The following is a 131,317-nucleotide window of genomic DNA, read 5'->3' as shown; positions in this document are numbered from 1 at the left end:
GAGACCCTCAGGGGGAGGAATGTTGGCTTCGGCCTAACCCCTGGTAAGCCTTTCCTTGGCTGAAAGGTGCCCAGCTCTACCACCGGCTGCCTTTCAGCTCATCTGCATATCCTTACATCCTTCTCTGGGGTGACTCCCAGGTCCACTCTGATCCATTCAAGGCCACTGCTCTAGGTGCCGCATGCCTGGGGCATTTTTTTCCTTACATTTATTTTTCTCCCATTGACTACTTGGCTCCAGTACACTTTCTCTTCTTGGTACTGACCCTTCCTAATCTGTTTCTCCATCTGAAACCACTGTACACTGCAGGAACACATTGTCCACCCTCTGTATTCATCATCTCACCATCTCTTTTTTCCTCTTCCTTCTTCTCAGCTCTCAACCTTCAACATTTCCTTCCTTCCATTCATCCCTCTCCTCTCTGTCTGAGTACATCTCGCCTTTGTTGCTGTCATCATACCTCTCCTACTCTTCTCTGTACTCTCTTGCTCCTCCTGCTCTCCATTGGGGACATTAATCCCAATCCTGGTCTTCCACATCAGCTCTCATCCTATTTGTGCAGGTCACACTGTGATATCTCCAATCTAATTTCTCTGCTTCTCCTCCCCCCTTCTTCCCTGCCTTTCTCTTACGCTCTGTGGAATGCCCGCTCTGTCTGTAAGAAACTTTCCTACATCCATGACCTCTTTATCTCTCGTACTCTCCATCTGCTTGCCCTAACTGAAACTTGGCTTTACCATGAAGACTCTGCTTCAGTCGCGGTTCTATGCCATGGAGGTTATCTTTGTTTCCCATACTCCTAGCTTGGTTGGCCGCGGAGGTGGTGTCGGGCTACTACTTTCACCCTCTTGTAGATTTCAACCTCTTCTTCCACCTCAGTCTCTCTGCTTTTCTTCCTTCGAAGTCCACTCCATCCGTCTATTCCAGTGATGGCGAACCTTTCAGAGACCGAGTGCCCAAACAGCAACCCAAAATCGAATTATTTATCGCAAAGTGACGGTACTCATTATGGGCGGGGTCACCACATATGACACCACCCCTATGATAGCCACACCCCTTACACCAGCCATGGCGCATATAAACAGATATCATTGAAAATATTATACTAGTATAGGAGAAAAAAATAACATGACTTTTTTTCATTATAAATCATTTCTGTAAGCTGTTACAGCTCCAGTATACTCAGTACAAAATAAGACAGCAGATGTAAATTCTCAAATTGGACATATTCCGAACACTAAAATGAAAATAAAATGATTTTTCTACCTTTGTTGTCTCTGATTCTGCTGCTCTCTTAACTCCATTTCCAGGGCTTCCTTTCCATTTCTTTACTTTCCTCCTTTCTTCTTCATTTCTTGTCCTCCATCCATGTCCAGCAACCCCCCTCTCCCCTCCAGCCACAAATGTCCAGCCACCCTCCTCTCCCCCCTGCCCTCCCGCCCGCCCTCCCAGCACCAGGCCGCCCTCCCACTCAGCACCCAGTAGCACCCAGCACCAGGCCTGCCTCCCACCCAGCACCAAGCCTCCCTCCCACCCACCCACCCAGCACCAGGCCTGCCTCCCTCCCAGCACCAGGCCTGCCTGCCTCCCTCCCAGCACCACCCAGTAGCACCCAGCACCAGGCCTCCCTCCCTCCCAGCACCCAGTAGCACCCAGCACCAGGCCTCCCTCCCATCACCCAGGAGCACCAAGCCTCCCTCCCTCCCACCCACCCAGCACCAGGCCTGCCTCCCAGCACCAGGCCTGCCTGCATCCCTCCCAGCACCACCCAGCAGCACCCAGTGGCACCAAGCCTCCCTCCCTCCCACCCACCCAGCACCAGGCCTGCCTGCCTCCCTCCCTCTTCCAACCAACGAGGCACCAGGCCGCCCGCCCTCCCTCCCTCTTCCAACTAATGAAAAGGCACCAGGCCGCCCGCTGTCCCTCCCTCCCTCTTCCAACCAATGAAAAGCCACCAGGCTGCCCGCCCGCCCTCCCTCCCAGCACCTCTCAGCACCAGCGCTCACCCTCCTCCTCTGAAATTGAAAAGGCGTCGGCAGCTGCAGCGAAACGTGTGGTCTTCACTCGGCGCGCCTTCGGTCTTTGCTTGTCTCTCTCAAGCTCTGGTCCCACGGGACCAGAGCTTCACAGACACAAGCGAAATCTGAAGGCACGCCGAGCGAAGACCACGCGTTTCGCCATAGGTTCGCCATCACTGGTCTATTCGCTCCTCTGCCTCTCCGAGTAACAGTCATTTATCGACCCTCTGATATCAAAGTCCCTTTCTTCCTTTCTCACTGACTTTGATGCCTGGCTTTCCTTCTTTCTTGAACCTTCATCTCCTTCCCTCATTCTTGGGGATTTTAACATTCATGCTAATTTTTATTTATTTTATTTGTTGCATTTGTATCCCACCTTATCCCACCTCTTTGCAGGCTCAAAGTGGCTTACAATACATCATGAGTAGTGGAAAAATGTTAGTAATAAACATTTAGTATTCTATGTTCTTGGTCAGCATGATAAGAAAATCGAAGTCGTAGTATACAAGCAGATTTTAGGAGACAGTTCTAAAATTAAATAAGCGAGTTGTGCATATTCACTTGGGTTGATCTTTTTGGTATGCTCTTTCAAAGAGATGGGTCTTCAGTAGTGCGCGGAAGTTCGTTATTTCGTGTATCGATTTCAAGTTGCTCGGCAGTGCATTCCATAACTGTGTGCTCAAGTAGATGAAGTTTGACGCATGCATTAATTTGTATTTCATTCCCTTGCAACTGGGGAAGTGCAGATCGAGGAATTTGCGGGATGATCTTTTGGCATTCCTAGGTGGTAGGTCTATTAGATCCGACATGTAAGCTGGTGCGTCTCCATGGATAATTTTGTGAACTAGTGAACATATTTTGAACGTGATGCGTTCCTTTAGTGGGAGCCAGTGTAATTTTTCTCGTAAGGGCTTTACACTTTCAAATTTTGGTTTGCCAAATATGAGTCTAGCTGCAGTGTTCTGGGCTGTCTGGAGTTTCTTGATTATTTGTTCCTTGCAACCAGCATATAATGATCCCTCTGACTCTTATGCTTCTCAGTTCCTTGCTTTAACATCCTCTTTCAATCTTCAACTGTGCTCCACTGCCCCTACTCACCAGAATGGCCACTGTCTTGATCTTATCCTCTTCTCAAACTGCTCACTCTCCAGTTTCTGTGCCTCAACTCTTCCCCTCTCTGACCATCATCTGATAACTTTCACACTTAAACACCCTCCTCCCCAGTTCTGTCCAATCTTAACCAACACATTTAGGAATCTTCAGGCTATTGACCCTTCTACTCTGTCCTCCAGTTTTTCAAATCTCTTCTCTACCACTATGTTATCCAAGTCTTTCAATGAGGCTGTCTCTTCCTATAATACTATTCTCTCCTCTGCTCTGGATACTCTTGCTCCTCCCATTCCCCGTTCTGTAAAACGTACCAAACCCCAGCCTTGGCTGACCTCTAGAATCCGCTACCTACGTTCCTGTGCCCGCTCTGTTGAACGCCTTTGGCTGAAATCCCATGCCCGTGCTGACTTCATACATTTCAAATTCTTACTGACCTCCTTCCAGTCTGTTCTTTCACTTGCCAAACAGGACTATTACATCCAGTTGACAAATTCTCGACGTCTCTTTACCACACTGAACTCTCTCTTCAAAGTTCCTTCACCTCTACCTCTCCTTCCCTTAGTCCATTCTCTCAACCCTCCAACCCCTGCCTCCTTTTCTTCCTTTTCTGAAATCACTGAAGAGGAAACTACATATCTTATCTCCTCCTCGAAACTAACTACCTGTTCCTCTGATCCTATTCCCACCCATCTACTTAACACTATCTCTCCTACTGTCATCCCTTTTATCTGTCATATCCTCAATCTTTCACTTTCCACTGCGACTGTTCCTTATGCCTTCAAACATGCCGTATTCACACCACTCCTTAAAAAAACCTTCATTGGACCCAACCTGTCCTTCCAACTATCGCCCCATCTCCCTCCTCCCTCCTCCCTTTCCTATCCAAGATAGGTACATAACACTGGGTTAAAGGTCAGAAGAATCATAATTGCACATCTACAAAAGAAGCTACCAGGTACTTCTTAGCCAGGATCAGGTGACCCTCAGGGGGAGGAATGCTGGCTTCGGCCTAACCCCTGGTAAGCCTTTTCTTGGTTGAGAGGTGCCCAGCTCTCCCACCGGTTGCCTTCTCAGGTGCCGTGGAGGACTTGCAGCTCATCTGCATATCCTCGGAGCCTTCGCCAGAGTGACTCCCAGGTCCGTTCCGATCCACTCGGGGCCTCTGCTCAAGGTGCACAGTGCTCCTACCAGGTGCTGTGGAGGACTTGCAGCGTTCTGCATATCCTCACAGCTGCATCCGGGGTGACTCCTAAATCCACCCTGACCTTCCCAGGGCCTTCGCCACAGTTACCCAGGGCTTTCGCTCCACCTACCCAGAGCTACCAGGTACTTCTTAGCCAGGATCAGGTGACCCTCAGGGGGAGGAATGCTGGCTTCGGCCTAACCCCTGGTAAGCCTTTTCTTGGTTGAGAGGTGCCCAGCTCTCCCACCGGTTGCCTTCTCAGGTGCCGTGGAGGACTTGCAGCTCATCTGGAAAAATTCCTCATTTTTAGGTATAACTTGTCTGGAATGTTTTTACGTTTGGGGAGCGTGCCAGGTGCCCTTGACCTGGATTGGCCACTGTCGGTGACAGGATGCTGGGCTAGATGGACCTTTGGTCTTTCCCAGTATGGCACTACTTATGTACTTATGTACTTATCTTTGCATCAATATCAAAATACCCAGTCTCATAGATGTGTAGCTCCAGGAATATATAAGAGAGATGGTTGCGTCTTCTATTGTATAAACATCAATAAATAACCCAACATGGATCCATTGTTTTACTGATGCTTCTTAAGGGGATTTGTATCAATAAACCTTCACCAGGCAAAAAAAAAAAAACAGGTTATCACAATTTAAAAACAATATGCCCATAACCTGCATCCATAATAGAATATCTTATAATTAATTTCTATATTCATTATTCAGCAGTGACTCACGAGGCAGGGCTCCATCATTTCCCAAAACAGTAAACTGTCTTAAAAAATGCCAAACACCACATTAAAAAAAAAAAAAAGGGGTTGTCATCATCATGTAAAAGATGTGTGATATCCATCCTCCAATCAAAGGTGAGACTGGGGATGGATATCACTCACAAATTACTTATAGTGCTGACCAATCCACTTCCTGGTTCAGTCCCCACAGGGAAAAATGTCTCAATAATATTCAATCAATCCTTAGAATTTACCAGCAATTGTTCAAGAGAAATGATTTATTTTTTTAAGATGTGGAAATACGTTCTAGTAGTGAGGGTTTTATCACAACAGTATTTACAAAACCTACAGACAGAAATACTTTTTTAGAATTAAGAAGTCATCTGAGGAAACTGAAGAAAAATCTTCCATATTCTCAGTTCTTAAGGGTGGAACACATTTGTACTGAGCAAAATGATTTTAAAGAACACTCACAACGTTTTGTATCACAGTATTTCCAAGAGACATTATGCAAAACCCATTAAAAAACAGAAGCCTACAAGCGGGCAAAGTATAACAACAGAAATTGGTTGTTACACAGTAAGAACAACAGAGATGAAACAACAGAGGTTAATAATAATACTTGTGTACTACGTTTTATGAAAGGAGGAGAAGAGGTAGCCAGCATTATCTTTTTTTCCCCATGAGATTTTATTACATTTTCAAAGTTACAACAAAGGAGGAAAACCAAACAAAACATCAACAATGTTGAATACAGAAATATAAATACGTCAGAGGCATTGTGTTATGGAAAATAAACAGGAATTATGATAACATAGTAACATAGTAGATGACGGCAGAAAAAGACCTGCACGGTCCATCCAGTCTGCCCAACAAGATAACTCATATGTGCTACTTTTTGTGCATACCCTACTTTGATTTGTACCTGTGCTCTTCAGGGCACAGACCATATAAGTCTGCCCAGCACTATCCCCGCCTCCCAACCACCAGCCCCGCCTCCCAACCACTGGCTCTGGCACAGACCGTATAAGTCTGCCCAGCTCTATCCTCGCCTCCCAACCACCAGCCCCGCCTCCCAACCACCAGCTCTGGCACAGACCATACAAGTCTGCCCAGCACTATCCCCGCCTCCCAACCACTAGTCCTGCTTCCCACCACCAGCTCTGGCACAGACCGTATAAATCTGCCCAGCACTATCCCTGCCTCCCAACCACCAGCCCCGCCTCCCGATCTTGACTAAGCTCCTGAGGATCCAGAGAAATAGAAAGTATGACCTCCTGTACAGTGCAAATAAAGCCAACAGCTGTAAATTCTCAATATCAATATAATTATTCCAATCATCTTGTTCCCAATCTTTGGCTCTGCTTTCCTCTGTCTGTGCTCTTAACTGTTTCCAGGGCTTCTCTTCCATTTGCTATTTCTTTTCTAACCTCCTGCCCTGTCTGTTTGGTTCTGATCTTTCACTTTCGGCTTTCTTTAATTTCTCTGCCTCCTTCTCAAATCTATCTTGTTTTCCCCCTCTCTTCCCTTCATGTGGAGCCAGTCTCCCCTCTTCCCTTTCCTCCCCATACATGTGCAGCCTGTCTCCCCTCTCCCTTGGGACTAATCTGTTCTCTGACCTTCCTCCACCCATAACGATAAGCTATAATAACTAATACTAGATACAGATGTAGAACTATCCATCTCTGAGTATTAAGAAGGATAATAACCCTTTTATTGTTATAAATCAAGTGACTTAAGATATTCATTTATAGGGGACCAGATTAGAAGCTTTTTGTGTAGGGAACCATTTAAGGTGGCAGCTGCTAATTCTAATTTATGATATTGTAGTATTGATTGCCACCAGAAATGTCCATTTAAAAGTTTAGAATTTTTCCAGTTGATCAATATTAGATATTGTGCAACAGTTATCAATATATTGAAGAGTGGTTTATGATTGTTGATAAGAGTTATGGAAGGACAGTGAGACTTGAACACCACTATGGAAGCGGATAATAGACAATTCATTAAAAAAATTTTGCTTATGATGTTCCATATGGAGGTCCAAAACTGAAGAATTTGGGGGCATTCATAAATCATATGAATTAAGGTACCAACATGAGAATGAGAATGACAATGCCAACATAGGTTAGAGCAGGGGCGTAGCTACGGGTGGGCCCAGGCCCACCCATTCTTGGCTCAGGCCCACCCAGTCCTAGTCTGCGAGCCAATCGCAGCTCTGATGTTATTTTTATTTTTTACCGCTAAAGTCGTCGTTAGAGCCTCCGAGCCTCTTGTAGCTGCTCTGGATTCATCTTTTCAGTTAATTGCAATCTTCTTACCCGCAGCGGCAAATGGGCGGCCCTAAAAGCAGCAAGCAGCCAGGCTCGTCGACTCTATCCTTCCTTCGCTTCCTGCCCTCTGTCTCAGTGTCCCACCCGCTCGAAAGGAAATGACATCAGAGGAAGGTGGGACGCACGCAGAGAGGGCAGGAAGCGAAGGAAGAACGGAGTCGACGAGCCTGGTTGCTTGCTGCTTTTAGGGCCACCCGTTCGCCGCTGCGACTTGGGGAGTGGAGTGGAAGTGAGCCAGCAGCCTATCTATTCTAGTCCACTGTGCGGAAGGAAGCCATTTCGTAAATTTTTGTTTCCACTCCCCCGCGCAGCCGTCGCCGTTCACTCAAATTAAACACAGCAGGCAAACCTGTGAGCTGCTGCAAGCTGCATCCATGTTGTCGTTCTTTATTGAGACAGAGACAGATGGGAGATGCTGTGAAGGGGGAGAGAGGGGGAAGGAGATGCTGGATAGAATGGGGAAGGGGGTGGATAGAAACAGGATGGGCAGGGGAGAGAGGAGAATTGCTGGACAACAGGGATTACTAGAGGGGACAGGGGAGAGAGGAAATTTGCTGGAGATGGATGGAGGAGAGGGCAGGAGAGAATGGAGAGTTGCTGGACATGGATGGATGGAGGGGAGGGCAGGGGAAAAGAAAGAGGAGACTTGCTGAACATGGATGGATGAATGGAGGGGGCAGGGGACAGAGGACATTTGCTGGATATGGGTGGATGGAGGAGAGGGCAGGGGAGAATGGAGAGTTGCTGGATGGAGGGAGGGGAGAGAAGTCAGGGAGGAGATGCGCATGGATGGAGGGGAGGGAAGAGAGGAGAAATGCTGGACGTGGATGGAGTGGAGGGCAGGGAAGAGAGGAAAAATGTTGGACAAGGATGGAGGGAAGGAAAGACAAAGGAAGGAGATGCTCATGGATGGAGGGGAGGGAAGACAGAGGAAGTAGATGCACATGGATGGAGGGGAGTGAGGAGAAATGCTAGATATGGATGGAGGGGAAACTGCTGAGTTGAGGAAGGATAGGGACAGGGCTACAGATGGTAGACAGGACACATAAGGACACAAGAGGATGGTGGACATGGTGAGAGAAAAAATATCAGATGGAAAGAAGACACTGCATAAAACAGAAGGCACTGGGACCAAAGCGAATAGATCAGACAACAAAGGTAGAAAAAAGTATTTTATTCAGAATTTATTAATTGGAATGTGTCAGCTTTTGGAAATGTACATCTGTGATATTTTGCATGTAAGTTTCAATTTTTCTGGTATTGCTGCATGCTGAGTCTGACCTCTTGAGTTAACTTTCCAGTTCAGTATTTTGCCTTCATATTTTTTGATTTCTAGTTCCTTGTGTCATGTCTGTTGTGTCATGTGTTTTTCATGTGTGATCAAGGTGCAGTATTCTGCTAGCGTGTAGTATTTGCAGCCCTTTTTGTTTTGCTTTTTTTTTTTTCACGAGGTAGTGTATTGGTGTTTTAGAGCCTAGTGTAATTACAGTGCATAAGGTTGTAGCTCGTCCTGTCCTTGGAATTAGTGCTGTTATGGTTTAGTAAGGATATGAGTGTGTTTTTGCACAAGTTTGTTTATAGCATTTTTTACAGTCTCGTGAGACTGCCGCTTGAAGTCTTGTGGCCATTTTGAATATGCAGTAGGGTGGTAAATTGGATTTAAGAGTGGGAGAAAGATATATTACAACTGATCTACTTCATTTAGAAAGGATACATGTGCATATGTATGTGTCGGGATCAGGGGGGAGTATGAATGGATTGAGGGATGGTTACTTATCTGGGGGTGTGATGTTCTTGAAAGATGGGAGATGGGTGCGTTCATTGGAGGGCAACTGAAGAAGTATTAGGACCATCAGGTGGGGATGATCTTCTTCCTTAACCCTTTCATGGTGGGCCATAGATTGGGTCAAATCAATGTTTGGGGGTTGGGCAGGGGCTCAGCTCTGAGATAGGGATGGGTTGGGGAGGGGGCAATGGGGGAGAGAGTAAGAGATCTATGGTGCTAGAACAGGAACAGAGTAGGATTCTTCTACTCCAGCCTCCCTCTTCCCCTCTTGTTCCCTCCTTGAGGGAAGGAACTGGAGCTTGAACCAGAGGGCTGCTTTCTGCTGCCTGAAATTGGGATACTGGCCAACAAAGTCATCGGGTCAAAGCCTTGTTCATGCCTGTCAAATGCCCCAAATTGTTCCACTCTAGGCAACTGCTTAGTTCACTTAATGGAAGAACTGGCTCTGATTTAGCCTTCATCTGTAATCTGGGAGACATCAGGATGTTACTGTGTGTCACTATGATCTCACAAGTCTATGTGATGTCACAGCAGTAGCCTCACCTCCCCAGCCAGTTCCTGAGTCTTTGCTCTTGGTATCTGATGCTGTCTGAGCTACTTATGAACTGTTTCAGAGGTTAATGTGCCTTTCCAGCATTCTCACAGATGTGCGTTGTGAAGTATATAATTAAAACATGGTTTTGCCTTCTGCTTTGGATCGCTGGGACTTGCTGGGCAGGTATGTAGTGAATATTGTAACACTTCTGGTATTGCATCCATCCCCATTCTAATCTATGTATAGTAACCACTGGTTCTGTCCCTGATTTTATTATGTCAGCTGTGATAGAACTCTGATGGATGCAATCAAGGAACTCTGAGACTTCTGTATATAGCTCTAACAGCTATTAATGAATGTGCTACCAAAAAAAATCCCATCTCACCTAAAACAATCCTCATTTCTGATTTTTCTCTATAAAACGTATGAATTAGATCTCCTTGCATACAAAGATGTAAACTGGGACTGGAACTATCTTATGTAACACGGTATCATCTGGTAACCCTAGAGTTGCTCAACAAGTCCTGACTTATTATCTATTTGAATTTTATTTGAATTTGTCCGATATCTTTTTCAGTTCTAACCCATGGTGAGTTGCATTCAGATACACTAGGTATTTGACCGAGACTTGTCATTTTTTTTCAACCTTCCCTCCCAGAATCCTTCGAAGAGAGGATGGTTAAAGAAAACAGAGAGATACTGGCTGGTAGCTCTGCTGTTGTCCATGAATGTAGGCTTAATCAGCCCTTATCATCCCTATGCTGGTCACTTGGTTCTCTTGATAGAATATGGTAACTGCTCCATTCAAGCAGTGTATGTTTACTTGTGTTGTATCAGCAGAAAACAAGTGGGAAATCGACCATGGACTCCAGAAAAAAGAGGGCCAACCTTGATACTTTAATGAAGATTTATTGATAAAAAGACTGGACATGGCAACGTGTTTTGGCCTACGGCCTGCCTCAGGAGTCTGTTGATGACCAATGTAGTATCTTTTTTCAGTACAAAAAAACTACACTATTATAGACAGAACTGATCTGCTTTTTAACGTTCTTTTTTAAGACTCTTCTTAAAAGATGTTTGTATTTAAAGTGTATTTAAGGAGAGAGCAGGGTAAAGGATGCACAGTATCCCCATCACCTTCTAAGCAGCTTGTAGATGCAAGGAGGAAAACACAATTTGAAGTGCCTGTTTACAAATAGAAGTCTAAAAAATAAAATGGAAATGTCACGAAACGCCTAGACACCCATCTGGGGTTACCCCACGGCTTTCCAGCACAGCTCAGGTCTGCCTGCACCTGCCAGTTGTGCTCTATACTAGCACCTTCTTCCCACCAATTGGGTCACAACCACCTCTGGGCAAGTCTCTCACTCTCCAATTATCCCCAGTGATTTCTAGGTTACTGGAGTCGCACTCTCAGTGGTCCCACAGTTCAGAGAAAGCACTCACAGACCCATCAAACACATGACGAGGATTCTTTATCAGTCCAGACAAACAGGGCAAACAAACGATTATGTTTATTCTCTTACAAAATATTGAACAGTGTAACAAAATAGTGCAATTGGCAAATAATAACAGGTAACTGAAATATGGATCAATTATAACACTAACTAAATATTTGCATACTTCCTAGAAAGTACCTTGGGGAGATCAGGACATATATCTGTTCACAGAGTTTAAGCAAAACAATTGCTCTCTCCTCCTGTCAGGCTGAAACTGAAGCAACAGCCAGCCACTGCTGGGTAATTTCAAAACTCCAAGCCAATCAGAGCCCAGAACAGTCAAGTTTCAAATAAAAACTGGTTACATCACTACAGGCACTTCCTATTATCTGTGTGCCAAATAAAAGAAAGAGAAGTCAGTCATCTGTAACAGCTTTAAGCATAAACATTGGTCATCTACTGGCCAAACAGGAGAAATACACTTCAGACATATTTAAGACAGGAGAATATCCAATACATTTTACAGGCTTAAAACACACTGGGGCCTTTTTAGTAAGCCATGTAGGTGTGTACACATGGTCCTACATGTGTCAGTTTGGAGTTACTGCCCTGCTATTGTGTGGCCTAGGCGGTAATTTAATTTTTTAAGCGCGTTCACTAGGTGCAGCGGAAAAGAAGTTTTATTTTCCTGTGCATGACAGAAACCGAACAGTAATCGTCATTCTATGCGCGTAGATGATTACCGCATGGTTACCACATAAGATCTTACCGCTAAGTCAATAGGTGGCGGTAAGGTCTCAGACCCAAAATGGATGCATGCCAATTTTTATTTTGTTGCATGTCCATTTTTGCCAAAAAATTTAAAAAAGCCTTTTTTATAGGCACACTGAAAAATGGACCTGTGCGCACCCAAAACACGTGCCTACACTAGCGCAGCCCATTTTCAGCACACCTTAGTAAAAGGACCCCACTGTTTCTTCACAGGGAGAGTTAGAGTATATAGCACTAAATGATGAGGTAGATATAATAGGTATCTCAGAGACTTGGTGAAAGGAGGACAATCAATGGGACACTGTGTTAACAGGGTACAAATTATATTACAATGATAGAGGAGATCAAATTGGAGGGGCGGGGGCTACGCTGTATGTTAAAGAGGGAATAGAGTCAAAATAAACATTCTACATGAAACAGATAACAATGTGGAATTATTATGGATAGAAATTCCATGTGTGAAGGGAAGGAGTATTCTTGTAGGGTTGTATTACCATCTGCCAGAACAGAACGAACAGATGAAGAAATGTTTACAGAAATTAGGAAAGCTGGCAAATTGGGCAACCATATAATAATGGGTGATTTCAATTACCCCAATATTGACTGGATAGATGTTTCAATAGGGAGTGCCAGTGAGATAAAATTCTTAGATGAAATAAATAACTGCTTCTTGGAGCAACTGGTCCAGGAACCGAAAAAAGGGGGAGCCATTTTAGATCTAGTCATTAGTGGAGTGCAAGGCATGGTACTAGAGGTCACGGATTTGGGTCCACTGGGAAACAGTGATCATAACATGATGAAGTTTGAGCTATTATCTGGAATGAAGCCAGCAAAGAAATCTGTTGTAGCAGCATTTAATTTTCGAAAGAGAAACTATGATAAAATGAGGAAAATGGTTAAAAATGCTAAAAGGATCAGTTGCAAAGGTTAGGCCATTAAAACAGGCATGGACATTGTTTAAAAAAAAACATTGTGGAAGCCCAGAACAGATGCATTCCAAGTATTTACAAAGGTGGACAGAAGAGCAAACAGGCAGTGTGGTTAAACAGTAAAGTAAAAGAGACTATTGAAGCCAAAAAGATTGAAAAAAAGACCCAAATGAAGAAATTAAGAAGCAACATAAGCTCTGGAAAGTTATATACAAAGCACTGATAAAGAAGACTAAATGAGAATATAAAGAGAAACTTGCCATAGACACAAAAACTCACAGTAACAACTTTATCAGGTACATCAGAAGCAGAAAGCTTGTGAGGGAATCTGGGACTGTTAGATCAAGATGGAGCAAAATGGGAACTCAGGGAGAAGAAGACCATAGCTGAGAAACTGAATGAGTTCTTTGCTTTGGTCTTTATGGAAGAAGGTGTAAAAAATCTACCCGTAACAGAAATGGTTTTCAAAGGTGATGATGCAGAGGAACTGAAAAATCTCGGTGAACCTGGAAGATGTACTGAGCCAAATCAACAAATTAAAGAGTAGTAAATCACCTGGACCAGATGGCATGCATCCAAGAGTACTGAAAGAACTCAAACATGAAATTGTTTAATCTGCTGTTAGCAATATGTAACATCATTAAAGTTGTCTATAATACCTGAAGATTGGAGGGTGGCCAATGTGATGCTGATTTTTATAAAGGGTTCCAGGGGTGATCTGGGAAATTACAGACCAGCAAGCTTGACGTCAGTGCCAAGTTGTTATGTCTGGGAATGTGAGCCCTTGTGCCCTGACTGAGCATGGCGAAGATGGAGTGACACCGCACTCGGTCAGGCAGCCAGACAACCCCTAGCTTCACCTGGTAAGTGACCGCCGTTCCATGAGAGTTGAGCCCCCAGGTGCAGGCGGCCACCAGGACTTCCGGAACTGGCGGGGTTGCACGGCCACTGACCTGACAGGCAGGGAGAGCAGACACTGTCCAGGAGCCAAGGAATCAGCAGAGCAGAAAATAGTCAGAGAAACAGTCCGAGGACTAGGCAGGCAGCAACACAGTGCGTAGTCAGGCAACAATCCAGGGTCTGGTACACAGGAATCACAGAAACAAAGATAGCTGGCTGTAGAACACAGACATAGACCATGACCTCTAAGCACTAGAAGCTGAAGCAAGGAAGGACTGGAGGCAGGGCTTTAAATAGTGTAGGAAATTAGGTTCAAACATGTGCAGCTGATCCAAGATGGCTGCCTCCATCAGAAGAGATGCCCTACGCCCAAATATGGGCTTCCTTCCTGAAGCTGCCCATCTCCAAGATGGCTGCCACAACCTGAGACGCCCATCTCCAAGATGGCCGTCCTATCCTGGTGATACCACATCCAAGATGGCCGCTGCATCCTCGAATGCCCATACCCTGCGCAAGCAGGCTGCACCTCTGGAGGAGTGTAACAGAGTGTAACACGGGTAAAATAATGGAAAGTATTATAAAGAATAAAATTATGGAATCACATAAATAAACAGAGTCAGCATGGTTTCAGCCAAGGGAAGTCTTGCCTCACCAATTTGCTTAATTTCTTTAACTGTGTGAATAAACATGTGGATAAAGATGAGCTGGTTGATTTTGTATATCTAGATTTTCAGAATGCTTTTGATTCCTGAGAAAATTAAAGAGTCATGAGATAGGAGGCAAAGTTCTGGTGTGCATTAAGATTTGGTTACTGGACAGTAAACAGAGGGTAGGGTTAAATGGTCATATTTCTCTCAATGGAAAAGGGTGAACACTGGAGTGCCGCAGGGATCAGTACTAGGACCGATGCTATTTAACATATTTATAAATGATATGGAAATCGGACCGATGAATGAGGTGATTAAATTTGCAGATGAAACAAAACTATTGAAGGTTGTTAAAACAGGAGTAGATTGTGAAATATTGCAGGAAGACCTTAGGAATTTGGAAGACTGGACATCCAAATGGCAGATGAAATTTAATGTGGACAAATGCAAGGTGATGCACATTGGAAAGAATAATCCGAATCATAGTTACCTGATGCTAAGGTCCATCTTGGGGGTCAGCACTCAAGAAAAAGATCTAGGTGTCATTGTAGATAATACGCTGAAATCTTCTACTCAGTGTGCGGTGGCGGCTAAAAAAGCCTATTTCGACTTTTTAGGAGCGTCCAGCACAATTCACCCAGGATTATAGAATGGTTCATTTGGAACTTTAACACGAAGCATCTGGTACAATCAGTTTTGAAGTGTTAGAATTATAAGAGATATTCATCTCGACCCCTGAGGCAGGCGTTGTTGTGAGCGCTGAAACACGGCCTGTGTCGGGCCACTTTCAATAAAGATTGTACCATTGTTCCAGTTCTGGAGGCCCTTTTATGCTTTTTCTTTAAGGCAGTAGGTTTGAACATGTTACACCATTGTTTCAGCAGTGGCAATTTATATGTGGTAAACTGGATCCAGTATACAGGCTTGACATTACTAGAGTTTTATCAGGCCGCTCCAAGGTATTTGAAACAGGTAATACAATTGTATAGACCATTGCATCAATTAAGATCTGACAATGACAGTTGTCTTTCTTTACCAGTTTTACTTAAAATTCATTATGCAGAGATGACAGCATGTGCGTTTTCAGTGGCAGGTCCATCGTTTCTTGGCATATTTGTTTTTGCTCTATTCTTCAGCAGTTTAAGAAAGTATTGAAGACACATTTGTTTTTGCAGGCTTTCCTTGATATTTAGTTATCGGGGTTGAATAACTTGAGGGTTCCTTTTTTTCAAAGTTGGTATTTCGTCTTTGTTTTTTAAATTTTATGCATGTTTTCTTTTATGTGCTGCTTAGTGTTAGGTGACATATATGTTTTAACAATATTACTACTACTACTACTACTAAAATAACCCTTTCACTGCCAATCTCCTCCCTCCTCTGTCCCAAAGTACAAGGTGTCTTCCAATAAGATCTTCATACCCCCCCTGTAGGTCCTTCGAGGCCTACTTGTAAAATCCCTGTTCAAAGGGCAGGAGCGATCCCTACTCCTTCCCAATGCAGCTTCAGCATCAAAATGGCTGCCCTGACCTCTAGCAGCAGCCTCACAGTACTACCACTACTGACTGTAGAAACATTTGTAAAATAGGTAGAAGGATGATGGCAATAATATGTGTATTGGCTGGTGCATCCATCAGAAGCAGCTATTTTACAAATTAAAATGTTGGAAAAAAAGAGTCCTCATTTCACCCATTTGCATTGCTACAGCTAGGAACATTGATGTCTTTTACTGGGGGGTTTCTCTGGTGGGTAATGGGAGCAGATGTACTGGACTCCTTACCCCAGTGTTGTTGTGAGGGGTCAAGCTGTCAAATAATGAGTATGAAAAATTGCCACTTATTGTTAGAGGTCACTGGAGACAGGAGCATCTGGTGATTTCTCATGCCCCACATGAGCCATGTCGAAAATCCCCAGTGAGACCTCAGTAGAGGGGTTCAGGGGAGGTGTGTGTTGGGAGGGGAGTGCCATACAACTGATGTCAGGAATTTATGGTGGATGGGAGGTGGGGGGATCTTATTGCTATTGTTGGGGGATGGGTTTGTGGTGGGAATTAATCATGTGACATGGGGGGTTGGGGGTGATGTTGTTTTGCACCTACCCTGTAATTTAAACTGTAGGTTTAAACGTAACTGGGGCAGGTGGAAAATCCAAAAGGAAAATTTTTGAACTAGGCATGTATTCCCTTTCTAAAAGAGGAAGTACATTTCTATTTTTCGTCTACACCCAAGCCATGCCCCCAATGTGGTCCCTTAAAATCTCTGCATCTCATGAATGTAGATGGGCAATTAGTGGCTTTTTAAAATCACTCTTTGCACTTGTATATGATCTAGGCATATAAATGTTGCTATTTTTATATCTAAATGTTTCCTGTTTATTGTCTAAGATCCTTAGGGCACCAAAAGGGATCTGGAGCAGGTATAACCTGTATGCACTGATCAATTCAGCTGAGTAAATAAAGTCTCTGGCTTCTGAGCATGTCTATTTGAAGATACAAAGAATTACAAGTTTTTGATTTTCAGATTCTATTTTTTGATTAGTTGAGTTGGGGGTTTTTGAATACCTTAGTGGACTCTTGAAAAACTAGTTTTTTCTTTTTACTTACCTGTGTCTGGTGAACTGAATGCAGACATTTTTTGCTCCTTTCACCATGACCTCGCTTTGACCCCCCATTTTACCTATGGACTTGCATTCCAGTATGGCTTAGAGGACCAAATGCTACAATTTAGAAATTGGATTTTAGATTTATAACTCATTTTTTACAGTTTCATAAATGGAATGAAGTAAAACCAGGATTATCACAATCTGCTAGACGGCATGTAACCAGTTGGTACCTTTAGTGTTGGATGGCAAATAGGTGGAGGGCATCTCTGACAGGTACAACAATAAATTAAAAAAAAAATCTAGAGACAATGAACTTAAAGATCCATTACTTTCAGGTTGTGGATCTCGATATGAAGATTTTGAACTGGAAAAAAATAACAACAGTTTAAAGGAATCCAGGATCATTGGTGGCATGAACGCCGTGCCAAGAGAGTGGCCATGGGCTGTCAGTCTCCAGATTAACAAAATTCATTTCTGTGGAGGCTCTATCCTGAGCTACTGGTGGATCCTTTCAGCCGCTCACTGTTTCCAAGATTCAAAGTGAGTACCTCAGGCCTGAATTTATTTATTTATGGGTTGATATTCCAAGCAATTTAAGTGGTTAGGAGAGGCTCCTGGCTGGTTGATTCGCTTGTGTGGGGCTATCTGCTTATATTCAGGGGCACGTAATAGCAGCACTAACTGCTAAAGCCATAGTTGGCTATTTTATGGACAGCACTTATTTTATTTAGACATTTATACCCCACATTATCCATAACATACTTGAGTTCAATGTGGCTAACAGTATATAACAGACAAGGTTTACAAAGCCAAAAGCAAAATATCAAAGATCCACCACTCATGGCCAGTTGCAATCTAAGATACTCTATCAACGGATAGAAACCTCTCACAGTGGAGAGTTTTCAGCCTTTTATGAAATTCCAAGTAATCAAACTGACCCTTGATTGCCACTGGCAGTGAATTCCACCACTTAGCTCTAAAGTCAGCAGAATGAACTGACTTATAACGCACTCTCTTGCAGTCTGGAAAATGAAGTCTAAGGTAGTCCCTAGAACCAGAGGTTATATTGTGTAGGAGAATAGTTATAGTTATTAAGGGCTGCATATAATCTGGTGTCATGCCATATAATATTTGAAAGACAAAAAAACATAATTTAAAAATAATCCTGGCTTTAATGGGCAACCAGTCCAGCTTGCATAATAATGAAGTGGCTCTATCAAAACGCGATACCTTGAGGACAAGCCTAGTTGCAGTATTTTGGGCCATTTGTAGCCTTTTTAGGACACCCTCCTTACATCCAGCGTAGATGGAATTACAGTAACCGAACTGAGTTAAAACCAAGGATCGAACTAGCAATCTAAAGATGTCTTGTGAGAAATATGATCTGTTTCTCCTCAGCTTCCAAAGAGACCGGAAGGATTTTTTCACTACTGAGGAAACCAGAGGCTCAAACATGAGATGAATGTCAATTAATACAACCAGTACCCTAAGTATAGAGTTTAGAGGGTACAACACGTTGTCAATAGTAGAATTATTATGTGCGGTACAGTCAAAGGGGTTGGTTACCACAAGAAATTTAGTCTCATCTCTATTTAACTTAAACTTACATTTGGAAACCCAGGATTCCAACAAGTCCAGACCAAGCCTAATCTTAGGGACAATTTCTGGAAGACCATTCTTGAAAGGAAAATAGATTGTAACATTGTCCACATAAAACAAAAGTGCAGAACCTCGCTACCTTTAGCCTTTCACTTAATAGAGCCATCATAACATTGAATAGGATTGGAGAAAGCGGCGATCCCTTTGTCGCCCCACAGTCAGGAGATCAGGAAGGTGAGAGAGAACCTGACAACTTCATCTAATATGATCTAGATTTTAGGAAGCCACAGTTATGTGATTAAGTGGTAAAAATTCAGCACTTAACTGTCTAAGGATTTCTTTTACAAAGCCGAGCTAGCAATTCCCGCGTGGCAAATTAGAGGAAGCCCATAGGAATTGAATGGGCTTCTTCTCATTTGCTGCACCGAGAATATTACACTACATTTAAAAAGAATTTAAAAGCATTGTTTTATAATTTGGCTTTTAAGTAATTTATGAGGAATTTTAATGTTTTAGATTGTAGAAGTGATTATTAACTGAATGTTTTGTTGAGGCAAGTTATCAAGTTTACTAAAGTAAAGCAAAGTCTGAAACTGTTCCAGGATCCTGTGCAAATGAAAGGTGGTCCTGGGTACCCTGCTGGAAAAACACAACTATGCCTAATCAGTTCCACATTCTCATTGCTCTTGTGACAGTACAGAGCCTAAGCGGCTACTGTCACTGCTGGTTGCTCCTAGGTATCGCCTAACTGGTTGTTCTGGATAGGGTAACCAGAATTCTGCTGAAGCTAGTTGGCTAGGGCATTGTGGGCAGGAGCCAAAGACAAGAATTTGAACTGAGCACAGGGTTTTAAACTCCTGCTGCGTTACTTCTAAAACTGGTCTCATACCCTGGTCACAGGGGAATTGTCTCTTTAGCAACCAGTGATGTAATAGTAAAGTAAAAGTGTATTGCCTCTAGGTGTCTTTGCAGTTACTCTTAAAGCAGAACCCTGGTGTGTCTACACAGAAAGGAAGGGTTTATTCATTTAGTGGTCCTTTTACTAAGCTGCAGGGAAAAGGGCCCTGCGCTAGTGGTGGGAGCCTTTTTTCCTGAGTGCCAGTGCTGTCTTTTTCTGCAGCCGGTAAAAGCCCCTCCCCAAATGGCCACACGGTGAGATAACGCTTACCGCATGGCCACGCTGCTGGGAGCCTTTACCACCACATTGAGGTGGCAATATGGCTCCCGCCCTAACCAGGTGGTAACTGGGCAGCGCACGGCGATGCCCGATTACCACCAGGTTATCGACGCATAAGCCATTCCCATTGGTTTTCTTTTTACTACGGAAATGGCATGATGGCATGCACTCGAGGCAGGACTAATGCCGGCAGCCATGTTGGGCCAGTGGTAGTCCAGGAAGAGCGAGTGGTAAGCCCGTGTTGGGCTAACCGCCACTCTGTAAAAGGGCCCCTTAGACTGCTTTTGAACCAAGTAGGTGAGGCCCAAAGGTACAAAGGAATGTTAAAATCTTTGAGCTATAATAGTAGGAATTACTAACTACACATATTGCAACCATAATTCAGGAGAAATCATAGGTTCTAACACTGTCACCTTCTTTTTTGAACAGACGTTTGGATGATTTTAGACTCTAATTTAGAGTATGAAAGTTTACGTTCTATTGTCTTGATGTCTTATGTGTTATAGAAAACAGCAAGGCAACCGATCTGCAAAATCCAACGTGTAATACAAACAAGCAGATCAGTATAATAGCCCAAAAAAACTTTATTGAAGATACCGTGTATAAGACAAATGTCTTATACACGGTATCTTCAATAAAGTTTTTTTGGGGATATTATACTGATCTGCTTGTTTGTTTTCCACGTCTTATGTGTTATATACTTGTATTGTAGATAGTGCAAGGTACACATTTTTAAGTAAATAAATTGTTGGTTTTCTAGTCAGTCAGATTCCATGGTTTTCCAACTACTCAGAATCTGTTTTCCAGCCAATTAGGAGTTCTGTTTCCCACTTTTCTACCATCAGTGATTTGACGCATTAGCCTTTGTAATCTTTACACACCACATAGATTCCAGAAAACCATAAGAATATACTTTTTTATTTTTAACATTTAGATATGTTATGTTTCTTAAATGGCCTTCCCCCACCAACTTTGTTCTTTCACTCAAATTCCTCATCCCAACCTCCACTTTCATTCCTCTACTCTAACCTCTCTGTGCCTCTACGCCAACCTCTACCATTTGTTTCCACAAAAATCCTAGAGGTCGACCAATGGTGCTCCCACAATAATGGAAAAGAAGGGTCAAGCAAAGATAAAAAAAGAACCCAGCTTATTAATCAAATAAGTCAAACCAAACTAAAATGTCACCCTGAGGTAAACTTATGAATACAAATAGGTTTCACAGATGGACTCGACATGGAGCAGCTGTGTATTGGGTCAGTGCCAGCCCCTTCTCCCAGCCCCAGCATCAGTGTCCCTTCTCCAAGCCCCAGCAACAACATCAATATTCTCCCAGTCCTAGCTCCAGGGAGGCAAATGATGCAAAAAACAGAAAAATGATGTTAAGAATAGATCCTTTCCATATTTGCTCAAATTTCCTTCTACAACATTGTAGATTTCATGTATGGCTTAGCACATAATCTATGATTTTAAGTAGCCATTCAGGCTCATTTTCGAAAGAGAAGGACGTCCATCTTTCGACATAAATCGGAAGATGGACGTCCATCTTCCAGAGACGTCCAAATCGGTATAATCAAAACCCGTTGCAAGGATGTCCAATCTTCAAGTTGGCGTGTTGGAGGCATAGCAAAGGCAGGAATTGGGTGTGCCTAACACTTGGACATCTTTGACCCATAATGGAAAAAAGCAAGGACGTCCCTGTTTTTTAATGACTAAGGCACAAAAAGGTGCCTGAAATGACCAGATGACCACCGGACGAAATCGAGAATGACCTCCCGTTACTCCCCAAGTGGTCACTAACCCCCTCCCACCCTCAAAAACATCTTTAAAAATATTTCATGCCAGCCTCTATGCCAGCCTCAGATGTCATACTCAGGTCCATGACAGCGCATGCAGGTCCCAGGAGCAGTTTTAGTGGGTACTGCAGTGCACTTCAGACAGGCGGACCCAGGCCCATACCCCCCATACACAAATCGGAAGATGGCCGGCAATCTCTGAAAAGCGGCCAAATCGGTATAATTGAAACCCCCTTTTTTGACACCATCTCCGCTTTCCTGTCACCGAGCTGGTGAAAGTTCAAGGGGGCGTGTCGGCGACATAGCAAAGGCGGGACATGGGTGGGCATGGGCGTGGCTAACAGATGGCTGGCTTCAGCGCATAATGGAAAAAAGAAAAGCGGCGTTAATGAGTATTTCGCAGGTTTTACTTGGTCCTTTATTTTCACGACCAAGCCTCAAAAAAGTGTCCCAACTCACCAGATGACCACCGGAGGGAATGGGGGATGACCTCCCCGTACTCCCCCAGTCGTCACCAACCCCTTCCCACACTAAAGAAATAAAAAACCTTTTTTGCCAGCCTGTATGCCAGCCTCAAATGTCATACTCAGCTCCCTGACAGCAGTATGCAGGTTCCTGGAACAGTTTTTGTTGGTTGCAGTGGACTTCAGGCAGGCGGACCCATGCCCATCCTCCCCCTACCTGTTACACTTGTGGTGGTAAGTGTTGAGCCCTCCAACCCCCCCCAAAACCCACTCTACCCACATGTAGGTGCCCCCCTTCACCCATACGGGCTATGGTAATGGTGTAGAGTTGTGGGGAGTGGGTTTTGGGGGGATTTGGGGGGCTCAGCACCCAAGGTAAGGGAGCTATGCACCTGGGAGCTACAGTATTTGTACATATTTTTTTAATTTTTAGAAGTGCCGCCTAGGGTGCCCGGTTGGTATCCTGGCATGTCAGGGGGACCAGTGCACTAGAAATGCTGGCTCCTCCCATGACCAAATGCCTTGGATTTAGCCGGGGTTGAGATGGCCGCTTTTAGTTTCCATTATCGTTGAAAAACAAAAGCGGCCATCTCAAACCCGGCGAACTCTGGCATTTAGCCGGTCCAAACCGTATTATCGAAAGAAAAGATGGCTGGCCATCTTTTTCGATAATACAGTTCCGGCCAGCTGTTTGCGGCGCCACCAAAATAGATCGCCGGCAATCTATTTCGCCGGTGTTGTTCGATTATGCCCCTCTAACAGTAGCTCCACAAGTTCATTTTTCAGTTATATTAATATTCTGGAGTGAATACCATCCGGTCCAGGAAATTTGCTACTCTTCAGTTTGCATAACTGACCCATTACATCCTCCAAGTTTATAGAGAATTTGTTTAGTTTCTCTGACTTGCCTGCTTCAAATACCCTTTCTGGCACTGGTGTCCCTCCCAAATCCTCCTCGGTGAAGACCGAAGCAAAGAATTCATTTAATTTCTCCGCTATGGCTTTGTCTTCCTTGATCTTTGCCCTCCTTATCTCCACTTTGCATTTGGCTTGACATTCCTTATGTTGTATCTTATTATTTTCAGTCGGTTCCCTTCTCCATTTTCTGAAGGATTGTTTTTTGGACCTAATAGCTTCCTTTACCTTACTGTTTAGTCACGCTGGCTGACGTTTGGTCTTTTTTCCTCTTTTTCTAATACGCAGAATATATTTGTCCTGTACTTCTAGGATGGTGTTTTTGAAAAGCATCCACGCCTGATGCAAGCTTTTTACCCTATTAGCTGCTCCTTTCAGTCTTTTTTCACCATTCTTCTCATTTTATCGTAATCTCCTTTTCTAAAGTTAAGTGCTAGTGTATTTGATTTCCTAAGTTCACTTACTTTGAAGCCAATATCAAAACTGATCTTTTTATGATCACTGTTATCAAGTGGCCCTCGCACCGTTACCCCCTACACCAGATCATGAGCTCCACTAAGGACTAAGTCTAGTATTTTTCCTTCTTTTGTCGGCTCCTGAACTAGCTGTTCCATGAAGCCGTCCTTGATTTCATCAAGAAATTTTATCTCCCTAGCGTGTACCGATGTTACGTTAACCCAGTCTATATCCAGATAATTGAAATCACCCATTATTATTACATTGCCCATTTTAAATTGGACTGGGGGAAAATCCACTATTTCTGGGATAAGCAGTATAAAATGTTTTGTACTTTTTTGGGACCTTGCCAGGTATTTATGACCTGGATTGGCCACTGTTGGAAACAGGATGTTGGGCTTGATGGACCTTTGGTCTGTCCCAGTAAGACAATACTTTTATGTTCTGAGCATATTATAAATGACTGTCTACTGGCAGCAGTTTCATTAAGGTTATTGCTCTAATAAGTCAATTTAAACAATATAGTGACTGATTTAACATTGGGGTATTCCTATTTATCATCCACAATAGTACCGTGATCCTTGAATACCTTTTTTGTATCTTAGAGATTGAAAGATGGATATGGGGCATGGAGGGAAGAAGAGAAGAAGAAAGGAGGAGATAAAAAAAGAAATAGCAAATGGACAGGATGTAATTGCCTATTGCTTTGTTTGATCCAGGGACTCCTGTTTATTTTTCTGTGTCCATAGACAGATGGAAGCAGAACTAGAGAGAGGGAAAGGGAAATGGGACTTGATATACCGCCTTTCTGTGGTATTTTGCAACTACATTCAAAGCGGTTTACATATATACAGGTACTTATTTTTTTGTACCTGGGGCAATGGAGGGTTAAGTGACTTGCCTATAGTCACAAGGAGCTGCAGTGGGAATCGAACCCAGTCCCCCAGGATCAAAGTCTGCTGCATTAACCACTAGGCTACTCCTCCACTTACAGGGAATAAGATGATTATTTATTTATTTTTTAGGATTTATATACCGCCTTTTTGAAGGAACTCACTCAAGGCAGTGTACAGTAAGAATAGATCAAACATGAGCGATAGGCAATTACAGCAGTAAAAATATTAAAAATCAATACAAAGTATGGCATGGTATACTACTTACAATGTCAACACAATACGTAATAGAACATTATAACTGATAGTAAAGGGTAAAGCAAAGATGGAGCATATAGATAGGTAAGAAAGTACGAAGAGTTAGAGAATAAGGTGACTGATTGAAAGAAAGTTGCACATGAGGTTAGAGAGATGGTTAAATATTATCTCAGCTAGAGTAGGAGTGGATAAACATGTCCTGCTGCAGTATGTGCAGCCTGAGTCACTCCTTGTGTGTGTGCGTGAGTGAGACTAACAAGTTAGTTACTTCTTAGACAACAAAGGTAAAAAAATGATTTTATTTTCAGTTTAGTGATTGAATTATATCAGTTTTGAGAATCTGTATCTGCTTCCTTTATATTTTGTACGATATAGGAAGAAAAGTGAGGGAGACAGCTTGTATGACTAATCTTGCAATTAAAATTTTTAATCATGATTAATTGAGGGATTAAAATTTTAATCAATGTGCAACCCTAATTCCAATAGATTTTCTAAAATTCTTTAGATAATATACTAGGAGAAGTCATATTGCCACCATACCCTTCCCCTTCTTTACCTTGATATCCCACTGGCTTGTGTAATAGTCTCTATGATATCCTTTCTTCTCAGGTCTAAATACAAGAATTTGAAGGTGGAAGTTGGGGTGACAGTGCTCCATAAAGCAAAGGATGTAAAACTAGTGGATAAAATAATTACTCACTCGATGTACAACTCAAAAACCATTGATAATGACATCGCCCTGCTGCTTCTCTTATCCCCAATATTCCTTGACTCTTTCATGACACCCATTTGTCTTCCACCACCTGTGACATTCAGCATCAAAGACTGGAAGACGTGTTATGTGACTGGGTGGGGCAGAACAGTGGCTGGTGAGTGCACTATGTGTCAGTCATAATGCTGTGGTTACAACATGACTCCGCCAAAGAAGCAAGTCGAATATATCTAATATCTAGAAATTCTAATGGAAATGCAAGCACTTATGTGATTAGGTTTATCTGGTAGGATACATATAGGATGTAGGACATCACATGTTTGAGCAACAGACACTGTAGTAAAGATAGCTAATTAGATTATCACAAAGCTTTGTGGTAAGACACAGGAAGGAAGGAGTGCTGAGTGTGAACTAAGTAGGGGATCTAACATGCTTAGTACAGATCAAAAGCTCAAAAGTTTTCATTCATGGGATTGTTTGTTTAGTGTTGTCTCATTGGGTTTCATTTTCATTGCCGGGTCAATGTTGATCAGAATTGATAACTGTAGATTCTGAAAAGCAAAATACAATCTACAAGTGGTCAGTGAAACTGGTCTTTTTATTTTAGAGTTGCATAACATATCATGTTAACAAGGTGGGAGACTAGTGGATGCATCTCTCTGCTTCTAAGTCCTCCCTAGTGGCATACCGACCTTGGTTTCCACCCGGGCCACAGCACCCTGCTTCTCCAGGCTTGTCCCTCCTGTCCTCCCTCCTCCAAGCAAAGGGGTGTGCTGAGCAGTCATGCGGCTGTTGGCTCTACTGATCCTCTGCCCTGCAACAGGAAGTTGATGCCCGAGGGGGCAGGAGACTTGTAGAGCTGACAGCCACACTAAACTAGGGGTGGATAGCATTCACTGTCCCAGTCTTGGTACGCTAGAGGTCTCCCCAACTCTAGTAGTGCAAATGGTTATATTTATAGTTTCTAAACCACAGATGAAGTAATAAATCAATTCTATTCTATTCATGGACAGCAAAAATACAAAGTACAAGGGTCTTTGAGTGACAGGATATGGATGCTTTTTAAAGAAAATCATAACATGCCTAATATATGGCATTTCTCAACTACTGATATGGAACATCTAACAATTACTAACATTTCCAAGTTTATTCAAGTCATTTACTATCCCATCTCCTGAACCCGGCCAAATCGGTATAATCGAAAGCCGATTTTGGCCGGCGCCAAGTGCTTTCCATTGCGGAGCTGGCGAAACTTCAAGGGGGCATGTCAGCAGGGTACAGAAGGCAGGATGGGGCAGGGCGGGGGGGGGGGGGGGGCGTGGTTACAAGATGGCCGGCTTCACCCGATGATGGAAAAAAGATGGCCAGCTGTGACGAGCATTTCGCCAGCTTCACTTGGTCCATTTATTTTTACAACCAAGCCTAAAAAAAGTGGCCCAATTGACCAGATGACCACCGGAGGGAATCAGGGATCACCTCCCCTTACTCCCCCAGTGGTCACCAACCCCCTCCCACCCAAAAAAACATTAAAAACATTTTTTTGCCAGCCTCTATGCCAACCTTAAATGCCATACCCAGCTGCCTGACAGCAGTATGCAGGTACCTGGAGCAGTTTTTTGTGGGTGCAGTGCACTTCAGGCAGGTGGACCCAGGCCCATCCCCCCTACCTGTTACACTTGTGGTGGTAAATGAGAGCCCTCCAAACCCTTCCCAAAACCCACTGTACCCACATGTAGGTGCCCCCCTTCACCCCTTAAGTCTATGGTAGTGGTGTAGAGTTGTGGGGAGTGGGTTTGGGGGGCTCAGCACCCAAGGTAAGGGAGCTATGCACCTGGGAGCTATTTTAATTTTTTTTTAATTTTTAGAAGTGCCCTCTAGGGTGCCTGGTTGGTGTCCTGGCATGTCAGGGGGACCAGTGCACTACAATGCTGGCTCCTCCCACATAGATCAGAGTGCAGGGACACTTACAAGCTTATTTTCGAAACAGAAGGGTGCCCATCTTTCAACACAAATCGGGAGATGGGCGTCATTGGTCGCCCAAATCGGCATAATCGAAAGCTGATTTTGGGCATCCTCAACTGCTTTCCATCGCGGGGATGACCAAAGTTTATGGGGGTGTGTTGGAAGCATAGTGAAGGCGGGACTGGGGCGTGCTTAACACATGGGCGTACTCAGCCGATAATAGAAAAAAGAAGGGCGTCCCTGACGAACACTTGACCGACTTTACTTGATCCTTTTTTTTTTACGACCAAGCCACAAAAATGTGCCCTAAATGACCAGATGACCACCAGAGGAAATCAGGGATGACCTCCCCTTACTCCCCCAGTGGTCACTAACCCCCTCTCACCCTAAAAAATTTTAAAATATTTTTTCCAGCTTCTATGCCAGCCTGAAATATCATACCCAGCTCCATGACAGCAGTATGCAGGTCCCTGGAACAGTTTTAGTGGGTATTGCAGTGCACTTCAGGCAGGCAGACCCAGGCCTATTCCCCCCCCCCCTACCTGTTATACTTGTGGTGGTAAATGTGAGCCCTCCAAAACCCACCACAAACCCACTGTACCCACATCTAGGTGCCCCCCTTCATCCCTAAGGGCTATGGTAGTGGTGTACAGTTGTGGGGAGTGGGTTTTGGGGGGGGCTCAGCACACAAGGTAAGGGAGCTATGCACCTGGGAGCTTTTTCTGAAGTCCACTGCAGTGCCCCCTAGGGTGCCCGGTTGGTGTCCTGTGTAAGGAATATGATGGGAGTAGGAGGGAAGACAGGGCTAGAGAATGGAGAAGATCCTATTCCCCAGAGAAGTGGAGAAAGGAAAAAGACTACAACTCCCATCAGTCCCCAAGAGGAGCGCAACCTAGAATGCGGGACTACGTTTTCCAGCAGTCCTGGAGGGAGGCATGCCATCGCAGCAGGGACTTCCATTCCCATCAGCCCCCAGAGGAAGTTGAGAGAAGGACAAGGGCGGGGAATTGGAAAACCCTGACACATAGAACTAGGTTAGGGGTGGAGGTCCCGAATCTGCCTAATCAAGGAAAGGAGGAGCAGCTGGGAGAAGGGTGTGGGGAGGAACTCATGGACTGGCAAGAGGCAGAAATGGGAGAGGAAAGAGAACAGGGGGAGCCGATGGATACTTCAGCTCTAGCTAAACTAAAAGGTGAGATAAAGCAGCAGTTGGGAGCTTGGTATGGGAGCTGGGTGAAAAAAGGAAGAAGGTGGTTTTCTCTAAAGGGGAGCTGAGAAGCTGTTTTCCTGGAGGGTCCAATGGGGAGAGGTGGCTGGAAGATAGTGCTGGCCCAGTGGGTGGTGATTTTGAACCCTGTGGAAACTGCTTGATATGAACTGCGGGGATTTTGAACCTGTGGAAATTGCTTCACAGGAACTATTGGGGGATTTTTGAACCCCTTGAAATGCTTTATATGAACGGCTGGTTTTTCTTTCAACCTGTGGAAATTGCTTTACATGAACTATTGGGGGATTTTTGAACTCTTTGAAATGCTTTACACGAACTGCTGTGATATTGAACCTTTGTTGAACCTTTGGGAAATTGCTTTGCCTAAACTGATATAAATATATATGGTCCTGACTGAGTTGCTGAGTCATTATTTTGAATCGGAGTTGAGAGGAGCCTAGGAGAGTACGTAAGTACTACTACTACTATTACTACTTAACATTTCTAGAGCGCTACTAGGGTTACGCAGCGCTGTACAATTTAACAAAGAGAGACAGTCCCTGCTCAAAGAGCTTACAATCTAATAGACAAGTGAACGGTTGGTCCGATAGGGGCAGTCAAATTGGGGCAGTCTGGATTCACTGAACGGTAAGGGTTAGGTGCCGAACGCAGCATTGAAGAGGTGGGCTTTAAGCAAAGACTTGAAGACGGGCAGGGAGGGGGCTTGACGTAAGGGTTCAGGAAGGTTGTTCCAAGCATAGGGTGAGGCGAGGCAGAATGAGCGGAGCCTGGAGTAATACATAATAATAAGTCCATAAGTAATGCCATACTGGGAGAAGACCAAAGGTCCATCGAGCCCAGCATCCTGTCCCCGACAGCGACCAATCCAGGTCAAGGGCACCTGGCAAGCTACCCAAACTTACAAACATTTTATACAAGTTATTCCCGAAATTGTGGATTTTTCCCAAGTCCATTTAGTAGCGGTCTATGGACTTGTCCTTTAGGAAACCGTCCAACCCCTTTTTAAACTCTGCCAAGCTAACCGCCTTCACTACGTTCTCCGGCAATGAATTCCAGAGTTTAATTATGCGTTGGGTGAGGAAAACATTTCTCCTATTTGTTTTAAATTTACTACACTGTAGTTTCATCGCATGTCCCCTAGTCCTAGTATTTTTGGAAAGCGTGAACAGACGCTTCACATCTACCTGTTCCACTCCACTCATTATTTTATATACCTCTATCATGACTCCCCTCAGCCATCTCTTCTCCAAGCTGAAAAGCCCTAGCCTCCTTAGTCTTTCTTCATAGGGAAGTTGTACCATCCCAGCTATCATTTTTATCGCCCTTCGCTGCACCTTTTCCAGTTCTACTATATCTTTCTTGAGATGCGGCACAATATTCAAGGTGAGGTCACACCATGGAGCGATACAACGGCATTATAACATCCTCACATCTGTTCTCCATACCTTTCTTAATATTACCCAACATTCTATTCGCTTTCCTAGCCGCAGCAGCACACTGAGCAGAAGGTTTCAGTGTATTATCAACGATGACACCCAGATCCCTTTCTTGGTCCGTAACTCCTAACGTGGAACCTTGCATGACGTAGCTATAATTCGCGTTCTTTTTTCCCACATACATCACCTTGCACTTGTTCACATTAAACGTCATCTGCCATTTAGCCGCCCAGTCTCCCAGTCTCATAAGGTCCTTCTGTAATTTTTCACAATCCTGTCGCGAGTTAACGACTTTGAATAACTTCGTGTCATCAGCAAATTTAATTACCTCGCTGGTTACTCCCATCTCTAAATCATTTATAAAAATATTAAAAAGCAGCAGTCCTAGCACTGACCCCTGAGGAACCCCACTAACTACCCTTCTCCATTGTGAATACTGCCCATTTAACCCCACTCTCTGTTTCCTATCCTTCAACCAGTTTTTAATCCACAATAGGACATTTCCTCCTATCCCATGACCCTCCAATTTCCTCTGTAGCCTTTCATGAGGTACCTTATCAAACGCCTTTTGAAAATCCAGATACACAGATCAACCGGCTCCCCTTTGTCCACATGTTTGTTTACTCCTTCAAAGAACTGAAGTAAATTGGTCAGGCAAGATTTCCCCACACTAAAGCTGTGCTGACTTGGTCTCAGTAATCCATATCCTTGGATGTGCTCTGTAATTTTGTTTTTAATAATAGCCTCTACCATTTTCCCCGGCACCGACGTCAGTGCATGGGCATCTGCGGGATTTCCTGGAAACATCTCTGGACATCTGTGAGGAAGGGAGGCATTCCTGAACAAACCAGAGTGCAGGTCCTTTAATGGCATGTGAGGGGGACCAGTGCACTACGAATGCTGGCTCCTCCCATGACCAAATGGCTTGGAGTTGGTCATTTCTGAGATGGGCGTCCTCGGTTTCCATTATTGCTGAAAATTGGGGACTACCATCTCTCAGGACGACCATCTCTAAGGTCAACCTAAATGTTGAGATTTGGGCGTCCCCGACCGTATTATCGAAAGATGGCCGCCCATCTTGTTTCGATAATACTGGTTTCCCCGCCCCTTCAGAGAACGTCCTGCGAGGATGTCCTCAGGAAAACGTGGGTGCCCCGTTCAATTATGCCCCTCCACATGATGTAACTACATATTTAGTATCACAATTAGTGGTAAACCGTAATTTATATACCTACGGATCTCCAGGATTTACAGTCTTTGTGGTGTCCAATATAACATCACACACCAAGCATTTCTTATAAGGTGAATATCTACCACAATACTCCTTCCCTTGTGCTCTCCCATAGGGTAATATGCTGGGTTATAAAATCTTCAAATTCGTGCCTCTTCTGTATGCCAGACATATTCTTTTATTCTGAAACACTGTTAAACCTCTGACAACAGATCAATGCTGTTTCAAAATCTTCATCCCAGGAAACTTAATTCAGCACAATCCAACAATGCAGCAACAGAGTATAGATTGAATAAATAACCTTTCACAAATGTCTTACATCAAGCTCAGCAATTTTGCCATTTTCAGGTAATTCCTAGAAGGATCATTAGAATTCACAACATCAACATTGCTGTCACAAACTTCAAAAGCAACGCTGTGCAGATCTTCATCGACCCATCCAACTTTTTTCAATACATTTTATAATTTTTGAAATGTTGTGATTTTAATAATTTTTCTTTAAAAATATTCAAAAATGTTGTCACAAACAATGGTATAGTATTTATGTACCTGCAGTACTAAATATTTTGTCCTTCTTATAGGATTTTTCAAAATCTTCGCCAGTTGTCTATTCCCCCTTTCATATTGCAGTACACAAGTTATCACTTCATCTTCATCTTCATTTCTCCTCTCCATGGTAGTAGAGCACAAATGCTCCATGTTATTGTATAATGCCCTCCTATAAGCAGTTTTAACTATCTTTCTAGCATATCCCCTATCAAACAGCTTTTTCTTTAAGTCTTTGATTGTCGCTTATATTCCTCGTCTTTGGAACAAATCCTTGTATATCTTAAAAACTGGGAAATGGGCACACTGTTTCTCAATGGCTCAGGATGACATCTTCTGTAATGAAGAAAATTATTTCTTTCAGTCTTTTTTCTTTATACTGTGGTCTGAACTGATGCATCCTCTATCTTGATCAACACATCAAGGAATGAGATTTCTTTATTATGGAAGGACATCCCAAATTAATACTTGCATGACAATTATTTCGATATAGACAAAAATCATCAAGATGTTGCTTAGAGCCAGTCCATAGCACACAAGTATCATCAATGAATCTGTCCCACATTTTCAAATAAATAGAAAATCTTGACTATTGAATTAACTGTTCCTCAAACCAGGGACATGAACAAATTAGCAATTGAGGGCACCATCATTGTTCCCATGGCAACCCCTGAAATTTGCTTAAACATTGTCCCTCAAACATTGAAATAATTCTTGCTCATTACAATATCAATCAGCTATAACATAAAAGATGTAGAGACCCTCTGATGACTCTCTCTCAAATCTAGGTAGTTTTCCACAATCCTCGGTGCATCTACCTGAGGTATCATGGTGTAAAGAGAGACATCATCTAAAGTGACTAACAAAATATTCTCCCCTTCTTCAAAGAAGGTTTGATTTAAATATTCAAAAAATGAGTCAAATCAGGTATATATGAAAATGTGTTCTTAACAAGATGATGCAGAAAATAATCAGCGAAAACAGATAAAGGTTCCAATACTGAATCCTTACTGGACACAATAGGTCTACCAGGGGAGTTAACCAGTGTCTTATGAACTTTTGGTAATACATATATCACTGGAATCCAGGGAGAATTCCTATTTAAAAATAAAAATTATTTAATTGTCAAATAACCCCATTCCAAACCCATCCCTGTGACCTGCTGAATATGTTGCTGTAACTCTACAGTAGGATCTGTATAGAGAGAGGTGTGACCAGCAGAAGAAAGGAGGTGTTGATGCCCCTGTATAAGTCATTGGTGAGGCCCCACCTAGAGTATTGTGTTCAGTTTTGGAGGCCGTACCTTGCAAAGGATGTAAAAAGAATTGAAGCGGTGCAAAGAAAAGCTACGAGAATGGTAAGGGATTTGCATTACAAGACGTATGAGGAGAGACTTGATGACCTGAACATGTATACTCTGGAAGAAAGGAGAAACAGGGGTGATATGATACAGACGTTCAAATATTTGAAAAGTATTAATCCGCAAATGAACCTTTTCCGGAGGTGCGAAGGCAGTAGAACGAGAGGACATGAAATGAGATTAAAGGGGGGCAGACTCAAGAAAAATGTCAGGAAGTATTTTTTCACAAAGAGAGTAGTGGATGCTTGGAATGCCCTCCCGCGGGAGGTGGTGGAAATGAAAACGGTAACAGAATTCAAACACGCGTGGGATAAACATAAAGGAATCCTATTCAGAAGGAATGGATCCTAAGGAGCTTAGCCGAGATTGGGTGGCAGAGCCAGCCGGTGGTGGGAGGTGAGGATAGTGCTGGGCAGACTTATACGGTCTGTGCCAGAGCCAGTGGTGGGAGGCGGGGCTGGTGGTTGGGAGGCGGGGATAGTGCTGGACAGACTTATACGGTCTGTGCCCTGAAGAGGACAGGTACAAATCAAAGTAGGGTATACACAAAAAGTAGCACATATGAGTTTGTCTTGTTGGGCAGACTGGATGGACCATGCAGGTCTTTTTCTGCCGTCATTTACTATGTTACTATGTCTCAGTTCTTCATAATCATGAGTATTCATCAATTGTCGATATACCTCGGCAATATAATCCACTCTATTCAGAAGCACAATGGCTCCTCCTTTTTCCGCCCTCTTTATAACAATTTGGTCCTTCAGCTGCAGATATCTAAGAGCTTTTGTTTCTTCAACAGACATATTATTCTGGTGTATAAATCCTTCAGTAGCTAAACTGTTGATATCTCACACTATCAAAGATTTGAAAGCCTGTAACAGGGGATCCGGACTCCCAGGGGGGACCCACTTGGATTTATCACAATGGACTGCGATGAATCATCAACTGTGCTCTGTTGATCAGACAAACCATTGTAAGTGCAATTTCCAAAAAAAAAAAAAATCTTTCCACACCAATAAGCATCTGAAATTTATCAACTGTATACCAGGGCACAAATGATAAACCATTTAAAAGTGCTTGATTCTCTATCTCAGTTAAAAGGTACTCCGACAGATTTATAACTACATCTTCCTGGACTTTTGTAACATCAACGGCCTGTCCTCCATTTGTTTTGGATAATTTCTCCTCTTTGTTCTTCTTCCTAAAATATGGGAACCCTTTGTGTCTTCTCCCAAGCCACAAGATGAAGATGACTCACTAGACGTGCCTTCTTCTCCATCTGAACCTGTTGTCCTGGCTTCTCTGATCTATCTTTATTCTGCTAGACATATACTTTACCAACCTTGTATTCATCCTCATCACGTTGAAATTTCTTCAATTTCTCTTTCTGTACATCTAATCTAAAGGTTTTCAATTTCTTTTGCCAATTACTGTGCATCTGTTCAAAATCAGCAATTTGTAGAGATTCCTTAAGTCCTCGAATCTTTTCATCTACTTGTTGTTTCAACTAAGCCATATTATCAGTAGTCTTCTCAATAATCAGAACCATGAGATCTAGAGAATATTTATTCAGAATAGAAATCCATCTCTTTACAAAATTTTCATCTTTAAGAAATAAACGGGGCTCCTTGGTCATCTGCAACTCTCTAGGTATATATTCATGCTTGTAGCATTCAATCAAAGTAGCTCCTTGTAGTTCAGCTTTAATCAATTTCTTAGAAAGCTGAAAAAACTCAGACCAACCAGTTCTAGGACCTTCTGATCCTTCTAATTGTTTCAAGGAACGTTTCTTTAAAATGGACGATACAAAATCAGCTGAAAAGCTCAGCCTACTTTGCCACGAATCCTCTGCCATCCCAATGTTTCTGTCTCTCACAACCTCTAACTTAGAGTTTCATGGGGAAAGCATGAAACTAAGTTGAGAAGCTAAGTACAATTTAAATGAAAGTTTGTTTGGAACATGCACAAACATAGAAGAAAGACAGTCCCTGCTCAAAGAGCTTACAATCTAATTAATATAGGGCTATAATGTTATTTACTAGTAAAAAAGGCCCGTTTCTGTAGGCAAGGAAACGGGCCTTAGGCAGGCAATTCCCCCCCCCCCGTGCTACGGCCCCCTTGAACCCCCCCTTCCACGAACCTGTCGTTCCCCCCCCCCCGTGCCAGCGAAAACTGCTGCCACCACCGCCGTTGTTGTGCTACCTTCCCTTCCCGTAGGTTCTTCAATCATCTTCTTAGAAAGTTTAACTCCGTGCGTCACGGCGGCAGTGGCGGCGGTTTTCGGCATTCCGGGGGGGGGGGGGGATCGACAGGTTCGCGGGAGGGGGTGGGTTTCGAGGGGGCCATAGCGCGGGGGGGGGGGGGTGACAGCTGATTCCGAGGCAGTAGGAGGAGTAGGGAATACTCCTCCCCTTGCCTTGGAATCAGCTGTGTCGATGTCAGTGACGTCCGTGCGTGTCTGCCTCGCAGACCACTTGCAGCCAGGGAGCCACGGTCCCAAGCATAGAACGTTGGAGGTGAGAATTATTATATAGGATTATTTTTTTTCTAACTCAGTTGTAGGTTGCATCAGTAATCTTATATGACATCTCAATTACACATTCAGTTTTTAGCAAGTTTTTGAAGTTCAGTTTACAGTCCATCTACAAATGCTGTCACAAATTGATTCATTTGTCCTAACTGCATCCTTTTTGAAAGGGTTGCAAAGGAATAAGATACACTTCTCTACACAGTTCATGCTGTGAAAGTACTTATAAAGTTGCTGCAAAAGATGATTGTTTTAGCTCTTTTTTAGTGTACAGGGCACTGTCCTCTACTAGTGAAATCTAACATAAAAGCTTGTGGTATTTTTTTTTTTAAAGCCTGTTCTTTGCTATAGAATTTAGGAAAGCTGCCAATTAATATAGCCAATTCACCTTTCCCAATTACCAAATTAAGAAAATCATAAAACAATGGTTCAAAAGAAATGGCTCTTTTCTCCTCAGTGAACCTAATTATTCCTCCTATGTACGTGTAAAGTATCAGTTTCAAAAAATAAACTTTTAGCATACATAAGTAATGCCACACTGGGAAAAGACCAAGGGTCCATCGAGCCCAGCATCCTGTCCACGACAGCGGCCAATCCAGGCCAAGGGCACCTGGCGAGCTTCCCAAACGTACAAACATTCTATACAATCAAGCCATTGTGACATCACTAATGAGGTTGGCTCTTATTGGTGGAATGAGCCACTATGACATCACAATAGGTTAAATCACTGCTCTATGTAATAAAAGTGAGCCAAGTATATGCCATACTGGGAAAAGACCAAGGGTCCATCGAGCCCAGCATCCTGTCCACGACAGTGGCCAATCCAGGCCAAGGGCACCTGGCGAGCTTCCCAAACGTACAAACATTCTATACAATCAAGCCATTGTGACATCACTAATGAGGTTGGCTCTTATTGGTGGAATGAGCCACTATGACATCACAATAGGTTAAATCACTGCTCTATGTAATAAAAGTGAGCCAAGTAGAGGACATAAGTACATAAGTAATGCCACACTGGGAAAAGACCAAGGGTCCATCGAGCCCAGCATCCTGTCCACGACAGTGGCCAATCCAGGCCAAGGGCACCTGGCGAGCTTCCCAAACGTACAAACATTCTATACAATCAAGCCATTGTGACATCACTAATAAGGTTGGCTCTTATTGGTGGAATGAGCCACTATGACATCACAATAGGTTAAATCACTGCTCTATGTAATAAAAGTGAGCCAAGTAGAGGACATAAGTACATAAGTAATGCCACACTGGGAAAAGACCAAGGGTCCATCGAGCCCAGCATCCTGTCCACGACAGCGGCCAATCCAGGCCAAGGGCACCCAGCAAGCTTCCCAAATGTACAAACATTCTATACATGTTATTCCTGGGATTTTGGATTTTTCCAAGTCCATTTAGTAGCGGTTTATGGACTTGTCCTTTAGGAAACCGTTTAACCCCTTTTTAAACTCTGCCAAGCTAACCGCCTTCACCACGTTCTCCGGCAACGAATTCCAGAGTTTAATTATGCGTTGGGTGAAGAAAAATTAATTTTTTGTCTTGTTTCCTCTGGCAATAAACTTCACTTTGGTTATTTAACAGGTTCTTAAACATGGAGGGGCCCTATTACTAAGCTGAGGTAGGCATTAGTGCGTGCCTATTGCATGCCAAAAAGCATTGCATTGGGATGCACAGGAGTACAGAAGGTGTGGAAACAAACAAGTTTAATGGTGATTAGATGGCAACACCAGTAATTGGTGTGTACTTCTGTTCCTTAGCCCCCCCCCCCCCCCAGGGAGTGAAAACACTCCCAGCCTCGTGGACTGGAAAATAAGAGGTACAATCAGACTTAGCTGTAGGCGCACCAGTACAATCTTTATTGGTATATCACTAAGCCAGATACAAAGTAATTGTACTTTCTGGAGCAGGTTGTCAGCTAGCAACGCCAGACGCAATCACTGACTTACAAAGACTGCTCAGTAAGACTTTTCTCTGCTATCACATATATGCTGTCAAAAGTTTCGCTTTCCCAGAAATCATGTGATTTCTCCCAAACTAAAAATCAGAAAGTAGCCTATGCCATATATGGATATTCCTGTATTATATCACTCTCTCCTGATGTGTTTGCACGTGAACAGGCGGTGGCCATTGGCTAATTAGCTTATGCTTGTGCACAGCGTGTAATTAGTCACAGGGCAAAAAAATACATAGAGAACAATACCTTTGTGTCCTCTCTCTACTACTACTACTACTACTATTTAGCATTTTTATAGCGCTACAAGGCATACGCAGCGCTGCACAAACATAGAAGAAAGACAGTCCCTGCTCAAAGAGCTTACAATCTAATAGACAAAAAATAAATAAAGTAAGCAAATCAAATCAATTAATGTGAACGGGAAGGAAGAGAGGAGGGTAGGTGGAGGCGAGTGGTTACAAGTGGTTACGAGTCAAAAGCAATGTTAAAGAGGTGGGCTTTCAGTCTAGATTTAAAGGTGGCCAAGGATGGGGCAAGACGTAGGGGCTCAGGAAGTTTATTCCAGGCGTAGGGTGCAGCGAGACAGAAGGCGCGAAGTCTGGAGTTGGCAGTAGTGGAGAAGGGAACAGATAAGAAGGATTTATCCATGGAGCGGAGTGCACGGGAAGGGGTGTAGGGAAGGACGAGTGTGGAGAGATACTGGGGAGCAGCAGAGTGAATACATTTATAGGTTAGTAGAAGAAGTTTGAACAGGATGCGAAAACGGATAGGGAGCCAGTGAAGGGTCTTGAGGAGAGGGGTAATATGAGTAAAGCGACCCTGGCGGAAGATGAGACGGGCAGCAGAGTTTTGAACCGACTGGAGAGGGGAGAGGTGACTAAGTGGGAGGCCAGCAAGAAGCAGATTGCAGTAGTCTAAACGAGAGGTGACAAGGGTGTGGATGAGGGTTTTGGTAGAGTGCTCGGAAAGAAAGGGGCGGATTTTACGGCGGTCTGCTGGATATGAGCAGAGAAGGAGAGAGAAGAGTCAAAGATGACCCCAAGGTTTCGAGCTGAGGAGACAGGGAGAATGAGAGAGCCATCAACAGAAATAGAAAACGGGGGGAGCGGGGAGGTGGGTTTGGGGGGGAAAATGAGAAGCATTCTCTTAGGCTCACTGTATCCTCAACCTGTCAGCAACTCCCAAGGTCATCTTATATGAAAGGCATGGTCTGAGCTCCTGAGAAAAGCACTGTACATTACAAAGAGGCTAACTAGTTAGGCCAAGTTGTGAGAACCAAACTTACAGGCTTTAGTAGCAAGCCTAGGCCTTAGTAACAGACCTACATAGAAAGGAATATAGATTGGGAAGCGAAGCCAGTGGTGGGTAGACTTCTACAGTCTCTGCCCTGATTGTGGCTTGACAGATTTAGCTTCCGTAACTGGAGAACAAGGCCAGTGCCGGGCTGACTTCCATGGTTTGTGCCCTGAAAAATGGCAAGGACAAATCAAAATCAAGTATACATATCATGCCTTTTACTATGAGTTTATTTTGTTGGGCAGGCTGGATGGACCATACAGGTATTTATCTGCCACCATCTACTATCTCTTTATATAAAAGACAACACCAATGTTCTATGAAGCCTCCAGCCGGAAGTGTGAAGGGGGAGAGATATCCGGTTTCCCCATGAGTGTCTGCCCCGCCCTTGCTCTCTCTCTAACACAAACAGTGAAGGAAAACACAGCAAAGCAGGAAATCAAATCGCTCTCTCTGTAACAATGAAGGACTCAGAGGGGGGAGGGGAGAGAGGGCAGGGACACACACACTCCCACATGCACACAGAAGAAAACTTTGCTAGCCCCCGTTTCATTTGCATCAGAAACGGGGCTTTTTTTACTAGTGTTACTATATTAGTGTGCCAATCTCCACGCGCTAACCTCACGCTAAAATTTTTTTCTATTTTTTAGTGCAGGAGGTGTGTCTATGGGCAGAAAGCAGGTGTGCCCTGTGCTAATTGGGTAGTGCAGGTACATTGCCATGCTGCCTGATTACCGTGGGGTTAGCGGGATTAGCACAGGAGCCCTTCAGGGGAATTTTCGAAAGAGAAGGGTGCCCATCTTCTGACACAAATCGGGAGATGGGCGTCCTTCTCTCAGGCTTGCCCAAATCGGCATAATCGAAAGCCAATTTTGGGCGTCCCTAACTGCTTCCCGTCGCGGGGATGACCAAACTTCACGGGGGCGTGTCGGAGGCGTAGCGAAGGCGGGACTGGGGCGTGCCTAACAGATGGGCATCCTCAAGTGATAATAGAAAAAAGAAGGTCGTCCCTAAATGACCAGATGACCACCAGAGGGAATTGGGGATGGCCTCCCCTTACTCCCCCAGTGGTCACTAACCACCTCCCACCCAGAAAAAAACAACTTAAAAAACGTATGTCTTTTTTTTTTTTTTTTTAGAGTATGGGTGAAGGATGTCCTTTGCTATGCTACTACGGCAGTTGTTCCAATGTGGTATATATCATTCAGTGTAAAAAGTGTAACGAAGGATGCTATATTGGAGAAACAGGCCAGATGCTAAAGACAAGATTTAATCTACATAGACATCACATGAATAATGCTGGTGCCAGCCTGGTTCCCACCCCTGTGGGTCAGCACTTTACAAAACCAGATCTCTGTACCAGTGACTTCATAGTAAGAATCCTGAAAGATAACTTTAAAACAATACAGGAACGTAAGACCTTTGAAGTCAGAATGATTGAATATTTTGACACCCAACAGACAGGACTTAACAAAGATCTGGGTTTTCTAGCCCATTATAAACCATAAAGTTGTATTGCTATGTTTGTCACCCTCCTTTAACCTATCCACCCCCATCCTGTTAGACTATCTCTGAAATGCTTTGATGTTCCCATGCATACCTCCTACCCACCCCCACCCTGTTAGACTATCAATGAAATGCTTGGATGTTTTACTTATATATACTGTCATCTACCACATTTGCTTATTACCGATCTGACGAAGAAGGGCAACCTTCGAAAGTTAATCAAGAAATGCATTAAGTTATGTTTAATAAAAAAGGTATAATCTTATTTTCTTTTCCATGTTTTATTTTGTTTGATTTCTATTGATTCATTGAAAAATAAAGTGGTTTTATATACAATGATAAGGGATGAATGGGAACGATAGATAGATAGAAAGGTAGATTGATTCTCTGGACATGGCCATGTTAACAAGGAAAATCCTAATCCACCATGCTCATGTTTGGTGGATGGAATGGGCAGCTAGGTGCAGCTCTCTGTTGCAGATCCAGATCTTCATTCTCCCAATATTTAGGCAAGAAGGAGCAGTCTGGCACCAATGTTCAGTATTCATTTTGTGGTAGTGAAAGTAAGACTGTGGAGAGGAAAGGGGGCACTAAGGAGGAGTGCATTGAAGAATGAAGCAACTTGGGGTAGGAGTGGGAAAATATGAAAGAGCATAAGGGGAGCATCAAATTGGAACTACCGTTCTGCGTCCTGGGCAGTAATTTCATTTTTGACGTGCGTCCAAAACATGCGGTAGAAATTTTCTACCATGTGGCTCTTACCCAGCGGTAATCGGTAGTGTATGCGTGCTGGCGATTACTGCCCAGTTAACGCATGAGACCTTACCACTAAGTCAATGGGTCGTGGTAAGGTCTCAGGCCGAAAATGAATGTGCGCTGTTTTTAATTTTGCTGCACGTCCATTTTTGGCCACAAGAAAAAGGCCTTTTTTGCAGACACACTGAAAAATGGACCTGCGCGCATCCAAAACACATCTACGGCAGTGCAGGCCATTTTTTGGCGTGCCTTAGTAAAAGAGCCCCAAGGTTAGGTAATAAGAGTAGGCACAGAGAATAGAAGAATGGGGTAAAAGGGGGGATACAGGCCATTGAGTGAGGGGGCAAGAGAGCTAAGGAGGATATGGGGTAAGAGAAAACACGAGAGGGTTCGGTTGGGTGAGGTGGTTAGAAAGAGTATTAGAGGCTGGGTTGGTGAATGAGTGGGGGTCCACCCATGTACTTACTGATCTTGGAGGAGGCAAATGCAGTTATGAGGTGCAATGGTTAAGTTTGTTTTACTGGTGACCTTATAACAATCTATGTGTTTGTTTCAGGTGAAGTGAGTAGTAGATCCTCAGTCCTCCAGAAGGTGCAGATGGTCCTGATAGACTGGAACCGGTGTATGGAGTGGCTCTGGACATTAACAGAAAATATGCTGTGTGCAGGATATGAGGAAGGAGGTCGTGATTCCTGCCAGGTTACCCTTTACTTATTATAATAGAGTGTGTGTGTGTGTGTTTTACAAGGTTTCCAGAATTTGGCAGGCAAACTTGGGATACTAGTTCCTCACAGTACCAAGAGTGAGCAAGCAGATCATTAGGGACTTAATACTAGGTGTGGTTCTACTAGACTTTCCTTGTGGAAAACTTTAGTAGCATACTCTTAAAAGATACCTTAAAACTTAGTTACCAAAAAATATTTTGGATTTAAGCTGGCAGGTTTTGTTCTGAATGGAAAAGAATTAATTTTATATAAGAAAAAGCCAACTAAATCCAGTTGTTATCAATATGTCACGACCTTGAACTGGGTCCCAGAATACTTTACATTAGAGGTTCTTAACCTAGTCGTCGGGATGCACATAAACAGTACCATTGGAGCCGACTCTGTGGGTGCTGTGGGTGCTTGAGCACCCCCAATATTGGAAAAATTCCTTGTATGTGTCCAGAGAGGGATTATTTCCACTGGGCTTAGCACCCCCAATAATTTTGAAAAGTTGGCTCCTATGAACAGTACGGTTTTCAGTATACCCTCAATGAATATGCATGAGATAGATTTGAATGCCTTACCTCAATTTATCTCTTGCATATTCATTGGGGATACCCTGAAAACTTGACTGGCTAGGTGTGTCCTGAGGACTCGGTTGAGAACCCTTGCTTTACATTGATGACATTAACATTTTTCATCAGGCAATAAAAGTATCCAACTTTTGATTCAGGAGCTCCTTTTTTCTTATTTTCTGCTCTTGTCTTTTCTTGTTTTCCTTCTTTTATTTGTTTTTTTTTTTTTTTCGGTTTCAGTTTTCTCTCATTCTCTTAGCAGTGAATGTTTTAATAATGCTTACTAATTTTTTTTCTTTTTATTTACATATTTATTTATGTATTACATATTATTGATATACCTCAGTTGGATATGGCAATAGCTTCTACACAGTTTGCAATAAAAAGGTAGAGGAAAAGGTTGAGACAGTAGGGAAAACGGGGGGGGGGGGGGGGGGGGGGGGGTTGGTTAGGGAGAAGATGAAGAAAAGGGGGGATGTTGGGTTAATTGGTAGTATTAAAGGTTTTTTTTTGAAAGAGCCATGATTTAATGAGGGTCTTGAATTTTGGGATAGGAGGGTTCCAGCCAAATTTCTAAAGGAAGCTTGTTCTAAGTTTGGGACCTAGGTAGCTGAAGATTGTTTCACAGGTAGTGTAGTGTAATATCTATATTTGTTTATGTAGATTTTGCTCATATCCTTTTCAGTAGTAACTCAAGGTGAGTTACATTTAGGTACCCTGGGTATTTCTCTGTCCCTGGAGGGCTCACAATCTAAATTTGTATCTGGGACAATGGAGGGTTAAGTGACTTGCCCAAGATCACAAAAAGCAGCAGTGGAATTGGAACCGGCCACCTTTGGATGTCAAGACTGGTGCTGTAACCACTAGGCTGCTCCTCCACTCCACACTATATGAAGGATAGAAGGAGGTGGAAGGTAGAGGAAATGTTTTTGTGTGGAATGCAGCAAATGGGTGGGAATATATGGGGTTAAAGATTCTGGATGTAGTTAGGAGCTGAGGGTAGAGAGTCCTTTTGAACCAGTGTCAGAATTTGAGACGAGCAGTGCCAGGAAACCAATGTTCAGATAGTAGGAGGGGTGAGAATCTTTAAAATTGGTGCATATGGTAAAGTAGTCTAACACCAGTGGATTGCACTAATTGTGGATGTCTTAATGCAGAGAGGTAAATCAGCATATAGCGAGTTGTATTATTCCAAGTGCGAGATGATGAGGCTAAGAATAAGTGACTGGATAAGGGAAGATGGGAAGAGAAAGAATGTGATGTAAAGTGAAAATCGAGGAACAGAGGATTACATCTATTTGAGGTTTAAGTGTGAGTTTGGAGTAAAAGATGACTCCTAAGATCTTGATAGAGTCTTTGAAGGGTGATTGCCAATCACTGACAGGGCTGGAGTTGGGGTGTAAGGATTAAGAAAGTGAATTGCTTCATACTCAACAGTGTTCAATCAAAGGAGATTGTCTTTTAGCCATTGAGAGACAAGTTGAAGGCAGGAGTTGAGTTCAGTCATGGAATGTAAGTGGAAAGGCAGTAGAGGATCTGAATGTCAGCAGCGCAACAAAATAGGGTGCATCCTTGTGATTAAATGATGGTCAGTAGCGGAGCAAGGAATACATTGAATAGAGTAGGGGCCAGTATAGAACCTTGATGAACGCCTAAGCTGGAAGCGTAGGTTGGTGAGAGAGACTGATTGCAAGAGATTTGAAATGTACAGTCTAAAAGATAGCTATTAAACCTGGATAAAAGCACAGCTGGATATGCCCGTAGAGTGAAGATGGTATAGGAAAAGGGAATGGTTGACAAGATCAAAAGTGGATGAGAGGTCAAGGGATATAACTAAAACCAAGGAGTGTTGATCTAGGGATGTTCTGATGTTATCACAGAAGGCAGTTAGTAAACATTCAGTATTGTGATCCTTCCTGAAGCCATACTGATGTGAGTGCAGAGTGAGTGTCTTGCCAAGAAAAGAACTGAGCTGGGAAAACACTAGTTTCTTCAGAAGCTTGATAGGAAACATCAGGATCTGAGAGTTAATGAGAGCACCACACACTTCTCATTTACTTGAAACTCAAAGCAGTAGAAGAGAATTGAACTTTATCAGTATACATACAGTCCACATACAGTTCTTTCAGTATCAGTTGACGTAGTGTCAGTCGCCATGTTCACCTTTTACTTTACTTAAGCAAATGAGAGAGTCTACAATTACTCTCAGATCTAACCTTGGAAGATTTTTGCTTGTCCAAATTGGTGTATAGTAGAACTGAGATCTTGCTACTTTTTCCGAGTCCCATAAGTTGAATCAAGAATTCAGGATATCTGACTGCCCATGTAGTAATCTGGGATCAGTATCCTGGTCCCAAATTAATATGACAGCAGGTTGATCTATATCTCTGAATTTAGGTAGGAAAAATCCCAACAGTCCTGTGTTTTTGAGATAGTTCTCTAATAACTGGGCAGGTAAGACATCCTATTACCAGAATCGATGCAAGAGAGAGAGAGTTTGAATTGATTTAATCAGTCTTTGTACAGAGGCCACCTTCTAGAGTACTTCCCTATCCCTGCATTCCGGGCAACATCTGACGCCTCCAAAACCTAGATACAAACTCAATACTCTTCTTAAGGTCTTCACTTCCCTAATTTGTACATATCAAAAATGCACATGGGAACAGCAATGTATGAAATGAAGTCATCTCTGACTTAAGAACATGGATTTTAGTGTAATTTCAATAAGGAACCATAAGGGCTTAACATGTATCCCTAATGTCAGTATGTTCTGGTTATTTTATAAAAAGATGATGGTTTTCTCCATCTCTCTACAGGGTGACAGTGGTGGGGCCCTGGTATGCAAGGGCTGGAACAGCAATATCTGGTACCAGGTGGGGATTGTAAGCTGGGGAAGGGGCTGCGGTAGAAAGATGAGACCTGGTGTCTACACTCTGGTCTCCAACTATCGGGACTGGATACAGACAGAGACAGCAGAGGCTGGGATGCCATTTGTGCCAAAGGACCCGTCCAAGGAGGAGTCCTCTACTACGCCCTCTACTACTCAGACCTATCAAAATAAGAAGCCAAACCTGTCTGTAGAAAGTGCAAGCCCAACCTGTCTAGCCTACTCCTGGAGCATCCTGACCAGTTTTGCTCTCATCTACAGTGCTTACTCCTTTTCCTGAGGCTGCTAGCAAGAATTATCAATCTACCAACTCTTTAATTTACTGTAAAACAAAGACCCTTTGTGTTATAAAAAAAAAAATCAGTGTGCATTTCCATCAGCAGGTTGAGGAGTGTTATAGAATTATTTACTATTTCATCTAAAAGTAATAATTTGCAATAAATAACATATTTCCAAATATAATTTGCTTTCTTATTGCCTTACTTTCTTTATCCCTTATTTCAAGGAGGAAAAAGCTTCAGATGCTTGGCTGTTTTTTTTCATTTGCAGTTTGCTGGGCGAACTTCCTCATCAGCCTAAAAACCTCCTATGTATCCATCTTATTATTTTTAATTTACTGATTTTTTAAATTACTTTATATTATTCTTCCATAATCTTCATTTATGACTCATAATTTTTTCATAAAAGTTTTCATAAAGACACCACAGTTACTTATCTTTGTAGGTGTGCTATTAACATCGATTAATCCTTGTAGATGTGCTATTAATTTCGATTTGCTCAAGACAGCCCCTCTGTTTCACTGCTTCTTCAGGAGACAAACTGTACTGTACAGTTTCTTCTGTATCCTAAATCAAACTTGATGAGCTTACAGACTTTCCACGCTTTGGAAATAGATGAAACGACAATAGATGTTTTTACCCTGTTTAATATCGCCAAGTATATCTCGGTGTCATCTTTTTAAATATGGCGACTACAGATTTTAAAAGGACGCTAACACAACTGAACCAATAAGCTGTGAGAAAAATGTCCAAATGCTGCTTTATACCACTTTTTCAACTTTTTTGAAAATGAGCTCCATTGTCTCTCACATTTTTCAGATCAAGGCTTGAATAATGTAATAAAGAATTCCAATTATTTGGCTTCACAAATATAGATTTATTAAAATCTCCTTGATTATATATAAGCTGAATATCTAGAAAATTTAGACTATGACCACCAATCATGGAACAAAAGGGTGTCACATCTGTGGTCGTGACCCCTCTCAGACTCACCTTATTTCCGGCGGTCAGCTTCTGAGCTGGCTTCTGTCTGTTCTTCCTGAGTTAGTTCTGTCTCTGTCTCTGTGTGCTGGCTGCTTCCAGCATGGCTCTGATTACTCCACTACACTGCACCTGTGTGTGTTAAGCCTCTCTGTGCTTCAGTATGCTGTCTGCCTGTGTTTTGGTTTGTGTTCCTCTTGCCCTCTGGTGGCCAGCCCTGGTGGCTGCATTGAATTGTCTGTGTGCTGTTTCCCGTTCCAGACTTCAGCCCAGTCCAGTCCGGATCTTCCGGCCTGCCAGACTTGCTTGGCTTGTTTGAGCCTGCACAGCACCCGCAGCTGCCTTGTGATTGCTGCAGTTGAATCTCAGCTGCTGCTGGGCTTATTAGCCATTTGGAAACTCTCTGCTTTGCAGCGCCTAATGCCCTGGTATGTTGGGGTGCTGGTGCATTTCTGCCTACTCCAGTTATAGTCTGTAATTCTTGCCTGATTCTAGTTTAGTCTTTGTGTAGCTTTGTGTTCTGTATTGCTTGTTTCCCAGACTTGTTCCTTGTTGGTCTATCAGTGTTTGTTCCCTGTTTCAGTGGCTGCTTGCAGCTTTCAGTCTGTCTCCTGTCTATCAGTGTTTGTTTCCTGTTTCAGTGGCTGCTTGCAGCTTTCAATTCAGTCTCTTGTCTATCTGTGGTTGTTCCCTGTTTCAGTGGCTGCTTGCAGCTTTCAGTTCTGTCCCTTGTCTGTTTGAGAGTCCTAGTCTAGTATTCTGCCTAGCCTCCCTGTGTGTTCTAGTCCCTGTGTGTATCTTGCTGGTGTCCAGTTCCGGCCCTGTCCGGCAAGTCCTGCCGGCCACCTGCACCCCGGGGGCTCAACTCCTGGGGAAGGGTGGCCAGGTGCAGGTGAAGTCTAGCCGTCCCTGTCAGAGTTCTGTCTTATCCATGTGTGGGGTGGTTTTGCCTGCCACTGCCGCTCCTCGGCAGTGGCCCAAGGGCTCACGATCCTAGTTCCTGCTTTTGGAAAAGCCTGACAAAGGGTATATTGGAAATACTGCTGTTCAATGTCTCTATAAATTGCTGTAGTTCATGCATGTCTCTCCCCCCTCCAAATATATCATTGATAAACCTTATTCAAATAATTACATGAGACCAACTTCTCCTTAAACTGCTCCATATATAGGTAGGCTATGGAAGGCACAACCATAGCCCCTAAAGCCACCCCTTTAATTTGCAAAAAATATTTCTCTTGAAATTGAAAACAAATTCATTTTAAGGACAATGTCAGCCAGTTCAATAAGAAATTCAATCTTCTGAGATATATAATGATATATAACGCATTTACAACCAGAGTCACAATACAATCTCTTGATCAGCTGGAAGATGTAAAATCTCTAATTATTTTAACATATCCATAGAATTCCATAAATATGGCTTGATCTGGATCACCAAAGGATGTATAAATGCTGATCCAAATATCTAGAAAGGAGTTCCAAGAGAGATCCCACACCAAAAACAACTGGGAACCCTGGAGGATGGCTCAAGAATTTGTGGATCTTGAGTAAAAAGTAAATACATGATGTAACTGGAAATTGACAGTACAAGAATTTAAATTCCTTTTACAAGATGGTAGCATCTTGATTAGCTTTACTAATCACTTCCCATATTAAACATTGAATCTCATCAGTTGAAAAACTTGGAGGAGCATGATCAAAAGGGACACCCAAGTTTTGCTGAGGACGTCCTCGCAAAATGTCCTGGCGAAGGGGTGGGGAAACCTATATTATCGAAATAAGATGGACGTCCATCTTTCATTTCGATAATGCGGTCGGGGACACCCAAATCTGGAAATTTAGCTCGTCCTTAGAGATGGTCGTCCCTAGACTTGGTCGTTTCTGATTTTCGGCGATAATGGAAACCAAGGACGGCCATCTCAGAAATGACCAAATGCAAGCCTTTTGGTCGTGGGAGGAGCCAGCATTCGTAGTGCACTGGTCCCCTTGACATGCCAGGACACCAGGACACCAACCGGGCAACCTAGGGGGCACTGCAGTGGACTTCATAAAATGCTCCCAAGTACATAGCTCCCTTACCTTGTGTACTGAGCCCCCCAAAACCCACTACCCATAACTGTACACCACTACCATAGCCATTACGGGTGAAGGGGGGCACCTAGATGTGGGTACAGTGGGTTTGTGGTGGGTTTTGGAGGGCTCACATTTACCACCACAAGTGTAACAGGTAGGGGGTGATGGGCCTGGGTCCGCCTGCCTGAAGTGCACTGCACCCACTAAAACTGCTCCAGGGACCTGCGTACTGCTGCGATGGACCTGAGTATGTCATTTGAGGCTGGTATAGAGGCTGGCACAAAATATAAAAACATTTTTTTTTAGGGTGGGAGGGGGTTAGTGACCACTGGGGGAATAAGGGGAGATCATCCCTGATTCCCTCCGGTGGTCATCTGGTCATTTAGGGGGCGTGTCAAGATGGCTGCCTAACTGGCTGAATGCCAGAGAGCTCTGAGCGTTTGGGGAGGAAAACTATTCTTATTTTCTTAATAATGCCTCATTCCAAAAGAAAGGGGAAGTTAAGGTTAGATCCTCAGCCTACCTTGACTTCTTCCCCGGCCCAAGCGTCTCTTGAGCGGTATTTCGCCGGTTTTTCCAGGTTCCAGAGGGAGGAGGATCCCATAGCGGGAGTTCCCGGAGAAGCGCGATCCCCGCTGGGAGAGGAAACCTCCCTTTCACCACCTTCAACGCTCTTGATTCCTCCGTGTCCAGCGTCGACGGCGTCCCTGGAGGGAAACCCCGCCGATCCCGGAAGTGTATCGGCAGGGGTAACCAGCGAGGACCCGGGCATGCAAAAGTCGACCGGGAAGCCTGAGGGAGCTTGCCCTCCCTCAGTGAAAAATCCGGAGGTGACACTGGAAACGATAGGGGTGATGTTGGGCCTGATGAATACTACACTACAAAAAACCTCAGGTGATGTGTTAAATTTAAATGCCAAATTTGAAGAACTAAAAGTAACTGTTGAATCTGTTAAAGACAATTTAACAAAGCAAGTGGCTAATCTTGGTAAAGAAATAGAATCATTCAAGGAGTTTAAGACTATATTTGTTAAAGATAACATGGATATAAGAAGAAAAATTGAACAATTAGAGAATCATAACAGACGGCTTAATCTCCGTCTGTTAAATTTTCCTAAGCTATCGGGGGTAACTCCGATAGAAACATTTAGAAGATATTTGAATGAGATTCTCAAAATTCCCCTGGACGCTATACCTCCGGTGAACAAAATCTACTTTATTCCTAAACCAAAAGGGGAACTGCGAGGAACAGAAAATATTATTCCTGATCTGCAAAACATCTCTGACATTTTGGAACAATCTTCAGAAATAATACTTGATAGAGCCACATTATTGATTTCCTTTGTTTTTGAACAAGACTATAATAATATATTAAGATTGTATTTTCGTAATACTAGGGCTCAATTTTGTGGTTCTAAGGTCTGGATTTTTCCAGACGTGACTAAACAAACACAACAAAAAAGGAAAGCTTTTCTTATTTTGAAACAGAAAACAATTGATATTGGTGGTACTTTTTTTCTTGGCATATCCAGCTAAATGTGTGGTTAAGTTAGGTCAGACTAAATATACTTTCTTTTCACCGGAACAACTGAAATCGTTTCTAGATATGAAACAGTTGAAGTAATTTAAATAACCTGGAGTAAAAGCACCTTTTACTTGATAATAATGTTGATTATCTTGAAACTTCTCTGACTCTATCACTCCCCCCTCAATGTTTGAGGTCTAAGGAAGGCAAAACTATTTTTCTTTTAAATGTATTTTCTTGTCCACTGTAAGATTTATTTTTTGAACTGTTTTCTCTTTCTATTTACTGGTAAAATACTGGACGAGAATGTTATGTTATATATTACTTGCCTGTGTTTCTAGCAAGGATTACCTTGTTAAATGTATAACAAAAATTATAAATAAATAAATAAAAAAAAAAAAAACTGCTCCAGGGACCTGCGTACTGCTGCGATGGACCTGAGTATGTCATTTGAGGCTGGTATAGAGGCTGGCACAAAATATAAAAACATTTTTTTTTAGGGTGGGAGGGGGTTAGTGACCACTGGGGGAATAAGGGGAGATCATCCCTGATTCCCTCCGGTGGTCATCTGGTCATTTAGGGCACATTTTTGTGGCTTGGTCGTAAAAAAAAAAAGGACCAGGTAAAGTCAGCAAAGTGTTCATCAGGGACGCCCTTCTTTTTTCCGTTATCGGCCGAGGAGGCCCATGCCACAAGTCCCGCCTTCGCTACACCTCCGACACACCCCCGGGAACTTTGGTCATCCCCACTACAGAAAGCAGTTGGGGATGCCCAAAATCGGCTTTCGATTATGCCGATTTGGGCGACCCTGTGAGAAGGACGCCCATCTTCTGATTTGTGTTGAAAGATGGGCGCCATTCTCTTTCGAAAATGAGCCTGTTGGTAATTCCTGATAACAAAAGAGGGTCAACCAACTGTCAATCAGCTTCCATTATATAGAGAGCTTTATTTTGAACAAGTATACCACCCTCTTTGTCTGCTCTCTTAATAACTGAGTCATCTTGTTGCAAAGATTTCAATGCTTGACCCTGAACATGAGCCAGTCTATTAATCCTATTGATATATTGACTTTCTAAGGCACTGACATCCTTCATAACCAAATGTTCATGGGCCAAATGGGATCAGTAGGGCCAGGAGGATTCCATGAAAATTTCAAATGCAAAATACATTGATCATCATGAGTCTAATCTTGAAAAAAACAATTTAAGTTTCAACAACTGAAAAAAAACCTAATTAATTGTGTTCTAGTTTTGAATCCCTCATAGCATAAGACAGGTACATATGATGTACCATATTGTAACAGAGACTCTTCTGCTTCTGATAGAGATCTCGTATCTACATTACATACATTCACTGCCAATACTTCTTTTGATGCCCTGATTTGACTGTGGAACAGCTTATATAGCCTCCCCAAACAGTAACCATAAAAAAGAATCAGACAAAACCACATTAGAATTTAAATTCTTATCAGTATTAGTAAACTGAAAAGGCTCATCCCCCAATGAATCACTAGATTACTACTACTACTACTATTTGGCATTTCTGTAGCGCTACACGGCGTACGCAGCACTGCACAAACATAGAAGAAAGACAGTCCCTGCTCAAAGAGCTTACAATCTAATAGACAAAAAATAAAGCAATCAAATCAATTAATGTGTATAGGAAGGAGGAGAGGAGGGTAGGTGGAGGCGAGTGGTTACAAGTGGTTACGAGTCAAAAGCAATGTTGAAGAGGTGGGCTTTCAGTCTAGATTTAAAGGTGGCCAAGGATGGGGCAAGACGTAGGGGCTCAGGAAGTTTATTCCAGGCGTAGGGTGCAGTGAGACAGAAGGCGCGAAGTCTGGAGTTGGCAGTAGTGGAGAAGGGAGGAAGTGGCCTGTGGTTAGGGTGGTGGACCTTGGTCCTGGGGAACTGAGGAACTGAGTTCGATTCCCGGCACAGGCAGCTCCTTGTGACTCTGGGCAAGTCACTTAACCCTCCATTGCCTGCCGCATTGAGCATGCCATGAGTGGGAAAGCACGGGGTATAAATGTAACAAAATAAATAAATAAAAATAAGAAGGATTTATCCATGGAGCGGAGTACACGGGAAGGGGTGTAGGGAAGGACGAGTGTGGAGAGATACTGGGGAGCAGCAGAGTGAGTACATTTATAGGTTAGTAGAAGAAGTTTGAACAGGATGCGAAAATGGATAGGGAGCCAGTGAAGCGACTTGAGGAGAGGGGTAGTAGGAGTAAAGCGACCCTGGCATAAAACGAGACGGGCAGCAGAGTTTTGAACCGATTGGAGAGGGGAGAGGTGACTAAGTGGGAGGCCAGCAAGAAATGTCTGTAGATGACAAAGAGAAGGCCACTATTTTTACTGTTGAGATGATTCTTACGGATTTTCCGATTTTTATCCATCTATGGATAAACATAGCCCGGATTTAGTCTAGGTCCTTCTGTACAGTTACATTGATACACTGCACCTGGATCTGCTGTAATTCATATTCTGGTGAGCCCAGTGGAAGGGGAAATGTGATCTCAAGGAGTCCTCTTCATCTTTCGAAAGGATCAAGTTCAAAACCTCAGACCTTATCAAAATTAACCTTGAAACCTGAAACTACTACTACTACTATAAATCACTTCTATAGCGCTACCAGTCATACGCAGCGCTTTACAATTGAAACTAGACTATATTGCTTCAGGACCTGGAGGAAAACTGCCAGTGTTAATCTAGGCTGGGACAAGTTGAATAATATATCATCAACATAGCAACATAGTAGATGACGGCAGAAAAAGACCTGCACGGTCCATCCAGTCTGCCCAACAAGATAACTCATAAGTGCTACTTTTTGTGTATACCCTACCTTGATTTGTACCTGTGCTCTTCAGGGCACAGACCGTATAAGTCTGCCCAGCACTATCCCTGCCTCCCAACCACCAGCCCCGCCCCCCACTGGCTCCGGCACAGACCGTACAAGTCTGCCCAGCACCATCCCCGCCTCCCAACCACCAGCCCCGCTCCCCACCACCGGCTCTGGCACAGACCGTATAAGTCTGCCCAGCACTATTCCTGCTTCCCAACCACCAGCCCCGCCTCCCAACCACCGGCTCTGGCACAGACCGTATAAGTCTGCCTAGCACTATCCCTGCCTCCTAACCACCAGTTCCGCTTCCCACCACCGGCTCTGGCACAGACTGTATAAGTCTGCCCAGCACCCTCCCAACCACCAGCTCCGGCACAGACCGTACAAGTCTGCCCAGCACCATCCCCGCCTCCGAACCACCAGCCCCGCCCCCCCCCCCCCACCGGCTCCGGCACAGACCGTACAAGTCTGCCCAGCACCATTCCCGCCTCCCACCACCGGCTCTGGCACAGACCGCATAACTTTTATATTGATTGATCTTACAGATATTCCCCAGATGTCTTCTCTTGCCCTAACCTGCATGGCTAACAACTTCAAAGTTAAGGCAAATAGGAGAGACAACAAAGGACATCCTTCTTTGGTCCCCCTCTCCAACTCAAATGCATAGGAATAGCCACTGTTTACTACTACTACTTATCATTTCTATAGCGCTACTAGACGTACGCAGCGCTGTACACTTGAACATAAAGAGACAGTCCTTGCTCGACAGAGCTTACAATCTAATTAGGACAGACAAACAGGACAAACAAGAGATAAGGGAATATTAAAGTGAGGATGATAAAATAAAGTTTCTGAACAAATGAACAAGGGTTAGGAGTTAAAAGCAGCATCAAAAAGGTGGGCTTTTAGCTTAGATTTGAAGACGGTCAGAGATGGAGCTTGATGTACCGGCTCAGGAAGTCTATTCCAGGCATATGGTGCAGCAAGATAAAAGGAACGGAGTCTGGAAGCAGTGGAGAAGAAGGCTGCAGATAAGAGAGATTTACCCAGTGAACAGAGTTCCCAGGGAGGAATGTAGGGAGAGATGAGAGTGGAGAGGTACTGAGGAGCTGTTTACCTGTATGTGGGCCATAGGTTTTGCATCCATCTACAAAAATGTGGGCCTATTCCCTTAGCCCGCAAGGTGGCAAAATGAAAGCCCAATTTATGAGGTCAAACACCTTTTTCACATTCTCCGTGACTAATACAGATGGTGTCTTGCCCACCATACCAAATTGAGTACCTTCCTAATGTTGGTTCCTTGTCTTCATAAACTTATCAATGAGGATAAAGCAGACTTTTTGCCAGGTCACTTTGCAGGTAACAAGGAATTTGTTAATATTTTAACTAGAATTTTAATGTTTAAATTCAGCAGAGAGATTGGTCGGTAAAACCTACAAAGCATGGAATTCCGCCCAGGCTTAGGCAGAAGCATAACCCTGCTGTTTTCATTTTGGTGCCTAACTCTTCTCCTTCCAAATGTTGTAGCTAACCTGGGGGCCAATTATACTGACATTTTTTAAAATAAAATTTGGCTGAATGGCCGTCCATTCTGGGAGATTTTCCATTCGTTATCTCGTTAATCACAACTCCACCAGTGGGGCATACACAGATTATACTCTCAGTATAAACTATGGAAGAATAGGAAACAGTAACCCTTTGGTATTAGATAGTATACTGTCTAGAAAGTAACTCTGTTCCCTTTATCTATAGATCCGACTCCTATAGCTCAATTACTAACAAGTACTGACACAGCACCCAAAGATATTATAAAAATAGATAGCAGTAAGAACATAATGAAAAGGCAAAAGTAATGACGACCAATAACTTGCGCGAGGGCGGGACACAGGGAGGGAAGGCCCGAAGGGAGGTGATCTGCAGACTGCCGCTGCTGCGCTTCTTTCACGTGAAGCGAGGTCGAGGTGAGGTGCTATGATTGGAATTCAGGGGGGGCCCGGCCTGGTGGTGGACAGAGGGGGGCGGGTAGAGGGGGGGCGGTGATGATGACGACTTGGGGGGGGGGGGGGGGAGGCGGTGGGGGCAGGGCCCTGAGGGCGTCCTTACCCCGGGCCCGGCCCAGTCTCTCGGCGGCCCTGGCAGTAAGCATTAGGTTACTTGCGCCAATGTAAATATTCTTTAGTCAAGTTCTCTCTGTTCCAATTTCTAAACAAGGTTCTACTCTTTTCCAAGGTTAACATGCTTAACCTAGGGAAAGGAAAAGAAAGGGTTAGTTCATATTAACAGAGGTATTTTTGTACGTGGGCAGGCAGCTGTTTAGCAGCACAGGCCCTGTAGATTATTCAGCTGAGGTTTTCTGTGTCAGTGAGAGTCCATGCGATGGCTATAGGACCTGAGAAAATCTGTAAATCTGATGTGTTTGTTAGGCCACAATCACAAAGAACATGGTCCTGAGCCTCCTTTAAAATTCTCACCCTCTTATAGTCCAAGTTTAATCCCTTCACATTCCAAGACATGACTTTTACAGGATTAGCCATATTCCCTGTTTGACACCCTTAGATCTCTTACTCTCTCCCCCATTGCCCCCTCCCCAACCCATCCCTATCTCAGAGCTGACCCCCTGCCCAACCCCCAAACATTGATGTGACCCAATCTATGGCCCACCATGAAAGGGTTAAGGAGGAAGAGCATCCCCACCTGATGGTCCTAATACTTCTTCAGTTGCCCTCCAATGAACGCACCCATCTCCCATCTTTCAAGAACATCACACCCCCAGATAAGTAACCATCCCTCAATCCATTCATACTCCCCCCTGATCCCGACACATACATATGCACATGTATCCTTTCTAAATGAAGTAGATCAGTTGTAATATATCTTTCTCCCACTCTTAAATCCAATTTACCACCCTACTGCATATTCAAAATGGCCACAAGACTTCAAGCGGCAGTCTCACGAGACTGTAAAAAAGCTGGATGGAGTGTGGGTGTAGGGAGGTTACTTATGGGACTACCTCTGCTCATCTGTGAAAAAGGCCGGGTATTCTGTTAGCATCAAGTGTCTGTGTAGGACTCATCTGTACTAATTCAGGGCTCCTTTTACAAAGCAGCAGTACTGATTTCCGCACAGCAAAAGTGATGAAGCCCATTCAGTTCCTTTGTTGCATGTACCATGGCTTTGTCAAAACGAGACCTCAGCTTGTTTTGTTTTCCAATAGGTGCATTAATGTTTTTCTGCCCACTGCAATGTTAAGGGTGGTTTTTTTTTTCTAGAAAGGACCTTGTGTGACCCCCTGAAGTTAGCTTGTAAACATACTAGATTCTGTGATCTAACTTAAGAATAGTTTTTACTTTGTAGTAAAAAAGTAGTTTTAAGAGCTATACTTTATTACTTTTACTTAAGTATTTTTTTTTAGGTAAGACTTGATAATTTTAGTTCACTACTTTTGAAGCCAGTACTTTTACTTTTTATTTAAGTACTTTTAAAAAGTAACAAACCCATCTCTGCTGACCTACACATCTCAATTCCTACATCTACGACCTGTCTAAAATGGGGCTGCTTAGCAGAATACCTCACCTCAGTCACACAAAGAGAACCTAGAAAGGCTCTCACCAAATATGGAATTAGTGATCCTAAAATAGATATATGCGGACAAAAAGTGAACTACTCTTTAATGTGCTGTGTACTCTAGCTTCACCGTCTCATCTCCTGCTTCTTGCAGCCAGGAGGTGCTAGAACAGGAACAGAGTAGGATTTTTCTACTCCAGTCTCCCTCTTCCCCTCTTGTTCCCTCCTTGAGGGAAGGAACTGGAGCTTGAACCAGAGGGCTGCTTTCTGCTGCCTGAAATTGGGATACTGGCCAACAAAGTCATCGGGTCAAAGCCTTGCATGTTCATGCCTGTCAAAGACCCCAAATTGTTCCACTCTAGGCAACTGCTTAATTCACTTAATGGAAGAACTGGCTCTGATTTAGCCTTCATCTGTAATCTGGGAGACTATCAGGATGTTACTGTGTGTCACTATGATCTCACAAGTCTATGTGATGTCACAGCAGCAGCCTCGCCTCCCCAGCCAGTTCCTGAGTCTTTGCTCTTGGTATCTGATGCTGTCTGAGCTACTTATGAACTGTTTCAGAGGTTAATGTGCCTTTCCAGCATTCTCACAGATGTGCTTTGTGAAGAATATAATTAAAATATGGTTTTGCCTTCTGCCTTGGATCACTGGGACTTGCTGGGCAGGTATGTAGTGAATATTGTAACACTTCTGGTATTGCATCCATCCCCATTCTAATCTATGTATAGTAAACACTGGTTCTGTCCCTGATTTTATTATGTCAGCTGTGATAGAACTCTGATGGATGCAATCAAGGAACTCTGAGACTTCTGTATATAGCTCTAACAGCTATTAATGAATGTGCTACCAAAAAAAATCCCATCTCACCTAAAACAATCCTGTTTTTTCCACATTGGAGGAACAGAGTAGTATTTCTGATTTTTTTCTATAAAAAGTATGAATTAGATCTCCTTGCATACAAAGATGTAAACTGGGACTGGATTTATCTTATGTAACACGGTATCATCTGGTAACCCTAGAATTGCCCAACAAGTTCTGACTTATTATCTATTTGAATTTGTCCGATATCTTTTTCAGTTCTAACTCATGGTGAGTTGCATTCAGGTACACTGGGTATTTGACCGAGACTTGTCATTTTTTTTCAACCTTCCCTCCCAGAATCCTTTGAAGAGGATGGTTAAAGAAAACAGGGAGATACTACCTGGTAGCTCTGCTGTTGTCCATAAATGTAGACTTAATCAGCCCTTATCATCCCTATGCTGGTCACTTGGTTCTCTTTTTAGAATATGGTAACTGCTCCATTCAAGCAGTGTAAGTACGTATGTTTACTTGTGTTGTATCAGCAGAAAACAAGTGGGAAATCGACCGTGAACTCCAGAAAAGCGGGACAACCTTGATACTTTAAAGAAGATTTATTGATAAAAAGACTCAACACAGCACCGTGTTTTGGCCTACGGCCTGCCTCAGGAGTCTGTTGATGAGTAGTATCTTTTTTCAGTACAAAAAACTACACAATTATAGACAGTACTGATCTGCTTTTCAACGGTCTTTTTCAAGACTCTTCTTAAAAGTTTTTTGTATTTAAGGAGAGAGCAGGGTAAAGGATGCACATTATCCCCATCACCTTCTAAGTAGCTTGTAGATGCAAGGAAGAAAACACAATTGTATTCAATCAATTCAGGGTTGATTTTGTACATTTCAAGGCAATTTGTTATCCAGGAATGGAGGACACTACCGAAAGCTTTCTTATAGTCAATCCATGCTGTACTAAGATTTCTGTTTTTCTTAGCACTGGCCATGATGGGTTTATTCAACATTAGCTGGTTTTTCATTTATTTTATTTTTGTTACATTTGTACCCCGCGCTTTCCCACTCATGGCAGGCTCAATGCGGCTTACATGGGGCAATGGAGGGTTAAGTGACTTGCCCAGAGTCACACAGAGCTGCCTGTGCCTGAAGCGGGAATCAAACTCAGTTCCTCAGTTCCCCAGGACCAGAGTCCACCACCCTAACCACTAGGCCACTCCTCCACACTATTTGAGATTCTACATGGAATGTTGCTATTCCACAGACTCACAGAAACAGAAGCCTGCACAGCCTTCTACATGGAATGTTGCTAGTGGAATAGCAACATTCCATGTAGAATCTCCAATAGTAGCAACATTCCATGTAGAATCTCCAATAGTATCTATTTTATTTTTGTTACATTTGTACCCTGCGCTTTCCCACTCATGGCAGGCTCAATGCAGCATACATGGGGCAATGGAGGGTTAAGTGGCTTGCCCAGAGTCACAAGGAGCTGCCTGTGCCTGAAGTGGGAATCGAACTCAGTTCCTCAGTTCCCCAGGACCAGAGTCCACCACCCTAACCACTAGGCCACTCCTCCACTGTTGCTACTATTTGAGATTCTACATGGAATGTTGCTATTCCACTAGCAACATTCCATGTAGAAGTCGGCCCTTGCAGATCACCAATGTGGCCGTGCAGGCTTCTGCTTCTGTGAGTCTGACGTCCTACATGTATGTGCAGGACGTCAGACTCACAGAAACAGAAGCCTGCGCAGCCTTCTACATGGAATGTTGCTAGTGGAATAGCAACATTCCATGTAGAATCTCCAATAGTAGCAACATTCCATGTAGAATCTCCAATAGTATCTATTTTATTTTTGTTACATTTGTACCTGTGCTTTCCCACTCATGGCAGGCTCAATGCGGCTTACATGGGGCAATGGAGGGTTAAGTGACTTGCCCAGAGTCACAAGGAGCTGCCTGTGCCTGAGGTGGGAATTGAACTCAGTTCCCCAGGACCAAAGTCCGCCACCCTAACCACTAGGCCACTCCTCCATTCCATTTGCTCCTCTCTTATTGCCCTTCTGCTCTATTGCTATGATCTTATTAGTGTCTATTTGATCGTATAAATAGTGTGGGATGCCGGATGCAGGAAAATAAGTTGTTATTGAATTTGATGAAAACTACATTTGTGATGATAGGGAGACAATTAAGGGGCCCTTGTACAAAGGTGCATAAGGGCATCAAATTGGCAATATCACCCGGCTAGCCCGTGCGCCTGGTGGTAATTCCAAGTTTGGCAGTTGGCGCATGCTGGACAGTTACTGTACGGGCAACGCGTGAGCTCTTACCACTAAGTCAAGGGCTCAGGCCGTATATAGACACTCGCTGGTTTTAATTTTTCCGCACGTCCCTTTCCTGGCCCAACCCCCCCTTTTTTTTTTCCAAGATGCGGTGGAGAAATGGTCCGGTGCACGTCCAATACATGCACCCACACTACTGTAGGCCACGTTTTGGCGCTCCTTCGTAAAAGGGCTCCTGAGTGTCTTATCGTTTGTTGAGTGTCCATTAGATATGGTATCTGTACCTGTGAAACCACAAATGAAAAGTTTAGGTATAATTTTGAATTCTCAGTTGTCTTGTAGGGAACAAGTGAGACAAGTTGTAAGATTGTGTTTTTTCAACTTGCATATGCTCATTAAGTTGAAATCTATGTTGAATACCTAGGATTTTCAAATAGTTGTACGATGTCTAATTTTGATGAGACTAAACTACTGTAAAGCTTTATATTTAAGAATAGTGAAGTCATGCAGTAGAGCATTACAAGTGATCTAAAATTCTGCAGCTAGAAAGATTATGGGGAGGCAGTAGATTTGAACATGTGACACCCTTGTTGCAGCAGCGGAAATTTATATGTGGTAAACTGGATCCAGAACACAGGTTTGACATTAATTTACCAGAGTTTGTATCAAGCTGCTCCACAGTATTTGAAACGGGTAATACAATTGTATAGACCATCGCGCCAATTAAGATCTGACAATGACAGTTGTCTTTCTTTACCAGTTTTGCGAAAATTCAAATGTTTTTATTTATAACCATTTAAATTTTTACAAGCGATAAAACAACTTGCTGGAAATACAGAGAAAGTAATATGTAGGAATTATTTCAGTCAGGCAATTCTATTCTCTTCCTTAGAACACTAAATGGGGAGAGTGAAACAAGATAAGGAGATCAATTAAACAGTAAACAGAACCCCCCCCCCCCCCCCCCCGTGGTATTAACCTGTTTATCACCAGCTATTACTCATCTAATTCATTATTCCACATTGATCATCTGGTTGGCTTCTTCAAGGCCAATACGGTGTATAGTCGAAATGATTTGACTATGATTTGACATTATGCAGAGATGACAGCATGTGCGTTTTCATTGGCAGGTCCATCATTTCTGGGCATATTTGTTTTTGCTTTACTCTTCAGCAATTTAAGAACGTATTGAAGACATATTTGTTTTTGCAGGCTTTCCTTGACATTTATTTATCTGGGCTTAATAAGCTGAGGGTTCCTTTTTTTCCAGACGTGTTTGAAAGTTGGAATTTTGTCTTTTTATTTTTAAATTTTATGTATGTTTTCTTTTCTAAGCTGCTTAGTGTTAGGTGACGTATATGTTTTTAAAATACCACTACCAAAATAACCCTTTCACTGCCAATCCCCGCCCCCCTCTGTCCCAAAGTACAAGGTGTCTTCCAACAAGATCTTCATACCCCTGTAGGTCCCTCGAGGCCTACCTTTAAAATCTCCGTTAAAAGGGCAGGAGCGATCACCACTCCTTCCCATTGCAGCTCCAGCATCAAAATGGCTGTAAGATATTATTATTATTAGCATTTGTATAGCACTACCAGACGCACGCAGCGCTGAACACCTGATACAAATAGGTAGAAGGATGATGGCAAATATATGTGTATTAGCTGGCGCATCCATCAGGAGCAGCTATTTTACAAATTAAAATGTTGAAAACAAAAAAGAGTCCTCATTTCACCCATTTGCATTGCTACAGCTTGGAACATTGATGTCTTTTACTGGGGGTTTCTCTGGTGGGTAATGGGAGCAGATGTACTGGACACCTTACCCCAGTGTTATCGTGAGGGGTCAAATAATGTCAAATAACGAGTATGAAAAATTGCCACTTGTTGTTAGAGGTCACTGATGAGACAGGAGCATCTGGTGATTTCTCATGCCCCACATGAGCGATGTCGAAAATCCCCAGTAAGACCCTAGCAGAGGGGTTCAGGGGAGCTGTGTGTAGGGAGGGGAGTGTCAATCAACAGATGTCAGGAATTTATGGTGGATGGGAGGGGGGGATCTTATTGCTATTGTTGGGGGATGGGTTTGTGGTGGGAATTAATCATGTGACATGGGGGTTGGGGGTGATGTTGTTTTGCACCTACCCAGTAATTTAAACTGTAGGTTTAAACGTAACTGGGGCAGGTGGAAAATCCAAAAGGAAAATTTTTGAACTAGGCATGTATTCCCTTTCTAAAAGAGGAAGTACATTTCTATTTTGCGCCTACACCCAAGCCATGCCCCCAATGTGGTCCCTTAAAATCTCTGCATCTCATGAATGTAGATGTGCAATTAGTGGCTTTTTAAAATCGCCCTTTGCACTTGTATATGATCTAGGCATATAAATGTTGCTATTTTTATATCTAGGTGTTTCTAAAATTTCCTCCTTACTGTCCAAGATCCTTAGGGCACCAAAAGGGATCTGGAGCAGGTATAATCTGTATGCACTGATCAATTCAGCTGAGTAAATAAAGTCTCTGGCTTCGGAGCATGTCTATTTGAAGATACAAAGAATTACAAGTTTTTGATTTTCAGATTCTATTTTTGGATTAGTTGAGTTGGGGTTTTTGAATACCTTAGTGGACTCTTGAAAAACTAGTTTTTTCTTTTTTACTTACCTGTGTCTGGTGAACTGAATGCAGACATTTTTTGCTCCTTTCACCATGACCTCGCTTTGACCCCCCATTTTACCTATGGACTTGCATTCCAGTATGGCTTAGAGGACCAAATGCTACAATTTAGAAATTGGATTTTAGATTTATAACTCACCTTTTACAGTTTCATAACTGGAATGAAGTAAAACCAAGATTATCACAATCTGCTAGACGGCATGTAACCAGTTGATACCTTTAGTGCTGGAAGGCAGATTAGGTGGAGGACATCTCTGACAGGTACAACAATAAATAAAAAAAAAAAAAAAACACTAGAGACAATGAACTTAAAGATCCATTACTTTCAGGTTGTGGATCTCAATATGAGGATGTCCAACGTTCACTGGAAAAAAATAACAACAGTTTCAAGGAATCCCGGATCATTGGTGGCACAGACGCCGTGCCGGGAGAGTGGCCATGGATTGTCAGTCTCCAATTTATGAACAATCATTTCTGTGGAGGCTCTATCCTGAGCGCCTGGTGGATCCTTTCAGCCGGTCACTGTTTCGATAGTTTAAAGTGAGTATCTCAGCTTGACATCAAAATCTTCCCTATTCTGTAGTTACAGTGCCCACCATCATCAGTGTATCGTTCTAGGTCCTTGCACTTTCTACATTTTTGCTGAAATCTCTGATAAACAGTGCTGTGTGAGGGTGATTTTCTTATAAAAAACATTGAATGGGGATGGGGGGGGGGGGGGTAGTCAGATAACATAGTAACATAGTAGATGACGGCAGAAAAAGACCTGCACGGTCCCCCCAGTCTGCCCAACAAGATAAACTCACATATGCCATTTTTTGTGTATACCTTACCTTGATTTGTACCTGTCTTTTTCAGGGCATATACTGTATAAGTCTGCCCAGCACTATCCCCGCCTCCCAACCACCAGCCCCGCCTCCCACCACCGGCTCTGGCACAGACCGTATAAGTCTGCCCAGCACTATCCCCGCCTCCCAACCACCAGCCCCGCCTCCCACCACCGGCTCTGGCACAGACCGTATAAGTCTATCCAGCACTATCCCCACCTCCCAACCACCAGCCCCACCTCCCACCACCGGTTCTGGCACAGACCGTATAAGTCTGCCCAGCACTATCCCTGCCTCCCACCACCGGCTCTGGCACAGACCGTATAAGTCTGCCCAGCACTATCTCCACCTCCCAACCACCAGCCCTGCCTCCCACCACCGGCTCTGGCACAGACCGTATAAGTCTGCCCAGCACTATCCCCACCTCCCAACCACCAGCCCTGCCCCCCACCACCAACTAAGCTTCTGGGGATAGGGCTGAAGTGGACCTTAGGCCTGAATTTAATTATTTATGGGTTGATATTCAAAGCAATTTAAATGGTTAGGAGAGGTTCCTGGCTGGTTGATTTGCTTGTGTGTGGCTAACGGCTGATATTCAGGGGCACTTAGCCAGTTACTGCCACTGAATAGCAGCACTAACAGCTAAAACCATAGCTGGCTATTTTTTTTTTTTATTCTTTTACATTTTACTTCAAGTATAATTCTTGAAACAGAAAAGATGATCTTAAGTCATTATTCATTGAATAGGAAATCAATTAACTATTACATAATTATCCAAAAAAATGATCTATTACTCAGCTTTAGTCCACAATTTGGAGGCATTACACAATATTAAGGAAAGTATTAGATAATATCTACTTTATAGAAAAAGGCGGCTGAGAAGAAAGACCATTGGTGTTAATACTTATTACGGAGTTAATGTAATCACAGTCCTTGGTTGTGACAGAGGTGATTGAGCCAATTTAGCTTCCCAAAAGAATTTAACTGTTTTGAGTCATAAAATACATATTTGATAGAATTTAAGACACATTTACAGGGAAAATTTAACCAATATAGTGCGCCCAATTGGAGGGCTTTTGGGCCCAACTTAAGAAACTGTTGTCTTAGAGACATCTGGAATTCAGGGCCGTAGCCAAACACCCAATTTTGGGTGGGCAGAAGAACTCCACCCTGTCCCACAAGTGATTTTGCCTCTCCCTCTCTCGCCTGCATGCCATATGGTCTCTCAAACATCCCCCCTTTCCCGCATACCTTTTAAGTAGCAGATTTTCACTGGCAGCGAGCAGCAACTAATACACACAGCTCATGTTGGTCCCACAGCCTTCCTTCTGATGCAACTTCCTGTTTCCGCATAGGCGGGAATACATCAGAGGGAAGGCTGTGGGGTTGGTGCGAACAGTACGTATCAGTCGCTGCTTGCTGCAGGTGAAGATCTGCTATTTACAAGGTATGCAGGACGGGCAGTTGTTGGGAGTTCTTGGTTGGTAGGGCTTGGGGATCCCTGCCAGCCGCATCATAGGTGTGCAGCTGCTGGGTGGGCCTGAGCCCAAATGGGTAGGCCTGGGCCCACCCGAGCCCACCCTTGGCTACGCCACTGATCTGGATACATTCTTATTTTACAATCGAGGATATTTTGTTCTCTATGAAGAAAGTATGGTTTCAGTATCCAGTCTCTATCAGGGTGTAATATAAAGGCTACTTTGATTGTTGAAGTTGTCGATCCCACTTTTATCGTCTTCAAGGATTTGTGTTAGGTTCATTTCTAAAGTCTCAGCCGGCCCATCTACTCGTTCTCCAAGTTCTAGTTCTTTCTTTACAAAAGGGTGTATATAATATATTTTTGATATAGGAGGATGTGACTGTTCAGGGATTTTCAAAACCTCCGTTAAGTATTTTTTAAAAGTAAGAAGATTTGATAATTGCTTTGGAAAATGTATTATCCTTAGCATAGGAGCCAACGTTTCAAAATTATTGGGGGTGCTAAGCCCAGTGGAAATAACCCCTCCCTGGACACATTCAATGAATATTCTCTATATTGGGGGTGCTCAAGCACCCACAGCACCCACAGAGTCGGCTCCTATGATCCTTAGGGTGTTCGAACATTGATAATTTTCCAAAATTTCAATTCTGTTTTGTAGGTAAAGATTTTCTTTTATCATATTAACTTGTATTTGTTGGAAGTTTTGTATTGTTTTAGAATTTTTTTCGATATCTTTACCCATAGTTATTTTATTGTCCAGTATTGGTATTTTTTCAGACATAGAGTTAAATTGTTACATAGAGTTAAATTGTTGGTTTGAAGACATAAACTTTTGTGAAAAAGAGGCTTCCAAGCCCAGCAGTGCTTAGTTATTATCTCAAGTTTTTTGGGCAAAAAGGACTTACGTTGTAAGCCTAAATCAGGGTTGGAAGCCATCGTTAGCTGTCTCTCCGGTGGTCACATAGATTTTCTCCAGGGACCTTTTCTCCTCCTTCACCCGCCATAACCACCGCGGGGCTAGTTAGCATCTGTAGACTCGAGTAGGCTCCCGTGCCTGGAGACCCCGTCGATTTTTGAGCATCCGGGGTCTCCTGGTCCGACCTCGGGGCGTCCACTGGCATAGGAGGAGGATTTCTCGTTTCGGGACTGAATAATGTCTCAGTTTCCAGCCGGGAGAATGGCAGACCTCTCCCCAAACTTTCCGGCAATGAAGAGTTTCCCGATAAAACACCCGGTGCCAAGAAGCGGTGTAGCGTACCAACAATAGGTAGAACAGGTGTCGCGGGGCTGGCACGTTGTCTGTCTCTCCTTTTAGGCATTTTATTATTTAAGAAACAGCGTTTTTCAATGAAATAGGCAGGTAAGTCCGGAACAGCTTCTTTTGCTTCTTACTCGGCCACCATCTTCTTAGCTGGACAGTCTGGGGCAGGGTCAGCACTTATTTTATTTAGACATTTATACCCCACATTATCCTTAACATACTTGAGTTCAATGTGGCTAACAGTAAATAACAGACAAGGTTTACAAAGCCATAAGCAAAATATCAAAGATCCACCACTGATGGCCAGTCGCAATCTAAGATACTCCATCAACGGATAGAAACCTCTCACAGTGGAGAGTTTTCAGTTTTTTATGAAATACCAAGTAATCAAACTGACCCTTGATTGCCACTGGCGGTGAATTCCACCACTTAGCTCTAAAGTCAGCAGAGTGAACTGACTTATAATGCACTCTCTTGCAGTCTGGAAGATGAAGTCTAAGGTAGTCCCTAGAACCAGAGGTTATATAGAGGGGCATAATCGAAAGGGACGTCCTAGTTTCGATTTGGATGTCTTCGCAGAATGTCCCGATCTAGGGGCGGGGAAACCCGTAAATTTGAAACAAGATGGATGCCATTTGGTCGTGGGAGGAGCCAGCATTTGTAGTGCACTGGTCCCACCGACATGCCAAGACACCAACCGGGCACCCATAAATTGCTACCAGGTACATAGCTCCCTTACCGTGTGTGCTGAGCCCCCAAACCCCACTACCCACAACTGTTTCCTCCACAAACGTAACAGGTAGGGGGGGGGGGGGGCTGAGTCCGCCTGCCTGAAGTGCACTGTACCCACTAAAACTGCTCCAGGGACCTGCATACTGCTTTGATGGACCTGAGTATGACATCTGAGGCTGGCATAGAGGCTGGCACAAAATATTTTTAAAAAGGTTTTTTGAGGGTGGGAGGGGGTTAGTGACCACTGGGGGAGTAACGGTACGTCATCCCTGATTCTCTCTGATGGGCCTCTGGTCAGTTCAGACACCTTTTGTGGCTTGGTCGTAAGAAAAACATGACCAGGTAAAGTCGTCCAAGTGTTCGTCAGGGATGTCCTTGTTTCTTTCGATTATGGGTCAAGGATGTCCAAGTGTTAGGCATGCCCAAGTCCCGCCTTCGCTATGCCTCCTACATGCCCCTGTGAACTTTGGCCGTCCCTGTGACGGAAAGCAGTTGGGGACGTCCAAAATTGGCTTTCAATTATACCGATTTGGATGTTTCTGTGAGAAGGACGTCCATCTTCCAATTTGTGTCAAAAGATGGGCGTCCTTCTCTTTCGAAAATAATCCCGATTGTGTGGGAGAATAGTTATTAAGGGCTGCATATAATCTGGTGTCATGTTATATAATATTTGAAAGACAAAAAAACATAATTTAAAAATAATCCTGGCTTTAATGGGCAACCAGTCCAGCTTGCATAATAATGGAATTTATTTATTTATTGCATTTGTATTCCACATTTTCCCACCTATTTGCGGGCTCAGTGTGGCTTACAATACCTTGTGAAGGATGGAAATACATTGTTACAATACGATTATGGGTTACATTGTGAGGAGTTATGGGAAGACAAAGTCAAGTCAAAAATCGTGAGGGCGTGGAAACCATGGCTCTATCAAAGTGCGATACCTTGAGGACAAGCCTAGTAGCAGTATTTTGGGCTATTTGTAGCCTTTTTAGGACCCCATCAAGCATAGATGGAATTACAGTAATCGAACTGAGTTAAAACCAAGGATTGAACTAGAAATCTAAAGCTGTCTTGTGAGAAATATGATCTGATTCTCCTCAGCTTCCAAAGTGACCGGAAGGATTTTTTCACTACTGAGGAAACCTGAGGCTCAAACATGAGATGAATGTCCAGTGCTTTTTTTGTGCCGGTACAGCGTACCGGCACCTTTTTTTGTGAGGTCCGGCTATCCAGTGGATTGTTCGGGGCAGGCAGGAAAGATCCCCAGTCTTGCCTACCTGCTGCCGGCGCTGACCCTCCCCCGCTGCCGGATCGCTCTTTAAAAATGGCCGCCGAGACTTCCAGCGGTGGCATCACGAGACTTCTGCTGAAGTCTTGGAGGCCACCCTTGTAAGTCTCAGCGGCCATTTTGAAGAGGAATGCAGTAGTGCCAGCGCCGGCAGCAGGCAGGAAAGACTGGGGATCTTTCCTGCCTGCCCCGAACAATCCACTGGACAACCTGGGTGGCTGGAGGGGGAACCGGGGAGCGAGGAGTGGAGAATTGCTGGGTATGGGTGGCTGCAGGGGAGGGGGGCAGTGGAGAGAGGAGGGTTGCTGGACATGGATGGCTGGAGGGGAGGGCAGGGGAGAGAAGAGGGTTGCTGGACATGGGTGGCTGGAGAGGAGGGCAGGGGGGAGAGGAGGGTTGCTGGGTATGGGTGGCTGGAGGGGCAGCAGGGGAGAAGAGGGTTGCTTGACATGGGTGGATGGAGGGGAGGGCAGGGGCGAGAAAAACTGCACATGGATGGAGAAAATAGGCAAAAGCTGGATCCACGTTATACCTCCTCCAGTCAATTCCACAGAGGAGGACCCAGCTTTTACTCATGGATGTAGGGCAAGATATGCAGAAGAAAGGAGGAAGTAAAGAAATAATGGAAAAGAAGCCCTGGAAACGGAGTTAAGGGAACAGATAGAGAGCAGCAGAATGAGAGACTGGGCCCAATATGGATAGAAAAACAAAGTCACCAGACAACAAAGGTAGAAAAAAAATCATTTTATTTTCATTTTAGTGTTTGGAATATGTCCAATTTGAGAATATACATTTGCTGTCTTATTTTGCACTGGGTGTACTGGAGCTGTAACAGCTTACAGAAATGATTTATAATGAAAAAAAATCATGTAATTTTTTTCTCCTATACTAGTATAATATTTTAATGATGTCTGTTTATATGCGCCATGGCTAGTATAAGGGTGTGGCTATTATAGGGGGTAGAGTCATATGTGGTGGCCACACCCATAATGAGTACCGGCACCTTTTTTTCTACGAAAAAAGCACTGTGAATGTCAATTAATAGAACCAGTACCCTAAGCGTAGAGTTTAGAGGGTACAACACGTTGTCAATAGTAAGCGGCTACTGTCACTGCTGGTTGCTCCTAGGTATCTCCGTTGGGCTCTCCCTTCACATGCAGGTCAGTGGCTGGGGATGCAGGAGCCAAAGACAAGAATTTGAACTGAGCACAGGGTTTTAAACTTCTGCTGCGTTACCTCTAAAACTGGTCTCGTACCCTGATTATAATACCGGTCACAGGGGAATCGTCTCTTTAGCAACCAGTGATGTAATAGTAAAGTAAAAGTATATTACCTCTAGGTGTCTTTGCAGTTACCCTTAAAGCAGAACCCTGGTGTGTCTACACAGAAAGGAAGGGTTTATTCATTTAGGGGTTTATTCATCTCTTTTATCTGTCCCCTTCTCCTCTACTGCTAATTCCAGACCCCGTTCCTTTTATCTTGCTGCACCTCACACCTGGAATAGACTTCCCGAGCCTATACGTTGTAACCAGGCGCCTCTCTTGTGCAGCCAGGGATAGAACAATATCCTCTAGCCACCGGCTCCCGGTATAGAAAGAAATAGATATCCACCAGTAACTTCAAACTCAAGGACTTTATTCCATGCAGGTTTCTAGTACACAGTCCCAACAGCAGCATTCACCTTCAGCACCTATAACCCACCTGAAAGTGTGTGGCCAGTAGTCCCCTTTAAGCAGAAGGCTCTTAGCACGTCAGGATTCCATATAGGCTACAGTCGGCTTCAGTCTAGGTTCTTTATCCAGTGCACCATAAACATTATGTTCAATTCCAAACAGCAGCAGTCCATTCAATTCATCATCATAGTTAAATCACCAAGCAGCAGTTGTACTTCTATTCTCTTCACCCTCATAAGGAGCTCCATATTTTAGGGACTTCTCACACCCAAGGGATTCCCCCTGCAACAGCTTCACTAGTAAGGTCAATACTTTAGGGACTTCTTCTTACCCCAAGGATTTTCAGCCTGCAAATACTTCCCAGACTTCAGTACTTTAGGGACCTCCCTGCCCAAGGGTTTTCAGCCTGCAAACTGCTTCTCGCCTTCCTTGCTGCTCTCCCTGAACTGAACTGCTGAGACTCCTTCCCACCTGCCTAATCAATCCCTGGCTTCTGCCTTCACAACCAATCATTCTCCACTCATTAGCTTCTCTACCCACCCATACCAGCTGAGTTGAGCATGAGCCTAATGAGGAGCTCCTGCACACAGGGTTTCCTAGCTCTCTTTCCCCCTAGGGGCAGCCAATCTACACATCCTGTCAGCTTATTCCCTTGTCTTCCCCTATTGCAGCTAGAAGTCTAGTCCGGGTTCCTCAACTCACCCCCTGGCTCCTTGCCTGCAATGCCTTCTGGGACTTGTAGTTCAGACTGAAACTGCCTTAACCCAACTATCATGGATGTGACTTTATCACAACGTCTAGCCCCGTCTTTGGCCGTTTTCAAATCGAAACTTAAAGCCCACCTCTTTACCACTGCTTTTGACTCCTAACCACTACTCACTTGCCCTGTCCTTTTATCCTCCTCTTTATTCCCTTACCCTTACCCTTTCCCTTAATTGTTCTGTCTGTCTACCTGTCTTATTTAGATTGTAAGCTCTTTGAGCAGGGACTGTCTTCCTTGTGTATGGTGTACAGCGCTGCGTATGCCCTGTAGCGCTATAGAAATGATAAATAGTAGTAGTAGTAGTAGGGGTCCTTTTACTAAGCTTCAGGGAAAAGGGCCCTGCGCTAGTGGCTGGAGCCGTTTTTCCTGCGTGCCAGTGCTGTTTTTTCTGCAGCCGGTAAAAGCCCCTCCCCAAATGGCCACACGGTGAGATAACTCTTACCGCATGGCTACGCTGCGGGGAGCCTTTACCACCACCACATTGAGGTGGCAATAATGGCTCCCACAGTAGCCCCCCTGCAGGTCCAGCAACTCTCTCTCTTCCCTCCAGCCTCCAGCCCCCCCCGGCACGTCAATGCATGGATGAGATTGATGGTGCAGGGAGGAGAGTTTTAGGTTTGTTAGGAACTGGGCAACATTCTGGGGAAGGGGGGGGGGGGGGAGGCTATTCTGTAAAGATAGGCTCCATCTTAACCAGGGTGGAACCAGGCTGTTGGCACCAACATTTTAAAGGAGAGAAAGCAGCTTTTTAATGTAGAAACTAGGGGAAGGCCCATCTCTAAGGATAGTGCCGCAAAGGGTCGGGGCAACGCGTATTATCGAAACAAGATGGACATCCATCTTTCGTTTCGATAATACGGTCGGGGACACCCAAATCTTGCCATTTAGGTCGACCTTAGAGATGGTCGTCCTCAGTTTTCGGCAATAATGGAAACCAAAGACGTCTATCTCAAAAACATCCAAATCCAAGCCCTTTGGACGTGGGAGGAGCCGGCATTTGTAGTGCACTGGTCCCCCTGACATGCCAGGACACCAACCGGGCACCCTAGGGGGCACTGCAGTGGACTTCAAAAATTACTCTCAGGTGCATAGCTCCCTTACCTTGGGTGCTGAGACTCCTCAAACCCCCTCGCCCCCAGGTCCGCCTGTCTGCAGTACTGCACCCACTACAACTGCTCCAGGGACCTGTATACTGCTGCGATGGACCCGAGTATGGCATTTGAGGCTGGCAAAAAAGTATTTTTAAACTTGTTTTTTAATGGTGGGAGGGGGTTAGTGACCACTGGGGAGGTCATTCCCGATTCACTCCGGTGGTCATCTGGTCAGTTTGGGCACCTTTTTGAGGCTTGGTCACGAAAACAGATGGACCAAGTAAAGTCGGCCAAGTGCTCGTCAGGGACGCCCTTCTTTTTCTATTAATGGCTGAGGACGACCATCTCCTAATCACACCCTAGTCCAGCCTTCGCTACCCTGCCGACGCCCCCGTGAACTTTGGTCATCCTCATGACGGAAAGCAGTCGAGGGTGTAAAAAAAAATCGGCTTTCGATTATGCCATTTTGGACGATCTTGCGAGAAGGACGCCCATCTCTCGATTTGTGTCGAAAGATGGGCGTTCTTCTCTTTCGAAAATAAGCATGATAGTGTCTTTAAATAATGAGCAGACAGAGTTTAAAGATTACAAAATTTCACTGTCAACTGATGAGCAAGTTGTAAATATGAATAATGAACTTGGTTTGAAATGCCTGCATGCAAATGCCAGAAGTCTAAGAAATAAGATGGGAGAGTTAGAATATATTACACTAAATGAAAAGATATAAACATCTTTGACACCAGGAGGAAGGAAGATAATTAATGGGACACTGTCATACCAGGGCACAAATTATATTGCAGTGATAAGGTGGGCCAAATTGGTGGAGAAGGTAGCATTATATGTTAGAGGGCCATGAATCAAATAGACTAAAATTTCTGCAGGACACAAAATACACCTTGGAATCCCTATGGATAGAAATTCCATGTGTGAAGGGGAAAAGGATAGGATAGTGATAGGAGTGTACTACCATCCACCTAGCCAAGATTAACAGACAGATGCAGAAATGTTATGTGAAATTAGGGAGGGTAATGAACTGGTGAACACAACAATGGGCGATTTCAATAACCCCAATATTGACTGGATAAATGTAACATCAGGGCATGCTAGGGAGGTAAAGTTCCTAGATGAAATTAAGGACTGCTTTATGGAGCAGCTGGTTCAGGAACCGACAAGAGGGGGAACAATTCTAGACCTAGTCCTTAGTGGAGTGCATGATTTGGTGCAGGAGGTAATGGTGCTGTGGCCATTTGATAACACTGATCACACCAGTGATCAGATTTGATATAATATCTGGAATAAATACACACAGGAAATCCAATACATTAGCATTTAACTTTAAAAAAAAGGAGGCTATGATAAAATGAGGAGAATGGTCCAAAAAAACAAAAAAACAAAAAAACCAAACAACAACAAAAAAAACCACTTAGAAGAGCAGCTCCAAAAGTCAAACAATTTGCATCAGTCATGGATGTTGTTCAAAAATACCATCCTGGAAGCTCAGACCAGATATATTCTATTAAAAAAGGTGGAAGGAAGGTGAAACGACAGTCAGCATGGTTAAAAAGTGAGGTGAAGGAAGCTATTACAGCTAAAAGAACATCCTTCAGAAAATGGAAGAAGGATTCAACTGAAGATAATAGAAAACAGCATAAAGAATGGCAAGTCCAATGCAAAGCACTGACAAGGAAGGCAAAGAGACACTTTGAAAAGAAGGCTGCATTGGAGGCAAAAACCGGTTAAAGAATCAGTTGGACCATTAGATGACCGAAGATTAAAAGGGGCATTCAGGGAAGACAAGCCCATAGTGAAGAGACTGAATTAATTCTTTGCTGGGGAAGTACCAGTGCAAAAATGATATTCATGTCTGATAAGTCAGAGAAACTGAAACATCTCAGTAAACCTGGAAGGTGTAATGTTTATAGTTTATTGATGCTTTCTATACTGCTTAAACTGACTAAGCAGGACTAAAGTGGTGTACATACTACTATAGATAGAGGAAAAAAAAGAAAAGGAACTCCATTATTTTGACAGGAAAATGCAAGCATACATACAGTGCTAGGACACGGACAACAGCTCAGGGAAAGGGAACAGGAGTAGAGGGAGAAATAATCATTTCAAAAGGGAAGGAGACAAAAGGAAGGGTAAAAGGTAGTCAGTGGGCAAGTCACTTAACCCTCCATTGCCCCATGTAAGCCGCAATGAGCCTGCCACGAGTGGGAAAGCGCGGGGTACAAATGTAACAAAAATAAAATAAAAAATAAAATGTGAAGGGGAGGAATATGTAGAAACTGATAAAGATAAGGCAGAATTGCTTAACAAATACTTCTGTTCTGTGTTCACAGCTGAAATGCCGGGAGCAGGACCACAGAAGACATATACAAATAGGAATGGAGTGGTGGTAGTCCCTGAACGATTTTCAGAGGGCTGTGTTCATGAGCAGAAGGTGAAGCAAAAACAAACAGGAGATAGTCTACTGAGAAGCAGAAAAGACAACCAAACAGCAGCAGTGATCCAAGTTGACATTTAGATAACTCTTGCTGGGTTTGTCCTTCTTTGGATCACTGCTTCTGTTTGGTTGTCTATACTAAAGGTGAACAAAGCGATGGGGCCGGATGGCATACATTCGAGCTACTGAAGGAACTTAGGGAAGTTCTAGCTAACTTTTTCAATGCTTCTCTAGAGTAGGGAGAGATTCTGGAGGAATGGAGAAGAGCAGATGTGGTCCTTCTCCACAAAAGCAGAAGTAAAGAAGAGGTTGGGAACTACAGGCCGGTAAGTCTGACTTCTGTGGTAAGTAAATTAATGGAAACGCTTTTAAAACAGAGAATAGTAAAGTTTTTGGAATCCAATGGATTACAGAATCTGAGTCAACATGGTTTCACTAGAGGCGAATCTTGATCGGGACCAGAGGCAGAGCTGAGAGTGAAGGGAAGGCAGGCTGAAGCACCGAGCCTGCTTGCCTTTCACTGCTGTCGCTGGACCCTGAGGTAAGATGATGACTTTTAAATTCTGGGTGGCACGCAGGAAGGCGAGGGGCAGGCGGAGGACTGGGAGAAGAGGGTTGGCAGGTCAGGCTGGCTGGGAACTTCCGGCGGGTCAAATATTAGGGGTGCTCGAGCACCCACAGCAGCCATGGAGTTGGCGCCTATGAACAGGATGGAGTTGGTCCAGAGGGTGGTTACTAAAATGGTTAATGGTTTTTGTCATAAAGTGTATGGGGACAGACATAAAGATCTCAATATGTATACCTTGTAGAAAGGCTGGAGTGGGGAGATATGATAGAGACATTCAAATACCTATGCAGCATAAATGCACAGGAGGTGAGTCTCTTTCAATTGAAAGGAAGCTCTGAAATGAGGTGGAATAGGATGAAGGTGAAAGAGGATAGACAGACGTAATCTGAGGAAATACTAATTCATGGAAAGGGTGGTGAATTTTTGAAATGGCGCCCCTGGTGGAAGCAGGGGCGTAGCCAGACAACAGATTTTGGGTGGGCCTAGGCAAGAAGTGGGTGATTTCTCCCCCCCCCCCCCACCCAAAAAAATGATCTCAGCTGGCAGAAAAATGCTTCTTTCCACTTTGGCAGTCTGCAGCAGGCATGCGCTGAAAACTGAGCATGCACAGGTGCTGGTATCATGGACAGTAGCAATTTCATTGCCATCAGGTTGAAGTCTTCAGCTGGCAGAGTTTGGGATCCCCACCAGCTACCGCTAAACGTGTGCTACTTAGGTGGGCTTGAGCCCTAAGTAGGTGGGCCCCCTGCCCACCCAGGCCCACCGGTGGCTATGCCACTGGGTGGAAGTGGTGACTGAAGACCTGGATAGTTTGTCTACTATGGTGTCACAACTAGAGGAAGAGAAGGAATCCTTTGAATATCACCCGGTGGAGGTTCAGGACCAACCTTAAGATCTAGCCAGCAAGTCAGAGGAAGCTGACTGCTGGATTAAAATGCTGGAAGAAGAATGGCAGTCACTTACAGGAGGAAAAGAAGTCCCTTCAAAAGCAACTGGTAGAGGTTAAGTGCCAGTTGCAAATTCAAAGTAAAGGAATGAGAGAATATGAGGGCATGTTGCAGCACACAGAAGTTGAGAAAACAGAGCTCAGGACAGCCCTTGAACAGAAGGCTGAGGAGAGAAGGCAACTGAGTCCTAAGGCCTAGGAAGTGACCCTGAAGAGACAGGAATACAAGCAAGGCTGGAGAAGCTCCAGGCTTTGGAAATTCCTGTGAGTTACTGAGAAGAGCAATTGGAGAAAGAGAGAATAGGCGCAGAGGCAGATTGCATGGCTGGAAACTTAACTGATGTCTAAAACCCAGGAAATCTTGTCCGTAAATTTTGTCAGTTAAAATTGTGCAAAACAAATCGCAGGAGGTAGCAGAAAGGGGAGGAGGCTGATCAGGGGCGTAGCCAGACAACAGATTTTGGGTGGGCCTAGGCAAGAATTGGGTGGGCACCAAGTGTTCTCCCCCCTCCCCCTCCCCCCCAAAAATTCTCAGCTGGTGGGAAAACGCTTCTTTCCACCCACCTTGGCAGCAGGCATACACTGAAAACTGGGCATGCGCAGGTGCCGGTGTTGTGGAGAGTAGCATTTTCGTTACCATCAGGGGAAATCTTCAGCTGGTGGAGCTTGGGATTCCCACCAGTTACCACTAAACATGTGCTACTGTCGGGTGGGCCTGAGCCATAAATGGGTGGGCCCTGGCCCACCCAAGCCCATCTGTGGCTATGCCACTGAGGCTGATAGATGAGAAGGAAATCTGTGGATGGATCTGAGGAGAGAGTAAAGCTAAATGATTCTACTAGGGAGTGAGGTTAGGCATGAAATCCTGATACGTGAAGGCTGGAGGAGTAGAGCAGTGGCAGTCCACCACCTTGACGAGCTGAGCGGTTGTTGCTAATGTAGTTAAGGTAGCCTGTTTATCCTTCTTTTACATATCCTATTAAAAAACGAGCTTTCAACTTAAATCATCATTCTAATTGCAATACTTCTAATGTCATCTATGTGATTCAATGTCCCTATAAGCTTATATATATTCTCAAAACAAAAAAGGAAAAAGGAAAGTTATAACCAGAATAATGAATGCATTGCCACAGCACCTATTGCGAAGCATTGGTTAGGTGACAAAAAAACTTTTATTGTCCTATACTACTGAACAATTAAAGTTTTTTGTCATCATGCAATTATTCTTAATTGGAGATGTGGTGATGTAGATACTATTCTTTCACAAGAAAAACAATTCATCATTTATATGTTGGATACTGTTTATCCCAAAGGCCTCAATTTCTTGTAGAAGTTTAGCTTTGATTTTTTTTTTATATTTCATTTCCTCGGTGACCATTTTCACCTTATCTCCATTCCCTTTTCTTCCCTCATTTTCCTTTTCCCTATCTTTCCATCCCTATCTCACCCTCATTTCTGCTCTTTTCTTTTCTTCTACCCCTTCCCCTCCTCCCCGTCACCCCATCCCTATTCCCCTTATTCTTTTCCTTCTCCCCCCTTTTCTTTCCTTTTTCCCCTTCCCCTCCCCTTTTCCAATTTTTTTTGCTCTATATTCCCTTCTCCCCTTCCTTTTTGTTTTTTTCCTTTTGCCTCTTAGTCTTGTTTTCTCCTCTTTTTGTTTTTTTTAAATTTTTCTCCTGAGGATTCTTTTTTCACCTGTTCCTTATCTCTATATGTTCTTTTTGAATTGCTTGAATCCAATCAAAACAATTTTTAAGATAGACATGAGCACTTGTTGTTATAACCCTAAACCACTAGAGTGTGGTCTTTACTTATACATGATAAACACATATATACAAACCTGTAAACCATTTTTTTACAAGTTAGACAATTGCCCCTTGATATATGATGTATAATACAATATGATTTTCCTTTATAACATATTAATAAATCTTTTGTATGATGTGTATACTCATATATTATATACGAGTTCTTACAAAACGTCACAGTGGTTCATTTTCACAGTGCGTCTTTTTAGTAAAGTAAAACCAAAGTATGGTATTTATAATTCCAATGCATGCATCATAACCATTCTTTTATTTTTTGACGTTTTGATCTTTTTTTAAATTTAATTTTGTAAATATTCACAACTTTTCAAGAAAACTATTTGGAAAAATAGAGGGGTTAGGAAACATAAATTCAAATTACACAAATTATACAATATTCAAATTATAGGATATGTGTTATTCCCCCCTCTAATCTCAAATCCACAACATTGGAGAAAGAAAAAACAAGGTACAATTCCAAGAAATATGTTCTCCACTGATACAGCAAGGAGATAATAAGAAGAACTTAAGTGCCTTCAATAAATATTACGGAGTAGATGTTAACATCACAACCCTTGAATCTATAAAAGAGCTCAAATGAGTAGGATCATGGAAAATATATTTAGCTGAATTAACTTTCAGTACACATTAGGAACATTTGACATCTCTTTTGAGTTGCTCTTGCAATATCAGGAAATATTCTAATCTTATAGTTCATAAAAAGCTCATCCTTATGACGAAAAAATTGTCTCAAAATCCAATAAGTACGTAAAAGTACATAAGTAATGCCACACTGGGAAAAGACCAAGGGTCCATCGAGCCCAGCATCCTGTCCACCACAGCAGCCAATCCAGGCCAAGGGCACCTGGCGAGCTTCCCAAACGTACAAACATTCTATACAGTTTATTCCTGGAATTGTGGATTTTTCCCAAGTCCATTTAGTAATAGTTTATGGACTTGTCCTTTAGGAAACCGTCTAACCCCTTTTTAAACTCTTTCAAGCTAACCGCCTTCACCACGTTCTCCTGCAACGAATTCCAGAGTTTAATTATGCGTTGGGTGAAGAATGATTTTCTCTGATTTGTTTTAAATTTACTACCCTGTAGTTTCATCGCATGCCCCCTAGTCCTAGTATTTTTGGAAAGCGTGAACAGACGCTTCACATCCACCTGTTCCACTCTACTCATTATTTTATATATCTCTATCATGTCTCCCCTCAGCCATCTCTTCTCCAAGCTGAAAAGCCCTAGCCTCCTTAGTCTTTCTTCATAGGGAAGTCGTCCCATCCCTGCTATCATTTTAGTCGCCCTTCGCTGCACCTTTTCCAATTCTGCTATATCTTTCTTGAGATGCGGCGACCAGAATTGAACACAATCGCGATCTGGTTCCAATACAAAAGTCACTATTAGAGTTGCTGGTATAATACCCTTCTCATCGTCTTGAATTATTTGTGTAAGATTCAACATATCAAATGAGACTTCTGCTCCTTGTTCAGCTTGATTAATATTTTATTTTTTTTCCCTTTTTACATGGTGGAATATAGTGGTCTGTTCTGTCCTCTGACAGTCTTTCCCTGATTGTAATGTGGCTCTGGGGTGAGTGTGACACTTTTTCTGTCATTCTCACTGCAGAGTCACATGAGCGTTGCATTGTGGGGGGCAGTGTTGCCAGGTGGAAAATTTTTTTCCCACCCAATCCAGCGTAAAAACAGCCCAAAACCCGCCCAAACTCAAACCCCGCCCCTGACACCCCCACCCCCGCGTCATCACCCCCGCCCCCGCCGTCACTGGCCCCGCCTCCCCGTCATCGGCCCCGCCTCCTACGTCATCGGCCCCACCTCCCCCGTCATCGGCCCCACCCCAAACGTCACTAACCCCGCCCAAAACGTCACTAACCCCGCCCCCCGTGGCTGAAAAAACCGCCCGAAAAAACGCGGAAAAGAAAAAAAAGAAGCCCAAAAAACCGCGACCCGCCGCGGGCAAAAATTTCCCGCGGCGGGTCGCGGAAAACCGCCCAATTGGGCGGTAAAACCGCCCACCTGGCAACACTGGTGGGGGGTCTAGTTATCAGGCAACGTGACTTCACTAGCCTGTCTGTATAGAACTGTTATATGATTGGTTATGCTGTTGCTAGTTGGCAGGCTCTGTTCCCATTGGTGGTTTTCCCCCTGCTCATTGGGTCAGAGTGTGCCCTTTTCTGTTCCCTTTAGTCTGAGGTAGGCTCCATTTCTTAGACAGTACAGAACCCTTTCCTGCGTTGCCCTCTGTTAGAGTACTTAGTTTTTACCTTGAATATATCTTGCTGAAAAAAGATATTGTACACCATTCAATGAGCTCTGAGCTAATGTTGTTCTCAGTACCACAGAGACTCTTTGCCATTGGGGCAGAACCTCTGATCTACAGTTGACTGTGAGTAAACATTGTGTAATTCAAATAAAGGACTTTGAGAGAGACAGAGTCTTCAGGTGTGAGCTGGTGTACCGAGGTTGTATGTCAGGCTATAAGTCTTAGAAGCTACAAGTCTTTGAGGTCTGAACAAGGCCTGCTCCGGGATCTTCAATACCTTTGATAGATATTTCTTAAAAGTTATTAAAGGAGCAATAGATATGACTTTAGGAAAATTAATCAACCTTAGAGTTTTAGCCCTTAGTTGATTTTCTAAGTTTTCATTTTTATAATATAACATCATATTTTCCTTGATCAAATTGGACTGAGTTTGTTGAAGAGATTTTATACTCTCATTATTTGTTTCAATTATTTTCTCAATAGTTAATATTCTTGTTTCCAAGATTGGAATCTTTTCCAAAGGCAATTTTGTATTTTGAGTCACCAGTTGCAATTTTTGTGAGAAGGAAGATTCTAAACTCACAAGAGCTTCCCAAATTGAATCTAAAAGTGGTTGGTTTTACAGGCAAAAAGGACTTACTGAGTGCAGTAGATTCAGCCAGAATTTCACCCGAAGGCTGCTGCTCCTCTACTGCTCTGGAGTCTGCCAAAACATTGGCCCTCTCCAGTATTCCTCCTCCGGTATTGACATCCAGCGGCTCCACCCTGCAATCCGGCCCCGCTGGAGGAAGCTCTCCTTGGTTGATAACACAAGGGGCTTCCCGGCCCTGCTGCAGCTCCACCGCCGGCATTCTCGGAGGCCTCCGCTCATCGTGACTAAACGAGATCTCTGCCTCAAGTTGGGGGAGTGAGACACCTCCCACCGCTCCCTCCAGCAGTGAGATTCCTGGTCCCGAAAAACTTCCAGGCACGGCAAAGTGGTCCATTAGCCCCGATGGTCTCACAGGTGTTGCGGGGCCAACACGCTGTTTACCCCTCCTTTTTGGCATAGGCACAGGAAAAGAGTTTCAACAATGAAGGTAATCGGGTAGTGAGCCACCTTGCAGCGTTCTCCTCAGAACGCCATCTTGTTTTTTTCTCCACCTGCACACAGTTATCGACTTTTTGATCTTTTTAATAAGATGGTAATGAAAGGCATACTGCAGATCTGTGTCCACTGAGCATGTGTGCAGTTTTAATTTTAGCATGCATTTGCCAGCATAGTGGAATTACTGATGGGGATCATAAGGTATCGCGCTTTTATTTGGCCATTCATTATCTTTAATTTCCCATGTCCTTTTTCATATTTTGTAGGGATGCTTGCTTTTTTTTAGGATTCCCATCTTTTTATTAGTGATCAGATCAAACGTACAGATACATCAGAATTGTCTCTCTCTGGTTCATTTGACATTTTTTTCACATCAGTGTTGGTGCACCAAGCTTTTGAACATTATAATTATAGTGCTGTGGTTCAAATATTAAAAATGAATATCTACAGCGCAGCTTCAAATCTTACATCTGCAACAGTGTTGTTAACACATTTAAATAATGCTTTTTAAAATACATGTATTTCTCCTCTTTCTATATATTCCATGGGCAATTGCTCCCCCTGTGTCTATCACAATAACAGACTATGGACTTTTTCTCCATTAACTTGTCCAAACCTTTACCACATCCTGGTCAAAGAGTTCTAGAGCTTAACTATACTTTGAGTGAAAAATATTTCCTCCTATTTGTTTTAAAAGTATTTCTACATAATTTCATTCAGTGTCCCCTGGTCTTTTCACTTTTTGAAAGAGTGAAAAATTGATTGAATTTTACCCGTTGTATATGACTCAGAATTTTGTAGACCTCAATCATATAAGTACATAAGTATTGCCATAACGGGACAGACCAAAGGTCCATCAAGCCCAGCATCCTGTTTCCAACAGTGGCCAATCCAGATCACAAATACCTGGCAAGATCCCAAAATGTACAAAGCATTTTTATGCTGCTTATCCCAAAAATAAGCAGTGGAGTTTCCCCATTTTAATAATGGTCTATGGACTTTTCCTTTAGGAAGCTGTCCAAACCTTTTTAAAACCCCTTAAGCTAACCGCCTTTACCACATTCTCTGGCAATGAATTCCAGAGTTTAATTACATGTTGAGTGAAGAAAACATTTCTTCAATTTGTTTTAAATTTACTTCTTTGTAGCTTCATCAAATGCCCCCTAGTCCTAGTATTTTTGGAAAGAGTAAACAGATGCTTCATGTCTACCCGTTCAACTCCACTCATTATTTTATAGACCTCTATCATATCTCCCCTCAGTCGTCTATTCTCCAAACTGAAGAGCCGTAGCCGCTTTAGCCTTTCCTCATAGGGAAGTCGTCCCATCCCCTTTATCATTTTTGTCACCCTTCTCTGCACCTTTTCTAATTCCACTATATCTTTTTGAGATGCGGCGACCAGAATTGAACACAATATTTGAGGTGTGGTCGCACCATGGAATGATACAAAGGCATTATAACATCCTCATTTTTGTTTTCCATGCCTTTCCTAATAATACCCAACATTCTATTTGCTTTCTTAGCCACCGAATCACACTGAGCAGAAGGTTTCAATGTATCATCAATGACAACACCTAGATCCTTTTCTTGGCTGGTGATTCCTAACGTGGAACCTTGCATTACGTAGTTATAATTTGGGTTCCTCTTTTCCACATGCATCACATTGCACTTGCTCACATTAAATGTCATCTGCCATGTAGACACCCAGTCTCCCAGTTTCGTAAGGTCCTCTTGTAATTTTTCACAATCCTCTCATGATTTAACAACTTTGAATAATTTTGTGTCGTCAGAAAATTTAATTACCTCACTAGTTACTCCCATCCCTAGGTCATTTATAAATATGTTAAAAAGCAGCGGTCTGAGCACAGACCCCTGGGGAACCCCACTAACTACCCTTCTCCATTGAGAATACTGACCATTTAACCCTATAATGGTCTTATCTAGTCATTACCATGTGACAAGTTCTTATTATAGGGAATGTGATTCATAACTCTTGAGTAGAATGTAAGCACCTCAATGGGAAGTATATGCATATGGTATTTTAGCATGGTTTATTTTCAGTTCATTACCCTGCATCCATTCATGTATCCTATCAAACACAGTACCCATAAAGTTGTAAGTTTTTGAATAGGAGTTGCACACAGGTCTGAATAGAAATAGTATAACATATTATATACAATAATCTCAAAATGTGACCCAGATTAAACTGAATGGGCAACAGTGGGGATACTTCAATACACTTGTACAATTTACTTCACCAACCACTATGGCTTACCTCAGCCTGGTCACAGTACTTCTCACGGCTTCCCTCAGCCAGATCCTAGCAGTAAAATGCACGCCTGGCTTACCTCAGCCAGGTCCCATCAATCCAATACTCTCAATCTAGTTACACACTGAGTCCTACTCTTCCTCTCTTGGGCCTCTGTATCAGGACCTCTGGCTTGTTCCTTGCAGCCAATTCCTTCTCTTAGGGTCTCTCTTTCTCTCTCCAGGGTCTCTTATCAGGACCTCCCTCCTCCTGGGCCTCTCCATTCTGCTCTGTCTTAGGGTTTTTAACTTCATGTCTACTGTGAAGCCACTCCTTCCAGCCAGGCAGCCTCGCTTTCCCATAATGCACTATTCCTGCCATAGATACTCTGCAGTTCAGCCTCTGACCAGCAGAGTTAACACCACCTGCTGTGAAGGTGACTGAACTGCAAATCCCCACACGGAATCTCTTTAGGGATGTCCACATTATGTCCCTCACTGCCTCACAGTTCCCTATACAGTTTTTTTTGGAGGGGGAGATGTTATTTCTATTTGATAACCTAAGAAGGGGAGCAAACTCTTAAAAGCTGGTCACAAAAGGTATTAAATTAATTCAAAAAAAGTTATTGACTATAAGTTTTTTCATATTTATTTCAATTAGGGCTGCATATTTACTTCTAGATTTTATATACGGCACTAAGATTATGGTGCTGAAATTTGCACAAGATCTGCATGTGTAAATTAATTAGCTTACAAGCCAATTAATTGCTATCAATTATTGCAGTTAATTGGCAATAATTAGAGAGGTGTGGTAGCCGTATTAGTCCACTCTTAAAGGTTATCAATAGAAATCAAACAAAATAAAACATGGAAAAGAAAATAAGATGATACCTTTTTTTATTGGACTTAACTTAATACATTTCTTGATTAGCTTTCGAAGGTTGCCCTTCTTCGTCAGATCGGAAATAAGCAAATGTGGTAGCAGATAGTATATATCAGAGAAACAACAAAGCATTACTTTGACAGTCTGACAGAGTGGGAGGGTGGGAGTATGTATGGGGACATCAAAGCATTTCATTGATATTCTAACTCATTATAAACCATAAAGCTGTTTATTACCCTCCTCTCACCTACCAACCATTCATGTGATGTCTGTGCAGATTGAATCTTGTCTTAAGCATCTGGCCTGTTTCTCCAATATAGCATCCTTCGTTACATTTTTTACACTGAATGATATATACCACATTGGAAGACGAGCATGTAAAATAGTCCTTTATGTTGAATATTTTTCCTTTGTGAATGACTGTGGGGTCTTGTGAAATGTTTTGGCATAGTTTGCAGCTGGCTGTGTTACACGGAAACTTGCCCTTTTCTTTTTCCATCTGTGTTGGAAGTTTACTTCTGATCAGCTTGTGTTTTAAATTTGGTGGCTGTCGGAAGGCCAGCACTGGTGGGGATGGGAATATCTCTTTCAGTAATTCATCTTCCTGGCAATAATTGAAATTTATATGTGCATCTCTCCATGCCCTACTCTATAATGCTGCAGACCTAAGTCCCCTAGCGCGCAACTCTAAAAGGGGAGTGGCAGGGGCATTCCTAAAACTTGCATGTGGGGTTATAGAATAGCCCCATTTCTGCATCAAAATGCCCAGAGTTGGGCACTGGCATTTACACTAGGTTTCAGCTGGCACCTGACTTTTGGCATGGAAATGGGCTCTAAGTACTATTCTATCAATGATGTTCAACCTGGAGCACCGTTTATAAAATAGCACTCTGTGTCAATTTTTTCTGGTGCCAAAATCTCAGCACCATTTGCCTACTTAGTATATTATTAATATAATTAATATCCTGAAATTTGAATGTATTAAAATAAATTGTACACGATTAATGGCAGCAACAGGGAACCTAATGGCAGGCGATTTGGCTGCACAAGCCTCAATAGTCTGCACTGAAATTCTCTCAGCTGTGTTACTTCCTGAGTAGCAGCAGCAGCTATCACTTCTGCTGTGCTCCACACATTGGAAATTAAATCATACTAAATGCCATATGCTGCTGGGACACAGCTGAGAACAACCGAGTGCACTGCTGGGACTTGTGCAGCTCTCTCCCTCTTCTGTAGGTACAATATCTCTCCTTAGCTCTTTTCCTCCCTAAACTGCTCCCCATGGTCTTTTAAAGTTTGTTTTCCCCAACAGTGATTAAACTAGTCCCACTGGCCTTCCATCTGTCACAATTTCTTGTTGCCACATGAGTGGGTGGCAGCAAAGAGAAGGTCCTTGGGCTGGCCAGAAGCAGCCTGGTCCAATCACCGCCACTGCTGGTGAAGATACACAAGTTTGGAGGACCAGGGAGGGAGAAGGTAGGGAGTAGAGGTGTGTGCGGGGATGGGGACAACGGGAAACCCATGGAAATCTGCAGGAATCCATGGGGGGTGGGGACAAAAAAGTCATCACTACTGCAGGGATGGAAGGGGGGAGATCAAAACTGAATGTGGATGGGAGGGGATGGATTGAAAGTGGTGAAAGGAGGGGATTGAGACCAGGTTATGTCCCCATGAACACGACTCAGAAACCCGGACACCAACATCTCAGATATTTTTAAAAAATTCAAAAGAGGAGCTCACCCTGATGAAACCTGGTGCTTGTGTTCAGTAATTTTGGCAATAAGGGAGACCGCTGAAACTGGTTAGAATGTTCATTGATTTGTTTTGAGCATTTTGGCAGAGTGTAATCTCCACTGAGCTAGTTTCATCGATGTGACTGATAATGCAGCTAATATGAAAGCAGCATTTTGAGATGAGGTCTGGATAGGTTGTGTAGGTCCAGCCATCAAAACCAGAAGTTGGTCAAAATGACCTTCTCAGTGAGGTAAGCGAGTTTATAACATTGTGCAAGGAGGTGGTTATACTCACTAAGCGAACAAAAGTCAACTGTTAATAGAAGAAAATGTTCAAGCAGTGCACGTCAACTCGGTGGAGCAGTGTTCTACTGACACTGAAATCTGTGGCAGAGAATATGGAGGAGCTGTGTGCAATTGCCACTGAACCATGTACAATCTGTTCCTGACCAAATTCCTTACAGAAGTTGTTATGGTGTTGGAATCATTTGACAGGGCTACAAAAGAACTGTCAACAAATACTACACCTCACTCAATGTGTAATTCAACACTGGAATTTGTTGACAGAAAATATGGGGAAGCTTAGCAGAGTTTAAAAAAGGTTTGGCCGGCTTCCTAAAGAAAAAGTCCATAGTCCATTATTAAATTGGACTTGGGGAAAATCCACTATTTTTGGGATAAGCAGCATAAAATGTTTTGTACTTTTTGGGGATCCTGCTAGGTATTTGTGACCTGGATTGGCCACTGTTGGAAACAGGATTCTGGGCTTGATGGAGCTTTGGTCTGTCCCAGTATGGCAATACTTATGTACTTGGGATTCTGAATGGAATGTTACTACTCTTTGGGGTTCTACATGGAATCTTGTTATTCTTTAGGATTCCAGAATCTTGTTATTGTTTGCAGTTCTACATGGAATGTTGCTACTCTTTGGGATCTTGCCGGGTATTTGTGACCTGGATTGGCCACTGTTGGAAACAGGATGCTGGGCTTGATGGAGCTTTGGTCTGTCCCAGTATGGCAATACTTATGTACACCTTCAATATGTCTGGTGGTCCTGAGAAAATATCAGTTGAAATGGCTTCCGGCAATTGCAAGATAAGGCAACCATGTGATAGCATCCTTAAAGAATTGCCTTGCAGATCACCTGGATCACTATTTTACAGTTACAGAAACACACTCGGCAGCAATGTTGCTGGATCCAAGGCTGAAGGGTCGATCAGATTTGATGATATTCGAAGGACAGAACAGTGCCAGAAACAGACTGTGAACATTGACAGCAGATCAAGCTGTAGTCGAGGTGCAGCCAATTGCCGATCTGTCAACAAAATGTCCAAAATAAGAAGAATCAGGGGCAGATATTTTTTGTAGACTTATTCAAGAGCCAGGAAACAGTTTCAGTGATCAACAAAATGGAGACATACGTATCGAGCTTATACAAGGAATTCTACTCATTTCTTACTACCTACTGGTGGCAGAGGTCCCATGTGTGGCCGGAACTGACACGGGTTGCCTGATTCCTGCTTGGAACTCCTGCCACCAGTACATCAGAATGTTTTGTTTAGCTGCAGGATGAAAAATTGAGGAACATACAATGAGCTATGGCTCTAAAGCTGGTTTACATAACTGTAAAGGACTGAAATATAAATCCACATACGCGAACAGCTTCTCATACATCTGCACGTAGCTATGGAATGCACTACTGAAGGCCATAAAAACAACGCAAGACCTAACCATCTTCCGAAGACTAAAGAAAACAGATCTCTTCAAGAAGGCATACCACAAACATCCATCTTAAATACTAAAGAATAACACTACACACGATCCTTACAAAACCGAAACCTTATTACATGATAAACAATACCACCCTAAACCTTATGTCAAACAGGATCTCTCTATAGTCATTGACCCAATGTAGATTACAAACCAATTTATTACTCAGGAACCTTCATGCAACACCATAATGTATTCTTCCTTACCATATATGTATGCACATGGTATATATATATATAACATGACCTACTCCATATATGCTATGTCCCATGTATGTTACCAAGTACGCTTGCACCTTAATGCAATACCATTTGTAATTCTGCTACCTGGAAATGGCAACAGCCATTACGGCAAATGTAAGCCACATTGAGCCTGCAAATTGGTGGGAAAATGTGGGATACAAATGCTACAAATAAAAAAATAAATAAATAGTGTGAAATGATTGTTTTCTCACAATCCATGTTAATAAATATGTTTTTTTACATATTTAAGAAATTTATGACTTTTGTGCTAAATTTTAACAAGTTATAGGACAAATTATATGTTTTGTTTATATTTACAAGATCTTTAAATGGGGGTTGGGTATGGGGATTTGAATGAAACCTATGGGGATGGTGAGGGGATGGTACAAGGATGGAAAAGAACTGACTGGATAAGGTGTGGGGATGGTAGCAATATGATGGGGATGCAATAGAATTAACTGGTTATGAATGGGGTAGGTGACCAGATTATGTCCCAGTGCACACCTCTAATAGGGAGATATGCTGGAACAGTGGGTGGGTGGGGGGGGGGGGAGGAGAATGGAGGAGGGAGAGAGAGAGGGAGGGGGGCTGGAGGAGTGGAAAAGAGAGGAGGAGAGATGATGGATCCATGGAGGGAGGGAGAGATGCCAGACAATGAAGGTGGGGGGGTGGGGGATAAGGGGAGAGATCCTGGTAATAGGAGATGGAAGGAAGAGAGGACATGCTTGGTATGAAAGGAAGGGGAAAGGAAGGGAAGAGAGAGAGGGGAAATGCACATGGAAGAGAAGGGAAGAGAGAGGGAGAAAATGATATAAAGGGTTGGAAGGGAAGAGAAGAGAGAGAGAGAGGAATGGATGAGAGAAGGGAGCAGATGCTGTACACGTATGGGGGGAAAGGAAAAGCCAGAAAACAACATAGATTTAGGTAAGAGGCAGAAAATGGAAGAAAGATGAACTTGAAAGATCAGCGCTAAAGATGGGCATAGTCAAATCTAAAATAACCCAAAAAACAAAAGAGTGAATAATATAACAACCTCCAAGAAACCCTTAACAAAAAAGGAACTCAAGGATCTTAATAATATTGTAGGTGATTTATGGGAAGACCTCAAAGATAAATCAGTCATTATATTGTTTAAAATTGACTTATTAGTGCATTAACCTTAGTGAAACCACTGCCAATATGTAGTCATTCATAATATGCTCACCACCATCATCAGTCTACCCCATTAAAAGTACAAGTGAATGTGAAAAAAAAACATGTATTCAAATCCAAAACAAATTCAATCACTATTAATTGTTCAAATCCACAACAGGTTCAATCACTATCAGTAAAACACTTATGTCCTTGAATGTGCCAGCTCACAAGGCTAGAACAATGAACAGATAAATTGTCAACTTATCTCAGGCAGCCTTGAGGCATTTAAAAGGCTGTTCCTTGAGTTGTACTTGCAAATGTAGACACCAACAGTTCAAGGAGCCTTGTTTTGCTAATTGCTTCAGGAACAGGTGTCCAACATTTGAAAGATGGCATCTGCCCGGCATATTTACAATAATTGCAGTGTGTGTGGGAATCCTAAAACAAAAATGGAATGATGTCATGATGTTAACTTAAGCAAACATTATTGGAACACCCTAAAACTGACAAAGTGTTTGTATTACAAATAAAGCTTCACAGAATAAAATTCCATTCTATCCTATCATTCATACCTTGGGGCAGGACAGCTTTTAATTCAAAAATCTAAAAATGTTCATGGTAAATATACTGATATACTATCCTGCTTATTTTCGAAAGGAGAAAAACGCCCATGTTCGGGAGATGGGCGTCCGTTTCCCGTGGGCAGCCAAATCGGTATAATCGAAAGCCGATTTTGGTCGTCTTCAACTGCACTCCGTCAAGGGAGCGAATAAAGTTGACGGGGGCGTGTTGGAGGTGTGGTGAAGGCAGGACTGGGGCGTGGTTATCGGCCGAGCAGAGATGGGCGCGCTCAGCCGATAATGGAAAAAAGTAAGGCATTTATAGCGAGAATTTAGGACACTTTTTCTCATGACCAGGTCCCAAAAAAGTGCCCTAAATGACCAGATGACCACCGGAGGGAATCGGGAATCACCTCCCCTGACTCTCCCAGTGGTCACTAACCCCCTCCCACCAAAAAAAACCCCACTTGCAAAAACTTTATTTCCCAGCCTCTATGCCACCCTCAAATTCCGTACCCACGGACTGGGAGGAGCCAAGAGACCAGAGTCTGCAACAGTGGCGTAGCTACGTGGGGCCTGAGGGGGCCAGGGCCCCTGGAGATTTCAGTCGGGACCCCCCTCCCGGCGAACCCGCCCCCGCCGCCGCCTACCTTCGGTTTTGTTGGCGGGGGACCCCAATCCCCGCCAGCCGACGTCCTCTCCAACCGTTCTGCTGCAGTCAGACTCAGAAAAGTCTTCTTCCTTCAACAGTTGCATGTAGATGTCCTACACGTTGTACGTGCAGGATGTCAGACTCAGCTTGCAACTGTTGAAGGAAGAAGACTTTTCTGAGTCTGGCTGCAGCAGAATGGTCGGAGAGGATGTCGGCTGGCGGGGATTGGGGTCCCCCGCCAGCAAAACCGAAGGTAGGCGGCGGTGGGGGCGGGTTCGCCGGGAGGGGGGTCCCGACTGAAATCTCCAGGGGCCCTGGCCCCCTCAGGCCCCACGTAGCTATGCCACTGTTGCAGACTCTGGTCTCTTGGCTCCTCCCAGTCCGTGGGTACTTGCTCTCCTCCACCTCCTCCTCCCCTGGCTTACCAAGCCCTTCTTCTAGGACTTCCATCCAATCAGCTCCCTCTCCACCCTGCTCCCTAAATTCCTCACTCCTCACAGCTGGGTTACCCGTATCCTCCCCCTCCCCACAGGTGGGTGGAATCCTATACTGATTCTGTACCCATGGAAACGAAGTTTTAACATTGTCACTCCCTCTACTGGCCATTCTCGGGTATTGCTTCTTCCCTACCCAAACCCTTCCCTCCCTTCTCTTGGGTAAACTCCATGTCTGGGTTTTAAGTGGACTGTCCGTCCCTTTTCTCCTAAGGCCTTGTGGGTAGGGTAGTTCTATACCATCCGGGCTGTCTGTCATCCTAAGTTGATCTTTCTCCTTACAACATGAATGAACAACACTGTTACCAATTTTGCATCCCCAAGTAAAGGCAACGCAGGGACCTTTCTGGAATACAGGGTGAAAAGCTAATATATACTAGATAGCTTTTGGCAAATTGAGAAGCCAAGGTGAAATATTTTAAAACATATACTTGTTTGTGCATGGAATCCATATCTCATTCTTGTAAAGAGAGTGTAGGGTTGGTAAATAAGGCTCTCAAAAAAGTCTGCTTAATAATTTTTCGAGGATTATCTAGAGAAACGAATCTGGTCCACAAAGTTTGTGCCTGGTTCTTGTATTCAGCAGTGGTGGAACAGATCTGTTTTATTCTTAAAAATTGAAAAATCGGTACAGCTGCCTTTAACCTCCAGGGAGGTAAATGGTCAATTCGCAGATAGATATTCCTTTCAGTGGGTTTCCTATACACTGTAGTTTGCAACGTACCCTCCGTCTTATAAATTTTGAAGTCCAAATATGATATTTGAACAAGGTGATGACTAGCCATAAATTTCAAATTGAAGTCCTTAAGTAATTCCCTTATCCCTTATCTGTCCTGTTTGTCTGTCTTATTAGATTGTAAGCTCTGTTGAGCAGGAACTGTCTCTTATATATTTAGGGTGTCTTTTACAAAGGCGTTTTTAGTTCATGCTAATGATTAGCACACCCTAAACACTAGAGACGTCCATAGGAATATATGGGTGTCTCTAGTGTTTAGTGCACGCTTATTTTTAGCGCGTGCTAAAAGCGTTAATGTGCTTTTGTAAAAAGATCCCTTAGTGTTGTGTATGTCTAGTAGTGCTATAGAAATTATTTTTTTTGTTACATTTGTACCCTGCACTTTCCCACTCATGGCAGGCTCAATGCGGCTTACATTGGGCAATGGAGGGTTAAGTGACTTGCCCAGAGTCACAAGGAGCTGCCTGTGCCTGAAGTGGGAATTGAACTCAGTTCCTCAGGACCAAAGTCCAGCACCCTAACCACTAGGCCACTCCTCCACTCATTATTATTATTATTATTATTATTATTATTATTATTAGTAGTAGTAGTAGTAGTAGTAGTAGTAGTAGTAGTAGTAGTAGTAGTAGTAGTAGTAGTAGTAGTAGTAGTAGTAGTAGTAGTAGTAGAAGAATTCAACCAAACCGGAACTCTTGTAACATTGCTTCAGCTGAAGTCCAAATCAAAAAGACATCATCAATGAAACACAACTATGTTTTTAATATAAGCACTTCATCTAGAAGGGTACAGGAATTTCTCCTCAAAGTTGGAAATGTACAAGTTGGCCACACTAGGGGCCATAGCTGTACCAATGACAGGGCATTGTGGCATAATGCTAAGTGAACTAGAGACATTAGAAAATCTGTCGGGATTCTAACAGGAGAATGCCTCTCATTAAGCATGTTCTCAATAGGGAGATCATGTGATGTGCTGACCTGAGTGGCTGCATTTTTTGAAGCACCTGGACTCTCCCTGAAACTACCACAAAATCTGGAAATATTCGGCTGTGGTACATGAGCCTGTCCTTATTCAAGTGCAACTAATCTATGGACACATTTCTATGCAAATCCCCTGTGGAGATGGCTAGTAAATCAGTGAAAAAAGACAAGGAAAAGAAGGCAGAGAGTGTGGAAGATCCAAACGTCATCAATCTTGCCTTAGTCCAGCAAATTACAGATGCAGTGGTATGTGCCTTAAAGTACACTTTGATAGCCTTATTGAACAGTTTACAGATTTATTGCAAACAGTGGTGGTCTTTGGTAACCGAATGACAAAGTACAAGACGTGGTTGAGCACAATGGAGCATAGGGGCCGACTCTGTGGGTGCTTGAGCACCACCAATATTGAGAAAATTCCTTGTATATGTCTAGGGAGGGGTTATTTCCACTGGGCTTAGCACCCCCAATAATTTTGAAAAGTTGGCTCCCATGTAGTGGAGGACTCTTAAGTCCGCACTCCTCCAATGTGAATCCAGGCTAGAAGATCTCTAGAATTGCTCTTGAAGAAACAATCTTTGTTTTCTAGGTTTTCCAGAGACTGTGTAGATGCTGAATTGGTTGGCTTTCTGGAAAAATGGATATAAATGGAGCTTTTACCTGAAAACTATTTGGGACCACTTCATATTGAACACGCACATAGACTAGGTTGCATTATGTCAGGAGATAACAGGCTGTGTACAGTCATTGCTCGCTTCCTTAATTCTGGACATGGTTTTTCGCTATTTTTGTCAACATAAAGAGCTAAGTGGGTGTGGCTGCAAAGCAGCACACTTTCATTACAGTCTGCAAGTCATTGGCAGAGAAGAATATTCATTGCACTCTATAATATCCAGCCTGTATAATGGGGTCCTTCACTTGTTTGCGACTCCAGAGGAGGCCAGTCATCAGCTTCCTTCTTTGCTTATGAATATTAACTCTGGGCCTTCCACAGTGATGTTGAGTGACACTTGAATAACATTTTGATCAAGTTTTGTTCATTGTAATTGGAGTTGTTTTGGGGAGGGGTAGATGGGGGAGTAGAACATAAGTGATCCATGGCTGTGGGGATTTTTAGGTTAGCAGAGGGTAGATTGGTAAGGGGGGATGGATGGGTATGCTGGGTTTAAAGTTAAGTTCGTTTAATCACTGTCCTTGATGCTATGGGATTTTAGTGCTGTTACTTGGGATGGGATATTTGATTGTGGGTTCTGATCTTAAGTGGCAGATGTCTTTTGGGTTGTCTGATGAAGGCTGGGCATCGGACAACCCTTTTCAGGTTCTTTTAGTTCTAGGTACAATTTCTATGCAAATGTTATGCAATGGCTAATGTGTGCATGGCATCTGGAATGTGTCTGGCATTGGATCCCCTCTAAAGTGCCAAAAAATTTTAAAAGCTCTAAGACAGGCTAAGATCCAATTGACTGGCCTTCAAGAACCTGGCTCTCTGAGGCAGAACATGCAAAGTTAAGGCATGACTGGGTCAAGGAAGTAGTGGCAGCATCTTCTGGAGAATGCTGTGCAGGAGTGGCTATCCTTTTTGGTAAATCCTTCCCCTGTACAGTAGAGCACACCCTATTTGATCCTGCAGGGCATTGTGTGACAATAAAGTTAAAATGGCATGATAGTACAATTATTGTACAATATATATTTGTGTGTTTTTATAAAACTTTTGAATTAAAAATAAGAAAATGGGAGGAAAAGACCTCATCAAATTGCCATTCTTCAGTTACTGTCAACCATAGAAATCAAAGTACATTTCAGTTCTCAGTTGAAAAAGTAATCATCGGTCAAAAAAACCTCCTTAAAAAAAGTGTCCAATATTATGAACCTATAGTTATTAATGTCCAAAATCTTCATGTTTATAACTGAACACCTTTTAGAATGTCACTATAGAAACAACACTGTATCTCAATGTAGATCCAAACAGCTTCTATATAGTACTGCTGTCCAGTTAGGAATAAAGGTTTACACCACTCTGCATTGTTCAAGGCACAGGAGCAAGACAGTGTTGGTCCCGTCGGGGACCCGTTACACCATGTGCTTCTTTGGGAGACCTCACTGTGCTAGTTCTCTTGCTCTTAGTGCAATGAGCATACAAATGAATACTAAATGGGGCATCACCTATTCCTCCCCAATGTGTGTGCCAAACAAGGGGACTCCTCCCCCAGCAAACCCAACATGTCCCCTTGTTATATGGACAAACTGCTGATGAACTGCATAGAACAATGTCTTAAATATGCATTTGAAAAATAGCAATTTGGCGTTTTTCTTGCAAAAACATCCAATCTGCTGCTTTTTGGTTGTTTTTATTTTTCAAAAATGAGCCCAATAATGTTTTACTTACCATGAACAGTTTTGGAGTTTTGAATTAAAATCTGTCTAGCTCCAAAGTTTGAATGATATGTTAGAATGGAGTTTTATGCTATGAAGTTTTAATTGTAAAACAAACACTGTCAGTTTTAGGGTGTTCCAATAAAGTTTGCATAAGTTAGTATCATGACGTCATTCTGTTTTCTTTTTAGTGTATGCTTCCCAGAAGGATACCTGTGCTACAATTGTTATGAATATGCTGGTCAGACACCATTTTCTGAAGCAGTTAGCGAAACAAGGCTCCTTGTCGAAATGCTGGCGTCTACATTTTTTGGTACAGCTCGAGGAAGAGCTTTTTAAATGCCTCAAGGCTGCCTGAGATAAATTGACAATGTCTAGCCATGTGAGTTGGGATATTTAAGGGCATACATGTTCTACTGATAGCGATTGAACCTATTTTGGATTTGAACATATTATATTGATAGCGTTTGAATTTATTTTGGATTTGAATACATGCTTTTTTCACAATAACTTGCACTTTTAATGGGTTAGACCAATGATGGTGCTGAGCATATTATGAATGACTGTCTACTGGTAGCAGTTTACATAAGTACATAAGTAATGCCACACTGGGAAAAGACCAAGGGTCCATCGAGCCCAGCATCCTGTCCATGACAGCGGCCAATCCAGGCCAAGGGAACCTAGCAAGCTACCCAAATGTACAAACATTCTATACATGTTATTCCTGGAATTGTGGATTTTTCCCAAGTCCATTTAGTAGCGGTTTATGGACTCGTCCATTAGGAAACCGTCTAACCCTTTTTTAAACTCTGCCAAGCTAACCACCTTCACCACGTTCTCTGGCAACGAATTCCAGAGTTTAATTACGCGTTGGGTGAAGAAACGTTTTCTCCGATTTGTTTTAAATTTACTACACTGTAGTTTCATCGTATGCCCCCTAGTCCTAGTATTTTTGGAAAGCGTGAACAGATGCTTCACATCCACCTGTTCCACTCCACTCATTATTTTATATACCTCTATCATGTCTCCCCTCAGCCGTCTCTTTTCCAAGCTGAAAAGCCCTAGCCTCCTTAGTCTTTCTTCATAGGGAAGTCGCCCCATCCCTGCTATCATTTTAGTCGCCCTTCGCTGCACCTTTTCCAGTTCCACTATATCTTTCTTGAGATGCGGCAACCAGAATTGAACACAATACTCAAGGTGCGGTCGCACCAAGGAGCAATATAATGGCATTATAACATCCTCACACCTGTTTTCCATACCTTTCCTAATAATACCCAACATTTTATTCGCTTTCCGAGCCGCAGCAGCACACTGAGCAGAAGGTTTCAGTGTACTATCGACGACGACACCCAGATCCCTTTCTTGGTCCGTAACTCCTAACGTGGAACCTTGCATGACGTAGCTATAATTCGGGTTCTTTTTCCCCAAATGCATCACCTTGCACTTGCTCACATTAAATGTCATCTGCCATCTAGCCGCCCAGTCTCCCAGTCTTTGAATAACTTTGAATAACTTTGTGTCATCAGCAAATGTAATTACCTCACTAGTTACTCCCATCTCTAAATAATTTATAAATATATTAAAAAGCAGCGGCCCTAGCACAGACCCCTGAGGAACCCTACTAACTACCCTTCTCCATTGTGAATACTGCCCATTTAACCCCACTCTCTGTTTCCTATCCTTCAACCAGTTTTTAATCCACAATAGGACTTTTCCTCCTATCCCATGACCCTCCAATTCAGAGCTGTAGCGAGGGGAGCTGACACCCAGGGCGGGTCGCCGCTGCGCATACCCCCCCAGAGCGCATACCTGCGGCGAGGGACGGGCGGGAGGGCCGATCTGCCCCGACTGCACGTTGCTGGGGTGTGTTGGCTCCGTGCTGATTCACTGCTCTCTCTGTCCCGGAACAGGAAGTAACCTGTTCTGGGGCAGAGAGGGCAGTGCACCAGCGCGGAGCCGACACCCCCCAGTGGCGTGCACCTGGGGCGGAACGCCCTCCTGCCCCCCCTTCCTACGCCACTGCTCCAATTTCCTCTGTAGCCTTTCATGAGGTACCTTGTCAAACGCCTTTTGAAAATCCAGATACACAATATCAACCGGCTCCCCTTTGTCCACATGTTTGTTTACTCCTTCAAAGAATTTAAGTAAATTGGTCAGGCAAGATTTCCCCACACAAAAGCCTTGCTGACTCAGTCTCAGTAATCCATGTCCTTGGATGTGTTCTGTAATTTTGTTTTTATTAATAGCCTCTACCATTTTCCCCGACACCGACGTCAGACTCACCGATCTATAATTTCCCGGATCTCCCCTGGAATCTTTTAAAAAAATGGGTGTTACATTGGCCACCCTCCAATCTTCCGGTACCATGCTCGATTTTAAGGATAAATTGCATATCACTAACAGTAGCTCCGCAAGCTCATTTTTCAGTTCTATCAGTACTCTAGGATGAATACCTTCCAGTCCAGGAGATTTGCTACTCTTCAGTTTGCTGAACTGCCCCATTATGTCCTCCAGGTTTACCGTGAAATCAGTAAGTTTCTCCGACTCGTCCGCTTGAAATATCATTTCCAACACCGGTATCCCACCCAAATCTTCCTCGGTGAAGACCAAAGCAAAGAATTGATTCAATCTCTCCGCTACATCTTTGTTTTCCTTGATCGCCCCTTTTACCCCTCAGTCATCCAGCGGCCCAACTGATTCTTTTGCCGGCTTCCTGCTTTTAATATACTGAAAATAATTTTTACTATGTTTTTTTGCCTCTAATGTTATCTTTTTTTCGTAATCCCTCTTGGCATTCTTTATCTGCACCTTCCATTTGCTTTGACACTTCTTATGCTGCTTGTTATTTTCAGACGGTTCTTTCTTCCATTTTCTGAAGGCATTTCATTAAGATTATTGCTCTAATAAGTCAATTTAAACAATATAGTGACTGATTTAACATTAAGGTATTACTATTTATCATCCACAATAGTACCTTGATCCTTGAATACCTTTTTTGCATCTTAGAGGTTGAAAGATGGATATGGGGCATGAAAGGATGAAGAAAGGAGGAGAGAAAAGAAATAGCAAATGGACAGGATGTAGCCAGGGACTCCTGTTATTTTTCTGTTTCCATAGACAGATGGAAGCAGAACTAGAGATAAGGAATAAGATGATTAGAAAAATAAAATCACTAGACAACAAAGGTAAGACAATGATTTTATTTTCAGTTTAGTGATTGAAATATATCAGTCTTGAGAATCTGTATCTGCTGCCTTTATATTTTGTACGATATAGGAAGAAATGTGTATTTTGTACGATTAATCTTGCAATTAAAAATTTTAATCATGATTAATTAGGAGATTAAAATTTTAATCAATTTCAATAGATCTTCTAAAATTCTTTAGCTAATATACTAGGAGAAGTCATATTGCCACCATACCCTTCCCCTTCTTTACCTTGATATCCCATTGGCTTGTTCAATAGTCTCTGTGATATCCTTCCTTCTCAGGTTTTATTACAAGCGTTTCAAGGTGGAAGTTGGGGTGACAGTGCTCCATAAAGCAAAGGATGTAAAAGAAGTGAAGAGACTAATTATTCACTCGATGTATAACAAATCGACCTTTGACAATGACATCGCCCTGCTGCTTCTCTCATCCTCAATATTCCTTGACTCTTTCATAACACCCATTTGTCTCCCACCACCAGTGACATTCAACAACAGAGACTGGAAGACATGCTATGTGATTGGGTGGGGCTCAACAGTGGCTGGTGAGTGCACCATGTGTCAGTCATAATGCTGTGGTTACAACATGACTCAGCCAAAGAATCAAGAAGAATATGTCTAATATCTAGAAATTCTAATGGAAATGCAAGCACTTATGTGATTAGGTTTATCTGGTGGAATACATACAGGATGTAGGACATCACATGTTTGAGCAACAGACACTGTAGTAAAGATAGCTAATTAGATTATCACAAAGCTTTGTGGTAAGACACAGGAAGGAAGGAGTGCTGAGTGTGAACTAAGTAGGGGATCTAACATGCTTATTAGGGATGAGAAGCCCAAAAGTTTTCATTCATAGGATTGCTTGTTTAGTGTTGTCTCATTGGGTATCATTTTCATTGCTGGGTCAATGGTGTTAAGAATTGATTATTATTATTTCTTGCATTTGTATCCCACATTTTCCCACCTTTTTGCAGGCTCAATGTGGCTTACTATATTCCGCCCTGGCGGAGTAGAGATACAATTAATAATGATTGTAGGTTCTGAAAAGCAAAATACAATCTACAAGTGGTCGGTGAAACTGGTCTGTTTTTTTTATTTTAGAGTTGGATAAGGTATCTTGTTAACAAGGTGGGAGACTAGTGGAGGCATCTCTCTGCTTCTAAATCTCCCCAGTATACTGACCTTGGATTCCACCCGGGGCACAGCACCCCACTCCTCCAGGCTTATCCCCCCCATCTTCCCTCCTCCGAGCTAGGGGGTGCGCTGAGCTGTCATGCGGCTGTTGGCTATGCTGGTTCTCTGCCCTGGAACAGGAAGTTGCTATCAGTTGCTCACTGCCCCAACCTTTGTACGTTAGAGATCTCCCCAAATCTAGTAGTGCAAATGATTACATTTATAGTTCTGAAACCACAGATGAGGTAATGAATCAATTCTATTCTATTCATGGACAGTAAAAATACAAAGGACAGGGGTCTTTGAGTAACATAAATTGGAAATTCCAGGTTTCCAAGTTTATTCAAGTCATTTACTATCCCTCCCTATACATAGATGCCTAGGTGGCTTATAGGCTAAAATAGAGGAAAGAGGAGGGTGACATGAGACATGAAAGCAGAGAGGGAAGGAGGGGAGAGCTACAATGCTGTGAGAGTATGAGGTGGAGGGGAAAACACAGAAGGACAGCTATCTAGTCCCAGTTCGCTACCAACAGAGCTTCAATGAAGAGAAAGGTTTTAAAGTTGCATTTGAATTGTTATAGAGAGACGTTCCGAGAGAAGAGGACATTTCTCTGGTAAGTGAACGCTATTTTGCTTTGTGCTTTGGGAACTTAAAGATTGGGGTTTAAAGGAGGAATTGTAGATTAGTGTTAGGCAAAATAAAAATATAAAAAGCAAATTTTATCAACTAATCTCCATAGTCTTTTCCACTTAGTTTTAAAAACTTTGTATCACAGCATTAACAGATAGAATCTAACAGGCACTGCAGGATCCAGTTTAGTATTAAGGGGGAATAAAGAGAGAGAGAGAGAGAGAGAGAGAGAGAGAGAGAGGGAAAAGTAAGCATCATTAACTAGTTGCCATAGAGGGGCATAATCGAACGTCACTGGCGAAATAGATCGCCGGTGATCTATTTTGGCGGCAACGCAACAGCTGGCCGGAACCATGTTTTTGAAAAAGATGGCCGGCTATATATTTTTTTGATAATATGGTTTAGCCTGGGTTGAGATCGCCGGTTTTGTTTTTCAGTGATAATGGAAAAAACCGCCGGCCATCTCAAACCCGGCGAAATGCAAGGCATTTGGTCATGGGAGGAGCCAGCATTTGTAGTGCACTGGCCCCCATGACATGCCAGGACAGCAACTGGGCACCCTAGGGGTCAGTGCGATGAACTTCAGAAAAAGCTCCCACATGCATAGCTCCCTTACTTTGGGTGCTGAGCCCCCCAACCCCCCCAAAACCCACTACCCACAAATGTACAACACTACCGTAGCTCTTAGGGGTGAAGGGGGCAACTACATGTGGGTACAGTGGGTTTTGGAGGGCTCCCATTTATCAGCACAAGTGTTACAGGTGGGGGGGATGGGCCTGGGTCCACCTGCCTTAAGTGCACTGCGGTACCCACTAAAAGTGCTCCAGGGACCTGCATACACGCAGTCCTCTAGGACTTGTTGCTGCTGTATAACCTTGACACACCAGTTGACACCTGAAGACTAATCCCTTTGAAAAAGTCCTTTATTTGAATAAGCACGTTAACTCACAGTTATCTGCAGATCAGAGGTTGTGCCCCACTGGCAAAGAGTCTCCCTTGTACTGAGATTAGCAGTAGGTCAGAGCTGGCTGAATGGTGTACAATGCCCTCTTTCAGCAACATTCAAGGTAATAACTAAGTTCTCTAACGTGGGTAACACATGAAAGGGATCTAAAACTGGCTGACAAAAATGGCCACTACCTCATGAACTACTGGAAACAAAACTGGACACACTCTGACCCAGTTAGCAGGGAGAAAAGCACCATGGGAGTAGAGCTCACTATCCTACACCCACCATAATGCATTGCTGATGTGACTGTGCAGTGCACCTAACAGAAAAGTTGTCACACTCACCCGAGAGCCACATCCCAACCAGGGAAAGGCTGTCAGAGGATAGAACACATTCTGCTGTCATGGAGGTGGGTACGGCATTTGAGACTGGCATATAGGCTGGCAAAAAAGGTTTTTAGTTTGATTGTTTTAGTGTGGGAGGGATTGATGACCACTGGGGGAGTATGGGGAGGTCATCCCAGATTCCTTCCGGTGGTCATCTGGTCAGTTGGGGCACCTTTTTGAGGCTTGGTCATGAAAATTAAAGGACCAAGTAAACCCGGCAAAATACTGCTGAACGCTGCTTTTTTTCCCCCATTATCCGTGAAAGCCGGCCATCTGGTAGCCACGCTCATGCCCACCTATGCCCGCCATGTCCTGCCTTTGCTACGCCGCCGACACGTCCCCTTGAACTTTCGCTGGCGAGGTGATGGGAAAGCAGCGATACTGTTAACAGCTTTCTGCTCTGCACTGCCTTTTTTTTTTTTTAGAAGATATTCTTATTTTTTGAAGAGGATCATTTACCTCTACAATTTTACTGTAACTTTTAGTTGTAATTGAAATTTGAGACTCTTTAAAAAGATGACACTGATAGAAGCATGGCTGTTTTACCGTTGTTGGAAGGCAACAAGTATGCTTGTATGCTGACCTAACTCCAGCTTAACTAGTTAATATTTAGGGTCCTGTTTACTATGGTGCGCTAGTGTTTTTAGCGTGCGCCAAACACTAGAAACACCCATATATTCCTATGGATGTCTCTAGCGTTAGTGTGCGCTAAAAATTCTAGCGTGCCTATAGCATGGCTTCAGGGCCGCCAAGAGACTGGGCCAGGCCCGGGACAAGGCCGCCCCCGGGCCCCCCCACCCGAGGTCGCCGGGCCCCCCTCCACCCGCCACCGGGCCCTCTGCACTGACCTTAAGCGCCTCACCTTCGAAAGCGCAGCAAGCAGCGGCAGACCACTTCTTCCTTGCGTGTCTCGACCTCGCGGAAGTAACATCAGGCGAGGGCGGGACACGGAAGGAAGGAATGGTCTGCTGCTGCTTGCTGCGCTTTCGAAGGTGAGGCGCTTAAGGTCAATGCCAGGGAGTGACGGAGGGTGGGCGGGCCGGACTGCGGGGGCGGCGCCAGCCCCCCCCCCCGGAGACCCGGGCCCGGGGAATTTTGTCCCCCCTGTCCCCCCCCTCTCGGCGGCCCTGCATGGCTTAGTAAACAGGGACCATAATGAGGTGTTTGATCTGTATTAAGCTTCTTTAAGAGGATGCTGGTTACAATATATATTTAAACTTATTTTTTCAAACACTTATGAGTTCCCTGAATACTAGAGGTTAGCATTTATACTTTTGGATTGTAAGTAAAACCCCCTTTTTCTTTTGCATGGTACTGTGTATAATACTGATTATTTGTTTGATTTCCATTTGTGCTCAAAAGGATCTTTTGATTGTATTGATTAGCTGTGACGATGCACATTTTTGTTTTGAGACTACACTAGTTTTTGGTTATTTATTTTATTTATTTATTGCATTTGTATCCCATATTATCCCACCTCTTTGCAGGCTCAATGTGGCTTACAATACACCATGGATAGTGGAAATGAGAAGAGAATTGACATTTGGTGTTACAGAAGGATTTTGGGTTACATGATAATGGAATACATGATAGTGATATAACAAAAGGCATTCATTACATTTCTGGATATATGTGGGAGTATCACATGTTTTGATCTTTGTGGTATATCTTGTCGAAGAGATAGAAGTTTATTCCTTTATTATTTTTTTAAATTTATTTATTTATATGATTTCAATAATACAAACAAACAACCATTTGTAAGGTAATACAGAGAAATTATATAAACGGAAAATACATCTAAATTTAAATGAAACATTTGTATTTACTCTTCCTCAGACCACCATATGGAGGGGGAGAGTGGTTTTGTAAGTACAACTCAGGGAGTATGTAACACTGAAGCAACTTTTTCTCTGAGGCTAATCCTGATCTTCATCCCTATACATCATCGCTGAGAATTATTCATATCATTCAACTAGAAGGTCTTTTAGAGTCCAGAAACATCTTTAATTGAAGTGGATCAAAAAAACCATATTTGATTCCAGATAGGCGAATTAAGCATTTACAGGGATAGGCCAGCATAAATGTTGCTCCCAATCCCTTAACATCATTCCTCTCCTTTATTATTTGAATGCTCATTTTAAACCTAGTTATTGTTTTAATGTTGAGTTTGAAAGCTGATTATAATTTCTTATGATTTTTTATTACCGGTTTTAATTTTGAGCATTATGCCTTTTTGCGGATGATACCAAGATTTGTAACAGACTGGACACCCCGGAGGGACTGAAAAATATGAAAAGGGATCTGCAGAAGCTAGAAGAATGGTCTAATGTTGGGCAATTAAAACTCAATGCAAAGAAATGCAAAGTGATGCACTTCGGGAGTAGAAATCCATGGGAAACATATGTGTTAGGAGGTGAGACTCTGCTATGTACAGGCAGGGAGAGGGATCTTGGGGTGATAGTATCTGAGGATCTGAAGGTGACGAAACAGTGTGACAAGGCGGTGGCCGTAGCCAGAAGGATGCTAGGCTGTATAGAGAGAGGTGTGACCAGCAGAAGAAAGGAGGTGTTAATGCCCCTGTACAAGTCGTTGGTGAGGCACCACTTGGAGTATTGTGTTGAGTTTTGAAGGCTGTATCTTGCTAAGGATGTAAAAAGAATTGAGGCGGTGCAAAGAAAAGCTACAAAAAATGGTATGGGATTTGTGTTACAAGATAAGGAGGGACTTGCTGACCTGAACATGTATACCCTGGAAGAAAGGAGAAACAGGGGTGATATGATACAGACGTTCAAATATTTTAATGGTATTAATCTGCAAACAAATCTTTTCTAGAGATTGGAATGCACTAGAACTAGAGGACATGAAATGAGGTTGAAGGGGGGCAGACTCAAGAAACATGTCAGGAAGTATTTTTTCACGGAGAGAATGGTGGATACTTGGAATGCCCTCCCGAGGGAGGTGGTGGAGATGAAAATGGTAACGGAATTCAAAAATGCATGGGATAAACATAAAGGAATCCTGTTCAGAAGGAATGGATCCTCAGAAGCTTAGTGGAGATTGGGTGGCAACACCGGTAGTTGGGAGGCGGGGCAAGTACTGGGAAGACTTCTACGGTCTATGCCCTGAAAATGGCAAGGATAAATCAAGGTCAGGTATACATATAAAGTAGCACATATGAGTTCATCTTGTTGGGCAGACTGGATGGACTGTACAGGTCTTTATCTGCCGTCATCTACTATGTCACTGTTGGGCTCATTTTCGAAAGAGAAGGACATCCATCTTTAGACACAAATTGGAAGATGGGCATCCTTCTCACAGGGTCGTCCAAATCGGTATAATCGAAAGCCAGTTTTGGACGGCCCCAACTGCTTTCCGTCGCAGGGACAGCAAAAGATCAAGGGGGCGTATCGGAGGCATAATGAAGGCGGGACTTGGGGGTGCCTAACACTAGGACGTCCTCGACCCATAATCGAATAAACAAGGACGTCCCTGACGAACACTTGGACGACTTTACCTGGTCGTGTTTTTCTTACGACCAAGGCACAAAAAGTGCCTGAAATGACCAGATGACCACCGGAGAGAATTGGGGATGACCCCCCCTTACTCCCCTCCTACCCTCAAAAAACATCTTTCAAAATATTGATTGCCAGCCTCTATGCCAGCCTCAGATGTCATACTCAGCTCCATCACAGCAGTATGCAGTCCCTGGAGCAGTTTTAGTGGGTGCAGTGCACTTTAGGCAGGCGGACCCAGGCCCATCCCCCCTACCTGTTACATTTAAGGAGGAAACAGCGAGCCCTCCAAAACCCACCACAAACCCACTGTACCCACATCTAGGTGCCCCCCTTCACCGTAAGGGCTATGGTAGTGGTGTACAGTTGTGGGTAGTTGGTTTTAGGGGGGATTTGGGGGGCTCAGCACCCAAGGTAAGGGAGCTATACACCTGGGACCAATTTTTGAAGTCCATTGCAGTGCCCCCTAGGGTGCCCAGTTGGTGTCCTGGCATGTCAGGGGGACCAGTGCACTAAAAATGCTGGCTCCTCCCACGACCAAATGCCTTGGATTTGGCCGGGTTTGAGATCGCCGGCATTAGTTTCCATTATCGCCGGAAACCAATGCCGGCCATCTCTAAAGCCGGCCCAAATGCTGAGATTTGGCCGGCTCCTACCGTATTATCAAAACGAAAGATAGCCGGCGCCGTTCGATTATGCCCCTCCACGTTGTCATGTCTGTATTTATTGTCAGTGTAAATGAACTGCTAAGAACATAGTGGGTTGTTGGGTTACATATTGTATAAATAAATAAAATAACCAATTTTTAATTCTGTTCCCCACCTTAAAATCCAATCCAAGGTTGCTCAGTTTATTCACGAGCCTCCTGTGAGGAATTATGGGGTCCTTTTACTAAGGTGCACTGAAAAATGGCCTGCGCTAGTGTAGGCCTGTGTTTTGGACGCGTATAGATCCATTTTTCAGCGCATCTGTAAACATGGCACTTTTTTTGACCGAAAATGGACTTGCAGCAAAATAAAAATTGGCATGCTCCATTTTGGATCTGGGACCTTACCGCCACCCATTCACTTATTTATTTATTTGTAGCATTTGTATCCCACATTTTCCCAACAATTTGCAGGCTCAATGTGGCTTACATTTGCCGTAATGGCGGTTGCCATTTCCGGGTAACAGAATTACAAATGGTAATGTGTTAAGTTTTATACATACATGGTAACATACATGTAACATAACATATGTGAACAGATCATGGTATAGATATATATCATGTGCATATATATGTTAAGAAAGAATAAATTATGGTAATACATGAACGTTCCTGAGTACGAAATTGGGTTGTATCATTCTTTAGGTCATCGACTATGGAGAGACCATATTCGACATAGAGATTGAAGTGGTTATGCTTATTCATTAGTGGTAAGGGGGTTGATCAGTCAAGTGATAAGCTTTCAATTATGTCTATGTCGTGTAAAGTCTTATTTTTTGGTGTTTACTACTACTACTATTTAGCATTTCTATAGCGCTACAGGCGTACGCAGCGCTGCACAAACATAGAAGACAGACAGTCCCTGCTCAAAGAGCTTACAATCTAATAGAAAAAAAAAAATAAAGTAAGCAAATCAAATCAATTAATGTGAACGGGAAGGAAGAGAGGAGGGTAGGTGGAGGCGAAGTGGTTACAAGTGGTTACGAGTCAAAAGCAATGTTAAAGAGGTGGGCTTTCAGTCTAGATTTAAAGGTGTCCAAGGATGGGGCAAGACGTAGGGGCTCAGGAAGTTTATTCCAGGCGTAGGGTGCAGCGAGACAGAAGGCGCGAAGTCTGGAGTTGGCAGTAGTGGAGAAGGGAACAGATAAGAAGGATTTATCCATGGAGCGGAGTGCACGGGAAGGGGTGTAGGGAAGGACGAGTGTGGAGAGATACTGGGGAGCAGCAGAGTGAGTACATTTATAGGTTAGTAGAAGAAGTTTGAACAGGATGCGAAAACGGATAGGGAGCCAGTGAAGGGTCTTGAGGAGAGGGGTAGTATAAGATGGGTGTTTATGCCTTCTTGAACAGATCTGTTTTCAGTAACCTTCGGAAGATAGTTAGGTCTTGCGTTATTTTTATGGCCTTTGGTAGTGCGTTCCATAGCTGCGGGCAGATGTATGAGAAACTGGTCGCGTATGTGGATTTATATTTTAGTCCTTTGCAGTTAGGGTAATGGAGATTGAGGAATGTGCGAGCTGACCTCTTTGCATTCCTGGTAGGCAAGTCTATAAGGCCTGAGATATAGGTCGGGGCTTCCCCGTGGACGATTTTGTGGACCAGGGTGCAAACTTTGAACGCAATTCGTTCTTTTAGTGGGAGCCAGTGTAGTTTCTCTCTTAGGGGTTTGGCGCTTTCGTATTTCGCTTTCCCAAATATAAGTCTGGCTGCTGTACCTTAGCGGTAAGGTCTCGTGCATTAACCGCACAGTAATTGTCTACGTGTGTAGAATACTGATTACCGCCTGGTTAGTGCTGCGTAAAAAAAAGGAAATTACCACCCGGGCCATGCGGTAGCTGGTGGTAGTTTGAAATTGACGCACATCATGTTCACATAGGTGCCAACATGGCTTAGTAAAAGCCCACTCCTCAAGTCACTTCACTGGCTCCCTGTCCGCTTCTGCGTACAGTTCAAACTTCTCTTACTGACCTTTAAATGCATCCATTCTGCAGCCCCCCACTACCTCTCCACTCTCATCTCTCCCTACATTCCTCCCCGTAAACTCTGCTCACTGGACAAATCTCTCTTGTCGTCCCCCTTCTCCTCCACTGCTAATTCCAGGCTTAGTTCCTTTTCCCTCGCGGCACCTTACGCCTGGAATGGACTTCCTGAGCCTGTATGCCTAGCTCCATCTCTACCTGTTTTCAAATCTATGCTGAAAACCCACCTTTTCACCACTGCTTTTGGCTCCTAACCACTACTCAATTCCCCTATCCTTGTTCCTTCTCACCCAGTACTTTCCTTGCCCTTAATTGTCTTGTCTGTCTGTATTTTTAGATTGTAAGCTCTATCAAGCAGGGATTGTCTCTCTGTGTCAGGTGTTCAGCGCTGCATGCGTCTGGTAGCGCTATACAAATATTAATAATAATAATAATAATAATAAAAGGGCTCCTAAATGAAAAGCTTTGCCCTCGATCTAGTACTCTAGTCCCCCAAAGAAGTCCACCAGATTTGTTTCACATGATTTGCCTTTGGTAAAACTGTGTTGCCTCAGGTCTTGCAACCAATTGGATTTTAGAAAGTTCACCTTTCTCTCTTTCAATAGACTCTCCATTACCTTTCCCACCACCAACGTGTGGTTTATCAGACTGTAGTTTCCAACTGCTTCTCTGTTATCACTATTGAGGCACTACATCCATACATCTTGAAGCTCATGGAACCTCAGGTCTGTCTGGCAGTTCCATATCTTTCAGTGGACCTGCCAGAACCTTTTTGTGCTACTATAGCATCCTGACCTATGGCATCTGGACCCATGTTTTGTTCATTTCCAGCCTTGCAAGTTTTTCACAAATATTCTTTTCCATGTATGGTATGGTATCTACTCCAAATCCTATATAATAAAACTCACCCTCAACGTTCTGAGGACACTGACGTCACTGTCAGTACCTGCGGGCACTTCCTTCAAGTTCGAAGGGTTCGTGGTGGTGAAGCCACCGAAATCGCTGTGTCTGGGCCCCGCCCTCGCGTCAAACATGATGACGTTGAGGGCGGAGCAATGGCATCATTGGCTTTACAACCAACAAGGACTCGGGAGATGAAGGTGGCGTGCGTTGACGAGGTCCGGAACAATGGCGGTCAGTGGCTTCACAATACCGAAGGGGTGGAGGGGGGGGGGGTTTGGGAGGAAAACCTTGCTAGCGCCCGTTTCATTTGCTCCAGAAACGGGCATGTTTTACTAGTAACTCCATAACTCTTCCTCTCTGCGATCCCCCAATGTGTCTATAATACATGAACCTATTCGACCACAATATCTCTTTGTATTTGTTTCTCTGCCAGAGATGGCGAACGCCTCTACAGTACTATGTAAGCCACATTGAGCCTGCAAATAGATGGGAAAATGTGGGATACAAATGTAGCAAATAAATACAAATAAATAAATGGTGTGTTATCTATCCCATTCTCATGTGTGCTTTTGCTAGTCAAGGTGGTCCTTCTCCAGGGCTTTCTTCTTTGAATGTTGATTATACATATTTGTTTAACATTTCTGCTTTTTTACTCATCATTCTTCACATATTGTCCTTGGTAGCTTTAAGTCTTTGTGGGTACAAATTCTTCATTGAAAAGTAAAGTGGTTTTATAAAAAGTGATAAGGGATGAATGGGAATGATACATAGATAGAAAGGTAGATTGATTCTCTGGACATGGCCATGTTAACAAGGAAAATCCTAATCCACCATGCTCATGTTTGGTGGATGGAATGGGCAGCTAGGTGCAGCTCTCTGTTGCAGAACCAGATCTTCATTCTCCCAATATTTAGGCAAGAAGGAGCAGTCTGGCACCGATGTTCAGTATTCATTTTGTGGTAGTGAAAGTAAGACTGTGGAGCGGAAAGGGGGCACTAAGGAGGAGTGTATTGAAGAATGAAGCAACATGGGGTAGGGGTGGGAAAATAAGAAAGAGCATAAGGGGGCCCTTTTACTAAGGCGCATAGACGCCTACATGCGTCCAATGTGCGTCAAATTGGAACTACTGCCCGGCTACCGTGTGCCTCAGGCAGTAATTCCATTCTTGATGTGCGTCCAAAACATGCAGTAGAAATTTTCTACCATGTGGCTCTTACCCAGTGGTAATCGGCAGTGTACATGTGCTGGCGATTACCGCCCAGTTAATGCATGAGACCTAACCGCTAAGTCAATGGGTGGTGGTAGGGTCTCAGGCTGAAATGGATGTACGCTGGTTTAAATTTTGCCACACGTCCATTTTTGGCCATAAGAAAGAGGCCTTTTTTGCAGACACACTGAAAAATGGATTTGCGCGCATCCAAACACGTCTACACCAGCGTAGGCCATTTTTTGGCGTGCCTTAGTAAAAGGGCCCCAAGGTTAGGTAATAACAGTAGGCATAGAGAATATGGGAATGGGGTAAAAGGGAGCTTGGGGATACAGGCCATTGAGTGAGGGGTAAGAGAGCTAAGGAGGATACGGGGTAAGAGAAAACATGAGAAGATTGAGTTGGGTTAGTGAGGAAGAAGTAAGATAGTGAGGTGGTTTAGAAAGAGTATTAGAAGCTGTGTTGGTGAATGAGTTAGGGTCCACCCATGTACTTACTGATCTCGGAGGAATCAAATACAGTTATGAGGTGCAATGGTTAAGTTTGTTTTACTGGCAACCTAACAATCTATGTGTTTGTTTCAGGTGAACTGAGGACATCCTTTGTCCTCCAGAAGTTGCAAGTAGAACTGATAGACTGGAACCTGTGTAGGAAGTGGCTCTGGACATTAACAGAAAATATGCTGTGTGCAGGATATGAGGAAGGAGGTCGTGGTTCCTGCAAGGTTACCCTTTACTTATTACAATAGAGTGTGTTTGTGTGTGTGTGTGTTTTACAAGGTTGCCAGAATTTGGCAGGCAAACTTGGAATACTTGTTCCTCACAATACCAAGAGTGAGCAAGCAGATCATTTGGGACTTAATACTAGGTGTGGTTCTAGTAGACTTTCCTCGTGGAAAACTTTAGTAGCATACTCTTAAAAGATACCTTAAAACTTAGTTACCAAAAAATATTTTGGATCTAAGCTGGCAGGTTTTGTTCTGAATGGAAAAGAATTAATTTTACATAAGAAAAAGCCAACTTGGCAAACTAAATCCAGTTGTTATCAACATGTAAGTCCATGTGACGACCTTGAACTGGGTCCCAGAATACTTTACATTAGAGGTTCTTAACCTAGTCGTCGGGATGAACATAAACAGTACGGTTTTCAGGATACCCACAATGAATTTGCATGAGATAGATTTGCATTCCTGACCTCCATTTATACAAATTTATCTCATGCATATTCATTGTGGGTATCCTGAAAACCTGACTGGCTAGGTGTGTCCTGAGGACTCGGTTGAGAACCCTTGCTTTACACTGATGACTTATTAATATTTTTTTATCAGCCAATAAAAGTATCCAACTTTTGAGGTCTTTGGCTTAATTTTCTGGCTTAGCAGCTAATTTTTTCTTATTTTCTACTCTTGTCTTTTCTTGTTTTCCTTCTTTTTTTTTTTCTTTATTTTCTTTATTTTATTTTGTCTCATTCTCTTAGCAGTGAATGTTTTAATAATGCTTACTAATTTTTCTCTCTTTTTATTTGCATATTTGTTTATTTATGTATTACATATTATTGATATACCTTAGTTCTACATAGTTTACAATAAAAAGATAGAGGAAAAGGTCGAGACAGTAGGGAAAACATGGGGGGGGGGGGGGTGGTTAGAGAGAAGATGAAGGAAAGGGTGGGTGTTGGATTAACTGGCAGTATTAAAGGTTTTTTGAAAGAGCCATGATTTAATGAGGGTCTTGAATTTTGGGATAGGAGGGTTCCAGCCAAATTTCTAAAGGAAGCTTGTTCTAAGTTTGGGACCTAGGTAGCAGAAGATTGTTTCACAGGCAGTGTAATATCTATATTTATTTATGTAGATTTTGCTCATATCCTTTTCAGTAGTAACTCAAGGTGAGTTACATTTAGGTACCCTGGGTATTTCTCTGTCCCTGGAGGGCTCACAATCTAAATTTGTATCTGGGACAATGGAGGGTTAAGTGACTTGCCCAAGGTCACAAAGAGCAGCAGTGGAATTGGAACCGGCTACCTTTGGATGTCAAGACTGGTGCTGTAACCACTAGGCTGCTCCTCCACTCCACACTATATGAAGGATAGTAGGAGGTGGAAGGTAGAGGAAATGTTTTTGTGTGGAATGCAGCAAATGGGTGGGAATATATGGGGTTAAAGATTCTGGATGTAGTTAGGAGCTGAGGGTTCTCTTGAACCAGTGTCAGAATTTGAGACGAGCAGTGCCAGGAAACCAATGTTCAGATAGTAGGAGGGGTGAGAATCTTTAAAATTGGTGCATATGGTAAAGTAGTCTAACACCAGTGGATTGCACTAATTGTGGATGTCTTAATGCAGAGAGGTAAATCAGCATATAGCGAGTTGTATTATTCCAAGTGCGAGATGATGAGGCTAAGAATAAGTGACTGGATAAGGGAAGATGGGAAGAGAAAGAATGTGATGTAAAGTGAAAAACGAGGAACAGAGGATTGCATCTATTTCTATCTACTTCTATCTACTTATCATTTCTATAGCGCTACAAGGCATACGCAGCGCTGTACACCATATACGAAAAGGCAGTCCCTGCTCGAAGAGCTCACAATCTAAATAAGTGTGTTTGGAGTAAAAGATGACTCCTAAGATCTTGATAGAGTCTTTGAAGGGTGATTGCCAGTCACTGACAGGGCTGGAGTTGGGGTGTAAGCATTAAGAAAGTGAATTGCTTCATACTCAACAGTGTTCAATCAAAGGAGATTGTCTTCTAGCCATTGAGAGACAAGTTGAAGGCAGGAGTTGAGTTCAGTCATGGGATGCAGTGGAAAGGCAGTAGATGATCTAAATGTCAGCAGCACAACAAAATTGGGCACATCCTTGTGATTGAATGATGGTCAGTAGCGGAGCAAGGAAGACGTTGAATAGAGTTGGGGCCAGTATAGAACCTTGATGAACGCCTAAGCTGGAAGCGTAGGTTGGTGAGAGAGACTGATTGCGAGAGATTTGAAATGTACAGTCTAAAAGATAGCTATTAAACCTGGATAAAAGCACAGCTGGATACGCCCGTAGAGTGAAGATGGTATAGGAAAAGGGAATGGTTGACAAGATCAAAAGTGGATGAGAGGTCAAGGGATATAACTAAAACCAAGGAGTGTTGATCTAGGGATGTTCTGATGTTATCACAGAAGGCAGTTAGTAAACATTCAGCATTGTGATCCTTCCTGAAGCCATACTGATGTGAGTGCAGAGTGAGTGTCTTGCCAAGAAAAGAACTGAGATGGGAAAGCACTAGTTTCTTCAGAAGCTTGATAGGAAACATCAGGCTCTGAGAGTTAATGAGAGCACCACACACTTCTCATTTACTTGAAACTCAAAGCAGTAGAAGAGAATTGAACTTTATCAGTATACATACAGTCCACATACAGTTCTTTCAGTATCAGTTGACGTAGTGTCAGTCGCCATGTTCACCTTTTACTTTACTTAAGCAAATGAGAGAGTCTACAATTACTCTCAGATCTAACCTTGGAAGATTTTTGCTTGTCCAAATTGGTGTATAGTAGAACTGAGATCTTGCTACTTTTTCCGAGTCCCATAAGTCGAATCAAGAATTCAGGATATCTGACTGCCCATGTAGTAATCTGGGATCAGTATCCTGGTCCCAAATTAATACGACAGCAGGCTGATCTATATCTCTGAAGTTAGGTAGGAAAAATCCTAACAATCCCATATAACAATCCAATAACTGGGCAGGTAAGACATCCTATTACCAGAATCGATGCAAGATAGAGAGAGTTTGAATTGATTTAATCAGTCTTTGTACAGAGGCCACCTTCTAGAGTACTTCCCTATCCCTGCATTCCAGGCAACATCTGACTCCTCCAAAACCTAGATACAAACTCAATACTCTTCTTAAGGTCTTCACTTCCCTAATTTGTACATATCAAAAATGCACATGGGAACAGCAATGCATGAAATGAAGTCATCTCTGACTTAAGAACATGGATTTTAGTGTGATTTCAGTAAGGAATCATAAGGGATTAACATGTATCCCTAATGTCAGTATGTTCTGGTTATTTTATAGAAAGATGATCGTTTTCTCCATCTCTCTACAGGGTGACAGTGGTGGGTCCCTGGTATGCAAGGGCTGGAACAGTAATATCTGGGTCGAGGTGGGGATTGTAAGCTGGGGAAAGGGCTGCGCCGAAAGGGAGCGTCCTGCTGTCTACACTCTGGTCTCCAAATATCTGGACTGGATACAGACAGAGACGGCAAATGCTGGGAAGCCATTTGTGCCAGAGGACCTGCCCAAGGAGGACCTGTTCAAGGAGGAGTCCTCTACCATTGATACCTGTAATATTGAGGAGGCACACATGTCTGTAGACAGAACAAGCCCAACCTGCCCAGCTTACCCTTGGAGCATCCTGACCAGTTTTGCTGTCATCTACAGTGTTTCCTCCTTTTCCTGAGGCTGCTAGCAAGAATTATCAATCTACCAACTCTTTAATTTACTGTAAAACAAAGACCCTTTGTATTATAAAAAAAAAAATCAGCATGCATGTCCATCAGCAGGTTGAGGAGTGTTATAGAATTATTTACTATTTCATCCAAAAGTAATAATTTGCAATAAATAATATATTTCCAAATATAATTTAAACAAGTTCTTATCTTTGCTTTCTTATTGCCTTACTTTCTTTAGCTCTTGTTTCAAGGAGGAAAAAGCTTCAGATGCTTGGCTGTTTTTTTTCATTTGCAGTTTGCTGGGCGAGCTTCCTCATCAGCCTAAAAACCTCCTATGTATCTAACTTATTATTTTTATTTACTGATTTTTTTTATTACTTTATATTATTCTTCCATAATCTTTTTATGACATAATTTTCATAAAAAATTTTCATAAAGCCACCACAGTTACTTATCTTTGTAGGTGTGCTATTAACATCGATTAATCCTTGTAGATGTGCTGTTAATTTCGGTTTGCTCAAGACAGCCCCTCTGTTTCACTGCTTCTTCAGGAGACAAACTGTACTGTACAGTTTCTTCTGTATCCTAAATCAAACTTGATGAGCTTACGGACTTTCCATGCTTTGGAAATAGATGAAACGACAATAGATGTTCTTACCCTGTTTAATATCACCAAGTATATCTTGGTGTCTTCTTTTTAAATATGGCGACTACAGGACGCTAACACAACTCAACCAATCAGCTGTTTTTTATTTCACTACCTCATCTTCCTGTGGTAGATGTCATATTGTCCCTAATAGATATTCAAAAAATGCTTTCCACTCTATTTTGTTATTTAAGCCTTTGGGGATCAAAGCTTGTGATCTGTGAATCCACCATTGTTCTAATTGTATTAATCGATGCTCTCTGTCCTCTCACTGAACTTTTTACTTGATATATGACTACACATTTATAGTTTATAAATTTATGTTGATATGTAATGCTGTGTCCCACAATTGGGGCTTCTGTTCTTTGATATTTCAAATTGTGTTTATGTTCACTCAAGCATTGTTTGCGGGGGGGGTGTCTTGTGGTTTTGCCTACATAAATCTTGGAATACGGACATGTCAGGGGAGGAGGTTGTTTTAAACTGAGACCCAGGCCTCCCAAATAGGTGGGCTCAGTTGAGAAGAAACAGGATTAACTCTTTGTGGAAAGAAGTTGTTCCTCACAGAGTGGATCATGGATGCTAATGGAGTGGATTTGTATCTGGTGTGATTAATTTGCACATTTGTTAAAGCCAAGGAACAAGTGTTGTATTTCCCAGAAATGTGACAGGGAGGGCTTCAGGCAGTGGTGTGCTGGAGCCGGCTTGCTCCGGCTCACAAGATCCGGTTGTTAAATTTTGGCTGGACTTGCGAGCCGGTTGTTAGAAAGGGCGAGCCGGCTCTCCCTCCCTCCGCCCTCCAGATCCGGTCCCTCACCGATCCTACCTTGACTATCGAATTCTTTGGGGCAGGCAGTGTTGCCTGCCCGCTGCTATTGCTGACTCTTCCCCGCTGCCTGTTTGTGCTTTAAAAATGGCCGCCGAGACTTCCAGAGGCGGCCTCGCTAGACTTCTGTAAGTCTTGGCGGACATTTTGAAGCGTGATCGGGCGGCGGAGGAAAGTCAGCGATGGCAGCGGGCAGGCAACACTGCCTGCCCCAAAGAATTTGATGGCCAAGGTAGGGTCGGTGAGGGACCGGATCGGGAGGGAGGGAGGGAGGGAGGAAGCAGGAGAATTTGCAGAACAAGTCGGGAGGGGGTGGCAGGGGAGAGAAGGGAGCTGCTGGTGCATAAAGGGCAGGGGAGAGGAGAGGAGAGGAGGGTCACTGCTGGACATGGGTGGATAGAGGGCAGGGGAGAGAAGGGTCGCTGGCCATGGGTGGATGGAGGGCAGGGGAGAGAAGGGTCGCTGGCCATGGGTGCATGCAGGGCAGGGGAGAGGAGGGTCACTGCTGGACATGGGTGGATAGAGGGCAGGGGAGAGAAGGGTCGCTGGCCATGGGTGGATGGAGGGCAGGGGAGAGAAGGGTCGCTGGGTATGGGTGCATGCTGGGCAGGGGAGAGGAGGGTCACTGCTGGCAATGGGTGGATGCAGGGCAGGGGGAGAGGAGGGGAGAGAGAATAAATGCTGGACATGGATAGTGAGGAAGGAGATAAGATAAGGGAAAAGGAAGAGAGGAGAAAAACTGCACATGGATGAAGAAAATAGGCAGAAGCTGAGGACCAGAAATGAAGAAGAAAGGAGGAAAGGAAAGAAATAAATGGAAAGGAAGCCCTGGAAACGGAGTTAAGAGGACAGATAGCAGCAGAATCGGATACTGGGCCAGCATGATAAAAAAAACAGTCACCAGACAACAAAGGTAGAAAAAATCATTTTATTTTCATTATAGTGTTTGGAATATGTTCCCTTTGAGAATCAGGTGCTCAACATTAAAAGTTTATATTTATTTACTTATTTATGGCATTTTATCCCACATTAAACATGAATTAGATTGGAACCTGGGATCATTAAATTTTTTTTTCCTGGAGAGAGTAATGCATTGCCCCCCCCACCCACCGGCTATAGTCAGCTCTGCAATTTTTTTGGGGGGGCGCAGAGGTCGATGGGGGGGGGGGGGTGCAGAGGTGGACGGGGGGGGGGGGGGCGCCGAGGTGGACTGGGGAGAGAGCCTGTTGTTAAAAATTTACCAGCACACCACTGGCTTCAGGGGTACCAGAAATGTGACCTGTTTCCCAATGATGTTTCAGAGAAGGATTCTAAGAAAGGATGATAACTGAGGAACAGTCACCCTGAGTTTAAAGAGGAGTCTAAACATTGAGACTGGGATTACAGGCTTGTATAGAGGAGAATTGTCTCTGAGTCTTTCTTAGAGGCAGAGCTCTAGTGAGCCCTGGCTGTGGGCTTGTGATGTGGGACAGGAGCCACAAGGAGGCCTTCAGCACATAGGAGTACCCTTGGAAGATTACAATGTACACATATACAGAGTTTATTCAGGTAACATATGCATGCTCACAGGAAAGGGAATGTTTCTCTTCCTAACTGACAAGAGGGCAGAGGAAGGTCTCTGGCTATGGCAGAGGGATTAAGACATAAAGAAATATAAACATGGGCATGTCAAATAAGAAAAACAGATGTGAGGCCAATTCACAGCTATGTGGGGCCAACTTCCACTGACAAAAACAGGTTTGTACCATTCTGCATCACTACCCTATTGCAGATTTTGGTATCACCCACAAAGAGGCAAATCTTACCAGACTATCCTTTTGCAATATCAAGTGTTAAAAGGAACTGAGCCAAGAACTGATTCTTGCACCAGTGCTCCCTCTAAGCTGTGCGGGAGTTCTCTAACTGCATTCCTGCCAGTGAGGGATGATGTTTCAATATTGTGTTTTCAATTACTAGGGACAGGCAGGCCTTTTGGAAACCTGCACAACTTTCATGTGCCTCGCTATTGAAAATGTGATATTGAAACAGTACTACCAGTAGCAGGAATATAGGTAGAGGATTCCCACAAAGCTTAGAGAGAATATTGCTTTTGCCATACACCACTTGTAAGCCCTTTCCTCAGAATGAACTGTATTTATCACTACCCTTTTTTTGCCTTTCACTTTGCCCTAAGTTACTTTAGGGCTCAAACCGGTTATTTATTAGTCGCCTATGTGGAACTGTGTCAAAGACCTTGCTAAAATCTATGTAAATCACATCTAGGACTCTCCCTTGATTCAACTGTCTGGTGACTCAGTCAAAGAAATGAATCAGCTTTGTTTGACAAGACCTACCTCTAATAAAACCTTGCTGCATCAGGTCCTGCAGTTCACTGGATTCCAGGAGCCTGACTATCCTCTGTCTTAGAAACATTTCCATTAATTTGAATAAGTACTTGGATAAATACATCCTTATATGAAAATATGACTCCTAGCAGTAGTCTCGTGTGACTGCCGCTAGGGACATCATTGGGAGGTTGGCTCCCAGAGTGAGCAGGAGCGATTGGGCATTGCTCCTGCCTGAAGAGCCCAGGACACTTGTACCCTCCTGGACCCAAAGATGACCCGTTTGACCCTCAGATGCCCCCTGAACATCCAGATGACCCCCCTGGACCCCCATATGACCCCTGTGAACTCTCCTAGACCCCCTGGACCACCAATGAGGTTAAGGTAGGCACTATGGGGTGGGGGGGGGGGGGGTTGATAGGCCTTGGGGGGAACCCAGAGCTGCAGGCCAGAAGAATTGGGCTGCGGCTTTATGGCCCAATGCTCCCATCAGTAAATTAACCCCAGGATTATTTTATCATATATAACATAAGAACATAAGCGTTTCCATACTGGGACAGACCGAAGGTCCATCAAGTCAAGCATCCTGTTTCCAGCAGTGGCCAATCCAGGTTACAAGTACCTGGCAAGATCCCAAAACAATACAATATATTTTATGCTGCTTATCCTAGAATATACAGTGGAATGTCCCCAGTCCATCTTAATATTGGCTTATAGATTTTTCTTTTAGCATCTTTCCAAGTAGCAGCACTGAATATCTGGGCAGTCGATGGCCTGCGGGTAGTTGTCTGGGTGTTGCCAATATTTAGCCTTTTTGCTTCCTGATTTAACCAGATAATTATTCAGGCACCACTTTTGAATATAAGCCTGGATAACTCCTGACTTCACTCTTCAACCTCTCCAGCACTATCCAGTTATGTGCCCTGAAAATCCAGGGAATATCCAGTCAGTGGAAGATAGTTGGTAAGAAGCCTCTTCTAGCTGATTATCTCCTACTGAATATTATGTCCTAAGTTCATAAATTTAGGCCTGCCATTCAGTTGCCTAGATTTATGTACTTAAGTGGCCTACTGGTTAGGGTGGTGGACTTTGGTCCTGGGGAACTGAGGAACTGAGTTTGATTCCCACTTCAGGCACAGGCAGCTCCTTATGACTCTGGGCAAGTCACTTAACCCCCCCATTGCCCCATGTAAGCTGCATTGAGCCTGCCATGAGTGGGAAAGCGTGGGGTACAAATGTAATAAAAAATGTACTTAAGTGAAATTAAAATGTTACTGCCTAATATAATACTTTTTCAGTAAAAAGTTAAAGTACCACAATTGCAATTAATGCAACTATTGATAATGTTTTTATCCCAACAACTTTATCGCTTTACAATTCAATCTACTTTGCTTTTAGTGAAAACTAAATTTTTGAAAATGACTGTCACTCATGCGCATGCACTTGTGAGTCATTAATCCAACACAGCTACAAAGGTGTCCGACAACTGTGAACAGAAAGTGGATTGTTCAGTGTAATAAAAAGTTCCTTCAAATCAGGCCAGGCTGCAATATTACTGATGTCTTCTGACTGGGTCTGCGGGTTTTGATCACGGGAAACTCTGAAGCACTCGACTTCCGTAGAGCAAAGAATACTTTATCATCATTATTGTCATTATCATCTGCATTAGAAGTAGTGCTGTCTAATTCATCGCTTGCATCTTCATCTTTCTTTGTTATCATCGTCACGCTGTCCAATTACAAAGAAGGCTTTCTCAAAGTTGGACTCATTCTGTTGTTCTAACAATTTTTCATCTAATGGCAAACTCTGTTTGAATATCTTCAAGAACTGAAGCAAAAACGTCAAATGTGTGAGAACCCTTCATTCTTGAGGACAGACAAGCAGACTTCCTCTCTAAAGACTATGAATCCAGTGGACAGTCAACCCACTGTAAAAGTTTTCATTGGATGACCAGAAATCTGTTGTGATAGAGACATATGTCTGTTGAGCAAGAACTGCTACCAGCTTCAGTTTCATCTCTGCTTTAAACGCCACTGTTTCTATGGGCTATATTCACTGAACAGCAAAATTTAAGATGAGATGATCCACTGTTTGTAGTAGCAAAATCCTGTTCCCGGTTTTGCTGTTTCATTTGGTTTACTGACGAATCATTATTTACATCTCGCTTCTGCTTTTACTTTTTACTTTTAACTGCAAGCATCAAATGTAACTGAGTAAAAGTAGTAATGACTGACAACATTATTATTTCAGTAAAAAGTAATACATTTTATCCTGTACTTCTTTACAAGTAAACGTGACAAAACTTTTACTTAAGCACAGTAACTAGTTACATTTACTTAGGGCCCTGTTTACAAAGGCGCACTAGTATTCTTTAGTGCATGCTAAAAATTAGAGCACGCAAACTGTATAGATGCCCACAATATTCCTATGGGAGTCTACACAGCATGCACTAAAGAATGCTAGCGCGCCTTTGTAAACAGGGCCCATAGTTACTAAACAACAATGGATTTATGAGCCTAGAACTGAAAAACACAGCTAAGCACTTAATTCTAAATTCACCCATGTTGCCATTTTCTTTTTATGCTCTTCAGTTTAGGAGTTTAGTGAAATTTTGAGTATATATTTAGGCAGCCTTAGTAAATGTTCAGAGACACCAATCAATTTAAGAGAAAAACGTCTGAAAGTTAAGAACATACATCCTTTGCATATCAGGCCCACAGGGTACAAAAACTCCATTTACCCAGCCATGGATGACTTAGGTTAGCTTTTTTTTTTGTGTAGCATGGAAGAAGTGACTGGGGGGGGGGGGGGGGGGGGGGGGTTATTGATGATGGGGGCTACCGTTAGGACAGGTTATTTTTAGATCTGTATTGAATATTCATATTTCATTGGATTCATCCTGAATAGTGCCTTGATTAGATTAATTGTAATAGTGATTTAAATTCAAATATGAATAATCTGGGGCTGTACTGTACTAAACCCAACTGAAATAAACACTTGCAGGCTCATTTTCGAAAGAGAAGGATGCCCATCTTTCAACACAAATTAGAAGATGGGCGTCCTTCTCACAGGGTGTCCAAATCTGTATAATCGAAAGCCGATTTTGGACGTCCCCAACTGCTTTCCGTCGCAGGGACGGCCAAAGTTCAAGGGGGCGTATCGGAGGCATAGCGAAGGCGGGACTTGGGCGTGCCTAACACATGGACGTCCTCGACCCATAATGGAAAAAAAAGGGCGTCCCTGATGAGCACTTGGACGACTTTACCTGGTCCTGTTTTTCTTATGACCAAGGCACAAAAAGGTGGCCGAAATGACCAGATGACCACCGGAATCGGGGATGATCTCCCCTTACTCCCTGTGAACAATCCCTCTGCTCCTCTCAGGAAAACTCTAGCCTCCGGCCCAAGTTTTCTATATGATATTCCACTTAGGTACAACTCCCTGTAATCCTCCAGGTGTACCCTCCGATCTGAGGTACGTCAGCAGTACTATTCCAGCACAGCTCCCAAGATATCCGCCAGGGAAATTAGTCCAGCGGTTTCAAGAATGGAATCCCCAAAACAAACAGTTTAGAAAAAGCAGTTTTTAATAATGCAGTTCCAAAAGCAAAGCAGTTTAGGAATCTCCACAGCTTCAAAAATGCAGTTGATAAACCAACAGGACATGAATCTCAGCAGTCCCAATGATGCAATTCAAAATAAGTAATCCCAAAAGCAAAAAACGTTCCACAAAGAAAAACAAGCAGTTCAAAGAAAACAAGCACTTCCAAACAGGCAGTTCAAACAAACAGTTTAGAAATCCCATCAGCAGTTCAGAGGCAGAGAGCTCCCAGGGGTCCCCTCCCTCCTATGGCCAGCTCTATCTCTTGACTTCCTCCCACTTGACCCCATCGCTCCCTGGCTCCTCCATGATAGCCACTGCCTTCCCTTGTTTACCAAGACCCTGCACCAAGCGGTTACCTGCTGTCTGAACCTTTTACTTGTGGATCTTACCAGAGCTGCAATCTCCATTGGCTCCTCTTGCCTCACTTCTTCCTCCTTTTCTTTCCCCTTCCATTCCATGGGCGCCTCACCCCACCCATTCCCCAGCTGATCCTCCTCCTCCTGAGTAGCTCTGCTTAGAGGCTCCCCCTCCATTCCTGGCCTCCCTCCGTGTCTTGGGTTTCACCTTTACCCCCATTGGGCTCCACTGGGGGCTGCTGGGATGGGAAGTCTTTGATTCTGTTGTAAGACTTCCTCAAGGGCTGCTGGGAGTCGTAGTTTTTACCCTGCCTCCAGCCCTCTGGGGAAAATGATCTATGCTTTTTCCTGACATGTGAAACTCCCTGAGCTAAGAATCTGGGTTGTCCCCTCCTCTGGGCCTTATCTTCTCCTCCACTGGTACCCCCCTCTCTGTTCCCTTATCCCCTTCTTCACAACCCCCAGTGGTTACTAACCCCCTCCCACCCTCAAAACATATCTTTAAAAGTATTTTGTGCCAGCCTCTATGCCATCCTCAGATGTCATCCTCAGGTCCATCACAACAGTATGCAGGTACCTGGAGCAGTTTTAGTGGGTGCAGTGCACTTCAGGTAGGCGGACCCAGGCCCATCCCAGTCCCTACCTCTTACGTTTGTGGAGGAAACAGTGAACCCTACAAAACCCATCACAAACCCACTGTACCCACATCTAGGTGCCCCCCTTCACCCATAAGATCTATGGTAGTGGTGTATAGTTGTGGGTAGTGGGTTTTAGGTTTTTTTTGGGGGGGGGGCTCAGCACACAGGATAAGGGAGCTATGTACCTGGGAGCATTTTATGAAGTCCACTGCAGTGCCCCCTAGGGTGCCCGGTTTGTGTCCTGGCATGTCAGGGGGACCAGTGCACTACAAATGCTGGCTCCTCCCACGACCAAATGGCTTGCATTTGGTCGTTTCTGAGATGGGCGTCCTTGGTTTCCATTATCGCTAAAGATCAGAAACAACCAAGTCTAGGGATGACCATCTCTAAGGACGACCAAAATTTCAAGATTTGGGCATCCCCGACCGTATTATTGAAACGAAAGATGGACGTCCATCTTGTTTTGATAATACGGGTTTCCACGCCCCTCCATCAGTACATTTTGCGAGGACGTCCTCAATAAAACTTGGGTGTCACTTTTGATTATGCCCCTCTTGATCTCTGATTTCATGTTGCTTCTTTTATTATTGTTATATTCAAGCTCAATGATTGTGAGCCCTCCAGAGTACCTGAATGTAACTCACCTTGAGCTACTACTGAAAAAGGTGTGAGCAAAATCTAAATAGATAAATAAATGTCCATTATTCTTATTTCATATTCGTATTTGGCCAAATAATATTTTGTATTATTCATATTCAGTCAAATAATGAAATATGCTATTAAGTACAGCTCTAATTATTTTGCCACAACCCATTATATTTAACAAAGGCCCCATTTTGTGCAAGAAGACCTAGGGCTTCTTTTACAAAGCTGCGCTACTAATTTCCGGTTTGGCAATTGAGAGGAAGCCCATTCAATTCCTATGGGCTTCCTCTCATTTGCCGCATGGGAATTGCTAGCATGGCTTTGTAAAAACTCCCCTAATTACTAATACCAGTGGTCAACAGTAAAATAATCCATCTTAAAGGCAGGCCCATGTTGATAACGTCCCCACTACTTAGTGTATATGAGACAGAAGGGGATGTAAAGAATAAGAATATTAATCTATTTAAGTTAACCCCCTAAAGTAACTGTATGATACACTCCTGTATGATCTGCTGTTCTGAAATGTTGGTTTAGATGTTTTCCTCCAGTCTCAAGGTCACAGCGTCCCTCATCACTAAGCCAGGGGAAAAGAGGTTTCAAAATAGACATTACAGCAAAATATATTCAGAGTTGATTTCTCTCTTAAGAATTTGCTGAAACAACGTATTATTATATATGAGTTAATAGTTTTATTTCCAGTTCACTAGTGATCTGATGAAATGTATCATTACTGGTGTATATTTTATATGCACTTATCTGTCCTACAATTACAGTGCAATAGGGAGCTACTAATAGTAGTTGCCTGAAATGCATGTCCATTTGAACTACCAAAAGAATGCCTGATTTCATGTGAGTTGATAAGCAATAATTTTTAAAAAGACATTGTTTTTATTTTTCTGCTCACAATACAGATAACCTCATTCAGGACTGTTATATGATAAAGCTATGACTGCAGTCTTCTTAAAGAGGACATTATTCTGTATATCATGTTACTGGTATTGAGAAGTATCTTCCTGCTGCTTTCTGCAGCAAATACATGCACCCTAGTTCAGAAACCCAGGTCTATTTGTTCTTCTGAAACATATACAACTTCCATCTACTTCAAAAGAGGGGACCTGCTCTTAGGCGGAATAATTCAGTTGTCTGATTACAGCATGCTTTTTCATGCATTTGGTTTTACAAAGTTCCATACATACCATACATGCATTAGGTAAGTGGTTTTAAGACTGTACTTGTGTATAATGTTTTATGAATGAATTTTATTTAATTAGGAAAGGTTTAGGCAGCTTTCACCTCAATGTGACCTGAGATGGTGAATCCATAAATTGAATCCTTATTTAAACACGAATCATTGTTTGCTATACAAGTTTTCCCAAGATAAGCAGATTACTAACATTAGATTGAATAGGATCAGAAAAAAGTATAGCCAGAGAGCAGTGAAGTAGGAAGAAGACAGATTTTATAGGATTTATGTGACAGTGCATCTTATGTCTTAGGCCAGTGTGTCCGAATAGAATTGTTGTGCACATACCCTGACAAGCATGATTCTCTCTCATAAGTCAGGGGATGGAAAATATGACCTAAATAAATTAAGATAAGTGTAAATAATATTCAAAAACCAGGACAAATACCCTGACAAATAAAATAGCTCTCACTGAGCTCAATCATCCAGTTCAAACACAATTTTAAGCTTTAATTGAATCTAAGAGAAACCTCTCAATACATTATAGAACTCAATTACAAAGATACAGAAATAAATAAGAGCAGATAACTGCAGGAATGATATTATTAGTCTAAGTATCATCTTCATTGGTTGTAAAGCCCATATCCTGAAAAAACTCCAAACAGCCCAAAACACGGCAGCCAGACTCATTTTTGGTAAATCACGATTCGAAAGCACAACACCACTCTTTGAAAGACTCCACTGGCTCCCTATCAAAGAACGAATAAACTTCAAAGTCCACACACTGATCCACAAGATCCTCCACGGAGAATCTCCAAGTTACATGACCAATCTGATCGACCTTCCAGCCAGGAACGAGTCCAAATCTTCTCGAACATATCTCAATCTTCACCTTCCCAATTGCAAAGGTCTCAAATACTACTACTACTACTTAACATTTCTAGAGCGCTACAAGGGTTACACAGCACTGTACAAATTAACAAATAAGGACAGTCCCTGCTCAGAAGAGCTTACAATCTAAAGGACGAAATGTCAAGTTGGGGTAGTTTAGATTTCCTGAGAAAAGGTGTAGTGATTAGGTGCCGAAGGCGACATTGAAGAGGTGGGCTTTGAGCAATGATTTGAAGATGGGTAGGGAGGGGGCCCGGCGTATGGGCTCAGGGAGTTTGTTCCAAGCATGGGGCGAAGTGAGGCAGAAAGGGCGAAGCCTAGAGTTGGCGGTGGTGGAGAAGGGTACTGAAAGGAGGGATTTGTCAAGAGAGTGGAAGTTACGGGTGGGGACATAAGGGGAGATGAGATTAGAGAGATAAGGAGGGGCTGCAGATCGAGTGCATTTGTAGGTGAGTAGGAGAAGCTTGAACTGTATGCGGTATCTGATCGGAAGCCAGTGAAGTGACTTGAGGAGAGGGGTGATATGAGTATATCGGTTGAGGCGGAAGATAAGACGTGCGGCCGAGTTCTGGATGGACTGAAGGGGGGATAGATGGCTAAGAGGGAGGCCGGTGAGGATTAGGTTGCAGTAGTCAAGGCGAGAGGTAATGAGAGAGTGGATGAGAGTTCGAGTGGTGTGCTCGGAGAGGAGGGGGCGAATTTTGCTAATGTTATAGAGGAAGAAGCGACAGGTCTTGGCTATCTGCTGGATATGCGCAGAGAAGGAGAGGGAGGAGTCGAAGATGACACCAAGGTTGCGGGCAGATGAGACAGGGACGATGAGGGTGTTATCAATTGAGATAGAGAGTGAAGGGAGAGGAGAAATGGGTTTGGGTGGGAACACAATAAGTTCCGACTTGGCCATGTTCAGTTTCAGGTGACGGTTGGACATCCAGGCAGCAATGTCGGATAGGCAGGCCAGTACTTTGGCCTGGGTTTCTGCAGTGATTTCTGGTGTGGAGAGATAAAGCTGGGTGTCGTCAGCATAAAGATGATAGTGGAAACCATGAGAAGAGATTAGGGAGCCTACAAAACTTACTACGTATCCAACTTCTCTGTTATAGGCAGCCAACTCTGGAACACCATACCTAGATCCATCCGAACAACCAACGAACACCTTCCCTTCCGAAAGCTGTTGAAAACTTACCTCTTCAAACAAGCCTATCCAAGTGACCCGACTTAATTTACGAACCTAATCCACACCACTAACATTACCCACACTTAATTTACGAACCTAATCCACACTACTAACATCACCCACATCTCAGTCCTCCCCCCACATCCTCTTCCTCTTGTCCTACTCTATTCAATTGTGTTATCTCTGTGATACTTTGTAACCCATACATTGTAAGCCGCACTGAACCTGCTATCGAGCGGGAAAGAGCGGGGTATAAATGCTACAAATAGTAAATAAATAAATAAAATAAATGTGGATGAGTAGCTGAATGGTTAGTACAGTAGGCTGAGAACCTGGAGCCCTGGGTTCAATTCTCACTGCAGCTCCTTGTGTTTCTGGGAAATCACTTAACCGTCCATTGTTCCAGGTACAAAAACGTACCCCCCCTGTTTATTAACTCCTGGATTCTATATAAGTCGCCTAAATATCTGCACTGAAATTAGCACAGATTCTATAACAAGTCACACAATTTAACAAGCTAATGAGCATTTATAACAGCAATAACAATCACTGATTATAATTTAGGTGTACAACTCGCTACGCAAATTCTATAATGATGTGCGCTAAACTTCTAATGTGCACAGGGGCACAGTTATGGGTGGGGAAATGGGTATTTTGTGGGCATTGCAATATTTCCATGCCTAGTTAGAGGATAAAGCCCAGTGCACGTAAATCTATGCACTGGGATTAATACCACGTTTTCCTTGGTGTAAATGGATGCGCATAGATTAGACACTGAAATATCAACTAAGCATATTCTATAATCGACACTTAAATCTAGGCGCCGCTTATAGCATGCACTTAGTAGGCACTGATGTCAGCGCCGATTTTTTAGGCGCCATATATAGAATCTCCCCGTAACCGGCTGCCGTGCGGTAATGCCGAGATAACCTGTTCACAGTGAATGGGCTCTGCGGATTAGTAAACAAGGGGGCGGGGTTAGATTGTGAACCCAATAGGGACAGAGAAAGAACCTGCACATAATACATGTAGACCACATCGGTTGTACTACAGAAAGGCAATATGTCAAATCCATGACTCCTATGTCATGCTTTCAGTTTCTTCCTAAAATTTAAGTTCAAAGTGCCCATCAAAATAGGCCTACAAGTCCATGTGTAATGTGTAAGGAGGTTCGATCTGGCTTCTTTCATGGATGCCTTTTGTAATAAAGCTGCTTGTGAGAACTTAGGTAGTTCCTTATCCAAAACTGTGGCACCAAATGGGTTTACAATTAAAAATATTTTAAGGACAATAGTAAGGAAACAGATAGAAGTTGAGGGAAGAAAAGCAAAGAAGCAGAGAAAGAAAAGGAAAAAGGAGAAAAGCAGCAACCCTTAGCATCATCTACTACTACTACTTAACATTTCTAGAGCGCTACTAGGGTTACGCAGCGCTGTACAATTTAACAAAGAGAGACAGTCCCTGCTCAAAGAGCTGACAATCTAATAGATAAGAGTGAGACAAATATAGGACAATCAAGCCATTGTGACATCACTGATGAGGCTGGCTCTCAGGCATTGGTGGAATGAGGCATTATGACATCACAATCTCAGCTCTGGTTAAATCACTGCTATATGTAATACTACTACTACTACTACTACTACTTAACATTTCTAGAGCGCTACTAGGGTTACGCAGCGCTGTACAATTTAACAAAGAGAGACAGTCCCTGCTCAAAGAGCTTACAATCTAATAGACAAGCATCATCACTCAATCAGCAGCACAGTCATTCAGCAAATGTCTGGGGGGAAAAAGGCTTTATTTAAATAAACAAAATTAATAGTAATAATAATAAAAACTTGATACACATGCACTTTCATGGATATAAAACTAATGTACTAGCCTCTTATAAAGACAAATAGGCACTTATTTGCCGGTATAAAAATAGGTTGAACACAGGCTCATGTTAATATGCTTTAGGTAGGCCCAGCCTTACAAAATTACCCTCTATAAGGGCAATTGTATAAAGGGGCACCTACATTTAGGCATCTACTTTCCATTATAGAATACTAGTTTAACCAGATATACATGTACATATTTTTAGGAATGAGTACTTATGTCAGTCATAGAGGAGGAGATCCACATGTGCAGGAGATAGCACATAATTGATGGTATTCTATAAGTTACTCAGGTTTTTTTTTACTAAGCTGTGTAAGCGTCTATGTGCACCCAACATGCGCCAAAATGGAGTTACCACCCAGCTACCATGTGGTTCTTGTGGTAATTTCATTTTTGGTGCAGGTCCGATACACGCATCTGAAAACTTTTTGGATGCACTTATCGGACATGAGCCAAGCGGCATTTGGCAAGCATAGGTCATTACTGCCCGGTTACCATGTGTCTTTACTTTTAGGTCAATGGCTGGTGGTAAGGTCTCAGACACAAAATGGATGTGTGGCAATTTTCATTTTGCCACATGTCTATTTACAGCAAACATTTTAAAAAGGCCTTTTTTACAGGTGCGCTGAAAAATGGATTGGCGCACTCCCAAAACCCATCCTACACTACTGCAAGTCATTTTTCAGCACACTTTTGTAAAAGGATCTCTCATTTAAGTGTACACCCTGATCATCCTCTGCCCAGATTCCACCCATGTAAATGCCCGTCTAGGAGAGGAATTTGAGTTAAATGAATTCTTGATTCCTCTTTCCAATTTAAAGCAACTACGCTCTGAAATGTTTTCCTTTTATATTTGAGACAAATGTCTTCGTATCTGAGTTTTTTGGGGGCTATGAAAACTTTTTACTTTGCATAGTATTATGCTAAATATTGTTTCAGAATCTGATTTTCTTTTAATTCTGTAGCTCCTGGTGTATGCACTAGTCTTAATATTTGTACGTCACTTAGAACCTAATATTAGGGATTGGGTGACTAATAAATATAGAGAATAGACTAGAATGCCCTCCTTGCAAAGTACGTGCTATTGAAGACATGCATGAAAGAACAGAATAGCACTTAGCCAGACTATTTAGGGATAGCATTCACATACAGGTGGCCCCTTAAAGAAATACTTCATATATGTTAAAAAACTCAGTTTTAGACGTAGAAAGCCTTTATAAAATTATCTCCTTAAGTCATGGGGTTTCAGTGCTATAAGGAGAAATTGTGCAGGAGACAATGATTATGGTGCATTTGCTTTTCTTTCAATTAGGATATGTAAGTGAGCCACAAAATTATCAAACTGTTGAATATATATTAAAACATGATAACTTTGCTCACAGCTATCAACTCCGCTATTATCGACATCTCTTAGCCTTTCATTATGCCATTGAGGAGATCAACCGCAATCCTGAGATATTGCCCAACATCACCCTGGGCTTCTATATAACTGAGTCGTGCACTTTGGAAATTATTTCGGTGTGTGGAGCTCTGGTAATCTTAACATGGGAAGAAGATCCTGTTCCTGGATACAGATGTCTCCAGCAGGGTCAGTTGGCTGGTTTCATCGGGAGCCTCTCATCAGTGACTTCCGATACAATGGCCAAAATTACAGGGATCTATAGATACCCACAGGTACAGGAAGAACGTTTCTCAGTTTATAACCTCTGAGGTGTGTTGTATCCTTGTCTGCTTTGTCCGGCCCTTGTTTTGGAAACTGTCATTAATGCTTGTGATTTTTGGGTACGATAGCTTGCTGAAATTGGGATAGTTACACTGATTTACCATCTTAAACCTCTATAGAGCTCTTATAGGACAGATTTTGTAGTGGACACTAAAGAGAAGTGTACCTAGGATGAACCGTAGAGCATGACCACAGATATAGGCTATCTGGTTTATCCACTCTGCCCATCCAAATGGCATCTACAGAATAAAGAATTGATTTGCTAAGATTTTTTTCTATAAACATAGAATCGGACTCCTGTCATTTCAGGGTGGGCAGGGCCAGTTCTTTTTTTACCCCACAGTATATATGGAAAAATAGCTGCAGCATTCTCTGGGAAATTAACTGTGTATTTGCTGTGATAGTTCCCTTTTTATTGAACTACAACATCTGTAAGGAGCATTTGGGATCCTACTACACAGAATGAAGACTACCAGATGTGGGAACAGAGGGAATTATTTTGTTTTCTGTCATGCAAAATCATTTTAATAGCCACCACCGCCATCAAACTGTCAAGCAACTTCTTACTAGTGTCTGGGATACTTTCAGGTAACAGGCAGAATGGAACAGTAGATGTTTAAAAGCTAAACAAGCATTACCTTTGTGTTATGAGGTATTTTCTCCCACACCTCAAAAATAAATTATAACGGGAGGCATTCACATTATGCTGCTTAACCTGGGGCTGTATTGACTTAATGCATTAGAAAAATAGCGACTGTAAAATCAGAGCAGACACTAGAGGTCTACAGCAGCCACTAGAAATCTATTAATTTAGGTTCAAAACCAGGACCACTGAGACCATATATGCTGCAAGGCCTGTACTTGGGAACAGGAAAAGGCTCATTCCATATGATACATTCTCAAAGCCATTCTGCCCAATTCCGAAGCAAAAGTTAAAGTTTCAAAAGTATCAGGTGGTTGCTGCAATATTTTTTTTTAACATAGTAAATGTTGGCAAATAAAGACTTATACAGTGCACGCGGAGGGGCATAATCGAAAGGGACGTCCTCGTTTCGATTTGGACGTCCTCGCAGCACGTCCCGATCCAGGGGCGGGGAAACCCGTATTTTCGAAACAACATGGACATCCATCTTTTGTTTCGATAATACGGTCAGGGACATCCAAATCCTTAAATTTGGTCGTCCCTAGACTTGGTCGTTTCTGATTTTCGGTGATAATCGAAACCAAGTACGTCCATCTCAGAAACGGCCAAATGCAAGCCATTTGGTCGTGGGAGGAGCCAGCATTTCTAGTGCAATGGTCCCCCTGACATGCCAGGACACCAACCAGGCACCCTAGGGGGCACTGCAGTGGACTTCAGAAATTGCTCCCAGGTACATAGCTCCCTTACCTTGTGTGCTGAGCCCCCCAACCCCCCCTAAAAAAAACCCCACTACCCACAATTGTACACCACTACCATAGCCCTTACGGGTAAAGGGGGCACCTAGATGTGGGTACAGTGGGTTTGTGATGGGTTTTGGAGGGCTTGCTGTTTCCTCCACAAACATAACAGGTGGGGGGGGGGGGGGCTGGGTCCACCTGCCTGAAGTGAACTGCACCCACTAAAACTGCTCCAAGGACCTGTATACGGCTGTGATGGACCTGAGCATGACATCTGAGGCTGGCATAGAGGCTGGAACGAAATATTTTTAAAGATGTTTTTTGAGGGTGGGAGGGGGTTAGTGACCACTGGGGGAGTAAGGGGAGGTCATCCACGATTCTCTCCGGTGGTCATCTGGTCAGTTTGGGCACCTTTTTGTACCTTGGTCGTAAGAAAAACAGGACCAGGTAAAGTCGTCTAAGTGTTCGTCAGGGACATCCTTGTTTCTTTCGATTATGGGTCGAGGATGTCCTAGTGTTAGGCAGCCAAGTCCCGCCTTCGCTACGCCTCTGATATGCCCCCTTGAAATTTGGCCGTCCTTGCGACGGAAAGCAGTTGGGGACGTCCAAAATCTTTCGATTATACCGACTTGGACAACCCTTTGAGAAGGAC

General features: G+C 43.2%; 2 protein-coding genes across 2 annotated transcripts; both read left to right on the top strand.

Annotated features, from left to right (window-relative positions):
• Positions 1 to 9,805: 9,805 nt before the first annotated feature.
• Positions 9,806 to 45,506, top strand: LOC115458265 (serine protease 52-like). The gene is made up of 5 exons (XM_030188126.1): positions 9,806 to 9,878; positions 17,315 to 17,519; positions 25,147 to 25,406; positions 41,617 to 41,759; positions 45,156 to 45,506. Exons 1-5 carry the CDS (start codon positions 9,806 to 9,808, stop codon positions 45,504 to 45,506), a joined length of 1,032 nt encoding a protein of 343 aa, XP_030043986.1.
• A 3,906-nt stretch (positions 45,507 to 49,412) lies between these two features.
• On the top strand, positions 49,413 to 113,403 carry LOC115458264 (serine protease 55-like). Its single transcript, XM_030188125.1, has 6 exons — positions 49,413 to 49,936; positions 56,617 to 56,672; positions 62,585 to 62,795; positions 97,799 to 98,058; positions 109,549 to 109,688; positions 113,050 to 113,403. Exons 1-6 carry the CDS (start codon positions 49,413 to 49,415, stop codon positions 113,401 to 113,403), a joined length of 1,545 nt encoding a protein of 514 aa, XP_030043985.1.
• The last annotated feature ends 17,914 nt before the right edge of the window (positions 113,404 to 131,317 follow it).

The sequence above is a fragment of the Microcaecilia unicolor genome, chromosome 14 (assembly GCF_901765095.1).
Source record: "Microcaecilia unicolor chromosome 14, aMicUni1.1, whole genome shotgun sequence".
Classification (NCBI taxonomy): domain Eukaryota; kingdom Metazoa; phylum Chordata; class Amphibia; order Gymnophiona; family Siphonopidae; genus Microcaecilia; species Microcaecilia unicolor.
Note: the sequence above shows the minus strand (reverse complement) of the source record. Positions and strands in the feature narration are given on the sequence as shown.

Coding starts and splice junctions, on each gene's coding strand:
- LOC115458264 (XM_030188125.1), top strand. CDS start 49,413: ATGTTGGGCCTGATGAATACTACACTACAAAAAACCTCAGGTGATGTG. Junction 56,673..62,584: donor GGTGCTAGAACAGGAACAGA/GTAGGATTTTTC, acceptor CATTACTTTCAG/GTTGTGGATCTCAATATGAG. Junction 109,689..113,049: donor GAGGTCGTGGTTCCTGCAAG/GTTACCCTTTAC, acceptor ATCTCTCTACAG/GGTGACAGTGGTGGGTCCCT.
- LOC115458265 (XM_030188126.1), top strand. CDS start 9,806: ATGTGCGTTGTGAAGTATATAATTAAAACATGGTTTTGCCTTCTGCTT. Junction 9,879..17,314: donor CGCTGGGACTTGCTGGGCAG/GTATGTAGTGAA, acceptor CATTACTTTCAG/GTTGTGGATCTCGATATGAA. Junction 25,407..41,616: donor GTGGGGCAGAACAGTGGCTG/GTGAGTGCACTA, acceptor TGTTTGTTTCAG/GTGAAGTGAGTAGTAGATCC.